This window comes from Corvus moneduloides, chromosome 19 (assembly GCF_009650955.1).
Source record: "Corvus moneduloides isolate bCorMon1 chromosome 19, bCorMon1.pri, whole genome shotgun sequence".
NCBI lineage: Eukaryota > Metazoa > Chordata > Aves > Passeriformes > Corvidae > Corvus > Corvus moneduloides.
This window is the reverse complement of record NC_045494.1, coordinates 2691252-2829946: the sequence shown is the minus strand read 5'-3', so window position 1 is coordinate 2829946 and position 138695 is coordinate 2691252. Positions and strand designations below refer to the sequence as shown.

General features: G+C 50.9%; 5 protein-coding genes and 1 long non-coding RNA gene across 11 annotated transcripts; 2 read left to right on the top strand and 4 right to left on the bottom strand.

The window, feature by feature from the left end:
* Positions 1-1210: 1210 nt before the first annotated feature.
* Positions 1211-29540, bottom strand: RGS9 (regulator of G protein signaling 9). Of its 4 annotated transcripts, none has more exons than XM_032128834.1 (17): positions 29397-29538; positions 23767-23863; positions 21157-21207; positions 20906-21012; positions 20384-20435; positions 19303-19361; positions 18834-18910; positions 17334-17415; positions 16925-16996; positions 11161-11190; positions 10485-10546; positions 8225-8338; positions 7226-7341; positions 6564-6651; positions 5919-6057; positions 5207-5292; positions 1211-3893 (listed from the first exon to the last, which is right to left on the bottom strand). In XM_032128834.1, the coding sequence occupies exons 1-17, from the start codon at positions 29457-29459 to the stop codon at positions 3722-3724; spliced, it is 1467 nt and encodes a 488-aa protein (XP_031984725.1). In that variant the 5' UTR covers positions 29460-29538; the 3' UTR covers positions 1211-3721. The 4 variants fall into 4 exon arrangements, with proteins under 4 accessions (XP_031984725.1, XP_031984726.1, XP_031984727.1 ...); XM_032128835.1 differs by having other exon boundaries at positions 16934-16996; XM_032128836.1 differs by lacking the exons at positions 23767-23863; positions 29397-29538 and adding an exon at positions 21292-21430.
* A 6852-nt stretch (positions 29541-36392) lies between these two features.
* GNA13 (G protein subunit alpha 13) lies at positions 36393-66140 on the top strand. The gene is made up of 4 exons (XM_032128982.1): positions 36393-36754; positions 38992-39218; positions 56839-56889; positions 61287-66140. The coding sequence occupies exons 1-4, from the start codon at positions 36472-36474 to the stop codon at positions 61857-61859; spliced, it is 1134 nt and encodes a 377-aa protein (XP_031984873.1). The 5' UTR covers positions 36393-36471; the 3' UTR covers positions 61860-66140.
* A 14056-nt stretch (positions 66141-80196) lies between these two features.
* Positions 80197-89220, bottom strand: SLC16A6 (solute carrier family 16 member 6). Of its 2 annotated transcripts, XM_032129104.1 has the most exons (6): positions 89086-89220; positions 86687-86928; positions 85946-86089; positions 85088-85216; positions 83347-84168; positions 80197-82780 (listed from the first exon to the last, which is right to left on the bottom strand). In XM_032129104.1, the coding sequence occupies exons 2-6, from the start codon at positions 86919-86921 to the stop codon at positions 82533-82535; spliced, it is 1578 nt and encodes a 525-aa protein (XP_031984995.1). In that variant the 5' UTR covers positions 86922-86928; positions 89086-89220; the 3' UTR covers positions 80197-82532. The 2 variants fall into 2 exon arrangements, with proteins under 2 accessions (XP_031984995.1, XP_031984996.1); XM_032129105.1 differs by lacking the exons at positions 86687-86928; positions 89086-89220 and having other exon boundaries at positions 85088-85344; positions 85946-86029.
* Positions 89221-94186: 4966 nt separating this feature from the next.
* Positions 94187-114019, top strand: ARSG (arylsulfatase G). 2 transcript variants are annotated; one of them, XM_032129102.1, is made up of 11 exons: positions 94187-96951; positions 97263-97450; positions 98267-98314; positions 98394-98505; positions 98776-98916; positions 101399-101589; positions 102181-102261; positions 105147-105255; positions 109452-109572; positions 113065-113155; positions 113445-114019. In XM_032129102.1, exons 1-11 carry the CDS (start codon positions 96749-96751, stop codon positions 113771-113773), a joined length of 1614 nt encoding a protein of 537 aa, XP_031984993.1. In that variant the 5' UTR covers positions 94187-96748; the 3' UTR covers positions 113774-114019. The 2 variants fall into 2 exon arrangements, with proteins under 2 accessions (XP_031984993.1, XP_031984994.1); XM_032129103.1 differs by having other exon boundaries at positions 94188-96951; positions 98779-98916.
* Positions 111147-112847, bottom strand: LOC116453552. The gene is made up of 2 exons (XR_004243849.1): positions 111715-112847; positions 111147-111620 (listed from the first exon to the last, which is right to left on the bottom strand). It is a non-coding gene; the product is annotated as an uncharacterized LOC116453552 (long non-coding RNA).
* A 1315-nt stretch (positions 114020-115334) lies between the features above and the next one.
* On the bottom strand, positions 115335-137098 carry WIPI1 (WD repeat domain, phosphoinositide interacting 1). The gene is made up of 13 exons (XM_032129451.1): positions 136979-137098; positions 135006-135088; positions 133616-133785; positions 128584-128680; positions 125134-125231; positions 124027-124119; positions 123710-123780; positions 122937-123044; positions 122387-122551; positions 122141-122248; positions 120688-120809; positions 119879-119979; positions 115335-115864 (listed from the first exon to the last, which is right to left on the bottom strand). Exons 1-13 carry the CDS (start codon positions 137047-137049, stop codon positions 115817-115819), a joined length of 1335 nt encoding a protein of 444 aa, XP_031985342.1. The 5' UTR covers positions 137050-137098; the 3' UTR covers positions 115335-115816.
* Between the last annotated feature and the right edge of the window lie 1597 nt (positions 137099-138695).

The following is a 138695-nucleotide window of genomic DNA, read 5'->3' as shown; positions in this document are numbered from 1 at the left end:
GTGGGTGTCCAGGTGTCCGTGCGGTGCTCACCTGCTGACCGTCCTGGTGTCCGGCCGCAGCCGCCGCTCCCGCCCGCCCAGCGGCTGCACTTTCCCGTGGGGCACAGCCGGGCACCGGGGCGACAGCGTGGCCAGGGTGGGTGAGGTCCAGCAGCCTCTCCTGAGGAACCGGCCCCAGGACCGGGCAGCCAGGCGGGACCTCCTGCTGCCGGACGGGCAGGGGCCGGGGCTGGACGCCCGGGGGTCCATCTGGGTGGCCGCGGTGCTGTCCAGGGCCAGGCTGATGGGCGAAGGGCAGGCGGTGCCGTGCGGCAGGGCTGGGGGCCCGGGGGACACGGAAGGCAGGGCCTGGGGGACGGCTGGTGGCGATGCCGGGGTGCTGGGGCCAGCGTGGGCAGCCGGGCGAGCGGCGCAGGATGCGAGGTGGCCTGGCTGTGGGGAGGAAAAGGAGAGAGGCTCGGTCAGGTCTGGGCGTGACACCCAGGGTGGTGTCCCCAGGCTTCATCAGGAAGAGAATCCCTCTCCTCCTTTGGTGCTGCCAGGAGAGAAGGGCTCAGCTGGGAGGCGGCGACAGCCACCCCAGCCGGGCCTATGCCAGTGTCCCCCTCTCCCGCAGCTCTGTCCCCTTCCCTGCCCTCCCACCGCCGGAGCGCAGAGGTGTCACTACTTGCCTGCGGGGTTATTGCTGCCGCAGCCCCCGCGGGTGCTGACAGATCCAGCCCCACACCCGCCGGGATGCTGGAGGAGACACCAGCTTGTCTCATTCCTCACAACGACTAGCTGCGGGCACGGAGGAGGCTGTCATCCCGGGAATGTGATCTTGGTAATGAACAGCACAACCAAGTCACACCCACGGCACCAGCCGGGGCCGGGAACAGACCCTGAGCCCCAGCCCTGACGGCTCCTAGTACCACTCACATCTCATGCTGAAGCCCCCAGTGTCCCTGGCTTGGGCTGTGAAGGCCCCAGCACAGCTCAATCAGCCCTCAGGACAAGCCCAAGCACAGACTGGACTGGACAAGGACAGGACATGCTGCATGCCACGTCCCCTCCCATTTCCCAAGGACTCACTCCCAGCAGGAATGAAATGCAGCTCAAGTGTCCAAGGAGAGGAGCTGAGAGCAGGGGCACGCACAGGACATGTACACACACATGCAGGGATGGCACAGTGAAGGACGAACACACTGAGACACAACAGAGAAGGATGAACTCGGTTCTTTTTCCATTTTCTACATTTATTTTTATTAGACAGATGAATGCATGGAAGCCATGGCCAAAAAAATGAAACAAGACATGGAAACAAACAATTTCTTGGGTGGCACAAAGTGAAGTCCAGCTTGTACCAGGCAACCTTCCTCTTCGGGGACTGAGCAGCAGAGGATGAGGAGCAGAAGGCTGGGCTGTGCCAGCTCCATCAGCCTGTGGCAGGGCACAGACAGCTCCTGCCTGTGTGTGAAGGATGGGGGTTTGTTCCACATGCAGTAACTGGAGTCCCACAAGCACAGTGACTCCCAAGCATGCAGCACGAACCCATGGGAGGGGAGCAGCGATGCCAATCACAGATGATGAAAAATCAGAGAAAGGAATGGATACAGAGAACATAACAAGCAATGCAGCAGACAAAATAGAAGTAGAATCAGAGGGACTGACGGGAACACACAGATTTGTTATTTATTATTTATACCCTGACTTGATCTTCCACATGTTACTACATACTGGCAACCCTAACATGCTCAGTGCTCCATGTTACACAAACTCTAGAGAGAACGTAGAGCTCATCACAGCCAAGTAGCTTTGGGCCAACCCTGCCAGGTTCTGGAGTGTCTTTCAGTGTTCTGATGTCAAAATAGGTTGAGGGTGCTCAGCACCTGATGTAACAAAGCCTTGGGGTTTTAAGCAGAATTTTTTAAAAAGGCAGCCTGAGCCTGCTCCCCTGTACAACAGTGCAGAATGTGCCTTTGCTGCCAGCAGGGGTAACAACAGAGACTCAGCACAGACATCAGAGTGGAAGTCTGGGGTAACTCAGTTTGAATTCCTCTAAGGATGTTTATCACTGATAGGTTAAGGAAGGGCAGGACAATCTCCCTGGCTCAGCCCCAAGTGGAGGAGAGGAGTGGCACCAGATCAGTGTCCAGCCCTGATCCTGCCTCTGATGTCACACACAGGGAGGGCCAGAGTCACTGTCAGAGCTGTTGGGCACACAGTGACATCCTGACTGTCCCTTGTTCACAGGGAGCTGCCCTGCAAGGACCCTCCAGGGCTCCAAGGGCCTGCATGCACCCCACTATCTGAGGGCTCCCACTCCCTGCCAGCTTTTCCCAGAAGCTGCCCCATCCCTGGAAGTGTTCAAGGCCAGGCTGGATGGAGGTCTGAGCACCCTGGGACAGTGGAAGGTGTCCCTGCCCACGGCAGGGGGTGGAATGAGATGAGATTTAAAGTCCCTTCCAATCCAAACCATTCTGGGGTTCTATGATCTCTCATTTCCTGTAAAATCCTACCAGTATTAAAAGGGGACGGACAATGTGAACTGGAGAGAGGCAGCTTCCCAGACCTCAGTGCTTCCACCCAGTTCCTCTGCTTCCCTTAAATTTAAACAAGCAAGGAAGCTTTTCTGCCCCTTCAGTTCCTTTTACTGGGATTTGCAGGAATCTTCACACTTCTGGTAATCACCGGCCTGGTCCAGGCATGCTGGGCTTTCCCAGCAAGGCCTGGAATCTCCCTGAGCTCTTTAGCACTAATGTAGTATTTTAGCTTGCCTCATTCTACGGAGCAAAAGAGACAGAGAAAATGAAAAAGAAAATACTACTTAAAGTTGAAATCAGCTCTTAACACCTCTACCCTGTTCTCCCTTGCCTCTGGGCTACAAGCCAGCGACAACTGCAGCTACCTCCTGTTAGGTTTTTAACAACAGAAAATAGATGAGCAGGAAAAAGACAAGACAAGAGGTGGGAAGGATTTGATAAAATCTCTCTTGGCCTTGTGCGGGCTCTGGCAAGGGGCAGCTCTGCACCTGCACACCCAGCTCAGGGCACAGGAGTCACGGGGAGAGCGGAGCAGATCTTCCTGCTGATCACCTCCAGCTTGCCAGGGCAAATTCAGAAGGTCAGGTAACCTTCAGAAGTGCTCGTGCTACTGTTCCCACACGCAGCTCTTGTGCCCGTGGCCCCGCTGTGCTGGCTGGAGGTGCAGGGTGGGGGGTGTGCTCCTCCCAGGGGCTGCCAGATGCACCCCTTGGGAGGGTGCCCAGCCCCCGAGGGGATGGAGGCCAGCAGGGACACTCTGAGCTGAGTCACCTCGCCCTGCTGCTCGCGGGGTCAGCCCCCTCTGCTCCAAGGAAGGCTTGTCTGAACCCGAAGCTCTGGGGCAAAGCTTTCCCCTGCCTTGTGACACCTTCTCCCGGAGGAGCAGGATGCAGGGAGAGGCAGCCGGGCTCTGCAGCCTCCCGGGGGATGTCGGGGAGCAGAAGGCATCTCCCCTCCCAGGTGTGCGGGGAGGGGGCCGGGTGCTGCACCCCGAGCCTGGCACAGCAGCACTGTGCCAGCACTCCCTGCCTGGCGTGCTGGGAAGTGACATCTGCTCTCCAGAAGCCATGGCAACGCGCGGGAAGCTGGCTGAGGGCAGAGCCGGCCTGGGAAACCTAAAGCAGCACTGACACCTTCAGGAAGGGGAGACGAAGCTCAACACCAGCCTCGCCTTGTCTTTTCCCTGCGGGGCTCAGAGCCTACTTGGGAGGAGCTTCCTTCTGCAGCTGGTTCCTGCGATCCAGCTTGCTCATGACCTGCGTGATATCCACGGTGTTGGCGGCTTCTCTGGCTTTGGCCTCTTCCTCCTGCTGCCTCAGGATGATGGGGCTGGGGCTGGAGCGGAGGTGGCGGCGTCCGAACAAACCCGTGCTGGGCAGAGAGACAGGGGAAGGAGAGGGGAGTTAGTGAGGAGAAGGGCACCAAAACCTCCCCCTGGGGAAGGAGAGTTACCCAGGAGAACAAGCTCGGACACAGAGATGGCCAAAGGAGTGCAAAATGCTTTAAAGCAGGACTGGGTGACTCAGTGTCACACATGAGCTACGGAACTGCTGAAAGTGTCAAGGTGCTGCTCCTCAGGGACTCCAGGGCCCACCCACATCACTCCTGTTGTTGTGTTTGCACATAACTCACACTCAGTGTGAAGCCAAACAACTCCCATCCCTGGAATTTTCTCTAGTGCCCTCAGGAAGATCAAGACAGGGACGAGTATGGGTGTTTCTGGTGTCTGTGACGCCCCCAAAAAACACCCGCTACCTGCTTCAGCAAAGCCACTTCCCCAGCAGTGGAAACAGGTCCCACCTCTGGATGGCACCAGCTCTGGGTTAATGGGATGCTGAGGTTTGGGGGGATCCAGAACAAGCACTGACAAACACAAAGGCAGGATCACTGGGATCAACCAGCATCTGCTAGTGACCGTGTGATGTGTGGCTCACAGAAAACCTGACCAAACCCCAGGCCAGCCAGCAGCGGAGCTTTTTCCACTGACTTGAAACAGGCTTTAGATGAAACAACCAGTGTGAAAATCCACAATTCCTCTTTTCTTGCCTGCTAGGTTGATGAGTGGAAGAGGAACAGAGAAACAAACACCACCCAGTGTGACACTGCAGCTTTAGGAGCAGTTGCAGTTCAAATGGCCTGAATTTGCTGTATAACCTTCATCTTGCTGAGAAAAAGCCATTTCCAAGGCCATCCACCTTGTGCCAGCTGTCACTCACAAGGTGCTGCTTGTTCCCACATGCCTGCCACCTTCCCTCACACTGGGGGTGAGCAGCTTTGTCCAGGCAGAGCTGAGCAGATCCCATGGATTACCCTAAACCTTGGGTCTGTCTCTGCTCTGGCAGACAGTGTTTTGTGGGCAGGAGTTTTCCCATGCCCAGGGCACAGCGCTCTCCTTCCAGGAGAAGAGCTATTAATTAATTCAACAATCACAGCCCTTCTCAACAGACCCAACAGAGAAGGCAGCTGAGCAATCAGCAACTCCATTCCGACTGTTCACAAGCCACTTGCAAAAGGCTCATGAATAAACAGCACCATCAGTTCCAAAACAAAGCATCTTCTCAGTGCAAAATTTTATTTAATTAAGAGAACATCTAAATCGTAGTAATTTTGCTGCAACTTGGACTTTTTCTACCCTTGCTACAACAAGAAAAACAAACCCCACAATTACAGCCAGTTTCACTTGCCTTTTTTTGACACCCTCTTGTGGCACAACAGCTTTGGCCAGCATTTCCTTGTATATTGGAGACTTTAAATAGCGGCCATAGGAGTCCTACTAGCAGAAAAAAGAGAAACTGGTAGTTATGGGCTGCAAACACCCTTATTAAAATCACCACCAAATACAGCTGCTCAGGAGCCAGGGAGGCTGGGAACTGGATAATCTCCCCCAGCAGCCCAAGGGACTTTGCATCTTTCAGGCAAATGTAGCTATTTAAACCAATATCCTTTCATCTTGCTGTAAAATTCCCAGGATTTTCCATCTCACAATAAACCTTCACAGGTAAGACCCAGATCAAAAGATCTGAACGAAGCTCAGCCTGTGCCAGCAGGGTCTCAGAGTCACTGCAAGGTGAGGAGCTTGTATTCCAGCAGCCAAACTTTTCATCAATGGATGAAAATCAGTCCAGTTCTGCTGCTCTCAGTGCATGAGCTGGTGCCCAAGCTGGAATTGAAAAGCAGGACTTGCAGCAGCCACCTGACCCTCACCACCCTGGGGACAGGCTGCCTTAGAGGGAAGAAGCAGCAGCAAACTACAAATGCCTGAAGCAGCACTTGCTTAACTCAGCAAATTTGAGGGATTTTCCAACAAAGGCCCCTTGAAAGGGACAGCTGATAGCACACAAAGGAAAGGCCCAGAGGGCTGGAATCCCCCTCAGGCTCCGACAACAAATAACGAACCTTTTTCATCAGCATGTAAATGTGGGTCTGAGCAGCATCTAGAACATAACGATGAGGGTGCTCCAGGCCCTTGACTGTGATGCCCATTGTTTTGCCATCGATGTTAATCCAGCGCCTTGCTCCTGGAGCCAGGAAGAGCCTGCCAGGAGGAGGAATCAGCAGTGCCATTAGCAACTGAAGAATTCACACATTCCTGTCTATGCATGAAAGGAAAAGTCCCTTCAGCTCCCTGCTGCAATTTGCTGTCCTGATCTTGGGCAATCCATATCCTCTTCATCAGAGATGTGCACTCACTTCCCCTTGCACATAATATAAGCCAAATTTTAGCTCACTGGAAGCAAAAAGCCTCTCCCTACTTTGCTTGTGGCAGCCTCAAGAACTTTGCTATTCCACACCGATATTTAAATTACATCCTAAGACTGAAGCGTAACAGAGAATAGAGAGGGAAAGTAAATATATTAAAAAACTCCATTTCTACTTCCATCTCCAAAAGCTCCTTTCCTACGTGGGGACAAAAGACAGCCACATTCGGTAATAGCCTACATGGAAAAGTCTCAGGAATAAATCATTTGGAGAATGAAAACCTGTGGAAGGTGATGGGACTCATGCACAAAGAGTTTAAGAGTGGAAGATTTTCACACTTACTTGTAGATTTCTTCTGCTTTTTCTTTGACCTTGGATTGGTCTCCGTACTTGAGATCCTCACAGGCTTCCCAGAAACCCAGATTCTCTCCTGCATTACAAAGACATAATCAGCAGAGGGTGGGACTGAGGAAAACACAATCCCATTTATTAACTCCTGGATTTGTTTGGCACAGTTTGTTGGCCCCACACCAGTCTCTCCAATTCTTGAGTGACTGAAAGCAGAAAACAGCTTTCCCCTGTTCTCTGCCTGCTGACATCTCGAAGAACTTGTAAGCTCAGCCAGTTCCACCTTCTCTGGGAGCAGTCATAGAATTGTGGAATGCTTTGGGGTGGAAGGGACCTTAAAGCCCATCTCATCCCACCCCTGCCATGGGCAGGGACCTTCCACTATCCCAGGGTGCTCCAAGCCCCGTCCAACCTGGCCTTGGACACTTCCAGGGATCCAGGGGTAGCCACAGCTTCTCTGGGCACCCCGTGCCAGGGCCTTCCCACCCTCCCAGGAGAGAATTCCTTCCTAAAATGCAATCTAAACCCTCCCTGCCAATCCGGGCTGTACCGCGTGTCCCGTGCCACTAGATGGTACCGCCTGCCCTGGCTGCACAGCTCCAGCAGCCTGCACCTTGTGCCACTGTCACCTCAGCCCACGGACACTGCACACCCACCGCTGAACTCCTTCTTCAGGAAGAGTTGGAAGTTCTGCCGGCCTTTGGGGTCCCGGATCAGCTCGCTGAAGTTGAAGGCCCATCGCTCCACGCGCATCCTGGTGGGCACTTCCACCCTGCGTGAGTCAAAACAAACAGCAACGCCGGTTTCTCTAATTAGCAGATTAATTAAAACCAAAATGCCCTTTGCTGCAGTGCCAAGGGACTTCTCAGCATTCTCTTGTTTTCCAGAGTGGTGTAATGAGCTCCTGAAGTCAACCCACTAAGTAAGTTGTGATTAAACAACTCAGGCCACAGCGGGATGAGGATTTAACTGGGATTTATGCAGCTCTCACAGCGACAGGCCAGCCTTGCCCTGAGGTTTGACTCGGTCCCATCCTGGAGGAGGCTCTGGTTGCTGCCCAGAGCTTTGCTTCTCATAAAGGCATTCAGTGCAGGCATCCCCTGGGGATGTCTAATGGGATACAATCAGTCTGTAACAGGATTGCTGCTCTCAGAACCACTAAGATGTTGGATGCTCCAAGCCCCAAGATGCCACGGTGTAATTAGCAAATCCTATCCAAAGGGAAAACCAAGGGAGGCCCCAGAGTGTGTGCCTCCAACCCAAAGCCTCTCCTAAGGAACCAGCCTGAGGGGTGAGCAAAGACCCAGGGGAGCAGCTGAACCCTGAACTGGTCCTATTCCATTCCTGTGCTAGTGGGCTTCACTCATCCAATGGGAGGATCAGACCCACTCAGCAGGGGCTGAGTGCACTCCCATCATCAGCTCAGGAATTTCTGTAATGTTAAGGAAGGCTCCACTTGAAGGAGACAGTGCTGGGAGTTCAGCATGGAGTATTCCCAAAGTTTCAAGGTGAGTTGGAAAGGGAACACTTCTCTGCTCATGATCAGAGATCAGAGATCAGATACCACAATGAAAATCAGTGGTTCTCTTTCCTGATTTCTATCAGTATAAAGGTCACTGTAAACCACAGGCTGGCAAAACAACACAAATACATACAGCTTTGCATTGAGATCCCAGAACTCAGGGTCATCTGATATCCAGGGGTTGCTGGGGAGACATCCAGACAGGATGGGATCGTTGGAGAGGAACTGCTCAGAGTACTTCACAACCCTGCAACAAATCCAAAATCAAAATATTCATTTGGAAGCCAGAATTACAGCCAGCCCCATTATAGCCAAGTAACAGACTACAGATGTCCTCAGAGTTGCAGGACTCTCAGCACAAGGATCTGGAACGTGGCCTCTGCCTTCCTAGGAAAATTGATTCATTAGCTCAGTTAATCTTTTCCATTTCCCAAACAGAAGTCTCCTGCTTGTCTTTCAAAGCAGTGAATTTGTCAGTTCAAATACAAGGAGATGCAAGACTCTCTTCCATCACCTCCTTTTGCCTTTTCATTTCAAGAAGTGGGACTAAGCCCCTGGACAGTTCCTGTCTCCTTCTGCACCCAGCTGGCCAGGGCCTGATCCTGCATCATACTGGGGGGAAAGGGCCAGGGAAAGGAACACCAGGGTTGTGTTCACTCAGGTGGGTTCTCTGCAGCCTTCCCATAGGCCACGGGAGAACTCAGGGAGCTCTGTGAGAGTGAGGGATTACTGAGGGCTCATCCCAGCTTCTCCTTTCCTCCATCACTTACCACAGGGCTCATTCCTCTGTGAGTGGCTCTGAGGGCTTGGCACAAAGCAGAACTGTCTCTCTCCCAGCAGGAACCAGACAAACACTTCTCCTACCTTCTAACTTGGCCAGACTTCTAATTACAACTGATTTCACTAATGTCCTGGAATTTTAGCTCCCGCCTCCCTTTTTCATTCTTGAAAAAAAATCCTCTGGTTTCTGCATTTAAAATTCCTTCCAGGCCAAAGTGCTTTCATGTGCTCAGAGCTGGGGGTGCAGTGTCCAGGGGCCCGTTGCTAACAGGCACCTTGGCACAGACCCTGCAGTTATACAATGCTCCCGCACAGAGCAAAGCACAGGGCTGGCACACATCTGCTCCATCCTACCTTCCCACTGGGAATGCCAAGGCATCCAGCATCTGCATCAGGCACTCCAGTCCATATATTCTGATCAAGCAAATCCAAACCTGTCAGCTCAGGTAGCACTGCTGTGTGCTCTGGAAGTGCTTTGCAGCTTCTCCTAAATCACTGCAATGCTCTGAAGCATGCACGCTGCCCAGCCGCTGCTCATATCCTCATTAATAATTTGATTTGGACCTGACTGTGCAGCTGACACGGAGTTCCCAAGTTCCTGCGGGTTTTTGATCTAGGTGATAGGCATTATCCCACCAGAACTAATGAGTGAAAAGCCCCACTGCCAAACAGTTAAACACCACAAAATTCCTGGGAAGTAGCCAGGTGTCCCCAGCTCCAGCTCACAGTTTGGAGAACAGAGGCAGGAGAGTTTTAAGTGACCTGGGAGTCAGTGACAGACAAAACGAGCAGAGCTGCTGGTGCCCTGCAAGTTGTGGCTCTCAGAAGACTCTCTCTTCCACCCATCTCATTCATTAAGACTGTCTTCTCTAAGGAACTGGCCTGAGCATCTTGTTTATCTCAGATGTGACAGGAATCTCTGGTGGCAATGACAGTGTAAACCAGGCAGGTGCTCTGGGTTGCACCTCAAGGTGCCTGGTCAGCACAGCAGGTTCCAGGCAGAAATGCCTCTGGCAAACACACCAATGCTTAATGCCAGGGCTGGATGCTTCATCAAGGATCTGATCAGGAAACACTCCCACTGGGAAGGGGAACTGCTAATTAATTGCTTGGATGTTCATGGAGAGGCTGTTCCCCTTTGTAATACAGAAAAACCAGACAGTGAGCATCACCATGGGGCAGGGACACTCACGGGGGTGAATCCAGCCCAAGGTGGGGACCAGTGAGGGGGGGGTCAGTCTGTCCTGCTGGCTGCTCATCTTGAAGGACAGACACACTGCTGGATCCTCTCCAGGCTGCAGGGCTGTGTCCAGGCATCACAGCCTGGCCCAGAGCAGTGTCAGCATCTCCTGATTTCAGAGGGAATCTCAACCCAGAGGCTGGTGCTGCTCTGCAGGAAAGCTCCCAGGGAGCCTCTTCATCCTGCCTGGGACTCTGATCCCTCCTCAGCCCCGTGCCTCCTGGCCCAGACAACATAGCCCAGACAGCACTGGGCCACCACATGGATTCCTTGGCTGAGTCACCAGCTGCCAGAGCAGACGGCTTCATCAGCTCATTAGGAGATAAGCACTGAAGACTAATTAATGTGTGGACAGAAGGAAATCAGGACTTACCCTCCAAGAGAGACAGAAGATTTCACTCTGGTCTTCAGGATGGCCTGCTGATAGTACATGATCTGAGGGGGATCAGACACAGCCATGGTTAGGAGCACAGAGATTTGAAGATTAGCCCTAGCTGGAGCTCAAACAGGTTCTCTCCCAGGTAGTGAGGCTAACTACAGCAGGGACTGCTTCTTCCCTAATTACTGGATGTCCAAGGAACCAGAGAACCCCTGAACTGTCTCAGTGAAATGTCTGTTTTCACTGAGCTTACTGCAAACATCAGAAGTGCACTTTGCAATGTGCGAGTAATTAAAAAGCACTCCCCATGTTATATAGAAATTGAATAATAGCTACCATCCTCAGCACCTACAAATGCTCTGGATGATTTAGCATGTAATTATCATTGATTCTTGGCTGTCTCTGCACTGGCGCCACTGTGATTTCCCCACCACTAATTCTGATCTATTGGATTTCAGCCCTGGTGTCTGTCCTTGCCTGAGCCTTCCTGTCACTGGGAGAGCTGCTGGCTGCCTGCAGTGGGAGGGAATGTCCTGAAATTACATTGATAAAAGCTCCATGGGGCAGGGACTCTGCTTTTCAGAGCCCTCTGCACAGAGGGCTTTGAGCCACACTGGTGTAGGCAACTCATACAGGATGAACATCCAGAAGTGAGGGCAGCCCTACTTACCTCTCTCCTAAAAAATTCCATAGTATTTTTCTGTAAAATAAAAAAAAAAGAATCATTAAATTGGGATGGGTGCTTACACTTGCTTTTTTTCTTTGAGACATGGAAACACCGTTGCAGGGCTGCCGTTGTGCAGTGCTCTCCAATTAATTCTGATTACAATTAAAATCAAACACAGCAGCTGAGCTAATCAGGGTATCATCAAAGCTAAGAGCATCCCCACACGGTAAATTGTTCCATTAGCTGTATTTACTGTTTAGCATTGCTTCTCCCATCACAGGCTGCCTGTATGCCTTCAATTAAGGGGTTATTCTAATGGAGCTAAAATAGATTCATTTACAAGACACAGATTAGATCATTCAATATTAGCTAAAGGAGACAGGAACCAACACATTGCAAAATATAAACACCACAATTAAAAGCCTCAGAAGCAGTGTCTGCTGTGCAAAGGGTGTTTACGTTGTGATTTGAATAACTCAGACTATGTTACATGTCATCCACAAATGAGGAGGCAATTGAAGGCAAGAAATTAACTGCAGGGTGTTTATTCACACAGCTTCCTTTGAAGCACAGTTACTTTGTGTGGAATAAACTGGAGAAGGGAGAAGGAAAGACAGGCTAAGTCGGGGATGCTCCCAGCAAGCTTTTAAAGGCTCAGGCAGGGTTTCAGTTCCTCAGCTCCTGTTTCAGTCAAGACCTGCATCCCAAAATTATTCTATCAAATGAACCCTGTGGCAGGCAGGGGTCTGCAGAGTGCCTTGGTGAAGTGCAGTTTGTGAGGGATGAGGGATGAAGCATCTGGTACTGAATGCCACAGGCAGCTCTGCTCTCCCCTCACCTCCCGAGAGACCCTGAACCCCGAGCTGCCCCTATTTTGGGAAAGGCAAGATGCTCTCCCAGGGTTGCTTTGTGAGGAGACCATTGTGGGGTCACTGATCTTCTTCTGCACTTTAACCATCGTCACCAGTCCTGCTCAGGAGGGAGAAACTCTTCCCTACATGGCAGGAAAGCAAGCACATTTTGCTGACACTTGGTTTTGAGAGGCCCACTCACCATTTCAGCAGCAGGAGCCAGACATGCAGCAGATGAGCCCAATCCCTGCAGCACCACCCCAGAGCCAGCCCTGACCCTGACCCAGACACAGCCTGGCCAGCGGGGCACCAAAAAAACCCATCACAGTGATATTGTGAGGGGAGGAAGGTGTTCCTGCTGCAAATACCACGACCAGCTCTGAGTGGGCACAGACAACTCAGCAGGGACAAACAGGGCAACAAAAAGCAGCAGTGATGCTGTGCTGGCCCTCTGAGTGAGAGGGGGAAAGGACTGACACATCAAGGGAGAGGAAAAGCTCTAGGACAGCAGGATCATTGCTCACAGGGCTGTACAACCTCCCCTGCTGATTCACGAGCTCCTGGGACACTCTCATAAATGATGGAGGAACTGGGGAACAGCTTTTCACCCTTTTCTGCTCTCAGGTGCACTCCTGATTCCAGGCCACCTTCCAAGCAGACACCATTCCTTCCCCTCACTTCTGCAGTGTCATTGTTTCAGGCAGACTGCAGAAATGGAAGGGAAAAAGAAATCACCTGCTTGCACAGAGAAATTTATTGTATTTACTGTCCCAAAGTGTCCTGTTTAGAGACCTGTGTTTCTGCTCCAGGCCAGCTGCCTCCTGCACAACAGGAGCTCACTGTCTCCTTGGGGAATCTGAGATATAAACCAGGCCTGATCAGATTTACAAGTGCCAGCTGAAGGGTTCCATTTGATGGAACTCGAGTGTGGCTAGAGCGTTGATTTCAACACATTAAAATCATTAGATGGTTTTTAAAAAACCCTGTTTTCTTCCACTTTTTTGTCAAGTGGGGCCTCAGACAGGCCTGGTGCAGTGGGGAAGGAGAAGTGGGTGCTGGCACAGTGGCTTGAAGGCAGCTCATGTGGCAAGAAAGTGGTTTTATCTTCTAGAGGGGTCTGAGAGGATGGCAGCACACCACACACACGAGACAAACAGCTGTGGGAAAGAGAAAAAGAACACAGTGAGTTAAATGTTATATAGAGACAGAAGGGTATCAATTAAAATGCCATCACAACAGAAAAAATTGTATGTGGGTGAAGAAAAATCCACAAACAAGGGAAGATTTTATTTTTTTAAGTACACCCCACACCAAGGATCCCCTCCTGCCACAGTCTGTGTGGGGGTCAGTGTGGTGGGTGGCTGGTGCTGGAAAACCAAGGGGGTTTTGCTGGGGTGCTCCAGGTGGGGAGGGGATTTACCAAGGCTCCCCCAGAAAAGGGGCTGAGCATCTCTGAGCAGTGGCACACACTGAACTGCAGCCAAATCCAAGGGGAGCCCACTGCTGAACACCCTGGGAGGCTGCAGGTGCTGGCTGTGCTCAGCCCCTTCCAGTTCCCCAATCAGCAGTAACTGGGAGGAATCTCAGCTATTTCACCCCAGAGCTGCTCATAATTTCATTTCCCTTTCTCCCACAGTGCTCCTACAACCGGTTCCCAGTTCACTGCTGCTACAAGTGGCCCCGAGCACTCTCCATGTCCCACTGACCACTGCCAGCTGTGCCCACCACGCCACCCACCCTTACCCCCACTGCTGACTGCAGCAGTGCCAGAGTGCCCTGCACCACCCACCCACTCTGCCTCATCTGGAAGGAAATCACATTTGGAACAAAAGAGTCATTTCTCATAATGAGATTAATTTTGCAATGCCCTTAACGAGTGACTTATCGCCATTACTGCGGATCAGCTCCCCAGCCCTGCGGACTTCAAATCAAGATGGCAATTAGTGAAAGGCCTCAGTCTGTCTCAGGCGAGTGCCAAGAGCTGTTCCACATCCTCTGACAGCCCCGAGACATCCCGTGGCACTGGGACACCCTGCCTGGCCTGGTCACACCCCACTGCCACAGGCTGTGAGCTCCCCGGGCACAGGGGCTGCAGAGCCCAGCTGGGAGCCAGCCAGGACCTGCTCCAGAGCCTGTGTTTGGAGCTGATCCACATGGCTGAGGCCACCAGCTCCTGCAAGAGCTGGGGCATCTGCTAATTCCCAGCTACCTGTTTGCTCCTCTGCTCAGTGTGAGACTTCCTGACCACACTGGGGAGATGATGGTCATGGTGTTTTTGCCTGCCTGGCCACTGTTCCCTGTTTACAGAGCTCATAAACATCTGGAAACAGCTTTGGATGGATGCCTGGATGGAGCTGGATGGAGCTGCAAGGTTGTGCAGAGCTTGTCTGGGACCAGGACACTGCAGATCCCTCACTCTGCCCTGAGTGCTCCATGCAGAGCTCAGCAGGCTGTGAGGCTGATCCCAGGAATCCTGTGCAGGGAACTGGCCACTGAGCATGGGGCAGAGCCAGCTCAGCCTCCCTCCAGAGCTCCGGGCAAGGAAGATCCACCTCTCCAACCCTGCAAAGTGCACCCCAGCACACACCCAGCTGCCTTTGCACACCCCAGCACCCCTGCTCGGTGCAGACCCAGCCTTTTCCCACACTCAGCCAGCTGAGAGCCTGCAGAGACAAATCCTGACTCTGGGATTAGATCATCTCAACCCTTATCTCCACTGTGCTGGTGCATCCAGCCCAGCAGCTGGAAACCAAATCTGCCACAGTCCATGCCCCCAGTTTTGCTCAAATGGCCATTTTCCCCCTGTCTTGTTTATCTGCCCCCGACCCTGTGCTTTCCAAACTTGTGATGATGCAGCAGAACTTTATCAGGCAAACTGACAGGGACTCATGAAATTAAAGGCCAGCAATGACTCGTTGATCAGTGGCTAATTTGCTACGTACAACAAATCAGGGCATTTCATTCAGCAGCCCCTGAATCCAGCACAGTGATTTTTGGGGGAGCTAAAGCACCTTTCAGAAAGACTCTGGTTCCAGGAGGCAGAGGCTGTGCAGGTACCTGCAGGCACTCAGTGGTGATTCTCAAGCAGTGAGGCTTGATGAGAGCCCGAGACCCGGGTAACAAAAGGCTAAAGCATCCCTTAATTAGCTGTTTAATGGGTGGCTGCTTCTGCCTGGCTCCCCCTGCCCATCCACAACCCCTAACTCTTTATAACCACGAGGGATGCCCATGGGTCAGTAATAAAAGTCCCCTTCAAAGGAGTTTGAGCATCTGTTTATCCCCGGAGGACTCTATCTGGGAGAAAGAGAGCAGCCCATCAAAGGGTCTGAGCAAGAGGAGAAGAGATGTTCCTGCTAATGTCAGCTTCAAAGAAATCAGAAATTAATTACTTTATTTCCTTTCTCAACTGCCAAGATAAAAAACTCCATTGACCAACAAAGTGAAGGTGGATTGAGCAGGAACAGGGACACAAATCAGTCTGGGCCATCCTTTCCGCTCACCAAAGGCTGCTGAGCCACAGGTGTTTGTGAGAGCAGCCTGCAGAGGACACAAACAAAGCTGCTCGTCCAAAGGCAGCTCCATGTGGGCTTTGGCTGTCTCATGTATTCCCAAACACTCCTTCAAAAGCAAAAGGAGGAGCAAGGAGAACCTCCCCTCTTCAGCTCAGCCTCCAGAGAGGAGGCACAGCTCAGAGACCAGCTCAAAGGAGAAGGGCACGGAAGTCACCCCAAAGCTGGTGTCCTTTGGAGCCTCCCCTGGTGGGGGGGGACTGACCGAGTCTCTTATGGCCAGGGTGGAACTGGGCAGAGAACCTTCCTCCAGCTCCCTTCCCCTGTGCTACCAGGCAGCTGGCAGATGAATACAGCTTTTCAGACCATTTGCAAACCTAAAATCTCCTCCATGTCAGCTGTAAAACTGTGGGCGTGAAGTTGGCTTACTCCTCTTTCTATCCCTCTCCCTTTCTACTACTTCTTTACTCTTAAAAAGGAAAAAAAAAAAGGGCTTTCAGCAGCTGCTACTTACAGCAAGAAAAAAATAAAATACACCCCAACCCTACACTTTGCTCCTTTTCAGTCTCTATAGCAACAGAGTACAGCTGGCCAAAGCAATTATCCTGCTCTGGCTGCTGAGATGTTTAAAGGCTGTTAAAAAACTCGAAGTTGTGGGAATACTGTGAGTGTGATGGCAGTAACATTTGCATTTAATTGCTGAGAGATGATTTGACTTTGCTTCCAAATGAACACTGTTAAGTGCACAAAGACAGGATCATCTCAGAGAGATGATGGAGAAAGGGAACAGCAGCTCCAGCTCCTCATGCACTGACTGGATCTCTGTGATTGTAGACCCTGAACCAGTTTACCCAGTTACAGCCCTCATGGTCTTAGTTCACTGATTCTGTTTCTTTATGGTCTACAATATGCATTTTTTTGGCAACATTTTGTGTCTCCTACCCACCACACCAACTCCTTCATCTTCTTACCACACATTAATTACCCCTTGGGAGGTATTCTGTCATGTTATTTTAAAGGCTGCATCTTTCCACTGACCCTTTACACCCCTCAACCCCACACAGTTCTTTCAACACTAACAAAAAGGCAGCAACGAGCACCTGGAGATAGAGGATTCCTTAAGTCAGTTTCACCAGCAAAGAAAACATGTCCTGCAGCCAAGCACTCACACTAACTGGTGTGGCAAGAAAGCTGACAAAGTATTTCCAAGCCAGAAGAAGCTGCCAGAGCCTATTTTGAGGGCCTCACCTCCCTGGTGAGAGAGCTTCAACCTCTGGCCTGTTCAGCTGTTAGAGCAGAGCTGACACACTCAGCCTGCACTGCCCAAAAAATTGCAGTCCCAGGGATGTTGTCTGGGTCCTCCCAAACAAACTCAGTAGGTGTGGGAAAAAACCAACCCTATCTCACCTGGTTTACCTTGTTTTCATTGGGATCTGTGACACGGTCTAATCCATACTCGAGGACGTCCACCATGCCTGGCTGTGGTGAACAGGAAACATCAAAGCTGTGTAACTCATTTGGTTTAAAGTCTGTGGATCACACAGATGCACTCCCACTGCTGGCAGCTCCCAGCTGACTCCCAGAAGCTCTGACTCCCAGACTTGGGAATACCCCGCTTTGAGCACAGGTGGACCTCCCTCCCTTGGACCTTTGAGAGCAACCAAGGAAGGGTGGTGAGGACTCAGGGCAGGCCTGGGCTGACCCTTCCCTGGCACACAGCCCAGAGGCATGCCCTTTCCACATGGGAACTTGTTCCAGGTGGCTGCAGGGAGGGTGCCATGAAGCCACTGAAGTCACCCTGTCACCCTCTACTCACGGGAGCTCTGTTCACAAGCCAGTAGGCTCTCTCCTGGCAGTCCAGGGTGTACCTGTCCTCCTTCTTCCGCTCCTTCCCTGCCCTGCAAAGCCAAGAACAGGGGAATTCATGAATTTTGCCCTCCTAAAATCAGTGGGATGAGAAGCAGGGCACACTCCAGCCTCCCGTGCCCCGTGGGTCCCGGCCTGACTGCACAGTGCTCTGATGCTGCCTCCTGACCACATCCTGCCCAGGCTAATTCTGGGCTGCAGATCATCTTCACATGGCCACACGTGACTCTGGCTTTTGAGAAATCATCATCTTCCTGAGCTGAGCTGGGAGCAGACACATCCTCTTTTGATAAGGCACACAGCCCTCTGGTAGCTTTCTGCTGACTTGCCCTCAGTCCTGCTGCTTCACGTTTATCCCTCTCCTATGTCCCCGGGCAGAATCCAAGGACTGCCACTCAGAGATACATCCTGGACATGTCTCATCCCTGTCTCACAGTAAAGCAGGGCCATTTCTCAGAGAAAATACTTGGAAATGGTTCCAAGGAGTGTTCCCAGGCACTAAAACCCAAATCACCTCCACAATTAAACAGAAGAGGCACTAGCATGGTTTGGGCTTGGACCAACTAATTCTTTCCCAGAAAAGTCCTGAGCATAATTTGGGACTTAGCACGGGGAAGGGAGCATTCCCAACAGGCTGTTTGCATGTGGCCTCGCTGCTGTGGTTAGCAGGGTGGATGCTCTGCACCAGTCTGCCCCAGCAGCACCATCAAACGGCCTCAGACAAATTTAATCTACTGGTTCAGACACAGGCTTGGTATCTAACTTTGAAACTGCATTTGGCATCTCTTAGCCCAAGTCTGACCTCAATTTACAAGAACAACAGTCTCGTGTTTAATGAGACAGTTATCTGATGAGCTGTATTCTGAGGACTTGGCTGCCATCCCAGGGAAGACAGAAAGGCTGCTGAGCAGCAGAGGCACTGCCTCCCATGCCAGGAGGTAAAAGAAGGTAACAGGAGTCCACAGAAGTAGGAAAGATCTCTAAAGGAGTATTCTCATCTCATGTTCACCAACTTCCCTGGGAATTTGAAGGCTTCAGCTCCTAAAATCAAGTCATTTTAGCTGGGTACCTAAGTATGCACTTCACAGTTTGCTCCAGAGGTCCCTGCTAGGAACATTTACTGCTTCTTGACTCAGACCACTCCATTCAGCTGAGAGATGTGCAAGTAACTCCTGACCCAGACCAACAACAGGCCCTAAGTCCAGTGCCTGATCCACAAATACTAATGGAGAACACTGAGCTGAATGAAGTTGTCTCTAATGAGGGCTTGCAGCATCAGAACCCAGCTTCTTCACAGAACCACATCAAGTGTAAAATCTAAACCTCCCCTCCAAGCCATTTTAGAGCTGCAGTTGTTTCTAATGTGTGATTTAACTGTGTACTAAGACAGCCAAGCTCTGCTCCTCACACCCTCCCAGTGATGCAAACAAGGGAATGCAAGTCAACTCACTTATACTGCTCCTTGGCCTGCATAATAACAAAATCCCACTTGTAGTTTATTTTTTGATTGAGCATGTTGTAATGTTCCTGGAATAAAAATAAAAAAGCAGTTAGTGTGAAAATTCTGACCAGGGCACTCCCATGCTGGGGTTTTCTTGACTCTCCATAGTTCAATGAGGCCAGGCTGGCGACTGAGCCAAGAAATCTGGATTGTTCTGAACGTAATTACAAGAATTGCAACAGTTCAAAAATACCATTGCAAGGAGAGCAATTACCCCTGCTAAAATTATAATTGACTTCCCAGTAGTCTTCTGTACTGGTCGTTTTTTCACTTGCAGGATGTTGGCTTTTGATACTGCTGGAGTAACACCTCGCAATTGAAGAGGTGATTTTTTGCTGTGCTCCACTCATTAGCAACAAAGGGCTAAAGTTGTAGAAAATGAGGGTCTTGTAATGGAACAAGTGCAGTGTGTCCTCACCTTTTCATATTCTTCCAAAATCCCTTTCCTTTTAATGTTCTTCTTTGCTAGATAAATTGCTGTGGAGGTAGAAGCAAATTAGCAGTCAGTTATACTTAGACAACAAGTCCAAGAATAATTATAAACTTACCCACATGACAAACACAGGAGCCTTTGTCTGCTACAATGTCTTCCCAGGCATGAGCTCCAAGCTCACAACAACTCAGTGAAGAAAAAAGAACTTGGTGCTTTTGGTGTGTCACTGATGCCCAGGCTGGGAGCAGCCAGGCAGAACAGGCAGTGTGTGGCTTCTGCCAGCAGCCACCCTTCCCTCGGGAACTCAGCCAGGCTTTCACGGCTCAAGGGACACCGGACCAAACCTTTCAGAGGCATTGAGGTTCCTCAGAGTTTGACCTCCAAGTTTTCTGAGCACAGGCCAGTGTTTTTTGCTCAAGCTCTAATAAAATCATTCCAATCTAAAATGGGCTTTTCTATTTCCTCAGAAAATCTACAGCACAACGCAGATAAAAGCCACAGAGGACAACCTGGGCATGGACAAATCAGTCTGTGAACTGCACAGCCCACAGGAGCAAAGCCAGCTGATCAGCCCAAGTTTCATGTCCAGCTCTACAACAAAAAGCATCAGAAAGCCAACAAGAGATTTACATGGAGAAAGCCATCAGGAGATATTGGAAGTCACTGTGCTTTCTATAAAGAAAGAACCATCTCTGAATGCAGGGCTTGATCCAAATCTCCAGGAAGACAGCCTTGGGCTCAGATCCAGGAACACACTTAACTACTCAGGGAAATCTAATCTTCTGTTTAAAGTCTTCCCTCCCCAACAAAGTAATTCAGATGTGTTCCTGTGTAATGGATCTTGGTGGAACATAAGAGCTTAAGCACTTTCCCTCATCAAGGCCACCACAAGATGGTCACACCCTCAGTTCACCATTACTGAGAATTATTCACAAAATAGCATGAAAAAAAATGCCAGGGCTGGTCATTGCAAGTGGAGACACAGCACAAGAACATGAGGAGCAGGCGTGGTGCAGGACTGTGTGACAAATCCACACCCCTGGACGCGTGCAGGGCCACCACTCACCATAGTCTGTGTCATCAGCAGCCCAGCTCTGCACTGGCCAGAAATAGGGGGTCTGCAAGGAAAGGAGCCTCTTGTTAGTGCACGAAGGCCCTGAACTCATGAACTCCTCATTCCAAGTACCAGTGAAGGTATCCTGATTTCCCACAGAGTGGAAACAGTCCAACCACAAACCTCGACAACATCCCGTTATTACTGTACTTTTTGTATATTCATTATTCAGTGCCCCCACATCGTTCTATTTCCAACCAGCAACTCCATTTGCTGCTTTAAGACCTGGAAGAGAACACTCCTTTGGAAGAAAGCACAGCTATTTTTAAGTTGAACAGGTACACCAATTTCATTGAAGTAACTATCACCGTTTCCCTGTAAATTGCAATCTGAGTCCTCTCTGTGCAGACTTCCCTGAGTCTTCTCCTTCCTCCCACACAGCTACACAGCTCCTGGGAACTGCCCCAGCTGCCTGTTTTTAATAAAAACTAGTGCTGAACTCCCTCACAACAGCTTAGAGGAGCTGCAACTCACTTGAAACCTGTAGAGGCTGCCATCTGCCTTAAGGGTGAGGTTCTTTGGCTCCTGAAGAGGGTAGATATACCCATATTTGACAAACAGGTCTCCCAGGTGGAATGCCTCTGAAAATGGAGAATGCAGATGTTGGCTACACAGAAACACTTCACTGAAATTAAAAGTGATGCAAGGGAGAATTCAACTAAAAGGTTTTGCCTCTGGAGATCCCAGAAAGCTGACAAAGCCTCAATTCTTACATTTTCACCCACCTTCTGCAGTGATCTGCAAGCGCTGAAGAATCCACTGCATTATATCATTACCTGCAAAGCAAAGAAAAGGTCAGGTATTGCAATCAGGAATGTGCCCACATTCATGGGTGGAAACAAGACCTCTCCAGTCCTCACCCCTCACTGTGCTCAGGATCCCACCAAGGATCAGCCCCCTTCTTTGCAAATGTACTTCCAAATGCCCCAGGCAAGGAGGCACAGATAAAATGCACTGCTGGGCTCCCACTGGCCATGCTGGCATCCCCCAAGGCATCCAGACCTGGGAGAGGGAGCCTGAGGCAGGCAATGACCTTGGGATGGCACAGAGAGAGTGTGCACCAGCTCACATGGCCTGAGCAACACCTAAACCCTCAGCAGTGGCTTAGAAAGGGCTTAAGGAATGCAACACCTTTCACACCCAGGGAAGGGATGTTTTGCTCCACCTTGCCTTGAAGGATTCACTGCAAAGAACCTCCAGATTCACAGAGCACAGTCCTGTCTCCGTTTTGTAGAAGACCAGTGACTGGTCCTCTGAGAGTCCTTTAATGGACAGAAGGGATGTCCTAATCTCAGATCCAAGCTGCAGTGGTTACAGGATTTATCAAAGGGAAACAAGATTTCTGCATGCACACACATTTTATCTCTCCCAGTTCTTTTGTTGGACTGTGAGCAGTTGTACCCATAGGCAGCATAAACCTCCAGCAGTTTTAGTTTTACGTTCTGGGGGGCAAATTTCATGAACCTCCTTCCATTTAAAGAGGGCAAAAATGCACTTGTTCCCTGAACAATTACTGGCCTTTCCCTCCAAACCTCCCCTAGGACTGCGGAGTGAGGTGTTGACCTTTCTTGACATTGCAGTGATGACTTAACTTTCTAATAGGGGCTCAGAGCTCTTATCCTACTGCCTGCTTCCTGAAATAGATGAAATTAAAGGATTATCTCATCACTCATTTCTAGACAGCTCCCTCTGTAAGCACTTTCCCCCAAAGGTGCACATTTAACATTAAGGTTTATTTGTGAGCCATTTTACTGACTTTCACTGAATTTAACTAGTTAGCTTCCTGCACAGGCAGAGCCAGGCTCTCTCCAAAGCATCTGTGTCCCGTTCTCCAATACCTTCACCACACCCTCATCAAACATGAATCAGTCTCTTTTGCAACACCCAGAAGCCAATCAGTATCCATGCAGCACTAAAAATATCAATTTAGAGAGGGATGACCAGCACGCAGGGGGAGTGGAAGTCACTTGCCTCTCAGAGGTGGACTAGAATTTATGACTTGTGCAAGAGGGAACTTGCAGCAATTCTAGTTAAGGAACCAGAGTAAAGCAGACAGCATGCAATGAGGATGAGTGCCAACACCTCAGACACCCATGGACTTTTAGGAAGTGGGATTTTACATTGGGCAGACATCAAGAGAAGTTCTCGTTCCCCTGCACTTCATCTGCGTGGGGCGTCATCTTCAGCACAGGGAATCTCCTCTTTGTGCTGCCTTAACTATTCCCTGTCCACTCTGGGAGGCAAGACCAGCTCCTTTGTACAGGCAAAGCGTCCACACAGCTCAGCTGCATAATAGCTGTGTAAGCCAGGATGTGGTTTGCACTGCAGTGTATGGAGGGTGATGCTGAGAACAGGCTTCAGATGCGTCCATGTTCTCCTGACCCTTTCACTGACTGGCTCTTCCCATGGGCAAGTGACTTCAGTGCCTCTAAAGCTTCATTTTTTAAAAAAATCGGGGCAAACAACACACTGGGCCTACGAGGCTTTGCAAACACAGTGGGGAAAGTCTCTTGACTTGCCTGGAGCAAACTCATTGGTTTCAGCGGGAGTTTTTGTTCAGAATTTCAAAGTGCTGAAGAAAGAGCGAAGCAGGAGGAGGAAACTTGTGTGTGGAGTATGTGTGAATATTTATAGCAGAGGATTCCTCACAAGAGCTTTTGTGGAGGCTTGGAGAACAGGGAAGCAGAGGTACTGATAGTGCCTGGTGAAAGGAGTAACAGGCACAAGGAGGCTGTGATAAGAGCTGCCTGTAACACTGTACATGACACAGCACAGCTCCCGTCTGCTGCTCCTTCAGCCTCCTTGAAGGAGGAGAAGCTGTCATTTACAGGCAGAGAAGTGGGTTGAATATTTTGTTCTTTTCCTGCCTACTCAAGAGGAATTATTACTAGCAGTAAACGTTAAAAGGGAGACTAATTGTTCATTGCTCATTTCTGAAGTACCATCTTTCAGTCTGCCTCCAGGCTGCTTGTTTTAATTGGATTTTAATATTTATCTTTATTTGTGATCCAGCCTCCCTGGGAGTATGAGAGGTCTGGAGGCTGCAGCATGTCCTCACGTCTGTACTAAGACAAGGCAAGGTCACTTGAGTTAACCCCCATGAGACAGCTGAAAGTGCCTGAGGATCAACCTTTGTGTCTGATTCAAAGAGTAGGAATGAAATGAGACACGAGTGAGAATGAGATAAAGGGAGCAGGTACATTTCAAATGATGTACAGCAGATATTTATTGGGAATAGAGCTCCAGCATGCAGCCAGGCACTGGCAGCCCTGGGGTCCACACGAAGCTTTTCTCTGCTGAACTCGGCCCAGTCTTTCCCTCAGGGAAGCTCTTACCTGTCACAGCGTGGGGGATGTTGGTGATCATCACCGTCTGTGTCTGTGTCTTGACTCCCGTGTCTGGGTTCTGCATCTCCATCATGAGTGTTTCAATCTGCAAAGCAGGGGATGGGATGGGACAGGATGGACATCAGGAGTGGGCAGGAGGGAGCCCCAGGACCACCGCAGCTCCAGGCAACATTCCAGAGGGGTGGGCACTGGTGTGCCACAGGAATGGATGCAGTGGCTGCAGCCCTCTCTGAACCTCCCCTTGGCACCAGAGGTGCCACCTCCAGCCCATGGCAGCTCACACTGACTTGCAGGGTCACTGCCACCGAACACACACATACACAGAGCCAGGGCTAGCACAGGAGGGACAGGATGGAACCCCTCCATGAGAGCTGAGCTAAGGGAAAATGAATAAATAAAACCTCTGCTACCCATAAAGGCTCCTCTCTGGCTCAGTGGGCTGTTTGCTGGGGCACTTAGAAAGAAAAATGGGGAGGGAATAAAATCTGTGCTTCTGTTAGGAGGGGCACAAGGAGGTGTGTGAGGGGCTCTCTGACCACTGCTGTGTACGGCTGCACTCGCCCACCCAGGGTCTCAGCCCACGGCCAGCAAAGCTCAGCCCCTCCAAGGATGGGGCAGAGACATCCTTCTATCCAGCAGCATCTCCAGCCTGGGATTCCTCAGGGATCCTGGTGACTCATTTTTAACAAAGGATGAGTCTCACTCTCAGGGACAGAGTTCTTTTATTTCTAGTTCCCATTTATCTTTATTTTTTAAAAATATGAAGACTTGCAAAGGTATTTTCCTCCTCTTTTTTTGGCTTCCTACCAGCACCATTCCAAAAGCACAAAGTGTCTGCTTTCACTTGGGATCTGTGCTCAGATGGATGGAGTTGGGGCACACTCCTCCTCTCCTCGTTTTTGGTTATCTGAGTGCCATGAGAGCTTTGGGGAAGATGCTCTTCTTTTTGTCTTCTGCTTCCAGTGATAAATCAAAACTGGTCGAACAGGACCAATTCGGTCTCTCCACACACTTGTTTAGGGTGAGGCTGCAGCTTTTTAACTGAGAATAGAGGATTTAACAGAGTGTGACTTGATGACACCACGCATAATGAAGGGTATTGTCTTCACAGGCACCACAGTGACTTTGGTCCCAAGTCTTGCCAAGTGCTGTGAGGATTTAAGCTGTAGTGACAGGATACACTCTGGGCTTGTCAGTAAAACTGGATTTTCTACTGCTTTTAAAGGCAGTGACAAATTAATGCTAAAATGGAGAAGCCTGGTAAAATATAACATAAATATTTGTATAAGTACTTATAAAATATTTTAAAGGGGCTAAACCAGCCCCAAAGTGATGGAATACGATGACATTTTTTATATCTTTTAAGTGAACCCGCAATTTCAGCCTCAGAAAGTTCAAGGCTGTGTGAGATGAGCTGAGGCAAGATGGTCCAGCAGGCAGGGCACTCATTTAGGAAACTGTGATTCCAAGCAAACCCAGCTATCTTGGGAAGTCACTCTCTGTAACTGCACAGTCCCTTCACAGAGAACAGAGATACTGGGGGCAAACACAGCCCTGCTCATCGCCCATGTTCCAGTGACCACCTGGCAGATCCCACCAGGCTCAGCCAGAAGACTTGTTCCAGGCAGGCAGCACAGCATATCCTGCTCCAGCACGGGGCTGTGCTCTCCAGGTGGGCTCAAGAGACAGATCTTCAACAAGCTGAGAGCAGGGAACTGGCTCAGAAGCTCCCCCGGCCCCCCGGCACAGCATGGTCCCTTCCTTTAACCAGCAACTCTTCAACTCTTGTCATGTTCATGCTCTGCCACACTCCCTCTTGTCACCGGAGAAATGACAAATATATTAAAAAGCAAGGAGCTGCTCTTGGAGGGTGCCTGCTGCTCTGGCTGCAAACCATCCACCTTGCTGATCAAAACTCAGCATTTCTCTGTCTCTTCTCCCAAGGCAACACTGGATTACAAGGATCAGGAGTTGCTATCAGCACCAGCCTGCAAGAGGGAGGCCAGGAGGGCTGCTTCGGACACAGCAGGAACACTTCTTTGCTTTGCTAAGGGCCCTAGTACATTTTGTCATGCTTTCAGCCAGGAAAGAGATGTCTGGTTTGAATTTTGCAGAGCCAGAAGCCACTTCCTGACACTGGTTGATGGGTGGAGATGCACACAGAGGTAAATATCAGGACTGCCAAAGGAGCCAGGCTCTGGGGCGAGCTCACCTCACGCACAGAGACACCACAAGGCACGAACCCCATGGAGATTTCCCTTCATATCAGCTGGAATCTCTGCCTGGAGATGAACTCACCCTGAAAGCCATTCAGGAGACAACAGGAAAACCGTCTGTCCCCATCTGATTGCACAAAGTCAGAGTTCACTGAGTGCAAAGCAGAATTCTAACTCCCGTAAAGTAAGAAAAACCATCACAAGCTCCAGGTACTGAGACTCAGAAATGCAACAGCAAAACACTGCCAAGGTGAGGAGATCAGCCCTTCCCAGCATCAACCCAGACAGAGGCACCTTTCCCTCAGACATAAGAAAGATCAATTTTCCCAGCAGGAATTTCCAGTTCCCAGCTGAGTGTACACTCCTGGTGCTATAATTAAACATCTGCTGCTTTCTCCATCGTGAGTATTTGCCTGGTTCTAGCCCCCCTCACTGCCTGCTGCTGTTTGCAAGGATCAGCCCTACCTGCTCTGATTTCCAAGGTAACAGTACAGTCCTTCTCCCAACTCAAGCCTCTGAAGGCTCACTCAATTGTTTTCTAGGTCTACAACTACCAATCTTGCTTTGCACATTGATGGATGATCAGAAAAAAGAAGAAATGAAAAAAATCCATTGTTAACATTAACCACCTAAAACTTCCTGCTTTTTCTTAATTAAAGCTGAGGGGAAGTGGCATGTTCCCACTGTGATCCCTCAGCTAAAGGAAGTAAATCTGTGAGTGGGGAGAGCAGGGCTGTAGCTGGCTCTTCCCAGTCTGGAGGGGATTTTTTCCAAAGAAAGATGCAGCACTGGCATCTCCCAGCCTGGAACAGGGAGAGGGAGGATGGGATGAGGCTGAGCTTGGCCTAAGGCTCAACTTCAGCCATATCCAGGACCTCATTTAAACAGAGAGCAGGAGTCTGCTGGATTCCAGCAAAAACACAATTCGGGTGCTCACACACCTTGGGAAATGCCCAGGAAGATGAGGGCCAGCAGCTGCTGGAAAGTCTAAACCTGGAGAAGCAAAGCCAGGCTGGAAAAGCCCCCAGCCATGCTGCAGACCCTGGGATGGTCCCTCCCTGGTTGCTGCACAGCTTGGGAGAAGCCACCAGGGACCAGAGTGAGGAGGAGGCAGAAGAAGAAGGCATCCATCAGCCCTACCCACAGGGTGTGAGTCATGGTGCAGCTCGTGTAGCACAGCAAGGAAAAATACCCAGCCCAGCAGCTCCGGAGAGCACAGCCCAGCTCTGCCAGCTGATGCCCAGCAGACCCAGATGTGGCTGCTGGAGCAGGCACAAGCACCAAGAGCTTGAGATCATTCAAGCTCTCGCAGCATCCAGCCAAGTGCATCCAGCCAAAATGCATTTCAGAGGCTTGCTCGCTATCCCAACAGACTTTTGGGTCATTCTTCTTCCAGCCAAGATGGTTTAGAAGGGGAGGAAAAACAGAATAAAACAACCTAAGTGCTAGCATGATGAGCAGGTGTTACAGGGCCTTGGGGGTCTCTGATCCCCTCATAGTTCAGCCACAAAGACCAAGCTCCACATCCAGCCTGAGTCATTCAGAGCAGCCTCACAGCAAGAACAGGGCACTGCCCGGCACCCCTACAGCAACCCCCTGTCCTCTCCCCGTGTCCCAGGGCAGGATTGCTGCTGTGGTCACCAGCTTCATGCTGGAGAGGCAGCACAGGGAGGTGCACAGCAGCTGCAAAGGCACACGGGGCTCCCAGGCTGAGAGCACGGCAGGAATCCCTCCCTGCAGCTGGAGCAGCTCAGGCACAGCGTGTGTCAGCTGGTGGCAAAGCGTGAGCACGGGCTTAAGCAATTAACAAAGCTTCTTTCTAGGATTTTAGCTCCTCATGGGTCTAAGCCTGTAAGGTGCTTGCAGGGTGCATGCTGAGCGTCCTCAGCTCCTGCCATGGGGAACCAGTAAAGATGCTTGGTGTTTCCAGGCAGCTCTGAGGACGTGGCTGTCTGCACACAGACCATGCTGCCATGGAACAGCCAAGGCTCCAAAGACGGCTTCTCCGAGGTCTGGAAAAAACAGAGCAGGAATGAAAGCAGAGACGAGAGCCAAAGGCTTTCGCTGACCACCGGGAGCTTCCTTCCCTTCCTACTACTAACAGGTCTTAGACTTGCAAAGCACTGGAAGTGCTCAGCCCCCCTGGCTGCTCACAGTGTGAGTGGTGCACACTCTGTAACAGCGATTCGCTGTGTTTTGACTGATCTTCCCACCTGAGGAACTCGGAGCACTTTGCAGAGACTGCTGCACTCCCACGGAGCAGCTGAAGCACAGCTGCTGGCGTTTGTTTTCTCAAAGCTTCTCCTCTGCACCCCCGCAAGCAACTCCACCGAGTATTACTCAGTACAGAATTTGGCCCAGAGATTTCCCTTGGCAGGGCTCCCCAGCCAAATTTACCCTGCAAGACACAGCACCAAAGAAAATACCCTCTTTACTTCCTCTGGTGTAGTAAGTACAGTGCACATACTGCCAGGCTCATATCTTAGCATTGAATATCCTCAAATTCCCCTCTGTTTACCCCTGGAATCATCCTTAGGTTGTGGGCGTTGAGGAAAGCTAACTACAATTTGAACAGCAACTCGCTGGCTGTACTTGTCACTGCAAATTCAGTTAATTCCATTCAACAGGATACGCCACACTCAGGAGAGGTGGGTGGAAGAAAAGCTAGCTTAACACTCTGCTTTTTAAAATCCGCAGATACCAGCTACACTACAACTGGCTATGCTTTGAATGAATGCAACAGAAAAAGCCCACCAAGTGCTGTACAAAATTACACATTACACACAAAAGTGTGGGCATACGTCATCCCACTCCTTCTACTGCTTCACTCTGTCACAAATATGCTCATTTCTGAAAAACTGGAAGGAGGCAGAGAGCAGACAGTTGGCTGTAATACACCCTCTGAATGTGGACATCAGCTGAAAGCACTGGGAAAACACATACTGGACCAACTGGGCCAGAGCTACACTGAGTGGCCTGGAACTGCAGATGATGGGTTTTTCTCTGGGAAAGGACGCAGCTTTGAGGGACTTTGAAGAAAAATAATGGGAGATGGAGAAAACGTGTCAGGAGAACCATTCAGCTGAGGCTAAGCTACAAAACATAAACAACATTACAGTTCTATTTTCTCCACCACTTCAGCACACGCTGCCCCCCGGAGCCAGCTGGGATCCACGGCGCTCTGCAACAGGTCAGGGCCCCAAACTCCCGGGGAGGGGCTGTCACCCCTCGGACGCCACACGCCCAGAGATGTCCCGGGGAGCCGTGGCCGAGCAGGATGCTATATACACATATCACCCGAAACACTACCAGCGCTGCCCTGAGCATCGCATTGCCCGGCCCGGACGCGGCGCTGGTGTGCCCATAATGGTGTGGCCGTCCCCGGCGCTGCTGAGCCCTCACCTTTTTCAGGAAGGCCATCCGCGGGCGGTAGCGCTGGCCCTGGTCGAGCCGTGTGACGGTCATGGCGGCGGTGTGGAGCGGTGCGGAGCGGTGCGCGGTAACAGCGGAGCGCGGCAGCAAAGCAGCCCCGGCCGTGCGCACCTGGCTGCGGACACTGACACCCGCCGGGGGCGGCGCCACCGCTGCGCGCCGCAGCCAATCAGCACCCGCCGCCCCGCGCTTATTTGCATGAAGGCGCTGGGCCGCCGCCTGGGGGCCCTCGAGGGAGCGTGCGGAGGGGGTGGAATGGCGTGGACTGGAGTTGGATGGACTGGAGCTGGATGGACTGGCCTGGACTAGACTAGAATGGAATAGGAGGGCTAGGGCCAGGGTCTTGGGCCTGGGTTTGGAGGAGGGGCAGAAGCCGATGAAGGCCGATTGCCCATGAGGGGTGATGCAGTGCCCAGGGCAGCACTGGTGGCGCTTCAGGGGGTTGATCTGTGGTCACAGCATCCTGCTCGGCCATGTCTCCCCAGGGCATGTAGGCTCCAAGGAATGACATCCTCATCCCCCAGAGTTTCAGGTCATGACCTGTTGCAGAACCCTGTAGATCCCAGCTGGCTCCGGGGACCAGAGTGGGGGTGGGGGGGTGCAGAATGTGCTGAAGTGATGGAGAAAATAAAGGCATAAGATCATTCTGGAATTTGTGGAGTCAGGTAAAACTAAGGCCAAGGTGTTGTGACTGAGTGTTGTGTGTGTGTGAGGGCTGAGCAGTGATTTGGGCATCTGCCCATCGTGCCACCAACCTTGGACACCTCAGCTGCGGAGCTCAGGAGCCAGATGGGCACTTTGGGGAGTTGGTAGCTTTATCTTGTGGGGAAATTGTGATGGACAGTGACCAGAGGAAGATCACGTAGCTAGAGTGCTTCCTGACAGTGGAACTGACTCATACCACGGGGTAGGGGGGGAACAGTACCCGACTGGCAGCACTGGAAACCAAGAACTCCGGCAAGATTTTGCCTGGTTCTTCCAGAAAGTGGCAGAGTTTCCTCTGCTGCCCCCAGCTTAGCTGCCAGCACAGCTGGGCAGGAGGAGAGGCTGAGTCCTCACTCACACAGAATCTGATTGTGCCAGGGCTGGGATGACGCATTCCCAGTAATTCTTGCCAGCCAAAAGGCACTGCCCTTTGTGTGAATACCTTCCCGCACACCACAGAGAACACACGCACGGGAGTGTGTGCTCACACATGAATGTGCCCAGAGTGTCACCTGTACATATCCTGAGCAGGCACTCACACCACGCTGTCCGTGAGCCGATCCCACCCAACACCACTGGTATTCTCCCTGTGTGCCCAGGACACAGGAACAGATTGTACAGGCACATTTACACCCCCAGCCATGTGCACATCACACACTTCACATCCACGTTTCCATGTCCCATGGGGAGCACCCATGTTCCCCATACGTGTGCAGCTGTTTCTCAGGGCAGTGCCTTCTCCACCACGGTGTTTGTGACTGCTCTCAATTTAGGATCTATGTTCTCACACTTGAGGGGAGCAGGCTGGCTCTGAGCTCAGAGCAGAGCTTTTTCCATGAACAGCAATGCCCTGAAGGCACAGACTGCTTTCCCAATTGCTTTGCAGCCCTTGTGGAAGTGTTTTATCTTTAGCTCTGCTCTTTCATAGCATCCAGACAAGCCAGGGCTTTGGCAGGCCTTTCCCCTGTGTCTGCTCAGTCATTCCCATGTGGAATTCCCCTGTAAGTCACGGCAGCTGCTGGATCAGACACTCTGCTCCATGCAGATGATGAGCAACCGCTGTCATTCCACACTGGTATCAAAGTTATCCTGCCTCATGCTTCAAGGTATCAGCTGAAGGAGAGTTCCTCATGTTTGCAGTGTCTCATAACTCAGGGGCTGAGGTGCTATTTGGTTCTGCCAAACCAAGCTCAGATGCTGGTGCCCCTCTGAAATGCCACGGGTGACAAACTCCAGTAGCACGTATGGTCCTGGAGGCAAAAGGCAGCAGAAGGGGAGTTCAGAGTGGACTCAGGAAGGAAGAGAAAGGACAGCAAAGGCATGCAGGCATTTTGATGATGCTAGTGAACAAAAGTGCTTCTTTTGTTCTCTCTGAGAGAGACAGATACTGGCAGGAGTACATGCAAGGAACTCTTTGGGTCATAATATCAGAGTAAGGAGCACATGAAAAGATGTGGCTCATTTTCTTGGTTTGATAGGTAAAACAGGAAAACTTGTTATAATCTACAACGGTTCCTCTGAATCATTTGCAGTTTAAAACAAAACAACTTGGTTTGTTACACAAGTGGTGCTGGAAGGACTCAGAAATACTCCAGGTGTGGTGCTAAGTAAAGGATCAACTACCAACAACCGCCCATGCCCCACAAACTTAAAGGAATAAAAATGGTCATTTCATCCCAAAATACTGGCTTTAACAGTTCCACTGAGGAATACTGGTGTCTTATTCATGAGAAACATTTGAAATCTGGGTCTTTAAGTGAGTTCAAAAATAAAATGGTCTTGCAGGAGATCCAGGAGAAATAACTCTGAGGAGCTCACACTGAGGTGTGAACTCTTCAGCCTCGCTAACCTCCAAAGATTCCATTCCATTTAAATCCTTCCGATCCCCCAAACACCCCCTCACAGGCCAGGTGTGGGGTTCTTCCTATTTCTAGTCTTCTCTGGCAAGCTATGATGAAGCTTATGGATATTCCTCTATTACAAAGCTACTTCGTGTAACTTCTACAGAAGATGTCCAAGGTAAATTCAGGTTTGTTAACATCTGTGAGTGACCCACAGCACCAAACACACGGTCAGAGATGAGCTTTCACCTGTGCCCAGGTGAACCACCCCAGCAGTTAATGCTCTTGGGCAGATCTGCCACGTGAAACATGAGGCATTTAAATCAGATTATAGAGGCTTGTCTAGGGCAGACACTCCTGGGCCTCTAATCACGAAACCCATACTTGTGGAAAGCAAAGAATTCTCCAGTCCTTGACACAGCCTGGCTGGTTTTTGTGTGAATTTGTTGGTCAAGAAAGCAAGGGACTTGAACAGAAGGAAGAGTGGTGGAGACCACCGGCAGCAGCTGTGCAGGCTCCCTCTGGATTTCTGACTCCCCAAGTTCATCCTGGCCTTTCTGCCCCCCAGATAATGCAGAAAGACATTCTCTGGGGAGTCCCCTTTACCTCCTGCTTTGTACAGTAAATGCAGTGGCATTTATGTAGCTGCAAGTTTCCATGGGTATTCATACCCCACGCAGTGGGTAAATGATGCTATAGTGGAAATACACTTGTGGTCATCATAGCACAGGACAATAGTGCGTGTCCATGGGCTCTCCAGAGCCCACAGATCCCTCCCAGCCTCTCACACTGAGTGTATCCAGGCCGGGGAAAGGTCTGCTGAAAGCTGGTTTTGCCCCTCGGGTCTCTTCGTGAAGCTCCACAAGCTGTGATCTTTTCAACAGACCCACCCCGATTCTTTAGTTTTTCTTGTGGAAAGCACTGCCAAGGGAATCCCCCCCTTTTTTTAAAAAGTCACATTTCCTACGTGGTTGCCCCTTCTTCACACATCAGAAGTTGAATCATCCAACACAAAAGGCATGTGGTGAGTAAGCCACCTTTCTATGTAAAGAAGCTGGGGACGGCCCTGAGGGGAAGGAAGGGGTAACGTAAGTGAAGCAAGTGGCAAGTGGAGGCTCGGTTTCAGCACGCAGTTCCTTCCAGGAAGATTTCAAAGCAGTTTACCAAAAAAAAAAAAAAAAAAAAAAAAAAAAATTGTGCAAACTGTGGCATAGAGAGGGTGTGACTTAAGCTCAGGTCTGCCAGCAAGGCAATGGTTAAAGGAATATCTCCAGAGTCCATTGTCCTGCCTGGTGGGGCACAAGCACTCAAAATGAGAAGCTTCCTTAGCAGCTTCCTGGGAAGAGCTGTGAGCGCAAACGGGCAGCATTTGTTTCCTGTCATTCCTGGGCTTTCCAGGAAAGCTAAGGAAAGAAGTGGCAAAGAGGAAGGAAAAAAGCCAAGCAGAGAAGGACCTTATGCACCCTGCCTTAGAGATGAAGCCTGGGAGGATGCAGCTGGCTTCACACCTGACCTGGATGATGCTGAGCCCTCTCCAGGGAACATCGTCATCCAAGGCAGGAATAGCCCCTGCCACTGTGCAGCGCACTGAGAGCCATGCTCCTGTGCCAGCAGATAGGGAATGGAGTACCCAGGAGTTTCGGAGAGCTCCCTACGTGAAGGGAAGAGGGATGGGGAGGTCAAGGACACCCCAACACTTAACTGACTCAATTGTAGAAACTCAGGAGTCCTCTGCAGCTGGGGAGGTGAGATGAGAGTTGAGTCAAATATCTTAAAACTTAGTTTTAAAACTTAAATCAGAGCTCAGGAATGACTGGCTTCCACATCTGTACCAAGACCACCAGGATGTGCTCCGTGGATCACTGTATTAATTTTATACCACATCCTGTCCTCCTATGAGAAACGCTTTTTTTTTTTCTTTGGTAAGGCCCTGTGAAATAATTCCCATGGAGTTTATCTCCATGTGGGACCATCCTCTAAGGTGTGAACACTGATACTCACTGCAGATTTTGAAGGTCCTTCCACTTGGGGCCAAGTGACATTTCCTTATTCTAAACTCACCTCGCAGTTTCCTCACTTATTTCTTCCTTTTTCTAAGTTATGATTAATGTTGGAAAAAAAGCAGAAAAACATTGAGAGGAAAACTCAGCAGATATCAAAGGCCAAGAGATGTAAGGAGAGACAAATGTGTGATGCAGTCTTTGCACTACAGTGGTGTAACCGATTATAGTTAAATGTATTAAACAAATGACAAAAAGAACAGCTGTGCTTAGGGCTGGGTTGAATGAAGTGTGGGATTTTCAGTCCTTGGGATTTTCAGTCCTTGAGATTTTCAGTCCTTGCAGGTCCCTCAGCCTATGAGTTCTACTCCTCACATGGAGGATTGCCATTGAAAATAATGTCTTTGCTCCTTTTAACTCAGTATCAGATAAAGATTCCCACTCTCTTTTGCTCACTATACAGCCCTGTGAGAGGCCAGACCTGGGGTGTTTGCCCTGCAGTACCGGGAAGCTCTTCTCAGCCAGGCAGAGAGGAAGGACGTGCCAATTTTTCAAAGTGTTTTAACAAAATGACTCTTTCTGCACCGAGAACAAAACCTGCTTAGCTGGCAAGCGCCATCCTGCCCCCCTGACCGAGGGCTGACCTCCCTGGGCCGCTCGCCTGGCAGCTTCCCTGCAGCCATGGGGGCGGCTGAGCCTGAGGCTCGTTTCCACAGAATCCCAGAATTGGAAGGGACCTCTGGAGATTATCCAGTCCAACCCCCCCGCCAAGGCAGGGTCATCCAGAGCAGGTGACACAGGAACATGTCCAGGTGGGTTTGGGGTGTCTCCACAGAGGGAGGCTCCATAATCTCCCTGGGCAGCTGCTCCAGGGCTCTGCCACCCTCCATGGAAAGAAGTTCTTCCTCAGGTTGAAGTGGAGCTTCCCGTGTTTCAGTTTATGGCCATTGCTCCTCATTCTGTCACTGGGTACCACTGAAAAGGATCCGGCATCATCCTCTTGGCACCTGCCTTGGAGATATTTATATGCATTAATGAGATCGCCTCTCAGTCTTCTCTAAACAGGCCCATGAGAAGCCAGCAACGGGGACTGGGAAAGGGACAGGGATGAGCATGAGGCAGGGACAGGAGTGGCTGTGTCAATTCCTGTGTCCAATGCTGGGCCCCTCAGTTCAGGAAGAACATTAAAGGGCTGGAGCATGTCTGGAGAAGGGAATGGAGCTGGGAAGGGACTGGAGAACCATGAGTAGCTGAGGGAATTCTGGGGGCTCAGCCTGGAGAAAAGGAGGCTCAGGGGGGACCTTCTCACTCTATAATCCCTGACAGGAGGGTGCGGCCAGGTGGGGGTCAGGCTTTGCTCCTAGGAAACAAGGGACAAGACAAGAGGGAACAGCCTCAAGCTGCTCCAGGGGAGGTTGAGGTTGGATCATTTTTTTAATAGAATGGGTAATTAGACATTGGAATGGACTGCCCAGGGAGGTGCTTAAGGAAAGACTGGATGTGGCAACTGGTGCCATGGTCCAGTTGACAAGGAGGTGATCAGTCACAGGTTGGACTGGATGACCTCAGAGGTCTTTTCCAACCTAACTGATTCCATGTTTCTGTGATTTAGTCTCTTCTGCCATGCCTACAGTGAGAGGACTGGTGGACATGGCCTCAAGCTGAGACACGGGAGATTCAGATTCGAGATCAGGAAAAAAAAATCACTGTTAGGGTGGTCTGGCATTGGAAGAGGCTGCCCAGGAAGGTGGTGGAGTCACCATCCCTGAAGGTGTTCGAGAAACGGTGCTGGGTGATGTGGTTTTGTGGTTTCAGGGTTACAGTGGCAGTGCTGGGTGGATGGTTGGACTTGATCTCAAATCTCCTCCAAACCTTAATGACTCCATGAAATCATTCTCCACCTTAACTTTATTTTCCATTACAATGCACGTTAAAATTATGATCATGTGCATCTACAAACCTTTAACTCCATTACACAGCAGCACCCTGTGCCTGAATACTCTTTCACTGTGTTTCCTCGTGAGCAGCCTGGCACCTGCCAGGAGGTACAGCCTGGATCTCCTCCAGGAAGGGTGCTGGAAAATCGCAATTTCAAGCTCCGGTTCAAAGCGAGTTGGGGGATTTCTTGAGGAAAAGGCAGAAAGAGTTTTACAAGTAAACTGTCAGTCTGGTTAAAAGGAGCTCTGCCTGCCAGAGCTCAAGGAGCGCTCTGACAAGGCTCCCAGGCACCTGGTGGGGTTGCGGGGCTGTGCTGCGCAAGGCCGAGGGTCGGACTGGACGCTGCTGCAACCTCCCTTCCACCCCCGCCGCCGGCCGCTCCCGCCATTTCCTGTGAGGGGCAGGGGCGGGGCGGAGCCCCGGCTGGGGGCGGGGCACGCGCGCGTCACGCGCCGGGCGGGAGCGTGCGAGGCGGGCGTGGCGGACGCGCAGGCGCGGTGCGGGGAGCGCGCGGTGCGGCGAGGGCGGCCGGCGCTCCCCTCGCTGGCAGCGCTCGCTAAGATGGCGGATTTCCTGCCGTCCCGCTCCGCGCTGTCCGGCTGCTTCCCCGGCTGCCTCCTCACCAGCGGCGAGGCCGAGCAGCAGCGCAAGTCCAAGGAGATCGACAAGTGCCTCAACCGCGAGAAGACCTATGTGAAGCGCCTCGTCAAGATCTTGCTGCTGGGCGCAGGCGAGAGCGGCAAGTCCACCTTCCTCAAGCAGATGCGGATCATCCACGGGCAGGACTGGGACCGCGCGGCCCGCGAGGAGTTCCGCGCCACCATCTACAGCAACGTGATCAAGGGTGGGTGAAGGGCGGCGGGGACGGGCCGCCCTGCGAGCGCCGGGCCCGACCGGGGCGGGGGAAGGCGGCTCGGGCGGGTCCCGCGGGCTGGGGGAGCCGCGGGGCCGCCACCGCCTCCTCCTCCCGCGCTGTCCCGGCGCCTCATCCTTCCCCGGGCGCCGGCGAGCAGCCCCTCCGGGCCCGCGGGGTTGTCACCGCGCCGCCCGGGTGCGGCCCGCGGGGCGGCTCCGGCGCCCGGCCCCGGGAGCAGCGGTTTGAGCCCGTGTGGTCCCGGGCTTTGCCTTTTGCTCGGGCGCTGGAACGAGGCCAGAGAAGGGCAGCAGAGCTGGGGAAGGGGCTGGAGCATAAGGGGCGGCTGAGGGAGCTGGGGGGCTCAGCCTGAAGAGCGGGGGTGACCTTACCGCTCTCTACAACTACTGAAAGGATGTTGTAGCCAGGTGGGGATCAGGCTCTGCTCCCAGGGAACCAGCGACAGGATGAGGGGACAGTCTTAAGCTGCACCAGAGGACATTAGCAAGAGTTTCTTCACTTCAGACACTGGAATGGGCTGCCCAGGGAGGTGGTGGAGTCACTGTCGCTGGAGGTGTTTAAGACTGGACGTGGCACTTGATGTCAAGTCTGGTTGACAAGGTGGTGTTGGGTCATAGGTTGGACTGAATGATCTCAGAGGTCTTTTCCAACCTAATTGATTCCGTGATTTCCTGGTAATGCGATGGCAGTAATGAGCGGTAATGGATGGGGGGGGAAGATGCACCTGGAAGTGCGTGAGGAGGAGCCGAGCCCTGTGCTCTCAGCATTTCACTGCAGTGGAAGAATTGCTGCCGTTGTGTTGGAAACTCGGCTGACACATCAATTAACAGCAACCCGCAGGCAGAGCCTCTCTACATAGATGCTTTGCCAAAGCCTCCACACATGCTTTAGGGGAGTGGACGCTTGATTTCGCTGCTGTCATCCTGACTTCATTGGTCATCCTCACTTATTTGCTCTCTTATCTAAATCGCTCGTTGGATTTTCAGCGTGGGCTGTGTAATAGTTGGTCAAAATCTTAATGAAGTTTCTCAAAACAGCAAAGTGTTGCCAGACCTCAGCCCCTGAAAATCCAACTATTCTCAAAGAGAGTTGTTTTACAAACCTGCTTATGAATCAAGCCTGGAAGAACTCTTGATAGCAAGGCAGTAGAAATCATGAGCATGTATGTCAACCAGGTTAAAGTTTATTAATAAAGGTACTTCAAACTCTGTGACAAAGTATGCACGTAGGAACTGCATATCTGTCTGGGAGGCTGTTTTCCTGCAGTCATGGATAGATTTGACAGATACTTGCCTTTGACAGAGAGAAAAGCCTTGGAAAGGGAGTGAACCTTGACAAAACACTTCAGCACTGAATGAGTATGTTACTATACAGTCATTTGTTGCCACAACTCAATTTCCTTGTATCTCTTCCCATGCCTTTACAGTTGCTTATTCTTTCTGGAATTTTCTTTTTATTTTTTCATTGATAAATTTAGTACTAGAAATCAGTTCCCCGCATTTCCCTTACCAATATGAGCAGAGTGGGTTTAAAGCCTTTAGAAGACTCTAAAAAGAAGCTTAAAATACTCCTTTTCTTCTAGAGAATATTAACCAAAACAACCATGAAAGTGTGGGGAAGCCTTTAGCTGATACAACTCCTTCTGCACTTAAGCTGTAGAAACATACTTTTAGAAAGTACAATAATTTTAGTATGTATCTTAATATCTCTGAAAATGTTAAAGGTGGTGATAGAAATACTCTCGTGATAGAGATTCTCTGTATAATTTGATATAACTGGGTACCAAGTTGATAAGAACACAAAAGCTAGAGAACCTTAAAGCAAGACGTCAGGTGGTTCAACATATTTTGAAATAAACTTTAAAGCATACTTTGTCTTGTATTCATGCCAAGTGAAAGAGTTTGGTAGCACAGACTGGAGATTTAGTAATTAAAAATAACACTTTTTCAAGAGTTAAACTTGTACTGTGGATATCACCCTGTTGATTGTGGTCATGTTCTTGAGATAGCAAATCTGGGGGTTGAGGTTACCTGTAAATGTAGTGGTTTGAGTCAGTTTTTTGGACACTTCCTGATTCCCTACGGGTGGATGTTCCGACTGAGCTTTGTGCAGAGTAAGTGCATTGTTTGCCTCTGTGCAGATTGTGTGCTGGTGAAACAGTAGATGCTGAGAAACTCTGCTCACAGTGCTCTTCCTTGTCGTTCAAGGTGTGCGAGTCCTCGTGGATGCCAGAGAGAAACTCCATATCCCTTGGGGAGATCCTGCCAACCAGAGCAACGGGGACAAAGTGATGGCTTTCGACACGCGAGCAGTCACCGTGGTGCAGGGCATGGTGGAGACCGGTGTTTTTTTAGACTACCTTCCGGCCATCCGAGCCCTGTGGGCAGACAGTGGCATCCAGCACGCGTATGACAGGCGCAGGGAGTTCCAGCTGGTAAGAGTTGGCCTTCAGTGTTTTTAACTGTCTGTGTGTGATTTGGTTCCTGTGTTGCTTCTCTGTGAAACGCCAACCAAGCCTCTTCCTTACGCATTTTTGCATGGTTGACTTACTCTGTGGTGTTGCACACAGCTGCATTTGGCTACTTCCACCCCTTTTTTTAATAATAATAAAGGAGATTCTGACGTAATTGTCCTCATTTCATATGTGGGAAAGCTGAGGTATTGAGGGCTTTTAAGTTCTGTAACAAAGCTGGTACCTGCACAGTATTTTTACTATATGATTATTACCACCCTTTGTTAACTGGTGCATCAACTTAAAAAACCAAACTAAACGAAAAATAATGGTTTGCAGAAAAGGCAGGCTTAATAGTAATGTGCTTTTAAAAGAAAAGATATGCATGGGTTAATGAGAAGAATTTAAAAACCACTCCCTTCTCTATTCCAGTTTGAGCAATCTAGCAAACATTCCCTCTGTATACTTCCTGTTTAATCTTGAATGTCTGTGTTAATACTCATGTAATGAGATTTTTGTTACATTGAAGTTCTCAGCTGAAGATGGAATACACAATTTAATAGTGGGGTAGAGATGGAGTATAGAATTCAGTAGTGGGGTTGGAAAGAAAAAAGAAACCTCTTGATTCTTGAGCTGCATCTCGAACTGTCTGTGACAGCTGAAGTCCCTTTGCGCCATTCCCATGCAAATGCTGCAAAAAGAAACGAAAAATTGGGTTTAAATTTGATTGTTGGTTTATAGACTTGTGTATGGCAGTGGCATTGGGTTTTGTAGGGATGGGGGTTGAGAACCTTAAAATAGATTAAATCTGTTCTTGCAGGTCTCTCAAACATAAGTGGCTTTGTATTTTTATGTCTTAAAAATAACCTTTGTGTTAGTGTGAATCCGAACAATAGCTCGTGATGTCTCCTGTTGAGCTATTATGAGTGGTTGTGTAATCATACCCTGACTTAAAGAGGTTGTGTAAATATTCTATAAATATGTATTGCCCTGATCATGGAATGTCTTCTGGAGATTGCAGAATGGGCAGGTGCTCCAGTGGCCTATCACCTGCCCAGCCCTGGGCTGAGCTCTGTAAATAAGTTCCTAAGGAGACCTGTTGCTCCTTGAGTTTCACCTTCAAGTGATCATAAAAGAGTAATTGCTCTTCTGTAGTCAAGATCCTGGTGCAGATGTGACTTCTAGTGGTCTAATTGCTGTGCTGGAGGGATCTGCTCTAAAATCTGTTCAATAAAACAGTTTTGTCTTCAATTAAACATGTTTAGTGACTTGAGGCTGTGTAGCAAAGGGAAGGGAGCAATTACTGTTCTGTCATCTTGAGGCTCTGGGAAGTGGCTTCTTTACATAACTGAAACGTGCACAGTTTCACTTTGAGTGAGATGTGAATAATTTGTTCTTCTTACAGAAGTCTTACAGAAAAAAAGCTGTTGCTTTTTTCTGTGAATCCCTAAATCTGTGTAGTTCTCTGCAAAAATATATGTTTATCGTGTTGTGCTTTAGGCACAACTCAGGAATATTTTTGAAGTGCTCTTAATAGTTGAGTACTGCCATAATAATTTTTGAAAGCAAGGTAATTACTTTATTTATACTTACATTACTTTATTTCCTAAATCCTTTCAAAATCTCAGCTGGACATATTTATGCCAAGTTATAAACATGAAGAAAAAAAAAAAAGGCAGCTGAATGATGTCATTGTGTTGAGTGCAGGCAGTGTGATCTGTGCTGGCCAAGCATGAAGTCTCAGTTTTATCCCAGTAAGCTTCAGCTTAAGTTCTGCCAGAGCTCCATGTGGGCGGCAGAACAGAGGGAAGCTCCTGGAGCAGTGTGGCTTTTTGCTGTACCTGCTACAGGCTTTGCAGGAGAGCGTTCAGAGAGCTGAGGTCTGTGCTGGGACAAGGAAGGAGGACACAAATGGTTAAGGAGGGGGGAGTGACAGGCGTGTCCCAGTCAGGAGGTAGAGCAGGTGGAAGTTGGGAGAGACACAGACAGTTCAAGCGTGTCAGGTACTGACTCTTGAAGTGAAGGCTCCAGACTAAAGATTTGTAGCACTGTAGAATGGGGAAAAAAAGGAAAATAATGTTCTGCTTCCAGTTTAGCTGCTTGTGGCAAAAAAATGTAATGAAAGGATAGCAGCAATCATTAGATGAGTAGGAGAGAGGGAAAAGTGGCACAAAAATACTGTAAAGTGCTGAGACTGACATGGTAGAGGAGCATTTCTGGACTGTTACCTGCTCTAACTTCTTTTCAGACTTTTGAGTGAGTTTAACTTTTTTAACTGGACCAAGTTTGACACTGCACTGAAAAACACGGCTCATACTAAGAGAGCACAGGCAGAAACACTGGGGAAATGTTGTTTGCCATGGGAAGAGGACACTTTGGGACAGAGGTAGAGGTGAGCAAATGGAAAATGGAGCAGTGATGGGTTAAGGAGTGAAAAATGTCAAAATTTACATATAAATTCTGGAGGAAAGGCAGCAAGAGTGTGTAGTGTAGAAGCCATTTGTAGCTTGGGCAGATAGGAAGTACAGAGAAAAAGGGTTTAAGATTGAAGTTCCTGCAAGAATATGGTTTAGACTTCAATATATATGCACAACATATATGTACATGTGTGATGGATTGTTGAGCTGCTCTTGCTTTTTTTGTTTTTCTTCAGTATCTTTTACTGACATTGCCACAGGTGATGCTGGGAGCGTAAGGAAACAATGTGATCTTTTTATAGCAGCAAAAAAAAAAGAACTTGGTTGTATTTTAATGGAATTAGGAATCAGCATTTCCATGTCTAGTTCACTGGAGTGTCCTTCCTCATTTTGTTAGCTCAAGTGGTCATGGGATAGCCAATATGATTTATTTTCCTTGGCCTAAAAATAGGGGCCTTCTGGCCACTAGCAGCAGCATTTATGAAAATTCATTAGGTCATGCTTGTGTAGTGCTTTAAAACTGGAAAGAGCTAATTACAGCTTAGTGCAATATGTGCCACTTCAGTGCTTCCCCCATGGTTAATGTTATAATCCCTCATATTTTATTGCAAACCAAACTCATTCAGGTGATTGTTCCACTAGCACGGGTAACTGCAGACTGTCCTGGCTCTGTAGCTGAGGCGGTTCTGTAACTTACACTGCAGATTCTGGTCATCCTCAGGCTTCTTCTCCTTCAGCCACCAGGCTTGTTTCTCCTCTGGCCTCTCAGGTGGCTGACACGGATGAGTTACAGATTTAGTCTGAATCAGCCCAACACCCTCTGACACCTCATTAACATTTCACATTTCCCGTTGCTGCTTGATTTTTACCAGAAATCTCCTGAAATGACTTGGATAAACGCAGCCATTATGGTAATTCTGCAGCATGCACACTGCTTTACCTGGGCATTTCCTAGCTTTTCTGTTTGTGCTGGTGACCTGTTCAGCATGTGGCTGTAAGGGCTCGCTGTTCTCCTGGAGGTTTGCTCTGAGGCACTGGCAGCTGAGCAGTGTTTGGCGCTGCGTAACACTGAGCAAGGCACCTGTGAGTAAGAGCAGCCTTGTACTCCCCTCTCATGTCAGTCATTTCTTGAACTTGCTGTGAGAGCTGTTAACAGAGAAGCTTTTTTTTTTTTAATTTTTTGAAGTATTCTCCATGAGTCTTGTCATTCTCTGAGAATGGAAGAGTGTGATGAGAGCTGAGTGGCTCAATTGCATGATAAGCTTTGAATGTGTTCAGGGTTTGTTCATGTTAAAGGTAACTTTTGGGTGGGTTTTGATCTTTGCTATCAGCAGTTGTTAATCTTCAGACAGATACTTTTTGCCCTCCTTGCAAGTTTTGCTGAATGTTTGGGTGTTTTTAAGCCAGAAAGCTGCAGAGGCAGAGATGACACTTAATTTTTGTCCATATTTGCATAGAACTGCAGACATAGATGATACAGTAAGGATTATAGGATATGGACTCACCTCTGGATCACAACTTTATCTGTGACGTGTTTGCAAGAGCTAGATCAGATTATAGAAGACAGGAAAAGGCGTGTTCTGCTTGAAGTTACACTGATAGCTTTGCTGCAGCTTCCATGTAGCATTTTTCTGTTGCAGATGAGTTTTTTTGTCAAGTATTGTTCAGTTTACTGGGAGATTGTATTGTATTTTTTCTTACTCAGCTTGAACTTTTCAGGGCTCTGCCTGAATAGTCGTGGGGCTGTTGTACATGCAAGAACATTAATTTCTACTGAAATGATGAGTCCTCAAATGGACACTGGAGAGTATTAGGAAAGTTTAATGTTCTTTCAAGTGCACAGGCAACACATCTTGAAATGTGCCTGATTATAGAGTAGGATCCTGCAGAGGTCAGTTGTGTGTGAAGCCAGGCTAGGCTGCCAGATGTTGAGGTGTTCCCCTTTTGGAGGGTGGATGCCCATCTTACGGTACAGTTGTGAGGTCAGTGCACAAAGTCCCTCTGAAGTCACAAGTGTAGAATCTGGAAAAAGAGTTGAAGTGTCTGTGCTGTGTTTGTGGCAGTGACTTCCAGAAGCTTTTCAGCAGCTTCTGTAGTGTGTTGATTTTCTTCCCAGTGTTCATCTCTTTAACCTCCCCACGCCCCTAAGTTGGAAAGTAGGCATGGCTTTCCCCTTGAGTCTCCTCTTGGATCTGGGATTGGGTGTTCATTTGTCCCACTCTGCTTGAAGGGTGCAGGAGATGATTCTATTGGGACAGGACTGAGTGCATAAACTGTTGGGAGAAGGTTTCTGAGACTGACAAGGAGGATCTTCATTACAGGCATGAGATCCAGTCAGCCAACATTTCTTTAAACATTGGCTATTTGGGCACTTAATCACATAGTTCAGAGTTAGTTTATTGAAATACAGGGTTGTAATTACAGTGAATATTGCTTAAATATCTGTGTGGAAACCCAAAAAGCTGCTGCTTTATATATGATGAAATATGAACAGTTTTTTCTCCTCTTTCCTCAATCAATACTCTGCCAAACATCAGATCACAGGATGGCCTGTGTACAGTGAGCATGACTCCTTAAAGCCCTTGGAAAGCCTTTGGAAAGGGCTACTTGCTCTCTCTTGGTCTTAGTGTGAAAAGGATTGATCAAAGATTGTTGCTATAACTATGGAAAGAAAAGTGCTTTACAAATTTATACTTTAAAATGAGTCATGCAAATCCTCAAAAGAGACTTGGATTTTTTGAAGATTCACTGTTTTTCCTGCCCCAGTGACAAGGTAATGCTGGCTTTGAGTTGGTATTAATAAGATTCCATATAGGGATTAACTCTAGAGTCCAGCAGTAGCAGGTTGAGTGTCCTTAGTTGAGGTTTGTGGCCAAAAACCCTTCAGTGTGTGCCAGTGCTTTGGTAGTGGGGATTGACTGTAATATTTCAGTTGAGCTGAATGATCTTCAGGTGAACTGTTATACTAATTTAACACAAAGTGCCATTTTTTATAATTTTCCAAATTGGGAGTAGGATTTCTGTTTCAGCCTCTGAGAGCCAAAATGCTGTTTCTGGGACTGCCTTATTCCCTTTCTACCACTCTTCCTTTCCTGCCCGGTGACTTTTCTTGTTAGCAGCAAAAACCTGAAGTGTTTGGAGAGTGGCCTGGGTCTTGTATTGCCAGTTGATGCTGATCTGGTTTTCCTGGAGAACATCTTTGCCATATTTTCTTCAGACCATTGCTATATTTCTTTTGTTGTATTTTAATTTTTTGTTACTATGAAGCACAAATGTAATTCTGGAATTGAGAGGTCTTTCAGCAGGAGCTGTCTTGATGTGCCAGACTGAAGCAGGATGAGTTGTCTTCCAACCAGGAATGCTTTTGGAGTCCTGTATGCTACACTTGGCTTGTACAAGCCTTTATTTTCTGCATGGTTTCAGTGCAGTCTCTGAGGATGGAGTTCTTAATTAAAACTCAATCCAGATATTGAATAACCTGGTCTAGTGGAAGGAGTCCCTGCCCATGGCAGGGGGTTGGAGCAAGGGGATCTTTGAGGTCCCTTCCAACCCAAACCATTCTGGGATTCTGTGACCTGTTTATGGGGAACCACTGCTTTTAAAATGCACACTTGCACAATGCAGTGTGGGAGCAGAGGGATGTGTTCTTACACATATTCTGTCTCCAACAAGCTGTGCTGTGTTGATAGGCATGTGCCTTAGTTACCTAAACATTTTGTTGCAGAAGAGTAGAAGGTGACCTACTTCTTGAAAAAAAAATGGATTTCTATAACCAAGCCGTGATTAAATAAGTACAAAACACAAGTGCCCTTCTGAATATGAATATTCACATACTGAGTGTATAAAGCTCTTAGCAGGTTGTTTTAAATCTGTGCAAATGTGTTAGAGGAGCTTTTGCTGCTTCTGCTGTGCAGTGTAATGTGAGCCCTTGGTACAGACATTCATTCCGAGCTCATTTCTGTGCTCGCTGCTCACCTGCAAGGTGTTACATGTTGGTACCTGTAGAGCTGTCTCGTTACAGCCTTTGGAATTTAAACAGCAATGCCTGCACTGTTCGCTGTCCACTTAGAAACGACTTCCTAAACACAAACCCAACACAGTCCCAGGACTTGTAGCTGTCAGCAAATCTGCATGCTGACAAAACATGTGGTATGAAGGCAGTGTCATCTTCCATGTCTGTGTTTTGCACCTGAGGCAAAGAATAGAGAGGAATCTTTTTTGTGTGTAAATATGGGATCCTTCAGGACTAAGGTGCCATGCCAGGGGCAGTGTTGATTTGTGCTAATTTGAGTTTATTGTAACACGGCTTCAGCCTTAGAGGCTGGTGAAGTCTGCTCTCACCAAGCACGTATTACACTTAGGTTTTATTGAGTGACTGAGCTCTTTATTGTCCCAAACTTCAGTTAATGGTGAATGCTTTTATATCTTCTGGGTTCAGGCCACACCTCTTACGCAGAACTAGCAAAGGGGGAGGAAACATCAGCTTGTGGAAGCTGAGGAAGTTGCTTAAGAAAATGTGAGAAGACCCAAGTGGAGCTGACCTGACTACGTAAGAAAAGCAATAGGATAACTGTACTAGTGGGAAAGCAAGATAATCTCCATGCCAGCATTGTGTCTGCTGGCACTTTTCTTTGCTAAGTATCAGAATTATCAAATTTTGTTGAGAAGTTTGGAGGATGCAGAACCTGCCCTTTTACAGAATAACAAGCTGTAAACTCACAGTGCTGATGGAGGCCCCCTGATACCAAGTGGTCTCTTGAAAATGGTACCAAGTGGTAGTCTGGAAAATGAACCCTTTATTTATATCTTAAAGGTGAATAAATGGGTCATAGAACACAAAATTAGTTAACTTGGCAGCCTCAAACTGTAAACAAAATGTACATCATGCCAATAGAAATCTAAATAATCCTGGAGACTTAACACTTACATTTTATCCCAGAGTTGCCTGATGGGTTGAATTTAAATAGTAATAAAATGTTTAATACTACATCAGCAACTAAAGAAGGTCCTAATTACTTCCAGTATCTTCTCTGCTTGCATGTCTGCATTAACAAGAAACATCAGGTAATACAGCTGGAAAAGTTGAGGAATTCTAAATACAGAAAACACCCTGAATTATCATCACAATAACTGACAACTTCAACTATTTCAGAAAAGAAAATTTTTGAACAGTAATAGGGAGTGAGCTGCCTTTTACAGCACTCAGTTGGCTGTACCATGTTGCACGCCTCTCCATCATAGTCGTTCCTGCCTTAAATTTATTTTCCTTCAGTGTCTCCTCAGTAAATAAGTGAAATATCATGCTCCTCTTCAGAGAGTTAACCAAGGAACTGAAAAGACCCCAAATTCTTTTTATGGATCAGGGGTATAGGAATGTGTAATCCCACATGAGTTTCTGTTTCTTTTTTCCGTTTAAAGATGCTGGGGAAATTATTTTAAACAAAATGCTGGGATCTCTGCAGCCAGCCTGGGAGTACTTCTCTCTTTGGGCACATGATGGTATTTTATCACCCACTGGTGACCAAATCAAGAGGATGAAGAATTTCCAGGGGTGGAAACAGTGCACTGGTATCATCTGTATTTCAAAATATCTACACAAAATTGTGTGAAAAAAAATGTAATGCAGAGTGATTACTAAAATTTTACACATGGGTGGTATTGGGACCTTTAACTGGTTTCAGCAGCAGTTATATAGTTTCTCTAGTAATTAATTTATATTTCTTTCTAGTTTTAGTTAGTTTGCAGTATGAAATTTTACAGGTGACATGCAATGTTTGTGGCCTCTTGCTGCTGTTTAGGGAGTCTTGTGTACTTTACTTTTACTTTGAGCTCTTTTAGACACAATTTTTAGTAATTTTTAAAAACACCAATATTCAGCTAATGATACTGGTAGATCTTGTTCACAAGACCCAGTAAATTACTGCAGGATCTTGTCAGATAGCTAAGAAAAAGAGCTGGTTTATGAGTGCATCTCTGGCTGCAAACAGAAATACTAGAACTTAATTGAAATGGATTCTTCTAATTGAGACAGAAGAAGGAACTAAAAAGCATTTGGTCATCTGGATTTCTCATGAGGCTGAAATAGGAACCAAATGTACTTTAAAACTGAATCCTGGAGAAATGCATTGGGATCCAGTTCAGGGCTCTGATTTTGAAATGTTGTGATTTAGTGCAGAGTTTACGCAATAATGGACTTTCAAGCATCTTCAAGTTCAGTATGGCCAGTTTTAGTACTGATACATTTCCACGTGCCAAATATTTGTCATGTTTTTGGGAGCCTTTGCTGGTCTTGTACAACTTGGAAGCAAGGAAAGCTCTAAGTGATGGATGGCAGATTTGCAGACTCACCACTGCTCCAGTGTTAGATTAAATGCAGTTGGAGTTGCAAACACATGAAGTCATGGAGCCAGTGGGTCAGTGCTCTGAAAGAAGAGCAAATGTTTACAGTCTGGTTCCAGTCTGTTTTGTGTGCAAAACATCTGAGGTCTGTAGAGATGCTGCCCAGAGTGTAAATAGTAACTGGGAGGTGGCAGTTTCTCCTTGGTCAGTGCATGTTTTCATAGGATTTCTAGGTCTTTGTGTTCTGGGACTTGAAAGATTGGTTTCATCAATGGAAGTTTAAAATCTTCTGCAAAGTATTGGTGTCTTTCTTCAAGTAAACTTTCTGGAAGGGGAGTTTGGATTGTAAAATACTTAAGGAGTAAAAAGACCTTTGAAGAAACAAAGTGCACCTGATCCCTGCTTTCCTGGATTAATTTCTGTTCAGGTTTTGGCAAACAGAAGCCGTTTGGTTGGATGCTCTGGGTATCTGGTGTGTCCCATGTGCCAGTTCATGTGCTCCTCAACCTGGCTCTGATCTCCAGAAGGGGCTGCAATAGCCTTGAGTTTGTTTCCTATTTGAAAGCACTGGTAATTCTGAGGAAAATAATAGAATCACAGAATGGTTTGGGATTAAAGCTCATCTTGTTCCAACCTCCCTGCCATGGGCAGGGACACCTCCCACTATCCAGGGTGCTCCAAGCCCCATCCAACCTGGCCTTGGACACTGCCAGGGATGGGGTAGCCACAGCTTCTCTGGGTAACCTGTGCCAGGACCTCACAGAGAAGAATTTCTTCACTCTAGGATAAATGCTGTGCACACTGAGGATTTTTGATTGTTGGAAGGAGTCTCAGCTGCTTCTAGAATATGTCCCATCCTGGTTTCCAAGCAGTCTTTCGGAATTAGAAATATGATAACAGAGTGCCTGATGTGGAAGAAATTGTAGTTTTGTAGGCTTTAGTGGAATGCTGTTTCCTGCCTAAAAGCTGTAGTGAATTGGCGTATTTTTAAGGAAGTCTTATTAAGAATCTGGCAATTAAATTCCACCAGGAGAGGGGAAGGATACCTAACTAAGAAAAATGAAATGGATTTCTTTCCTCTTAGGAAAGTAATTGAAAACTGGAACAGTTTGCTCTGTGGTATACTAGTATGTGTATTAACTTCTTTTTAGAGTTTAATAATGTTTTAATTAATTTAATTGGAGTGGCATGGTATCTGTGAAACTGTGGAAATGCTCTTCTGGTGGGAGACAAATGTGAGTGTGAGTTGTGTGAGTCTGGCACTTTGAAGGGAGAGCACTGCTGAACTGGGTGCAGGAAGCAGCAGCAGCTGATGTTGGAGCCTTGTTTGGAGTATTTCGTTCCAGGTTGGCTTGGTGACATCCTTCTGTCACTTTCAGGGTATGGCAGGTGTCCCCAGCTTGCTGGTGCTGCCGGGGCGTCAGGTTGGCGTGGTCTGTCTCCCTCCATTTGTTATCCACATTTTGAGAATTATGGATTGATTGGATTACACGGTAAATACGGGATAATAGATTAAAGGAGTATTATTGGGTTAAACCCCTTCTTAAACCCCTTCACCTTTCTTTGTTAATACTGTTATGCAAGGTAAAAATGTCAGTCATGAAATAAACTTGGTGTGATTCCTCCCTTGGTGCTTTTGGAATTGAGTGCCCTCCAGCCAAAGTGATGGAGCTGTTCCAAACACAAATTCTGCGCTGCCACCAAAAGGTTTTACAAAAGATGGCTTCTGTGAGTCAGGATGTGAACCTTTCCTTTTTTTAGGACAGATACTCAGTTTGTGTAACCAAACATGAGGCAGGTTTCACTTCTACCCCACGTGACGCAGTTCTGATGGCTCTGAAAAAAGGCAAACACAGCTTGAGCCGCACGCAGCGAGCGCCGAAAAGGGGAAATAGGTCTGTGCTCTCAGAGCTGGGCTGAGCTGTGACGCATTTGTGATGTGTATTGATGAGGAACACATTATTTGTACTCCTGTATCAGCAACTGTGTCTGAACTCTACGTTCTTGCAAAGAAACAGGAATTAATCCCAATGTGCTGCATTTTATCTCTGGAAATGGGCAGATCAGGTTTAAATGACTATTCAAATGGCTGAGCTGGAGAGAAGGAAGCTGGGAGATGTCAGATGTCTGGTCTTGACACAGACTATCTCTGCTTCAGCCCTTTTAAGGCTGGTCCATTCATGCTTCCACAGGCAGCAGTGCCATTTTCCAGCAGTTTGCCCTTTGGTTTTGGGGAGTTCGGGATTAGTTTCACACGGAGCAGTTTGCTGCTCTGCACGTGGCCACAATAATGCTCATGTGGGCATAAATGGGGACTGCTGTGCTTTGGTGGGAGCGCCAGTTTGTCCTGGTTTTAGCATAACTTTGGCCTTAATTAACACTTAGGGAAAGGAAACCTCTTGCAGGGAAATGTGTTTTGTGTTAGTGCACACTCAAATATTTTGACCCAGATTTGCAGTTTAGGAAGTAAATATGCTACTGCTTACCTGGACATTTTCCCCCAAATACCTTCAGCACCCTTATTAAAAATTAGTTATTTTATATGCTTATTGTAAACTTCCAAAATGCTGCTAATACTGCTTGAAGAGTGTTTCATCAAGTATTAGAGCATGGAGTGGCAATTCAGAAATAAGTAAGTTTCCCCTCACCTTAAGGAGATGCCAATCAAGTTGCTGGATTGCTGCTGTAAAATAGGGAAAGTATATTTTTAAAGTTTAGTTCCTTGAGTAAACAAGTTATAGGTACGAGTGTGGGGAAGTTTTGCTGTAGTCTGTTGACTGGAGCATGTTTGAAAGAGGAATCCTCTTCAGAAAGTGCTGGGAGGAGTGACTGGGAAGAGAAATTGTAGAAACATGAAAGCTGTGAAGGAACCAAGATTTGTTTTATTTACCTCCAAATCTGAGACCAGTAGAAGAGACCAAACCAGTTGAATGTCTCAACATGAGACTTGGTTAAACCTGCTGGTCTAACAGTCAAGACAGTTGTGGATATGAGCTCATTAATGTAATTAGGATATGCATTCATGGCATAAATAGATCACCTGGATCATCTCCCTCCTTTGTGTAATGCTGTGGATATTCTCTGTTTGGGTGGAGGAGGTTGTGCCCTCTAATCTCCCTCCCACTGGGAATCTGCATTGATTTATTTGATTGAAACGTTTCTCCATTCATTATCTCTCTGTTTATTACTGTCATTTCAGAAGACATCTGCTAAAACTTCAGTGGCAGCAGAATTGATTTGCAGTCAGTCTTCTTTTGAATCAGCTTAGGGTGGGGTGGCAAGAAAATAAAGGCTGTTAGAGATTCTTTCCTTTGCCAAAATCCTCAGATATGGATTTTCCTGGATTAAGCCTCTAACAGAAAAACATCCTGTACATAATGAAGTGTGTGCTATAAGCATTACTAGGGTGCTGTAAAATGCAGAATGATCAGACCCTGCTTATTTCTCCATCATCTCCCTTTAAGCTGATTCTCCAGTGTTATGGATGGTTTAGTTTGCATATTCAGGTATGTACACACCAGCCTAAAAACACTGCAGTTACCTGTTCCTGTTCTAAACTAGGCTTGTAAGAAAGCTTATTTTTGGTGGTTTTGTTTCTTGTGTTGTTGTGGGTTTTTAATTAAATAAAATAGGAAATATTTGTTTCTCTTTTTCAAGCAATTCAAGTAAGGTCAGGAAGAGAAAATGTTTGGTAGCTCTTAAAGTTCTAATATAGAGCTACTAAGTTATATCTCCTATTTTCTTAAAATATCTGATTTATTATTTCAGATACTTAATAAGCCTTGTCAGTTCAGTATGTTCCACTGAACTTGCAGCCAAACCTAGACAATTTGATAAATTGTTTCTTTCTTTAAACCTTGTGATGACTAAATCTTTATTTGATGCATTTTCTCTATCTCTTTTTTCTTTTTTAAGCAATTGCTAGTGGAAAAAATGCAGTGTCCCTGATCCCCTTGAAGAGCTAAAAAGCCATTTGGCTATGCTAAGGTTTCAACAAATCATATTTAGATTGCTGACATTGTTTTCATGGAAACCAAATAAATTGGTGCTTCCTGGGTTTAAAAGATGTGTTCATCTGGTGTGTATTTCATGTAGTCTTTTTTTTTTTTCTTCCCTCCCCCAAAAATATTTTTGTGGTTACTTTGCTTTAGGCAGCAACTAGACAGTGATCTTTGTGCTGTGTTTTGTTTATAAAAGATACCTGCTTTGGTTTGCTGCTGATGACCACACCGGCAGGTGTTGGCCTACAACTAAGTGACCAACTGTGCTGTAGCCATGTCTTTGTAGAAAGAATGAATTATAAAACTGGAGATATTTCATTTAACGAGTAGTTAAATGCAAAGTTACAGGGGAAGCTGTTGTGGTAACGTCAGGCACCTTGATAGGAGTAAGATTTCGGTGTTTTCTTGTACATTCATGATGAAGTGACTTGGCTCTCTCAGAGAGGATCACAAGGCTTCAGGAGACACAGGCTGGTTTGACTCAAACCTTTCTGAAAATGGAATAGTTGACAGTTATGAATAAAGTTACTTAACAGTCAACTTCCTGTGGTTTACATGCATTTCTGAATCAGGAGGAGGCTGAAGGGCCACAGCTGAGATGTGTATATTCCATCTGAACAAAAAAGGGCATCTTTCTCAAGCATTCAAAAGGGACTGCTTAAAAATCAGATATCCTGGTACGATTTAATAAAGTTTAAAACAGCCAAAGCACACTCCTGTAGCACCAGAAGGTATTTGAAGCTGATGTGTAGGTTGTTGTTTCTGCTGTATTGGGGTGTGCTCAAGAAGTTTGCTTTATTGCAGTACCTCAGTATTAATATGAGATGTGTGCCCAAGCCTGTGTCGGATTTTGTCTCTTGTATTGGCATCTTTGGGCTGTACTGCAAGTGCAGGAGAGGGAAGTGAGCAGGGATGAGTTGGGCTCCATGGGGTGGTTGTTTCCTGCAGTGTCATTGCTGACCTTCAGAGATCTTCATTTCCAAATTGCTCAATTGTAAAAATTACTTCAGAGGGTTCATCTGCATTTAAAAAAGAAGGTTCACCTGACTAGTTCAGGACTATCACATAGAACCATGGAATGGTTTGGAGGGACACCTGCCTCTATTCCAGGTTGCTCCAAACCCTGTCCAACCTGGCCTTGAACATTTCCAGGGATGCACCATCCACAACTCCGGGCAACCAGTGCCAGTGCCACAGAATCCTCAAAATAAAGACTCTCTTCCTAATAACCAATCTAAACCTGCTTTCTGTCAGTGTGAAGCCATTCCCCATTGTCCTGGCACTTCAGACCCTTATAAATGGTTTTTTCATCTTTCCTGTATGCTCCCTTCAGGTACTGAAGGCCACAGTTAGGTCACCCCAAAGTATTCCCTTTTCCAGGCTGAACAATCTCAATTCCCTCAGCCTTTCCTCATAGGAGAGGTGCTCCATATCTGTAATCAACTTGGTGGCCTCCTCTGGACTCCCTCCAACAGGTCAAGGTCCTTCCTGTGCTGTATTTTTAGCTAATGCTTAAATTCCGTCCTACGTGGTCACAGAACATGGGTGTGAAGACAGCAAGGGTGTAATGGAGAACTGTGGGGTTTTTCATGGGGGCAGATTCTTCAGTTTCTCATTTCTGTCTAGATTTTGCCCTTGGTGTGGCTCCTTTGTGGCGTGACACCACAGATTGATCGCTGAACAGCCACGTGGCAGGGCTGGACATGGTGAGCCGCACTGGAGTTAGTGGGACAGAGTGGGGAAACCCAGTTTCTTTTTTCTAGTCATCTTGGGTAAACCAGAGGGTTTACAGTTTGTCAGAAGGGAAATTTTAGATGGCAGCTGTTGAATACAGCTATTTAAACATGGTCACTGTCATGGATTTACTGAGTGGGATCTGGTTCTCCCATCTACCAAGAAAAAGCAGCCTGACACAGAAGCTGTCTTTGGAGCTGTTGTTGTACAGGGATGTGGTTTCTAACTGATCTTTAAAAATAGGTGGCATTGAGGCTTTCCTTGATTGTTGTGTGCTGAATTTTTCAGTGTGTTTCTCTTCATTATTGTATAAAATACCCTTTGGAAAGGAATTAAAGCTTGGCTGCTTTGTCATGCTACCTCTTTGAAGCTTGTTTAAATGGGTCAAAACTCTCTGGTTCTCCAGTAGCGCATTCTGATAATGCTCTGTTCAGGGAGGCAGTTTGCTGTTCAAGAGTGTCTGTAGTTAGCAAAGCTCAGCCTGCTGATAGCAACATGTGCAGGGCAGATAGAAAATTACCTCTGGTCAGGGCCCTGGGCTGTGGCTGTGTGATATGGACGGGTGGCTGGAGTGGGATGGAAGAAGAGATGATGGGTTTGAAGCTGTTCTAGGTGTTTAATTGGTATGCAGATTGGTAAAAAACAGTGAATGAACGACTTCTATCCTTGCTTACAGAGTTGAGTCATGTCGACAGCCCTTGCTGTCTGAACAGATTTTTATGGGGGGAGAACCCAAGCAGCTGAGCCAGTGGTGTGGATGAGGGAGGCTGGAATGTCTCAGCTTTATGAGCTGTGTTATGCTGTAACTGATGGATTTTATAGTTCAATCTCTTGAGTTTCAGCATGACCACCTTGATGTTTCTCTGCCATTGACTCTGATAGGTGACAGCCCAGGAAGTGGCATTGGCATCTCAGTGTTCCCTGGCAGTGGCTTTGCTGTTGCATGCGTGGCTCTGGAGTGTTGCTGTCGCTGCAGGCCTGTGTATTTTGCATTTGTGATTTCAGGAAATCCCCTCTTTTGGAAAGCTGCTTGTGGGGATGTTTTGTGACCTTTCCAGGCTGTGGTTTACTTGTCTGCTCCAAGATCCATTGGAGTAGCAGCAAATCCTGGGACTTAAAGGAGAGGTAGTAACTTACACATTAACTGCAGAGTTAATGCTTCTTTAGGGAGTAAGTATTGCTGTAAGTCGTATAAAGAAGCTGTCTAAGATTAAAATGCAAGTTTGTATGCACACACACAAATACTTACAGCCTCTGAGGCCCAGGTATTCTAAAATAAATACCTGCACTTACTGAGTCTGAAATCTGGCTGATTGGTATGTAGCCAGCCCTGTGGGGAACGGAAGGTTGCCAGTTCCTATTGGCACCTAAAAAAGAAATTAAATCTGACCTTAAATTTTATTTTGCCTTCATATTCGGCTACAGACAGTGGTTTTAGCACTTGGAAGGCCTGAATTCTGATTCTCTTGCTCCTTCTTGGGAAGCTTGATGGATTTGTGCATCAGGGTTTATTTCCTGTGAAACAGGGATGCTCTTCCCTGTACACCTTCCTTAGAGGATTGAGGCTAGAACGGATGCTGGAAAAGATACAATACTGCTGTCATTGCAAGCAGTTGCTGCTGTGTGCCACTAAAATGGTGTTCTGCTGCAGTTTGTCACCCCAGAGAAAATCAGGACAGCTGAGCCAAACAGGAGGTAAAATAAGGTAGTAGAGGTGGGTTGGACTCTCTCCTTGCAGGTATGTCGAGCATGAGGCATGTTCCAACCAGAGCCCCAGTCTTGCCTCATTAAACGTTGATGTTCAAATTGCACACTTAAAGGTGTGGTATCTACTTGTATTTTGTAACTTATTTTAGTGCCTGGAAAACTTGCAGAGGTACCTTACTGATGTGTCTGCCAGAACCCTTTTTGGCCTGTTATGTACCCTACTCTGCTCAGGGTAGATGCTTGGATGACACAGTTGAGTAGTGAGGTTTGATATTCTTCCTAGATAAGTTTGCAGAGTTCAGATTGAATGAGGGGAAGTCATTATCAGGGTGTAGCTCCTGTCCTAATCCACTTGTCTGAATTAGGTGTAGTCACCCCGGCCTCAGATGCTGCTTGATTTTCTCATCAAGAAAACTCAGTCAAAATTCTGCTCTTCCACCTGCAGAGTGAAAGCACAGGTGGTTTCTTTTCTGCATTTACTGTAAAATGACTAAGTTACAGCTGGTAATTAAGGGCTCCCAAAAGGAAGCAGATTTGTGCTTCTCTGAGGATGCTGAGAACCTTAAAAATGTGCTTTTCTCTGCAGTGAATTCCATCAGTACCTTCCTATTGCAAGTGAACTCAGGTGCATCAGTATCCATGGAAGAATTCCTCCATAATCCCAGCACCCTGATGGAGTTCTGCAGGGTAGACTGTGGCTCAGGTTTACCATGAAAAAAATCTTTCGTTCCGCATTACTGGAGGGATTAAAAACTGCAGTTACCTTTTGCCAGGACAGGGATGACTTGAATCCAGAAGATAACCTGGATAGTAAATGTGATATCATGTGCGGCAGCCTGGAGCTCTGCTCATCACTCCCAGAGTAAGGAGTTCTGGTCCAACTTGGTGTCTGATGGGAAACTTGAGTAAAATGCTTTGTCTGTTGTGGTTTCTCATCCTCTGTTCTGCTCATCATTCACTGTGCTCCGGGGAAGTACCTGTGGGAATGAGTCCTGTGCCACTAGAGTATTAATGAACTTTCTCTGGTGATTTATCCCTGTACCTGAATGCCTGTGTGTGCACACTCTGCAAAGCCTCAGAGGAATCGAATGTTTCTTTTCATAACGAAGGTGCGGCCGCTTCATTGATGCTCCCTGTGGATAACACTTGGATTTATTTATCAAGTCTAAGCTTGGAAAGAATGTGACTATTATAAATGTGCCTTTCATGCTTTTAAGCTTAAATATTAACTGGCCTAAGAATAAATCATCAGTTGTATTCTTAGGATAGCTGCTTTTAAAAATGGCAATGATTAAAGCTTACAACACTTAAATGTAGGTTTCGATAAATTATCTGGACTTCAGAATGTAAACTATTGGGATCAAAGACGTCGCTTATTTAAATAACTGTTTGATTTGTTTTTAGGGGGAATCTGTAAAGTATTTCTTGGACAACTTGGATAAACTTGGAGAACAAGTAAGTCCTTTTTTATTTTTCTTTCCAGTCTTGAGTTTTAAGTAGTCTTTGTGATCTCTGGGTTTTAAATAGATGAAATGTAATTAGTGTCTACTCCAATAACTTTTATCTTTAGTTAACTTGGACTGCTGCATTATCTCAGCAGTTCATCACTGACATGTCAAAAACAAGGGGCAATGCAAGGGCCAGAAGACTTTCTGGAAATATACCTTCTGTCAAAATTGAACAAAAATCAAGTTACAAATGCTTGACCAGTCAGGAGACTGTTAAAGTAGCTTTTCAACACTAAATGACATCCAAAAATGACTGGGTTTGGGGTTACATGTCCAGTTAGGAACTCTTGAGTTAAATCAGTCACAGGTCAGCGGTACCTTCCAGTAATACCTACTTTAACATAAACTCAGTAAAGAATAAAGTCTGTTTTCTCTGGGGAAAAACCCTGAAATTTCTGTAGAATACTTTTTTATAGAACTATAAGTTAGTACTTGAATAATGAATGTATATGCTGATGCTCATCAGTTGTGGATTGCAGGAATGGCGTGTGGAAAAACTGCCTTTAAAATGGGATATGGTGCTTGAACTCTGTGGGGAGGCAGTTTCTCCATGGTCATTCCCAGTTGATGGTAACAAATGAAGGAATCCAAACCACTTCAATGAAACCCTGTTACATCATGCTTAATTTCATTTGTCTTTTTAACAGATTAAATTTTAAGCCTGACTATTTTTCTGCTTTGAACTGTCATTGTTCTAGCTAAAGCACTGGTGGTCATTGTGCTTCCCAGATTGCTGGCTTGAGGACTCCAGCACTTGCTCTCTGAATTTGGATTTGGTCTCAAGTTACAAGACTTGCATTTAGGAGAACTGCACTTACTCTGATGAACTGCTAAACTCTCTGCCAGTAGTGGATTTCTCTTGGTCTTTGAATCCAGTGCCTTTGAGTTTCAAAGGGCTTGGGTTTTTCCCCAACAATATTGGGTGGAGTTTTGCAGCTCTATTTCAGAGTTCTTCGTGGAGAAACTTTGGTCCATTCTTTCATTAAAGTGTGAAACCTAGTCAGTAGTTGAGCTTTTTTAACATTTTTATATACACGCATTTACTGCAGGTCTAATATTGCTGTGGGAGCACTCTGAATTACAGCTTTTCTGGCTTCAAGTTGGACTAAATGGTGTTGAGAATCAGAGGGACTCATCAGGATCTGCTGTTGTAGAAAATGTTGAATCTTTGAGGAAAAAAGCACTAGCTAAGTTTTGTTAGCGAAAGATGTGATAGGTTCTTCTGGTTTATTCTTATCTATATGCAAGATTGTCTAATGATTGTTTCCCCAAATTGTAAATATAAGTATTTGACTGTTCTTATCTGGTGCAACTGGGCTGAGTTGCAACTAAATTACTTATAAACACATAGATCTGCAATTCACTTGTGCTTCTTGCCAAAAGGGAGCTGATAACAGCACTGAGGGAAAAGAACTTAATGTTCAGATTTAATCAGATCAGCAAAATAAGAGTATCTGACAGGCAGACATGCGTGGGATCTCCTGGATTCCTTGCAACTGTGTGTTGCTATTTCAACTGCCAGTGCAGACTGTATGTATCCAAAATACCTCACAGAGAGACTTGGCTTTCCATCTTGTGATTGGATCTTAGTCATGCCTTAAATTGTAATTTGAACTAGGCAAACAGTGATGTGATAGCCAAAAGAGCTACTGATAACCAAAGGAACTCCTTTAGAAGAAGCAGACTGCAGTGAATTTGGGGAAAGGAGATAGGAAAATCAGGAAGAAAGCACATGTTCTAAATCAGTATCAATGTGAGGATGCTTGAGGGAAAAAACCACTTACTGATGATGGGTAAACATTGAAAACACTTGGAAAATAGTACTCAGTGCCATCCAAGGAAATCACCTGATGCTGAAGTCTTTAGATATGGAGAACAGGATCAACACTGAGAAAGGGGCAAGCTGCTTGTATTCCAAGGATCTGGGCATGAGGGAAAAAACATAATTGTCCTTCAAAAAGATAACTAAAATACTGGGAGAGTTCCTAGGAGTTGTTGTGTTTGGTTTCCTGTAGGCAGATGATGGCTGGACACCAGCACTGAACTCAGAGCCCTCATTTGCTGCCTGTTGCATCAGAGTAGCCAATATCCAGGATAAAACGTTTGGGTTGGAAGGGACACTAAAGATACCCAGTTCTGTGGTAGGTCTTCTGTGCGTGTAGAAGTTGAAAGCACTTGAAAGGATTCTCTTTGTGGCTGCAAGTGTGGAAGGAATTTTCAGTGAGTAATAGTACTCGAGGGGGAATTTGTCAGGAATTCTAGGGATAAGCTCCTCGTTCTTGAAAGCTTTACTGAATAAACATTACAGGTCAACTCCCAGGAGAGTTTGCTTTGTGCCCTTGTTTCAATAGTGAAGGTGTATATGGCTTTGCCTGTTATATTAGTTAGTTTTATTTATTTATGTATTTTAATAATTTCAGTCACTCCTGAGCTTTCCTAAGACTTTTTGGTTTTGTTCTGAGAACTTGAGACTACCTGGAAAACAAAAGAATATACATTCCCATTTGGAAGCTGGAATAAGTGTTGAACCTGTGACACTCTTGCCTACATGTTGACAGTCAGCTTTGCTCAAGATCCCTTCACCTGTGCCTAGTGACATTTAATACAGTCACTGCGCTGGTTTTGCTGATTGTTTTCCTCTCTATAATTTCAGTAGAAAAGACCCAAGATAAATTTAATAAAGGGAGAAGTCTTATCACCCTTTAAAGTTGTTCATTAATCAGACAAGGGGGTGGCAGCACCTCTTTTGCTCATTTTGAAGAGATTGTGATGCTGCTTTAGCAGTTCTACTCTCCTCCAGATTTTGGTGGTGTGGGATTTGGATGCGTAGCAGTGCTGCAGCAAAGGCTGCAGGGTGGGGAGCCTGTGCTTCAGAGCTGCTTTGTAATTCGTGCCACGATAAAAATCAGTGCCTTAGTCATGGGCAGCTCTGAAAAAGGAACCCAGAGTTCAGACAAAGCCCTCTCTCTCTAGTTTCACTTTGGAGCTCACAGGGTAAAGCAAAGTGATCTTTGAGTTTTTGGAGTGTTGCACTCACTTGATGATTTTTAAATTTTATTTTTGTGGCTTGCACTTGCCCAGCTGCCTTAAACTTGGGATACAAGTACAGAAATAGCCATGGTGCTGTGTGCTTGTTCCCCCACCCAGCTGACTGGCTGAATCAGACTTTCTGGACCATGGTCTTACGCATCTTTATAAAAGCTCCAAGTGTGGGAACTGGCACTGTCAAAGGAAGATCATAGATCATTCACTTCTTAAGAAGAGACTGAAATTCCAAATCCTAAATTGTGCTCTCTAAAGTTGTGAGAAGTGCTGGAAAAATGTGAGGAAGAGTTTCCATAACAAGTGAACAACAAGGTTTTAAAGTCCAGCACAGGCAGCTGTGTGGTAGAGACGCACTTTGCAGATAGCAGAAAGACTTGGACCATAGACAAAAGTGTAATTGTAGGAATGAAGGAATCCCCAATACGAGTGTTGAATTTCATGCTGTCAAAAGCTGACTAACAAGAATTCCTCTTCCTGTAGCATCTGCATCTGTTAATGATGTTCATGTGACAATCAAAAAAAAAATAGTCTCTTGAATGCCTCTTAAATTCTGGGGAAATGTGGGGTGGAGAACTTCAGGATCCAGCTGTCTGTGCCCCCCAGGCTGGAAAGGCACTGCTGTCCCCAGCTCTCACTTTCTTGCCCTGTTCTACTCACTGCACAGTAAATTTCAGACAAAGTCAGGCAATGTGATCTCACCGGTGTGGACTGATAAAGGAGGATGCAAAGATGCATGGCACAAACACAGGAAATTGCTTAAGTTTTAGTTTTCAGGCATAATTGATTGCTTTGAAGTTATTTGGAGCAGCTGGTTTGTTTCTGGAAGCAGTCATGCAGTTTGCAGGAGAGCACGGGAGGAATGGAGAGCCCACAGCTGGCATGGGATATCCCATAGTTACTGGTTTGAGAAACCTGCTTTAGAACCCATTTGCTGCATTGCAGTGTTGGCAGCCAGCATTGTGGGAAGAGAATGAAGGAAGCATAAAGTGATCCAGAATGAGGGAAACTGGCATGAGGAATTGCTGGTTCACCTCCCAGGTTGGTTATGGATCCTTGTCATGTGGCAAAGGGGAAGCATAAGTTCTTTGGGGTGTATGTTCTGATTTCATACTGGGTGTGTTTCCTGCTTTGGACTCCAGCTCTTTCCCAAAAGCTCCAGTATTAGCATGGAAATCCACATCCATGTCTTTTTATTGAAAACCTTGTGCTGTTCCTGTGCAAACTGCTCCCTCCACTGAGCTCACCTGTGCCCCTACCCATGATCATATCCTAATCAGAAAACTCTCCTTATTTTTGTAGGATTACCTTCCCTCCCAGCAAGATATCCTGCTGGCACGAAGGCCGACCAAAGGGATTCACGAGTACGACTTTGAAATCAAAAATGTCCCTTTCAAGATGGTTGATGTGGGTGGCCAGAGGTCAGAACGGAAGCGGTGGTTCGAGTGCTTTGACAGTGTCACATCCATATTGTTCCTCGTGTCCTCCAGTGAATTCGACCAAGTGCTCATGGAGGACCGGCAGACAAATCGCCTCACGGAGTCCCTGAACATTTTTGAAACAATAGTCAACAACCGGGTGTTCAGCAACGTCTCCATCATCCTCTTCTTAAACAAGACAGACTTGCTTGAGGAAAAAGTACAGAAAGTCAGCATCAAAGACTATTTCCCAGAGTTTGAAGGGGATCCCCACTGCTTAACAGATGTCCAAAAATTCCTGGTGGATTGTTTTCGCACGAAACGCCGGGACCAGCAGCAGAAGCCCCTGTACCACCACTTCACCACTGCTATTAACACAGAGAACATCCGGCTAGTTTTCCGTGACGTTAAGGATACCATCCTGCACGACAACCTCAAGCAGCTGATGTTACAGTGATGTGCAGAAAGACTGTTGTATTTCAGTAACTCTTGTGTGTTGTTTTTTTAACTAGAAGTTTACAGCAGGAGTAGAGAAATCAAGGTCCTGTCAGACTTCTTGATACGTGGCTAAAAGCTGCTGCTGAACACATTATTGCCAATTTCTGCAGAAATTCAGGCTTAATCTCTTCCAGTGTAGCTTCAAGTTGACTCAAGTTGTAATTTTATAGCAGACCTATGTCTAAGTTACCTGTAAAGTGGTAAATTTGACCTTTTACGAACATGTGTATTATCCTAGAAAATCCAGAATTCCAAGTCCAAACTTCAGTGAAATTGCTGCAATTATTAGACTGTGGCAGTAATTTAAGGTGGGGGGGAGAGAGAAAGTTTTCACATCTAACTTCGTTGTTAATACTGTGATACCATAGCTGACTTATATTTTCTCAGGTCTGTTTTTGGTTAGAAATCCCGTCGAATCCCTTGCTGGAATCATCTCTTTGAAGCGCGGGTTCCTGGGTGTAATGTACTTCCTGTTAAGTATAAATCATGGCATTGGGTTGGAATAGGAGATGCTTTAAAAATGCTTAAAGTCAGGAGTTCCAGGCATATTTATCAGGAAGTGCTGAGTCCAGTGACGAGGGATTAGTGGTTGGCACAGTACACGGATTCACTCCAGAGGCGTCCGCGTGTCCTGGAGCCATGGCAAAGCACAGAGCACTCTGATCAATCCTCTTGGCACTCTGGTGTGGGAAGGGGGGAGCAAGCCCAGCTTGTATTTTTTGTCTTCACTAACCGGGTGTTTCCTGTAGGTAGCAGATGTTACCTGTGGGTCACCTATTCTTGAAGCGCTTTAACTTAGCACTGGTTTATTTGAACTCCCCGCCTCCTTCCCAGGTGCCTCCTCTGAGTCAGGAGCGTTTGGTGATGGAGGGAAGGGCTTGCAAACCTAAGTGCCTCCTTGTGTTCTGTCCTCCTCTGGCATTTTCAGTGGCCTTATGAATTCCCAGCAGAGGCCTTGTGTAGCTGACACCATGCAGATGAATGTTTTCTTCTGAAAAAATTCAAGAACACGTCCCAGCAGAATGTGCTTCGCTGATGAGGTTCTTTCTGAGACCTTCCAGTTGGGCCTAAGCAATCCTAAGTGTACTTGAGCCAAATAGGTTGCACAGCATCTTCCAGAGTGCTGCTTGTGACTGTTTTACCCAAAGTTCTATTGCAGTTTTGTTTATTTTTCTTACAGGGAGTTTTTAGCATTGCCATGTGATTAAAAAAAAAAAAAAAAAAGATAATAATGAAAAATAGTGAAAATAAAGCAATCCTGATGTACCCCACAGCACACTGCAAAAAGAGAGTGAGATTGTGATACAAAAATCAGTGTCCCTACCATATTTCCCCCAGGCTGTAATGTCATGTGGGCAGTTCAGCTGCCACTTTGCCCCATGGAATTGGCCAGTTCCTGTGGATCGTCCTGGTGGCCAATCCTTCAATAAATTCTTACTCCCATCCCACGAGAGGGGGGGTGACAGGGTGGTGTCACTGCTGGGAGCAGTGGCCCTGCCAGGACATAGGAAAGCTGCCTGTCTCCTGAACTTAGCCTTTACTTACTGTGATTGTAAGTTGTATTAACATCTCTGTACCTCGTTCTCCTGGCAGTACAAGGGGAATCATGTATTTTTATTTAGTTAGGTGCTTTGAAAGACCTCTATTTTTTTATATCATCCAGTGAATAGTCATAGGTTAGTCTGCGATTCTGGTGATCAGGCACTGTTTGGGGAGGAAAGAATTCTGAAAAGAGCTTGGGAGAAGTCACAGTGCAGAATCTAAACATAATCCTAAAGTCTGGATGCAGCACTGATGGTCAGGAGGGTTAATAGAATCTTGGATGGGGATATTTAATGTAGATTTTGCCTCTACTGGACATGGGTTATTTCTGATTTGCTGTGTTCAGGTTACATGTGAGCAATTCAAGAAGGAGGATGAAGCAGAGACCTCAGGAAAGGCTGGTGAGGCTCTTTCAAGGACTGAACAAGACACCTGTGATGGGAGCAGAAGTTTTCCTTTGGGCTATTAAGTGCTCCATGAACAGACACAAACCTCTGGTGGCCTCCAAGTCCAGTCTTGGAAAGCAGAAAACAAATCCATATCCTTGGTTGTCAACAAGAGGAGGAGTTGGGTTGGTTTTTTCCTTTGCTGACAGTTGTCTGAACAAGTGTCTTTTCAAAAAAGAGACTCAGCTCTGATTAAAACAATTAATTTGGAGAGATCTGCAGTAGGTGTTTTGGAGAGTGTCAGACCAGATGATTGCAGAAAAGACTAAAGACTGGTAGTGGATGATAGGGTGAGTACCAGGGATTTGTCTAAACTAATTTACGTGAAGTGTTGATGAATTTTTTGTCAATGGAACATGTTAATTTACTGAAGATGCTCAAAACTGATGTCAGTCTAAGGATGTAGCCAGGATCACCAAGGCACTGGGCACTTCTGACCTTTGCTGAAGTGGGGACAATCCTCAGCAGCTTCTCCCCAGAACCACCACAAAAATCCCTGCTTTGAATCCTTTCAGATTACTCTCCCTGTGAACCCCAGGGCCTGTAAGAGAGCGAGGGGGACCCCAGTGCTGGGTCACTTGTAGGTCCGGGTAGATAAAGCACTATATGAATCTCAGGCAGAAATGAATTGTTCTAATGAAATAACTGAGTCAGTCGGGTTTCCCACTCCCGGTTCTTGAGGGGGGTGAGGCACTGCACCTGGATGTTCCTGTTTACATCTTTCCTGTGTTATCCTACAGCCAAAAACTCCAAATCAGTGCCCTTGCCCATCTTCAGGCTCACTCTTCACGAGCTCCCTGAAAAGAGCGCACCTTGTGTTTCCTGTTAGATTTGTTTCTAAATATCATTTGTTTATAGCAGGATGTAAATTTGGTAAAAGAGCTCTGAAGGGTTGATGCTCTGAACAGACTGAGTTTTGTCCTGGAGCAACCAGAATTACAGTTTGCTGGTGAGAGTGAAGCTTCCTCGTGGAAACCATGATACAAGGTATCTTGTACTTTGTGGTACAAGGTTGGGATGTATTCCTGGTGAAGGTGGGAAAGCAGGTAGAAAGCGAAGTTTTCCAGAAAATCAAGTTCCCCAAAATTCCTTAGTTCTCTTTGCTGGAGTGAGCTGTGTTCTAAAGATCACTGACTGTATGGAGGTAAACCACTGTCCTGTACAAGCTGTACTTGAAGGTGAAATTGGTGTTTTAGTGACTGTCCCCTGCTGCAGTGTTCAACTGAGATGATTGATACCTAAAAACTGTGGCTGTTCATTAGGGCTTTAAAAATTTTACTGTTCTTTTTCTATATATTGTACGTGGGAGCATAAGCCATCAGTTTGTGTGAAACTTCAGCTTTCTTCTAGAATAACTGCTCCTAAAAAAAAGTCAAGTTGATCTCAAAGGCTGTTTATGGGGCTCATTTGTGAGTAGCTTTAAATTTTGCCCATCACCATTATTCCAGCAGAGTGATGGGGTGGGTGGGTGTTCCTGGCTTCCTGACCCTGGGCTGGGGCCGGCGTTCCTGGTGGATCCCAGCCTGTGTGGGAGCAGCTCTGAGCTCCCAGCCTGAGCTGTCATGCCCATGGCCAGCGGAGCTCCCCCCTGGCAATTCCTCTTCACGGTTGCAGAAGGTTCATTTTCCAGCACCATTCCTGTTCACACCCGCGGGAAGTCTCCCGCCGTGCCGAATCGTTCACCAGTTCACTTTACAGGTCATGTCTCTCTGATGGTACCATTAACATAGTTTTTAATTACACAGCATTGCAATACAGTGCCATTTTGCAATTTCTTTGCGTTGTACTTGAAAATAAGTTGAATTGCAGACTATTTAAAACTGCTTTCCTGCGCTTTCAGTAGCAGTGAGAGCTTACCTTACGTGAAGCCTTTATGTAAAAATATATTTTATAACAACCTCATAGATCTTTAACAAACCAAGATTTGTATTAGCATTGTATAAATGTTTGTGGCTTACAATTTTATATGTTTAACTTTTTATAAACTTTCCAGGGACTACTTTTTATTGTAAATTTTTTTTTCTCTCCTTGCTTTAGTTTAAGATTGGCAATAAATTATTTCTAAGGAAGGTCTTAGAAGAAAAAGCATCACTTCCTTTTTATAAAATGGTTAAATTGATTCATAGTTTCAAACCTCTTACACTTGCTTGTACATTGCTCTGTACATACTCTCCAAAAGTGTTGCCTTTCAGCTATTAATATTTGCCTTGTGTACAAAAATTACTGACGATGAATAAACATATACAGCCTCATGTTGGTGTGATGAAATCATTTTTTCTGTTTAATAACGAGCAGAGGCAGCCAGCTGACTCTTTTTGTTGGTTGGCAAAGCCCGGCTGGTTTGCTCCTGCAAACACATCTTGTGTTTCAAATAAAATATGTAACAGAGTCAAACAAACTCTCTGCTCGAAAGGCTCCTCCAGGTTCTGCTCAGCCTGATGACTTTGTCGCTGGCAGGGAGGCACGAGGAAATTGCTGACTTGCACCTGACAGCCAGTTTTGTGCTCAATATTTAAAATATTGATGGCACTCGGGTGTGTTCTGCGACAAACCTTTATGAATTATGGATCTTGGTGTGACGGAGTTGTTTTTATTATTTTTTTTAGCTCTTTTTGACTAAGCCAGCCTCGCCTCCCGGAGAAGAGGCTCACTGGCTGCAGTATGAAGCAGAATTTTGCAGCAAAACATTGATTTCTCATCAGTTTTTATAGGCCTGAGATAGTTCATTTTCCACAAGAGCCCTCGGATTTGGCTGGCATGCTGTGGACACTAAATCCCGGGAACTACTCAGCCCAGGTCATCCTTGTTTATAGAGTCAGAGCTCAGCATTAGTGCTGGGCCTGCTAAGGGGAATGCAGGAGCTGCAGGAATTCTCAGTGTGGCTGTTGCCGTGGGTGAGTTTGGAGCCTGGACACTCTCAGGAGCCATCTCTGATCACTGAAAGGAGTTCAAAACCTGCCGGATGTCCTGGGACTTAGCTCAGCTCCATGTGGCTTGGATTCCAGGTCCTGCCTGTCCTGGGAGAGCTGGTTCTGAGGAATCACCACCTCATCTCTTGACCCCTTTTCACTCTGGAACAGTCACATCAGCTGAACACTGTTGCTCTGACTTTGAAAAGAAATCTCCTGAGGTTTTTTTGAGACTTACTTTTTTTGCATCCCACTTCCTGGGATGCCACTTAAGGAGTAAAACTAAACCTACCTAGAACTCAGCTTAAGAAGTCATTTTTGTTGGGTTTTATAATCCAAATATCATGAGTGTGACTGCATTGGTTTTACCTGGGCTTCTGGTGAAGCTTTTGGGGGGGACTAAAGCCCTGAGCAAACTGGTCTGATGGAAGGTGTCCCTGCCCATGGCAGGGAGTTGGAACTGGATGAGCTTTAAGGTCACTCCTGACCCAAACCATTCCATGATTCTATGATTATTCTGTGAAATAATTAATAACATATAAATAACTAATAGTTTCTCCTTAGGAATGGGTTGGTGGTGTTGGACCATCCAGCAGTGACTCCTGGGCTGTGATCACCTCATCACACTGATGTGCCGGAGGCTGAAGTGGTGGGAAGAGCAAAAGTGGAAAAACGAGCACATTCCAGGATTTATGGGAGCAAGTGAAGTTTCCTCACATTTGCAACACTTTTGATTTACCAAAACACCTCGTTGCAGTGCTGAATGTAGGTTGGGTGCTCAAGCCTCTTCCTTCCTGTTCAAGTAACTCGGTGATTGCACAATAACTGACAGGAGGGATTAAAAATGCAGTGGGGCTATGCCCGAAGCGTCCCTGGCTGCCCCCGGCAGCAGGAGCCGTGTTCGGAGCCGCCCTTGGCCCTGTTCCTTCCGGGGAGCAGAGGTGACTGTGGAGGGCAAAGTGCTGAGGAGCGGCTGCCAGGAGAGATCCCGTGGGGAATCTGGCTGGAAATGGGACAGGAGTCTGCCCTGGCACAGACCCTGCTGGGTTTGCCCTCTAAAACAAAACAGGTGGTGGCACTGAGGTACTTCTGGCCCCTCCACCTGACACACTGCCCACTTGTGTTTTCCACACCAGCTGAGATGTCTTCAGTGTATGTGAGATGGGAATTGATTTGATTGATAAGAAGGATCCAGATGGACTGAGTCCCACAAGGCTCTGCAGTGGTGTTTTATTTGTGCCTAACTTCAGATGCCTTTCTCGGCTTTCTTCCCTGGAGTTTTTATGCACATGAGGGGCAAGACATGGGTTGCTGCTGGAGTGCAGCTTCCACAAACAGCGTTTTCCTGGGCTCTGGGGTTCTTATTCACTGTCACTGCTAAGAGCAGCTCCTGCAATTTCCAAGCGAGCCCTGCTGCTGGCTGTGAAATGCTCCATGGCAGAGCCGGTCCTTAGCCTGGGTTCAGCAAACAGGCAGCAGATGACTCGGAGGTAAGGAATCCAAACATCCCAAATGAGATGTGAGGGGAGAGCAGTCCCTGCCCCTGCGTGCAGCCGAGCTGCTGCCTCTGCCCAGCTCTGCACAGGGAGCCAAGAGTTTGATTAATTGCTGAGCACTGGATCTGACAAAGCTGGGTTTGGGGCCGGCTGCTGCCAGCCGAGCTCTGCCACGGTGCTTGCAGCTCCGTGCAGAGGTAATATTTAAAGGCTGAGCCCTCCCAGGCTGTGAGCAGCAGGTCGTGTTTGCTGCTCCTCGGGCAGGGAGGGCTCCGAGGCACTGCAGGGGAGGGCAGGAACATGTTTGTCAGCAGATCCAGGACGTGAATAATCCCTTTTCTCTGCCTGGATGGCTGGAAAAGTGGTGACCCACTAAGATGATGCTGATCAGTGCAGACTGGTTTTTATTAATTTAGGGCTTGCAGAGCAGGAGGAAGCACGAGATCCTGTGCATCCAACAGATCCAAAGTGAGTTTTTCCCATTCCCAGTATTCAATAGTGGATCTTGCCTGTACAAAAGATGCTGATGCCCTTCCCAGGATTCTGCCCATTGACAGGAAACATCTTAGAGCCCAAATCCCTGCCTGATGTCCAAATCTGTGTCCTATCCAGCACCAGGCCAACCTTGGGTGGCTCTTAGCCAGGCTGCAGGTGCTGCCGTGTCCCCTCTGCTGTCACCTGCAGCCTGGAACACAATCAACTTCTCTGACGTAGCAAAAAGCCGCGTCATTATCAGATCCAGAGGGGAAGTAGCAGTGGGAAAAAGGAGAAGGACATCTAATTTAACATCCTCCAGACGGCCTTTGCGCTGGTTAGGGGCTGAGTGACTGTTTCCAAGCTGACCATATCCTGTGTCAGTGATATTTGTGGGACGGGAGCAGCTGTGAATAACTCACTCCCAGGGAGTGACCTCCCTCCAGCCGTCCCTGCATCCAGCTGTCCCTGCAGTGCCACAGCGAGGAAGTGGCATCACCACCCCCAAATGAGGTTCAACTCCTCTGTGCACCCCCAGACTGTGCCTGGGTGCTGGTTGTTGTTTTCAGCTTTTATTGGAAGAAAAGCCAACATCCATCAGTGCTACAGATCTTTCTGGGGTTGCCTAGGCAGAATATTTTGCATTTTTTCTGTATGAGCTGATTCTCTTGTATTGATCCAGAGTCTAAGGGTGGGAGCAGCTGTGAATTGATGACTCTTTCCTGCTGTAGCCTCATTTTCCCTGAAGAAAAGGGAATCAAACGAAAGAACTTCAGTGAAATCAGCATTTTCAAAGCGTTATTAACATCAGGATTTGCAGGGGCGCAAGTTGAGCAAGGCTTCAGCAGCATCAGCCTTCTTACATCATGTCTGGCATTTGCTAAAAATTTGTCCAAAATTAAGGGGAAAACTTCCTCTTTTGTTCCTGCAGATGACCCACGCAGACTCTCCTCCCCTCTCTTTCCCATGCCCACTTACAAAACCTGAGGAGGAAAGGGGATATTTCTCATTTTATCCTTTGCTGTGCTCCACAAGCTGCTGGGGGAAGGGACACCAGCCTGAGACTGCAGCAGAAGCCACTCCAGCCCCCTCCCTGCTGATCGTATTGCATCTCCTCCCACAGCAGGAAACCCTTCTGCTGCTCCTCCTCTCACCTCTGCAATACTCAAGGTGAAATAGTATTAAACACTTTTTTTTGCCAGCACGTGGCAAATCCTAAATCCTCCTCTCGTTTCCAGTGAAAAGCTGGCTTTCACTGCACTGTGATGAAGCAGTGCAGTCGCCTCTGCTGTTATCTGGGGATGTCACCGGGGAAAGGAACATTTTTGCACGTGCAAAAGCAGCAAGTCTGTGGCTGTCTCCTTGTTCAGCTGATTGACACCACTCCAAGGACCTGATTGTGGTCTTCAGTTCCCGGAGGGAGCCTGAAAGAAAGATGGAGAAAGACTATTTGCAAGGGCCTGGAGTGACAGGACGAGGGGGAATGGCTTCAAACTGACAAGGAACAGGTTTAGATTGGATATTGGGAAGAAATCCTTCCCTGTGAGGGTGGGCAGGCCCTGGCACAGGGTGCCCAGAGCAGCTGTGGCTGCCCCTGGATCCCTGGGAGCATCCAAGGCCAGGCTGGACAGGCTTGGAGCAGCCTGGGACAGTGGAAGGTGTCCCTGCCTGTGGCAGGGGGTGGGACTGGATGATCTTTAAGGTCCCTTCCAGCACAACCCATTCCACGATTTCTCCCTTAGAGAAGCAACCCCAGTTGCCAGAACTGGAAGGTTTGATATATGGAGAGTATTTAGACATTTATTATTCTAATTAATTGCCAGAGGGAGTTCCTCTCTGAAAGGCTAGCAAGGTAAAATGTTGTTTTCCCCTCTCCACAGCAGCAGGGATGGAATATGAAAGCACCTGGCAGCCATCCAGCCATTCCTCTGGAGCCAGGCTTCCCACTCCTTGTCTCCCTACCCCGTCTTCTTTGCTTGCAGCAAGACAAATGCCTGTGATGATGCCAAGGGAAGGAGAGCAGAGGGGGTAAACACAGCCTGGCACATTCTCTTCCTGCCGGGGCTCTCCGGGGAGGGCGAGGTCGGTGATTCCCTGAGCAGGGGGAGCCCTCGGATGGGAATCGCTGCCCACGTGGAAGGAGTGCTCCTGGGAGCTGGCAACTTCAAGGGGCACCAGGAGGGAGAGAAAAGCACCTGCAGAGAGCAATCCTCAGCCTGAAAAGGTGTCCCAGCTCGGTGGATGAGTCACTCCCAGGAGTGATGAAAGCACCTCCGCCCCACACCTTTGTGCCCTAGCTCCCTGACAACGGCAGGATGGGGTGAGTGTGATAGTGCAGGGCACTCGAGGTCCTTGCAGGAAAGGTCCAGACTGTCTTCTTGCTGAGGGGGGTTTCAAGGCAGGGCCCTTCAGGACCCCTTTGTGGCAGGATTTCACCCATCCCATCTCCATGTTCACATTTATAACACTCACAAACCTTTGCATTTAAATAGCTCCAGCTTTTGACAGTGGTGTGGGACATAACCCCACATATTTACAATTCGTGTAAAGCAAAAGAACAACTAAAACATCTGAAACGAAACTAAAAATGAAACGTAATTTCCCATTTCCATAGTTCTTTAGATCTCGCATTTCTTTAGCATAGGCTGATTTTTTCCTCCATCTTCTGGTCAGATGGGATTTCTGTTTGTGGGACATGAATGTCACCCCATCCTTACGTCCCAGGCTGTTGGGAAGAGCTCCTAATGCAATGCTTATTAAAAACACTTCAGAGCTGAATGTATTAGTAGGAGAAACAGATCTTTGCTTGACTGTCGTGGCAAGGTTGTTGTCTGCAGCCAGTTCTGTTCCAGCCCTGTGTCAGTTTGAAGCTTCAAGACCAAACCATTATGGAGGAGCTGGAGAAGCAGAGGGAGGGCCATGATCCCATGTTCATGGTCGTGTGCCATGATCTGAGCACAGGATGGATTCCAGGAACACTGGAGCACTAAATATAGCAGCTGTGCTTGCTCAGCAGCTTTGGGTCCAGCAGGCCTAAGGGGAGGTGTAAAATTCAGTCTCAATCACCACATTGGCAACGCTTCCTGAGAATTCCAGGATCCCTCTTTTCCCTGGTTTATGTCTGTTTGGAATGCTGGAGAGAATAATGAAAACATCAGGGGGGGAAATAGAACATTAATTTACGGATACTGGAAGCATGGACTAAATTCTTCCTCTGTCTTCCAGCAAACCTCACGGTGTTTGTAAAAGCTTCTGAACACAAAAAGCATCACACGAGTGTAAATATTGGAGCTTTTATTTGTTTGGATTGAATAAAAACTCCAAAGATCTGTTGGGTGTGTTGGGGAAATGCTGCTCCTGAGACACCTGTACAGACCAATAAGCCCAGAACGCCTCCTTACAGGGTTTCCTAGGAACAATGTATGGAGGCAGGCAACTCCCTGAAGGGTTTCAGCTCAGGGTTGAGAGTATGGTCATGGTGTATCATCACTCACGATACTTTTCTCCCCAGTTTTGCAAATTCTACCCAAAATCTCCTCCAGAAAGGGCAATCCTCTAATTACCAAGACCCGAAAGTTCTCCATCACTTGCTGCTGCTTTCCTGCAGGTCTCTTAAAACTTTTAAATGAGATGGATTAATAAAATATGCTCCATCTCTCTCATGCACACATTTTAAATTAATAATGGCAATGCTGCTGTAAATTCACGCTGGAACAAACCGGACCAGCACAGCCAGTCCTCGTGTCCCCAGCCGGTGTGTCCAGCCCGTCGCCGCCCAGCATCTCCCCATCCCATATGTCCCAATCCCCCCTGTCCCTGTCCTGCGTGTCCCCATCCCTCCTGTCCCCGTCCCGCCTGTCCCCATCCCTCCTGTCCCCATCCCTCCTGTCCCCATCCCGCCTGTCCCCGTCCCTCCTGTCCCCGTCCCGCCTGTCCCCATCCCTCCTGTCCCCGTCCCTCCTGTCCCCGTCCCGCAGCCCCCGGGGGGCCGGCAGGGGGCGCGCGCGGGCCGCGCAGCCGGGGCGCTGCTGCGGGAGCGGGGGGGACTCGGGGGGGACTCGGAGGGGACTCGGAGGGGACTCGGAGGGGACTCGGGGGGGACACGGGACCTTCCCCCGGCCTGCCCCATCTTGACGGCCCCTCTGCTCCTGCCCCCTCTGAGCCGCCGCAGGTCGCGCCAGGTGAGAGCCCAGCGCGCCCCGCACTGCGGGTGTGAAGTGGCGGAGGGAGAGGGACGCGCAGGTGGCGATGGTTTCCCAGCGCCGGCTCTGCATCCGTTCCTGACTCGGGGAATCGGGAATGGGTTTGGTCCTGGGCATGGCCAGGGGATGCAAGCTGGGATGCAGGGCTCCAGCCACCTGTAGGAATGGGACTGGACCCTGCCCGGGCTGTGTGTGGAATGGAATGGAATGGAATGGAATGGAATGGAATGGAATGGAATGGAATGGAATGGAATGGAATATCCTAAGTGGGAAAGGAACCACAAGGATCATTCAAGTCCAGCACAGACACTCCAACAACCCCACCCTGGGCATCCCTGGCAGCGCTGTCCAAACGCTCCTGGAGCTCTGGCAGCCTCGGGGCTGTGCCCATTCCCTGGGGAGCCTGGGCAGTGCCCGATGACCTCTGGGATGAGAAACTTTTCCTGAGATCCAGCCTGACCCTCCCTTGACACAGCAAGCTTCAGGCTGCCACTGGCTCCAGTGTGACAGAAAACACAGGGCAGGGAGCCTGGGCAGTCACAGAAACTGCACCCAGCCTCTTCCTTCCTCCCTTCCGCAGCACCGTGGCCATGCTGGTGGCACCCAGTGCAGAGCCCAGCCCCTGCCTTGCAGAAACCAGTGCCATGGGTGTGAGGAGCACATCTCACAGTCAACAGCTTCACCATTCCCAAGGCCTCCTGGAGCCCAGGGTGTCCCACGGCAGAGTGGGATCAGCAGGATGCTCTGGGCAGGTTTTTGGGCACTCTGCTTCCCTGTAGCCTCGTGGCTGGCTGGATGTGTGCTTGTCCCAGACCTGCTGGGCCCTGGGAGCAGTTACCAGCCCCTGCTGGTGTCACCTCTGCCTGGGAACTGTCCCCTCACACCTGAGACTGGATTTCACCCCATCAGCCGGCCCTGGTCCCTGACTTCCTCGCAGGATGCATTTCACAACCCCTGCCTTGGTTTGTGTCTCAGCTGTTGCTGTAGATACCACCAGCTTCTGCCTGTGCATGTTTGCTTGTTTTTCTCATCTTTCTACAGCCTTACAGACACAAAAACTGCAGAAGCACATAAGTTCAGGGTTTCCAAAGGAAGCTGTGGTCTGAGACACGCAAAGAAATGTCAGTGGTAGAGAGTTACACTTGTGGTTAGTGACTGTTTATTTGTTTTGCTAAGTAGAAGCAGGTGTTACAGAGGGTATTTGGGGAAAGAGGAGAAGGGTTGTGTTGCTCAGAGGGTTGAAAACCTTCTCAGCAGTGTTAACTGTTGTTTTCAGACACAAAAAGGACTTTGCTTTGGTCTTTCGACATTAAGATTAAAATCTTTCAACTTTCTCCTTTCATTTTCATTTTGTGTGTTACAACTTGAAAACTTTTTTATCAAGGACTGCACAGAGATGATAGTGAAGCAGTGGCAGGAACCCAATGTGTTCACAAAACCCCTACAAGTGCTCAAGGAGAACCATGAGAGTTTATTAAAATGCCTCGAGGTGCTGCTGCAGGATTGAAGTATAACATATGCAAGCCCCTTGTGTATCTAAAGGGTTACTCTCTGCCATTTACTATGGACTATTTTAAAATTTACTGTCTGACAAGGAACTACCAGCGCACTAAAAATTCTTCTCTGGAAAGCTAATGTTTGTATCTCTTGGCTGACACCGGTTGCTAACATGATGCTCGGTATTTGGTCTGTGCTGAAGCTGCCTGTATCCAGGAATGTTTGTCTTCATCACTCTTGAATGCTCCTAAATTGAGTTGGGGGTGTGCTGTGGGATCTGCCCAGAGCGTGGGCTCCAGGGAGAGCAGACAAGTCTGGTGGCATCTAAGATATTTCACCATGTTCAGGAGAAAATGCCTTGAACTTAATCCAGGTTATTTACATGGTTTGTCTCTTGTTGTTTTTTGTTTTTTTTTTTTTTAAATCAGGTTCACAGTTCTAATGGGTGCTTTTTGTGAGAGGTTTAATTTCCTGTGTCAGGATGTTTTTTGTAATGACTGTAACCAGGATTTGGGCAGGTTTCCGTTCTTTACCTCTCCCAGGTAGGACACTTCCTGCTCTGTGCTGGCAAATTGACTCCCCTGTACCTGGGCCCCAAATCAGGCTGACAGGGCAGAGTTCCCACTGTGGGCAATTTTCAGCACTAATTTTTGCTCTCAGCTTCACAGATCTGCTTTTGTTCTCCCTTCCTGCCCTTACATACTGTGAACAATTAACTCCTCTAAAGCATGTGAATTCTGCTGTTAGAAGTCCACCCCAGAGTGCATCCATATGCATTTGAAAAATGACTCCTTTGGAATAGAATGACTTATGGATTTTAGTATTTACTGTTATTGTTTCCTTGGTCGACAAAACAGAATTTGACATAGATACAAGGTTTATGTCCAGTTCCCACTTTACACACTGAGCAGTTTGGCCTCTCTGCTGGGCTGAAGGGGCTTTTAACCAAGGAGAACTCCACAGGTAGGTCAGGCTGCAGGGTCAGTGTCTTGTCCTTGAAGACAAACACTGAGGTTGGAATTCTTGACTCACTCAAAGCTGTGCAAAGGAGGCTGAGTGAAAACCTTTGAGATGTGTTGCTGCCTGTGTAGCTCTGGGGAGGACTGGGGCTGTCTCCGTGAAAACACTTCATGAACTAAAGCTTGGAGGGGGTTTTGTGTTTAATTATTTGGGTGCTCTGTTTGCATCAGGGTTTGCTCTAAATGCTGATGGGGGAGAGGGTTCACCTGCTGGGTTCTTTGTGCTTTTGATATTGGCCAAAGCTGGGAACGGCTCTGACCTCTGTCAGTAGAGGCAGGAGGAGAAGGGCAGCAAACAGGAGAGGAAAGAGAGAAGTTCCCTTTGTGCCTGCAGACCCTTTCCAAGGTATAGTTTGTTTAATATATTTTTCTTCTGGGTGGGGAGTTGCTGAGTGCCCGAGAAGGGGGAGCTGCGCAGGCCCAGTGGGTCTCTGTGGACATGAGCATTGCTGAAGGTGCAAGTGGGGGTTTGTGTGTGGGCACAGCAAAGCCCTGGCTGGGCTACGAGCAGCTGATATTGGGCAGAAAACACCGTGCTTGTCCCCACTGTCACCCGTGGGGGAGGATGGTGGGGCCAGGCCAGCAGGGTCTGTGGGCCCTGATAGCCCCGGGGTGCCCCAGTGCAGGGCAGGGCTGTGCCTGCCTGGGGCTGATAAGCCTGTGGTAGCAGCCCTGGGGCGTGAGGATGGTGCTGACACAGGGAGTGTTTGGATACAGTCATGGTGAGCTCAGGGCTCGCAGCAAGAGGAGGGGAAGGGAGTGATTTCAGGGCAGGCAGGGAGCCTGCGGCCTGTGGCAAGGACAGGGCTCTTCTGGGGTTCAGCTCCAAGCTGTTGCTCCCTGTTTCCAGTTTCCCTGCTGGCAAAGGCTGGCTTGTCCCCAGTGTGCTGCTTTTGTAGAAGCAGCAGAGGTACATCCCGTCCTGCACCCACAGGGCTTCATCCCATCCTGCACCCACAGGGCTTCATCCCATCCTGCACCCACAGGGCTTCATCCCGTCCTGCATCCACAGGGCTTCATCCCGTCCCGCAGCAAGCCCAGCTCCCCTGCCGGGGTGTGGAGGGCACCTTGCTCTGCTCTTCCCTCCTCTCTGTGCCAGCCAGGACCAGCTCTCACTCCCGGTTCTCCAATGTGGGAATGTCGAGGTGCAGCAGTTGCCATGCCAGCTCCTGCCTGTGGACGCATCTGGAGCAGGAGGGGCCGTGTGTGTCACAGTGTCCTCACGTCACCCCTGTGCTCCGGCTGCCAGGGCCGGCTCTGGCCAGGACACAGAGCCATGGGATGGTCACTGCCAGCAGGGGAAGTGGGGTCAAGGACCTGTGAGGGGAAGAATTTGGGCAGCCAGAAGGCTGAGTGATAAAAGGCTCCTGTGGCAGGTTTGTCCAAGTGGCAGTGTCAGAACTGGACCCTTTCGTATATCCCCATCCATCATTATTTAATCATTCATTTCCAGTCTATACCCACTGAGGGGAACCTTCCCTCCCCTCAGCATGGAGGTGGAGCCAGGGGGTTAGGGCACAGTGAGGGGAGCTGGACTGTTCCCTCCATCCCCAAAACAGTGCTTGCGAGGGTGCCCAGCAGGATTTAGGAGGGTGCTCAGCTTAGGCAGGAGCATCCCCCTGAGCTTGTGCATGGGCAGCAGGGGGAATGGAAAGCCCCCACCCCCAGCAGTGCTGGTGCCCCCTGTGCCTGTCCCCTGCCATCCTCAAGCCCCAGGTGTAATTTCACAAACGGCCTTGGCTCTTCGCCGAGGAATTTGGGTCTTTGTCTCATTTTGCAACATACGAAAAATAAAAGTACCTGTCGCATCACAGCAAAAGGCAAAAGCCCAGAAGTGCTCAAAATCCTGAATTGTGATGACTTCCCATAGCCCAAGCCCAAACCGGTGGGGATTAAAGTGAATCAGTGGAGCAGAGGCAGATGGGAGGTACCAGCCCCGCTGGAAGAACAGGTCACCGAAGCAGGAGCACGGGGTGGTGCTCAGCACCCCCGTTTGCCCTCACCCCACTCACCCCACCTCGCTGCTCTCAGGCTCTTTGGGGCTGGTTTGGGCTGCTCCTCTGCCAGGCTGCCTGTGGCCAGCACTCGGCAGAGGATAAAGCAGAAAAAGCGTTCATAACATTAATGAAAGCTCTGACAAAAGGAAGTGAAGGGAACTATTGTCTCCTTGGCATTCTCCTCAGAGTGTCTGTGTGTAATGAGACTTTTGGTTATGCTTGTGGCTTCTGTGACAAAGCTGTGATTTAAGGGCTGTCTGTACCGAAGCAGAGCTGCTCACACAGGCCAAAGTGCTGGTGAGTAATATTTTACCACAAATTGTTGTAACTGGAGCTCGACAACTGCAGTAGGAAGGAGGGGGGGGATTGCATTTGATTTATTAGATGACTTAGTGCAATTTGCAGAGCGAGTTTTGTGCTAGTGTGGCCGTGGATTTGCAAAGTCCTGCAAGAAAAAGTCCATGGGAATGGGTCCAGGGAGGGGAAAACTCTGTGGTTTGCTGCCACGATGTCCAGAGGAGGGCTGGATCGGTGGGAGGCACCGTGGCTGCCAAGCAGCTTTGGGGACCAACAGCAGCTGGGGATGCCCAGGAGCCCTCCCTGTGTGTGTCCAGTGGGAAGCGGGAGTCACAGAGTCATAGAATGGAATCACTAAGGTTGGAAAAGATGTCCAAAACTGAGCCCAACCTTAGATCAAACACCACCTTGTCAACTAAACCACAGCACTGAGTGCCATGTCCAGGCGTTCCTTGGACATCCCCAGGGATGGGGACTTCCTGAGCAGCCCCTCCCCATGCCTGACTGCCCCTTCCATGGAGAAATTAATTCTTCCTGAATTTCTTCCTGAAGCGTCCTGCCTTTTAGCATGGCCGTCACGTGTAAAACAACCCCTCTGGGCAGCAGTGCTTGCTCTCCCTGCCTTCAAAACCAGCCAGAAGTTCAAGGGATGTTTTCCTAAACATGGGGGCTTTCCTAAACTCAACCTGTGAAGCATCTTTAGGATGAGTTTTGAGGAGGAAGGAGGCATGGAGGGCAGGCTGCTGCTGGGCTTGCATCAGTGTGAGAATTCAGGTCGTGTTTACTACAGGCAGCTGGAACAGGATGATCTCAGATGGTAACGAGTAACATCTGAGAGGATGCGTTAAAACATTCAAGCTGTTTTGTAAGCACCTACTTTGCTTTCTTTCCAAACCCAGTTTAGCTATTTGCAAGGATTCATTTGTCCCCTTAAGAACCTGGTGTCATCTTGTTGAAATAAGTGAAAAAGAACAAGAGGTTCCCCTTCCTTTTAATGGAAAAATGGAAAAATGGGTTTTGTCTTTTTCGTTTGATTGGGTTTGTGTTGTTGTTTTTCATTTTGGTTTTTTTTTAAGTTCTCCAAAACAACAAGCAAAGCCCCTCAGTCCAGCTTCCTTTCTGCTCCAGAAAGGAGAGATACCTACAGTCTGAGGGCTTCTGGCCTCTTGCAAGCTGACCTTGTGTAATTTCCTCTATTTACATTTGGCCAGCACTGGCCTCATTGACTACAAGAGTTTATACAACTCCTTTTGAGAGGAATACCACGGATTGCTGAGGCACGTCCTGCCCCACATTCTCCTATTTACCAGGGTGCTAAATAGATGAACAGTGCTACTGAATAAATATGTCCTTATCCTATTTTGTTCTGGCTTTAATGCCTTTGTACCAGGATAACAGAGAAGGTCACAGGCAATTAATTTAAACCAGGTGGGAAAAACGACTCTTAAAATCTTTCTGCGCAGGGAGACATCTGACAGTTCTCCAGTTAAATGTGCTTTTATTTATGTGAACTGTGTGCAGCCTTTGTAACGCCTTTTTTGGGGGGGGTTGTTTTTGAGGAAACTGTTGCAAATAATGTTTGTTCACTGCTGTAAATGAGCCAGAGTGGAATTTGGAGACAGATTAACTTCCCTGGACTTTGGTGTTGGCGTTCAAGCCTGCTCTGCTCGCATGCAGGGCTCACCTCTGCTCCAGGACTTTTGCAACCAGAGTGAAAACAGCTTGTACTTAATACACATCAGTGGCGTGATGATTCCTTCAGCAGGCAGAGCATTTGCAATCCTAATGCATGCAGTGATATTTGGGACGTGGCAGCACTACTTCTTGTAGGGTTTGGGGATGCTGGGAGTTATGGGGTGGGCAGAGAAGAGCAGATCAAGAAATTAGGTTTGAGAGAGAGAAAATTGCTCTTCAGTGTGATTAATCTGCTATTTAGTGGCTTTTTAGGCTTTTTTTAAAGTAGATTTTTCTGATACATGAGTTGCTTAGCCTGGCATGGAGAAAGTATTCAGCAATTGAGCGACGATAAAATAATTACATGATTGCGTGCTTGGTGAAGACAGGAGGGGAGGGTAATGCTCCCAAGTGCCACAATTCAGGCACCACTCAGGAGAAGAAAAGGCTCCCTCTAATCAGGGCTCCCGGGGTAAGGGTTTACAAGAGCACCCTTGAGGTCAGCACTAATCGACAGCTTCCAGGCAGCTCATTTAAAGAGCTGGGATTGCCCAATGTTCGGGGAAAGCAAGCCACTTCACACTGGAGGAGTGGCATGTGACAGCTCGGGAGGGCAAGCATCTCTGGACCCCACAGCAAACCCAGGGAATGCCCAGGGATGGAGAAGCGGTAGAGGAGGAGAAGTTTCTTCACGGCATTTATTATTAAAAAAGAAAAAAGGGGAAAAAGAGGAAAAAACCAAAGAAAAAAAAAAGAAAAAGTTTATTGCAAATCTCAGTGTTTAAGAGTATTTCCAGAGTCCACTCGGTAACGTTACAAACAAATCAGTAAATCCTGCTTGTGCTGTGCCCTCACACACACACACTCACCACTCGCTCCCCTGCTCGTGCCGCGACACAGACAGGAACAGAAACGGACTGTGAGGTCAGTGACAAACGTATTATTTGATCTGTATTGGAAACTTGTACAAAAAAAAAAAAAAAAAAAGAAAACCAAACAAACTAAATACAGTAGAACCTCGCAAATCTGCAGAACAGGGAGCTTCCACACACACGCAAAACCTGGAGGCCTTATTCCACTTCCAAGCAGTTGTAATAGCAAAGTGCTGTAGTGAGGTCTCGTATCACAAAGACTTCAATAACCTTACAAGGAGAGGCTACAGAACATTTACCAAAACGCTTGAAGTATCATAAATTAACAATAAATAAAAAGCACATCGTAATGCAACGTGGTTATTTGTTCAATGATCACTGATTCACACAACTCTAGTTCTCTGTAAGGGATCTTCCAGTCCTGGGTGCAACACAGCGAGGTTCTGCTGGCCGTGATAAAGTGCTGAGGCAGAGGAAGGACACGAGACCGCAGGTCCCGGGCAGTGAGGATGAATTGCTCCAGCCACTTGATTGTAAGAGTGCCTGTTTCTTTTTTTTTCTTCTTTTTTTCTTTTTTTTACCTTTTTTTTTTTTTTGACATCTAAGACAGAAAAAACAAATCAAGCACCTTCCCAAAAAGAGGTTCTTTTTTTTTTTTTCTTTTACAGATTGTCCCACATTTCTATGGCTGGTAAAACACAGACAGGTCAGCGTAGCAGTTAATGGATGATGCCACTTCCACTTAAATACACAGAAATGGTGGCTTGGGGTTCTTCCTTTCCCCCAAACCAGAACAGACTTGTTTGATTTGTCCCCCTGAGTTGCCTAGAGGCAAGAAGATGCATATAGGTGGGGTAAGCAAGCTCATGTCACCGTGAGCAGGAATCTCTCCCATTAAGACTGAATGAACAGCTCAAATGTTGTCTTTTATCCATCCCTTCATGCACAGGCTCCACTTCATTTCTCACTGAAGTCAGCAGCAAAAAATAAAAAGCCCCTTGCTGACTTTAGGGGAGAGCTGGGGAAGGGCGTACAGCTCAGCACAGCCACCCCAGGCCCCCATGGCTGGCAAGGGTGGGGAGCAGAGTAAGAGGGGAAGGTCCTGGGGGGGCCACAGGCAGCTGGGGCTGCAGCAGAGATTTCCTTGTGCACCTGTGAGTGAAGGTTCTGGGTACATTAAGACATCCGGGGCCAAATCCTCCCTGCGGGTGGGCTGGTTCCGGCAGCAGTGCCAGGTCCGTGGGCACCAGCTGAGCCTTTTTCCATGGAAAGAGATGCTGGATCTGTAGTTCAGTATTTTTTTTCCTTTTTAAATAACTGGGTTACTTAAGACTTACCTATTAAAAACAGCTACACTTTATGCTGTAAGAGTAATTTCCCCAACAATTTCACAAGCAATACAAGATAGGCATTGAAGAGATTGATGTAAAGACAGCTTTCCGTTATGCAGAAGATCGTTTTTCCTCTCCAGTTATTTAAGCTAACCTCCTTTAACAATCTCAGAATAAATTAATAAATACTAGTTAAATTAGAAACAGTACATCAGATCTGACTATCAACAGAAAACAGTTCTAAGGATCCCAGTCAGGAGAAGAAAAATGATCTTATGAAATACGTGCAGTAATAACTGGCTGTAAAGACACACGGAGCCTTTGATTTCCCAGCATTTGTGACATTCAAGTTAAGATCATTAGCAATGGTTTCTAATTGTCAGCTATCTAGCCTAGCCTCCTCCTCCAAGCTAAAACATGAGTCTATATCCCTCTAGAAGAGGATTCAGTTGGCTACTGGTGGTGTACGAAATGCTTGTCTCCAGTTTGGATCATCGGGTTCTCGTCTGCGTGGAATTTGCGGTAGGGGATGGGTGACAGTCAGAGGCTGAGCTGCTTCTGCTGTTGCTGTTGTCAGTATTTATGGGATCAGTTGAGCCTTTACCTATGCTTGTTATCAGGAAAGCAAGTGTGCATCACATCTTCATGCTAGACAGAAGTTATTCTTAGGTGACTATCCGTATTTTCTATGGAGCTTTCCATTGTTGGTTAAAAAAGTTCTGTCTAATATTAAAAAAAAAATAAAATTGTTGGTAGCAACTGTTCACATTTAAAATTTCACATTCCCTTTAGAATGGAGTTTTAAAACGTGGAGCAGAGCTGACATTTCCCCCAGCCTTACACCGAGTACATTAGATGGAGAAGGAACAGGGTTTTTTATACCACGCTGTCAGAGCCTTTTCCTGAATTTTCTGCTTTTCCAATATCCATGTCTATAAAGTCATCTGGTAGTTCTGGTGGTGGCCCCGCTGTGCTCTCCTCCACCTGCTGCTGCTGCTGCTGCTGGTGGCACAGCCCAGTCTTGCATGGCCTCACCAGGGCCAGAAACACGGCTCCCAGGACCATGCCAGCAGCACAGGAGTAGAAGGCTGAGCTGTAGTTCTTTGTCGTATCCACTAAGACACCTACAAGAAACATTCACAGCAGTTAGCCACAGCCCACTCCCCCCTGCCCTGCTCTCCTGGAGGGTTTTAATCTGTATTTTATCTGCAGCCAAAACTCGGTGACAAATGGATGCCACGTTAAAAAAGTAAACCCATTGTGTTCTGGGGTAGGCAGTGTCATCTTCAGGCGAGTCAGAAGCCCCTGGGCACCGCAGGGATGCTGAGCCCGAGATGCATCAGGCATCTGTTTGTTCTGCCAGACTTCACCTTTCTGCAGCGTGTGGCACAAGCACAGCGAGAGGGATTCGCCTCTGCTTGTGCCTGAAGTGATGCCAGGTTTGGGTTTCTAACAGGATCAGGGTAGCACTGCAGTATTTCCCTTCCCTCTGAGGTTCCTCAGTGCCTCATCCGTGGGACTCTGCAGAGCTGCATTGCAGTCTTCTGGCTCTGGGAGACTCCCAGTACTGGTTGCAGGGCTTTTAGGGGAGTGCTGTGATCAGTGCTGCCGGAACACTTTCTAGACAGAGATCAGCACCAGCAGCTGTCAAACACCTCCAAAACAAAATTAAGACCAAAGTTTTAGTTACCTGCAAGGGGTGGTCCAGCCAACCCAGCTAAGCTTTGAATGAAGACGTAGACTCCAGCTGCAGAAGACATCCTCTCAATGCCAACCACATCGTCTTCAGCCAGGAGGGGAATATGTGTGCCCGCTACCGTGCCGAGCATGAACCCAAAATAAACGCTACATATCATCAAGCCCCAGAATCCAGAGGCAAAAGGGAAGGCAACCAACGCTACCGACAGCAGGATGACGCAGATGAGCTCGATGTAGATCTTGCGGATTGGCTTCTTGTTGAGAACCCAGCCTGCAAAAATCCTCCCAAAGACCTCGGCGATGGCCATGGCTGACAGGATGTAGGCAGAGTGGTCTTTGCTGATGCCGAGGCTGCGGCTCAGGGGGATGATGTAGAGGGAGGGAGCGAAGAAGCCCAGGGTTGCAAACAGGCCAAAGAATGCATAACAGATAAAGCTATAGTCTCTCATCACAGAGAAGTCCAGTAGTTTGCTTTTTGGTTCTGCAGGGGTGCTGTTATTTTCAACGGGATTCTGTCCATGTTGCTTTGGTTCTTCACTTTTCGGCTCTGCTTTGGTTTTTCCAGGCACATTGCTGGGTGAGGTAGTTATATCGACTCCTGAGTCTATGGACTCTATTGAGGTGCAGGTTTGCTCATTTTCAAGCATGTACTTTGTCTCCGTGGACTCCTCTGGAGGCTGTGCTTTCACTTCTTCTTGCTCTCTGATGATGATGGGGCGCAGCAGCGATCCGCAGGCGGTGATGCCGAGCTGCAGCACCCCGACAGACAGCATGCTGTACCTCCAGCCAATCTGCTCCTTCAGGGCCGTGATTGCTGAGGGAAGAGGAAAAGTGTAACTGGGAAAGCCTGTAGTTACGCCAAGGGATTGAATTTACAGCCAGGGAAGTGACTGGACATTGACCACTGGAGGGTTCCAGGTGTGTCTGGAGAAGGCTGAGCAAGGGCCCCTCCTGCCCAGGGGTCTGGCACCAACCTTCCTTCCCTCTGCTGCCGCAGACAGAAGCTAAAAGCTGTGTTTAGCACCTGGCTAGCAGATGCCACTCTCTTGGTAGCCCCTTTTGAGATCTCAGCAAGTTTGGGGACAAAGCGGGTGCTGTTTTTAGTGAAGGAGAGCAAACTCGGTGCTTGAGGTTCCTTTCTCAGCTGCCCCCACCCTGAAACCAGCTAGCAGAGGAAGTCTCTTAGCCCTGCTCAAAGGTTCACGTCACTGCTTAATTACCAGCCTTCATTTGCACCCAAAGCAGCTTTGCAGCGGGTATTAGCCCAGGGTACACGAGCACAGCAGACCACGTAAACCTCCAAGGGCAGGCGGTGACAGGGCAGTGACGCCTGGGGACAGGTCCCCAAAAGGCTGGAGCACTTTGGCAGCCCGTGCCGAGCACAAGCCCACTAACCTTTAGGAGCAGTTCTGTGTACTGTGTGTGTTTTAAATAGCTGAAGTTGCTTGGGCTTATTTTTAGCCTGCCAGATCTATATAGGGAGCCCGCCGGGCTGCGTATCAGCCAGGCATGTCCTGCGCTGGCACAGCACACCGGGGGGGCTCGGGCAGCGTCACCCCAGCCCCTGGGACTGCTCGTCACTCTGCCTGCGGGGCACGAGTGCCACAGGCACGTGAGCAACCACTTGTGGGCACCGACTCGGCCTCTGGCTCCCGTTTGCTTGGGGAAAGGATGGCAACAGCATTGTGCCTTGGGCATGGCACGTAAGAACTCCCAGCATGTGGGCACTGTACCTGGTGCGAAGGAGAAGACAGCGAAACATTCCCCTGTGGATGCCACCGCTGTGACCAGCGAGCGTCTTTTGTCAAAATACTGTGATAAAATGGTGACAGTCGGGAGGAAGGAGAGGCAGTATCCCAGGCCTGTGAATAAATGCCAAAAATTGCCATAACAACAAGTAAAGGAGGGGGAAACACCGATGCAAGAACATGTTAAGTCAGCTTTCCTGGTGGTCATTACAGTATCATTTCGGCCAACTCAGCAAGTCACCCTGGAAGAAAATCATTGGGGAAACCAGAATGTTATTTTTTTGTAAATTGGAGGGGGGAAAAGAAAAAAAAGAAAAAAAGGAAAGTAAAAACCCAAACCAAGAGTCCCAGCCTCCCAAACCTGCTAGATAATGCCTTCTGCTCCCAAACAGCCAGCGGGGCCCACTTTGAGGACCTCATCTGCTTAAAGTATTTGAGCCTATAGCAACTGTTCCCTTAAGCTAGGCAAGCTCCTGGCCACAGACATGAGCAGGACACCCAGGCCAGGCAGGAGAGGGGGAAAAGTACCCGGAAAAGAAACCAGAGACAGAGGGAGCATTAGAGAATTTGATCCCGGGCACAGCTTTGGTCTCCCCAGCAATCCCAGTCCATCAGAAGTGACCGGTGCAGCTGCACGAGTGCAGGGCCGAGTCCAGGGTGATGCCTGGGGTGAGACAGGGCACAAAGCCAAGCCTGGGGCCCATCCCCGCTCCGGGATCAGCTCAGGAGGGGCAGCAGTGCTAAGCACACCCCGTGTGTGGGGACCAAAGCCTCGTGGCTTGCAGGAAGCCGCGGGAGGGAGAGTTTGGCAGGTAGGGGACAGGCCAGGCCAGGGTGACTCACCGGAGACGATGCCGATGGTGACATACATGTCCACCACACTGCGGGCGAAGGAGGCAATGACCATGCCAGTGCTGACCAGCAGCCCTCCGGCCATCACCACCAAGCGGTGGCCGAAGCGGTTGCTGAGGACCGTTGACAGAGGAGCTGGAGAGGGAAGAGAGCCGTGGTCAACACCCACCTCAGCAACTTCACAGCCACCATCTCTTGCAGAGACTCTTCTCATACTCCTGCCCAGGTCCCCGCGAGGTGCCACCTCCCTGCACAGCACAGCGTCACCCTCGGAGCACTGCACAGCTCACAGCATTTAGGACGTGCTAAAAAATCACCAGAACAGACTTAAAGACGAGCACGTGGCAGCCTGGGACAAATCTGCAGCCACATGCCCAGACACCACTGGATTTCAGCAAGGCTCAAGTTATTTCTAATCCTTTTCACTGCAGAGTTTGGTTTGAAAACTCTGGTTTTTGCCCCTTGCTGGTGAGACCTGAACAACTGGGTCAGGCTCAGCGACACGGACCATGTCCCTGCACCACCCAAGGACACGAGTTGGGGCTCAAAGGGACTACCAGGGTGAGACTGATATTTCTTGGCATTTGTGGAGCAGCCTCTGAGCTTTATGGCTGTGATTTAATTTATAATGGAGCCATTAGAGGCACAAAAGTCCTAGGTGCCAGGTCCTTGCATGCTGAGTCAGCAGCACGACTGCCCCTTGCACCTGCACCGAGCGCCTGCTCCTCTTACCTGTGAAGGTCTGTACAAACACACATATGGATATAATCCAGGATATCCTGCTGTTGGTTTCGTCAAAGCTTTCCATCAGGTCATTAAAGAAGACTCCAAATGATTTTATGATGCCGTATGTCAGGGCTTCCACAACAAAGAACGCAAAAGCAACTGTCCAGCCCCATCCTCCGTCAGGCACTTTAGTATAAACGTTTGCAGAGGTGCACGGCATCTTTACAGCTTTGACCGTCATTTTGGATCTGGAAAAAGAGGGGACAGGGAGCCAGGCATCAGTTTAAGCTGAATTTTGCTGAAAGAGGCACAGCCTGGGAGCTGTAGCACCCCTAAGGCACCGCGAGCCGGACCCTGTGCTGCCGAGGGATTGAGTGTGGGAGTTGGGCTGATGTTTCTGCCTCTGTCCCTCTGTGGGCTCCTTCCTGCTGGTGCCCTGTGAGCCCAGGACCAGAAACTCTCGGCTCAGCACCCGGGTGAGCTGTTCCCAGCAGCCAAGCCCGGGAGCTGGGAGCTGTCATCCATCTGTCGGTGCATGGGGGTGGATGGATGCAGTTCGTGAAAGATCCACCGCGGAACCCAGTGCGGGCTGGACTGGTGGAGCTGCAGGAACCCCTGGGGCACCTGTCCTCCCCAGCCTGGCTTTGCATCCCCAAAATGGCAGCTCAGGGCTGCCCACACCTCAAGAAGGGGGGTGGGGACACCCCCGCTTCCAGCAGCTCCCCTGCAGCCCTTGGCACCACTGCCACCCCCCAGGGCAGGGGGGGTTGGAGGGGGATCACCCCATAAGACACGGGGTGTCCTCCACCCTGCCCCGTGTCACCCGGGGGCTGTGGGTGTGCAGGGGTGGCTTTGATCCCACACGGAGCTCCCCATGGAACCCCAGCACTGCCACAACTGCACAGGGGGGACAGCGCCGGTGTCACAGTCAGGGGGAGGACACTGCTGGGGTGACCGCCACACCCGCACAGGGGGGACAGTGCCAGGGTTAGTCCTGGGCTCCCTGCCACACCTGCATGGGGCTCCGCAGTGCCAGGGCCACCGCCACACCTGTGCAGGGGGACAAATGCCAGGGTCACTGCCACACCTGCATGGGGGGGGCTGAGCCGAGGCCACTGCACCACCACACCTGTGCAGGGGGACAGTGACAGGATCACCGCCACACCTGCACTGGGGGGACAGTCCTGGGCTCACTGCCACACCTGCAGGGGGTCTGCTGTGCCGGGGTCACCGCCACACCTGTGCTGGGGGACAGTGCCAGGGTCACCGCCACGCGTGCGCTGAGGGGGGGGACAGTCCTGAGGTCACCGCCACACCCGCCTGGGGGGTGCCAGAGTCACCACCGCACACCTGCACGGGACACAGTGGAGTCAAGCCCCGGCGCTGGGTCCCCGCAGCCGCCCCGGGAGGGCACCGAGCGGTGGCCGTGGGCGGCCGCCCCGTGTGCGGCCCCGTCCCGCCCGGACCTGCGGCTCCGGCGTGCGCTCCCCCCGCGCCGCCGTCCGCGGCAGCCACCAGGCATTTCCCTCCTCCATTTTAGACTCGGCTCCTCGGCACCACGTTCTCGGCGCAGGGAGCCCGGGCGGCCCCGGCCGCGCCGCCCCAGCCCACCGGGAACTTCGCACGGCGGAGCAGGCGAGTGCGCGGCACCGGCACCGGGGCCCCGCGGGAGCTCGGCCGGGCTGGGAGCCCACGCGAGGGGTCCCCGGGCCGGGCAGGGGGGTCCCCACGCCGCGCAGCCCCTCCTGCGGTGCCGCATGGCGGGTGCGCGGCTCCCGGGGGATCCTCTCTGCCGGGGATGGAGCGAGGCGTGGGATCCTCCTGCATCCCTGCGGTGCTGCCGCGCCGGGCTCTGCTGCAGCCGGGCAGGGCGAGGGGCACGGGCGGGACCCCCGGCGTTCGCCCGAAGTTCGTGGGAAGTGCCTGGAGACCCCCCCGAGAGAGGGGACGGAGCTGCCATGAATTCCTGTGTCACTGCACGGGGAATCGGGGGAAAAGCAGATCGGGAGGAAGCACGCTTAGGGGACAGAAAAAAAAAAGAAAAAAGGGAAAAACAACCCAGCGAAACCGCAAACCTGGGCGTATGTTTTGTACATTTAAAGATTAAAAGAAATAATGATGGCGGGGGAAAAAATTGAAAATGAAGAAGCCGGAGCGCAGGGGCCCGGCGTGGCCCCCCCTTCCCTGCATCACTTTCCCAACATTTCAGCCCTGATTCCTGCATCGCCGGGGCCGCGGGCTAAAAATACAGGGATGCAGGCGAGGGGAGGTGGGGAAGGAAAACGCTGGAAAAATGAAAAAATAATGTTGAAAAGAGCCCCAAAAGGGGAAAAAAAAATTAAAAAGGGAAACAAAGCCCTCCCCCACCCAGCTCCCCGGAATCCCCGGGCGGGAGCCCCACTCACCCGGTGCTGCGGCGGGGTCAGGGGCTGCCCATGGCCCGGGAGGGCGAGCGGGCGACCCTCGGCGAGGAGGCGGCCCCGCTGCCCGCCGGCCTCCGGCCGCTGCTGCTCCCGCTGCCCGCGGCGGCGGCTGCTGCTGCTCGGTGCTCGCTCGCAGCCCTTTTATACCGGCTGGAGCCGGTCTCCGCCGGCGGCTCCGCAGCGCCCATGTGCGCGGCGCCGGGCCCGGCTCGCCCAGCGGCGGCACCGCGTGTGCGGGAGGGGCGGTGCAGCGCGGCCGGAGCGGAGCGGCCCCGGGGGTCCCGCAGCCCCCGCAGCCCCCGGCCCGCACCTGCCCGCACGGGGCGCTCCGGCAGGTGCGGGGCCGCCCCCGCCGGCGGGGTCCGGAGCATCCCCGGGATGCGGTGCCTGGAGCATCCCCGGGCTGGGCTCGCAGCGGTGGGGTGCGGGGAGCACATGCCGGAGCCCCCCCCCGGTGCTGCTTCTGGGGGTGGCACAATGTGTTTGTCCCCTCCGAGCTTTGGGTGGTGCGCGTGGTGCCGTTTTAGGGGAAATATGCCTCCTGCTTGTGTTTTTCAGGACAAAACATCTCCTTTAGTTGCATTTCTAAGGAAAAACATCTCTCTGGGTTGCATTTTTAGGGGAAACCATCTCCTTTAGCTGCATCTTTAGGGAACACCATGTCCTTTTGTTGCAACTTTAGGGGAAAACACGTCCCTTGGTTGCATTTTGAGGGTAAATATTTTCCTTGCTTGAATTTTTAGGGGGAACCATCTCTCGTGGTTGTTTTTTTTAGGGGAAAACATCACCCTTAGTTGCATTTTTTTTTTCCTTAGGGAAAAGCCTATCCCTTAGTTGTATTTTTATGGAAAACATCTCTTTTAGTTGCATTCCTAGGGAAAAACATCTCCCTCAGTTAAATTTTTAGGGGGAACCATCTCTGTTAGTTGCATTTTTAGGGGAAACATCTTGGCTGTAATTTTTTGGGAAACTATCTCCTTTAGTTGGATTTTTGGGGAAAACGTGCCTTTTTGTTGCATTTTTAGGGAAAACATCTCCCTTAGTTGCATTTCTAGGGAAAAACATCTCCCTCCGTTGCATTTTTTTAGGGAAAAACATCTCCCTTGGTTGAATTCTAAGAGGAAAACATTCCCTTTAGTTGCATATTTTTAGGGAAAAACATGTCCCTTGGTTGAATTCTAAGAGGAAAGCATTCCCCTTAGTTGCAATTTAGGAGAAACCAACTTCCTTAGTTGCATTTTTAAGGGAAAACATGTCCCTTATGTAGGAAGCTTAAAAAGTAGGGATTTATGAGTCAAACAAAGCAGGAGAGACCGACTCACCACCTACAGGCATGGGCAGGGAGGGAGCAGGGGTTCAGTCATCCTAAAATTACAGAACATTCCGAACTGGAAGGGACCTACAGGGATCATCGAGTCCAACTCCTGGCCCTGCACGGACACCCCAAAAATCCCACACTGTGCGTCCCTGAGAGCATTGTCCAAACTCTCTTGGAGCTCTGGCAGCCTCAGCTCACTGCTGCTGCTGCATCCTGCTCCTGCTCTCTGTGTGCTGGCACAGATGGGTGCTGCCAGGAGGACTTGGAGTCTTGCACCATTCATTGTGACTTGTGGGCCAGTGACTTTTACCTGCAGGGAGCAGCAGAGGGGTCAGAGTGGGTGGGTGACCACACCTCTCCTCACCTGCCCTCCTGGGATCTGCCCCCTGTGCTGGCCCAGGACCCCAGCACAGTGTTCTGGGTTAATGTGGAACCTGCTGATCCTGGTTCATACCCCTGGAAAAAGCACCCAGGTTGAAATGTTCCTGCACTGTAAGGGCTGCTGTGTTTGGTTTGGCCAGAGTCCCTTCTGCTGCTTTTCCCTTCCTTTGTCCCGGTGGGGCAACACAGCCAAGGGCAGGAGGTAGCTGGGACAAAATTCTGCAAATTCCCCAAAATGAGGCAAGTTGTCAGTTGCTTTGCTCAGGAGCTTTGGGAAAGCTGCTGCTGGTTTCTCTTGGCAATGCTGGTCCAACAGCCACTGCCTCCAACAAGTGCTGGTGCTCTCAGGGAGGTTTCAGCAGCTTCACTCCTCACAGTCCCATCCTAAACAAGTTGAAATCCATCAGAAATCCATCAGAAATCCATCAGAAATCTGGGTACTCAGCTATGGAACTGTGCCCTGTGTGTCCTTGAGAGCCTCAGTCTCCCTGTCCCACAGGAAACCCCTTCCTCCGAGGGAACCTTTGAGGTGGTTGCCCTTTATCCATGCCCTGCCTTTCAGGGGTACAGATAAAGGGTGATCATCGCTCTGGCCTCGCAGAGCCAATATCCCGTTATACAGGCTTTTCCTTGGGAACGGGTCACCCTCCCCGTGCTGAAATTCTTCCTGGCAGAGACAGTGCAAGTGGTTGTGGGACAACAAAAGAGGTTTGTGCCTCCAGGGGAGAAATAAGAATGCAAATATCTCTGGCATGAAAAACCCAAAGCGATTTGCTCCTTGGTATTTCTTGTCAGTCCTTTCCGTCTGTCTCTGCCTCACCTTCCCATTCCTTTCCTTTGGGCTTTCCAAGAGCAATAAGGCTTTGGGGAGCGATGGGGGCTGGAGGGGCCCTGTGGAGGGACAGGGATGGTGGCTGCAGCCTCTCCAACCCAGGGCTTCCCAGTCCCCCTGTGAAATCCTTTTCCCCCCATACTGTTTGCCCCCTTTGGGGGGATTTCCCTGCTGCTTGGCTTGGCTGTGCCTTCCCGGGATTCTTTTCCCCGGCACATCCACTGGGTCCATCCCGTGCCTGGCAGCGCTCGCACCAGGACGTGCCTCTTCATCATCCCGGGAACGCCAGCAGCCCGGGAGCATCGCTGGTGTTTGAGGGCTCTGTAATCCACGGGGAAGCAGAGCAGGCGTCCTGTCTGTGGGCATAAATCAGCCGGGAGCTGGAGAACGGGGCGGGCTGGGAAGAGCAGGGGAACGCGGGCCCCTGCGCTGAGCCGGATGGCTCAGGGACTTCCAGTTCATTTATTCTGCTGGGGTTTGCCCAGCCCTGCTCAGCATGTGAAATGTTTTCTCTGAAAGACCCAGCAGTGAGTTGGGTGAAAAACATTCTCCTGTCCCAGGAGCTGGCAGAAATCCTGGTAAATCTGCAGAAGTATGTTTTTGTCGGTGCTGCTTATTCTGTGAGGGGAACTAGTATAAACTCTTCCAGCAGAAAACCTTTTTCCTGGAATGAAATCCTGACTCGGTTCAGAGCATTGTCAGGACGGTTGTGCTGGGAATGGAGCTCTGCTGGTAAACATATCAGCACTGGGGAGGCCCAACAGGGCAGACAGAGCTCCTGCCCCCTCTGCCCCATGGGCAGACCCCTCACCGGGTACCAGCTGCCCTTCCCTGCCCAAATCAAAATCTCTGCAAGCTTGAATTGCAAACAAAACATAGATTTATTTTTCTGCCCACTAAAGCCTGTCTGCCCCGCCATCCACTCCCTCCAGGCTGTGGTTGGACATCCTCCAGTGGGGTCAGCACCAGGAACCTCACCATGGGGACGTGTCCCATCCAACTGTGGGGTCAGCAGAGCCTGAGCCATCACTTCTGCTTGCCTGCCTCAGTTTCCCTGACTTTTCCAGCTGGTAAGAGGAGAGACACTGGGAGCTCCTGGTGTGGTCCTGGATAACAGCGGTTTGAATTTCTCATCCCTTGCTGTGTCCTTATCTCTCTGCTCCTCGTGGCCAGGATGGGGATCCTGCTGGGGCTTTCAGGAGGGCCACCAGGGTGGGTTTGGGCTGGAGATCAGAGCTGAGACACCCTGGGTGGGTTATGAGCCCTGGGAGCTGGCAGGGGATAGCTCGGCACAGCTGGGTGTCCTTAAAGGGTTGCTGGTTTTTCTGGGCTCCAGCCACTGCTTTGCATTTTTCAGGTGTGAAAATGTGAAAGAATGTGAAAAATGTGAAAATGATCATGCTGGCCCCAAGATTCGTGAACTTTCTGGTTAATGTGTAATAAATACATGACAGATACTGCCAGCGCTGTGCAGGTGACCCCTCTGTGGTGGCACTGCCAGCAGTGACATCCCAGAGAGGCATCTCTCCTCCTCTGCTCAGGGGCCAGCCCTGGGGTGTCCTGCTTGGAGAGGCTTTGGGGCTTTTGTAAACTGGTTTATCTGGTTTGGACTTCTCTGGGTTCCTGTGAAGCTCCTTGCCTGGCTTGCAAAAGGCAGGTTATTTATTTGTTTAATCCTCCCCTGGTACAAGGTGCGTGCTGTGACGCCCAGGTGCGCCGTGTCCAGTCGAGAAGCACGCTGCCAATGCCGATTATCCGGAGGCCTTGGATCCCGGGAGTGATTCCTCCCAGGTAGCTCATCCAGCTGCAGCCACCTGTGCAGTATTTCCTGCTTGGCACAAGGCGAGGTGCCGCAATGTTCCTGCCACAGGCAGCCTGGGGAATCTGTTCTGAGTCATTTTTATTTTTGCAAAAATAGCTAAAAGTTGGTCGGTCAGCTCTGGGTGGGTCTGGCTGTAGCAGAGCTGGAGGGGAGCAGAGAGGCTGCAGGTCCCGGTGCAGTGGTGAGCAGGGGCTGGGATTTATCCCAGGGAGGCTCCCACCTCCTCCAGGGAGATGTGCACAGCATGGGGTGGGGGCACAGCCAGCACAGCCCGGACTCACCTGGGAATTTGGTCTGAAAAGGGTCAGAGAGGGCTCAGAGTGCAGCGGAGTGGATGCCAAGCGATGGCCTCACGCTCTGCCGGGGTTTGGATGTGGTCTGGATGTGGATGTTCCACGGGCCCTGTTCCGACTCGCCTTCAAACGGCCTCTGAGCATCAGGGATCAAGAAGTTTTGTTTGATGCTAATGAATGAATTTGCATTATAAATAAAAGCCCTAGATGACTTTCCCTGTAATTTAGGGAGGAGAGAGTGTCCTTTGAAAACTGTGTGGATTGTTTTTGTTAGCTGTGTCATCCTGGCATCCCTCCGCAAAGCAAATGGAAGGGACAGAGGTTTGTGGGTTGTTAGGCTCTTTTGAGGTTTGCTGGGTTTTTCCGTGTGGCTGCAGGTGCAGTTGGGGGGAGGTCCCTGGGGGACGCTGTGGGGTGCAGGGCCACCCCTCAGGAGCGGGACGGGGTCTGGGATGGTGCTGCCTGGACGATGTTTGGAGAGGCTGGGATTTGGCACAGAGACCACGCTCAGCCTGGGAGGGGCCCGGGAGCTGCTGGATGCCAGCGGAGGTGCCGGAGGGCAGGATTCGGTGGCGAGTCTTCCCAGGAAGCCTGAACACCAACTGCCTTAGGGGCTCAGCTCAACTTTGGTGCTTCATTTTCTGCCAGACCCCAGTTTTAGCACAGGGTGATATCCTGCTCCATTGCCCTGTGAAGAGTCCCGGACAGGGGACTGGGATGGGGCTGGGATGGGGCTGAGGTCTCCCTGACCATGCTGTTCCTATGAAGTTGGTGGCTCAATTCTGTGCTGTCCTCGGCCCAGCTGGGCTCAGCCCCTGAGGAGGGGGTGTTGGACCCTAGCAGAGCTGCTCCTTTCAAGTTCCCGTCCATGAAGAAATCCAAGAAAATTACAAAGGAATTTTTGTTTTGAAAATAAAGGCAACTTAGCTGCCCTCAAACATGTCCAGAGACCTAATCTCAATGATTGGAGCTGTGGGGATGCAGAAGGGTGCTGAACAGGACCTGAGCTCATGGGCTTTGTTGGGGCAGGGCTGAGCAGCCTCTCCCAGAGCTGAGCCCCCCTCCCACAGCTCAGCCCCACGACCCAGCGCATCCCACCCCCGTCAGCTGATGTACCGAGAGCCTCCAGGCTTTATAAATTAACACTCTGAGCTATGAATTATGAATGGAGCCACATCTCTGATCACTGCAATGCTCTGCTGACAGCCCAGGAGCTGCTGATCCAAGTGACAGCCCAAAGCCTTTAAAGATGTGAACAGCAAAAGCTGGGAATAATTTACTTTGCAAGCTACAAACCTCTTGGCCTACAGATGGGGCTCATTGTATTCCCTCTCCTGCCTCCTCCTGTCCTGTTCTTCTCTTTTGTTTCCCAGTATTGCCTTCTCTGCTCTCCCTCTTGGTTTGTCTTAAGGGATCTTGTCCTGCTTGGCTGTGTTGACCATCCCATGGGAGCTGCATCCTTCACGGCACGTTCCTGCCCCAAGGTTGTGGTACCAAATGGGGACAGCTGGGTCCTGGCCATCCCCAACCCAGGCACAGATCCCCACAGCATCCCCACAGCCAGGGCAGAGCTCCTGGTGTAGGACCCAGCGGGATTTTGGCAGATCTCTGCAGCTTCATCTCCCTTTGGCCATAACTTTGTGTTCAAGACATTGTATTCCACAGCTCCATCTGCTCTGTGGAGCTCTGCCGCAGCTCCGTCTCTGCCATTGGTCTCTGGGGGGTCTGTCCTTGAACCTTTCCATCTCTGGAGGCCAAATCCTGCCCTAAGCAGCTGGATGTGCTTAATCCTGGGTATTCCTGGGGTTTTTTGCCTTCTGGGTTTGTATGGATTCCTGCCTCCTCACCTCTGGGAGCAGCTCCCTCTGGCAGCCGGGCTGTGCTGCCTGCTCTGGCAGCCGTGGGGCAGCAGGAGCACAACTAAATTTAGGCAATGAGCTTCCAACACTTGTCAGTTGTCACAAATGAGGGCAGGGCCCTGCATGTCCCCCTTGTGGTGCTGTGCCCCCTGCTGCACTTAGGAGACAGCCCTTGGCAAGCGGGAGGGAGCACGGGATGGCAGGAGGACAGGGTGGCAGGAGCACAGGATGGCAGGAACATGGGATGGAAGGAACATGGGATGGCAGGAGCATGGGATGGCAGGAACATGGGATGGAAGGAACATGGGATGGCAGGAGCACGAGATGGCAGGAACATGGGATGGCAGGAGCATGGGATGGCAGGAGCACGAGATGGCAGGAACATGGGATGGCAGGAGCATGGGATGGCAGGAGCATGGGAAACTATCCCAGCCTGAGCAGTGGGTGAAGGGAAGGGGTGCTCCGTATTCCCAGTCCTTTCCAGTTGAGCCGTTGTGAACCACGCAGCAGAACAACTGCAAAGCAAAACCTTGGTGTCTGGAGAAGGTGCTTTGCCCCGGGCTGGGGCACAGGAGCACTCCCTGACTCTGTTTCTTCCCTTGCACAGGGGATGCTGTAAGGAGGTGAAGGATGGACTGACAGAGCCCCAGCAGTTTCTTCTCCACCAGAAGGCTGAGGGGCTCAGTCTGCAGGGAAGGAGCCGTTTTTGGACACAAACATCCTCTGGCTGCGGTGAGGGGAGAGCAGCCACCGCCGCGGATCAAACCCACTCCTGGAGGGGAAAATGCCGCTTCAGTTTGGTGTCTAATTAGATATTTACCAGGAAGGAAGGAAAGATATAAATAGGGTGACAGTGACTTCAAAGGGTGTTTTTTGACTTCTAAGAATAACACCTTTGCTGGCGCCAGTTTCGGGAATATCAGCTGTGCCTGGGTGTGAAAGACGGAGGAGGTGTCGCAGCTCGGTCGGCAGCCAAGGGAGCAAACCCAGGCCCCCGGCCCCCCGGCCCTGCCCCACCAGCTGAGGAAGGGACCGAGCCCGTGGAAGGCTCAGCTGCATCCACAGGGACACAGCAGAGGGAGTTTGGGGAAGACGAAGCCGCTGGTGCCGCAGCGCGGGTGGGAGGGGACGTGTGGCACCATGGGGACCCTGTCCCTGTCCCCATGGGCGGTGCTGGGCCTTGCCCTGGCGCTGGTGGGACTCTGGGCTCCCTGTGTGGTGAGCATGCAGCCCAACTTCATCGTCATCCTGGCAGATGATGTGGGTTGGGGGGATCTGGGTGCCAACTGGGCAGAGACAAAGGAGACCCCGCATTTGGATCAGTTGGCTGCCGAAGGAACAAGGTAATGACTATCCCCCTTCCCTGCCCTCTCCAAGCATCCCTGGTTACTCTGTCCTGCAGCACAGGGGAATTCAGCCCTGTGGGACTGGCAGGCAAAGGGATTTCATTGGTGTGGGTTTGGGTGCATGGGGAGGGCAGCCAGAGCCTGGTACCTTGGGGAGCAGATCCATCCATCCCTGCCGGAACCTTCATCTCCCACTCCCTGTCCTCATCCCCAGAGCAAAAGGGGGAGTGTGCAGGGCAGCAGGGAGGGCCAGGGCAGTGTTAGAGCACGCAGGGTCTTGTGAGTTGAAGGGTCTTTTCATTTTGCAGGTTTGTGGATTTCCACTCAGCTGCGTCCACGTGCTCCCCGTCCCGTGCCTCGCTGCTCACGGGGCGCCTGGGTGTGCGCAACGGGGTCACGCACAACTTCGCCATCACCTCGCTCGGGGGCCTCCCCCTCAACGAGACCACCCTGGCCGAGGTCCTGCGGGAGGCTGGGTACAGCACAGGAGCTATAGGTAATGCCCAGAGTGCCAGGGGGCAGCTGGGGAGGTGGCAGGGGGTGACAAAGATGCCCTGGCAGAGGAGGGGCTGCAGGTACTTGGGTGAAATGCTGGCAATGAAAGGAAAATCTGAAGGACCACGTGAGGGAGATTTCACACATCCCCCTTGGATTTTGCAATGCCAAGCTTAAAATCTTCCTTTTCAACGGCACTGCCGGAAACCCAGACTTCTCCATTTAATCTCTAATTGCTTTACCTCACGAGGAATGTGCTGGGTGTTCCCGAGCAAACAGGACTGTGCTCGGCGGCTCTGCCATCCTGCATCCCACACCACAGGCAGTGCCGCTCGCCCCATGGCTTTGGGCACCCTCCTGTCACTGTGGGTCCCCCTCAGCCAGCACAAACCCTTTGCACCTGCAGCTCCTGCTGTTGTGCTGGCAGAAAATCCCTCTGTTCCTCCATTCCCCCCCAGTTTTTGCAGTTCTCCCTCTTGGTTTGGTGTGTTCGGTGGGAGCAAGCGCGTGCCGGGGGTCAGAGGATGAAGCTGGATGCTAGGGAGGGGTTGGGAAGCCGTCTGCTCAGAACACAAACACATGAAAGAGCCTTTTAAGGCTGGAAACGGTCGCTTTGCACAGGCATGAGATACCTTATGCATTTTTTTGGGGTTTTCTGCAAAAATAGATGGCATTCTGGAACCGCGGCCAGCACAAACAAGGAGCCTTTCTTGTAGCTTGATTAAAGCCCTCAGCACTGTGGGCACCTCGTGGGTGAGGGCTGGCGGTGGCCAGAGCTGTGTCACCTCTGAAATGATGTTCTGTGGCTTCCCCACAGGCAAGTGGCACCTGGGACACCACGGCCGCCATCACCCCAACTCCCGCGGTAAGGGCTGTGCCAGCGGGGACGGACCAAGGGCCCTGTGGTCACCTTGACCCCGCTGACCCCCTCGCTTGCCTCTCAGGCTTTGACTACTACTTTGGGATCCCCTACAGCCATGACATGGGCTGCACAGACACCCCTGGCTACAACCTGCCGCCCTGCCCGCCCTGCCCGCGGCATGGCACCGGTGCCAGGTACGGGGCACGCGGGTTCCAGTGCTGTCACGGGGAGGTGGGTGTTTGCAGCAGTGTCCCCAGCCCTGAGGGCTGCCCTTGGCTGTGGTTACCTCCCCTCATGCTCTGTGCACCCAGTTTTCCCCTGCGGGGTGAGGGCTGGGAGCATCCCGTGCCATGGGGACATTGGCAGCGCTCCCTTTCTTGTCCCCTCCTCGGCTTTCTGGAAGCCAGGAGAACAGCCAGGCTCCATGCCTGCTCCGGTGACAAGCCTGGGGTGGCTGTTCCCAGCAGGGAGGCGAGGAAGGACTGTTACACAGAGATTGCCCTGCCTCTGTTCGAGAACGTCACCATCATCCAGCAGCCCGTGGAGCTCGGCAGCCTGGCCACGCGCTACGCGGACGAGGCGTCGCGGTTCATCCAGCGGGCCAGGTGAGGGCCACCCCCTGCCCCCTGTCTGTCCCCATGGCTGGGAGAGCTCCTGGGTCACTGCAGGACTCCCCCGCACCAGGGGAGATGGGTGTTGTGCTGTCGTTCGGATTTGGGGTGTCCATGGCTTGGCTTCCTGCTGGAGGAGGCGGCACTGAGGCTGTCCTGGTGTCCTCTAAAAGGGGGCGTGTGTTTTTAAAACCACCAGTTTTGAGGAAGGTCAAAGCCTTTGAGTGAGGCTGTGCCTCCTTCCTGGGCGGAACGTGCATGATGTCAAGGCTGGTGGGGATGGGAGGGAGGCAAATGCTGCCATCCGTCTGTCCATCCCTGCATCCCTGTGGAGGAGCTGGCAGGGGGGTGGTGGAGATGCCTCCATGGGTGTGAAGTGCTGGCAGGGGCATGTAAGCAGGTGCTGAATGGTGCCCAGGGTGGGACCAGAACAGCACCCGGAGGTGTTTGAACACGCCCCAGGTGTGAGATTGGACCCATTTTGAGGATAAAGCACTCCGAGATCCCTGGGCTTCAGGATGTGCCTCCCCCAGCCCCACAGACCAGGAGGTGCCCGGGTGTGTTTGTCCCCGAGGAGCAGAGTGGCTCCTCCGAATGATGCCCCCGAGCCCTGCTGACGGGTTGTGTAATTTTAGTCCCCATTATTGGCGGATTACGAGCTGTGACTTTGCAAAATGCCTCCCTGCAGAGTGAGGAGAGGAAGCGCTGCCGGGCAGCCCTGTCTGAGCCCGTCCCCTGCCTGCATTCCGGGATAACGCAGGCCCGGGGAAGGGGGGTTCTCGGGGTAAGGTTTGTGTAACAGAGCTGAATGAAGGGCTGGGCAGGGAGCAGCCTGTGGGGAAATGGCTCTCTATAAACCTGGGTGCCGTTTTGTTGCACAATACCTGTAGTTTATCCCTTATTGGCCATGGGGTGGCTTGGCCACGTTTGGGATGCTGAGGATACCCAGGCTCTGGGCTGTGGGGCAGCAGCAACCCTTTCTCCTACCAAACCTGCAGCCCTCTGAGCTGCCAAGATGCTCTTTGGCTGTGAAGCCAAGTGTGTAAGCTCTGGGTTAATAGGACAAAACCTTTAAACTCCCAGAAGTGTTTTGAGGTTATCTGCATTCATGGAGAACAGGATTAAGCAGGTGCCTGCCTTTTCTCCCCTTCCCTTTGATGGCTTATTCCAGTTTTCCCCTGGCTGACTCATTCATTACAGGGCAACAAAAGAACACTGGATTTGCCACCTCGGTGTTTTTTTAACCAGTCAAGGTTGAGCAATTTGTGACAGTGAGATGTGGCACTGCTAGAGCACAAGTGACCGTGGGAGCAAAAGTCAGGGACTCCTGTCTTCAGTTATTGATTAAACGTTTGCTGGATCTTCAGGACAATTCCGAGGTGTCCATGTGGCAGATGACAGGGATGTTCAGCTGAGCATCACAGCCATCCATGAGTCCATCTGGATACTGGAGTGGTGCTCCTGAGTGGGATGCGAGCCAGGGGAAGAGGCTTTCCCTGCTCCAGCGTCTCTGGCATCCCATGGGAAGAGGTCTCACAGTAGCAGTTTGCAAGGGGCACAGGAGCTCTCCTGAATCCCCGCGTCCTGCAGGGATGGGCAGGGTGCCAGGGGGACACAGCCCTCCACGGGGCTCCGGTGTCATGAGGGGGATGCAGCAGCTCCGGGCAGGATGGGGTTTACTCATTTTCCATCCAGGTGGGTGACGGGCAGAGGAAGGAAGTGCTGAAACGCACGTTGGAAGGGCCCCGAGAGCTTCCAGGAGGCAGCCGGGGGAGGCCGGAGCCGGGCGCGTGCGCGGGCAGGGACACGTCCCCGGGATCCGGCCCCTCCCCGCCACTGGCCATCCCACCCTTCCCCTCCGAGGTCCCTGAGGAAGAGCAGGCCTCGTTGGAGCAGATAAATATAGCTGTAAACAAGCAAACAGGACGTGTCCTGTGATGATTTAGGAGCGAGCAGGCAGCGGGGCAGTGCATGGCAGCAAACATGCCGCGCTGCCTCTGCGGGGCTGAGTGGCACTGCCAAGGCCGTGCCCAGGGTGGTGTGGGCATCCTGCTGTCCCCATCCTCTGCCCACATCACCAGCTGGGCAGGGGGACAAAGGGCCAAAATGGGCCCCCTGAGAGAGGGGAGGGAGGTGTGGGTGTGTGCACCAGTGTGGGGTGTTTGGCCACTAGAGATGGAGGAAGGGGCAAGTCCATCCCAAGTGGGATGACAGCTGACAACAAGGGGACAATGGGGAGAGGTTTAAGTAGGAGCAGGGGAGGCTCAGCTCAGCCAAGCTTCCTCCCTGTGAGGGCGGTGGGTGCCTGGAGAATTTGCAGCTGGGTGATGCACGTGGGGTGTTTTCCCCCAAGGAGCTGCAGGGGCAGAAAGGCCACTGGTTTATGTCCCCAGGCTCAGCAGTGCCACCACCCCAGTGACCTCCTGCCACTGCCACCCCCTGAAGGCTGAACACTGTCCCTCTGTCCCCTGCGCAGTGACAGCGGACGCCCCTACTTCCTCTACGTGGCCCTGGCCCATATGCACGTCCCGCTGACCCCCCCGCTGCCCCCCGCTCCGGGTAGGGGCATCTACGGAGCCTCCCTCAGAGAGATGGATGCGCTGGTGGGACGGATAAAGGAGGTCGCTGACAGCCACGGGAAGGGCAACACGCTCCTGTGGTTTGCAGGTACAGCAGGAAAACTGGGGCTGGGGGTGACGCTGAGGACTGCACCTTGGGGTGGGGCAGGACCTGTGTTTGTCCCCTGCCCTCAATGCTCCCATTGCTCTGTGGATGGGGAGCAGTCCCAGCTGGGGACGGGGGTCCTGGGCTGCTGTGGCCACTCAGCTGGGTGCCCACCCTGCCACCCCCCTCAGCTGCGGGGCTGAAGTGGTGGGGCCGTGACTCATTAAACCACAAATCCTCGCTCATTAAGAAGCCCAAATCCGCTCTCTGTCACTGAGCAGCCTCCCTAATGAGGATGTCTTGCTCCTGATGACAGGAACTGCTCGCTCGGCCTCTCATTAACACCCCAAGCTGGTGGCACCGTGCCCCCCCTGCCCTGACCTGGCGGCACTCCAGCCTCTCGCCCTGCACTCAGCCCCTGTAAACAAACTTAAAAACCAAAATCCATCAACCAGCTGCTCTTGCTCGTGTGGGGAGGCATCACAAGAGTGGCAAGGAGGGATGGATGGGTCACTTCTCCTTGCCTACCCCCCACGGTGGAGGTGTCCCCTCTGGTCTTGGTGTCTCTCATGGGGACATTTCTTTCTCTCGAAGGTGACAATGGCCCCTGGGCACAGAAGTGTGAGCTGGCAGGACGCCTGGGGCCGTTCGTGGGTGCCTGGCAGAGGCAGCGAGGTAACGTGGCAGCGTGGGGGGGTCCCAGTCCCCGGGGGCACGGGGGGGCTGCTCCACAAAGCCCTTCACTGCCCATCGAGGGGATGTGGGCAGCATTCCACCCCAAGCCTTTCCCTGGCTGCTGCCCTGGGCTTGAACACGCCAGAACACATTTTTAATTTCAAACAGTCAAGTTTCCCCCAAAACTGCTGCAGGGGGTGGACTGGGGTCCCCGTTAGCCCGGAGCTTGAGGTGAGTGATGATTTGGAGATGGGATGTTGCCATCTGCCCCGTCACGGTCTCACAGCCCCCATCCCGCCCTGAGCAGAGCACCCACCACCCTCCCCATGCCCCGGGACTTTGCTTTTCTTTCTCTCCACCGTTTTGTTGGGGTTTTTTTGTTGAGGTTTTTTTTCACTCTTTCCTCCTTTTCCGGCCAAGCCATCTGCTTGGTGGGTTTATTTCGGCCGAGGCGGCCAGAAACATTCATGAGTCAGGCGTTTCCCACTTCTGCTTGTATTACGCGGAGTTAACGTGCCAGGCTCGGCTGCCCCTGCCCGGGGTCAGCAGCGAGGAGCTTCCTCCTCCGCTTCCTGACGCCCCGGCCGTGGGACCGCGGCCGCTCCCCTGGGCAAACTGCGCTGGCTCCGTCCCATTCCCAGAGCCTTTCCTTCGCCTGGCCCCGGCATGGAATCGTAACCTTAATTTTCTAGTAAACAAACCCCGCTGACGGCCCCGGGTTGTTGCTCTTGAGCAACCCACGGTCACAAGCCCGAGCAGATGGTACAGAGACTGCGGCGTTCGGGAACAGGCGAGGAAAACACGGCCCCTTCCCAGCCCCTCCTGCCTGCGGTGGAGGCTGGGGAGGAGGTCGGGCTGGCAGAGCGCTCCGAGCTGGCTGCAAACACTGGCGGCGAGGGTGACTTCGGAAATCCCTCGGCCGGTGGCTGCACGGATGTTTGGAGAGCCGGCCCGGGCTGCTGCCGGCTGGGCTGGCACTGCCCGCACCGCCCGGGGCTGCCGGGGTGGGATGCTCGGCCCTCCCAGCCCCGGGGATTGTTCCCCGGCAGGGAAAGCCCCCAGCAGTGGGAGGGCAGGGCAGGACGGACTGCTCCCGGCTCTACATGTTTCTATGTGTTTCTATGTGTTTCTGTAAGTTTCCTGTAGCTCCGTGTTTCGTTTTAAGGTCCAACCCAAATTCCAGGGATGTTTTCCACTCATTTCAGGTGGTCACTGGAGTTGGGAGAGAGCAGCGTATCCGTGTGTGCTCCCCGTTCCTCTGTGCTTCCCACAGCCCGCAGCCCACCCCAAAAACTCGTCTCCCATCTTGGGGCCAAGAGTCCAGCAACAGGGGGATACTGGGAGAGAGAGAGACATTTTGGGGATATGATGCTGGGCATATTTTGAGGCAGGTTGGGGAAGTTCCAGACCTGCTGTCCCTGTGCTGAAGACCTGCTGTGTGTGTGGTGGGACCAAGGTTTTCATCCCGCCACGGGAATGCACAGTTCAGCTTTCCTGGAAAGCCTGGAAAGTCCCCACAGCAGCAGGGCTGCATCATCCCCACTCTGGAGAAAATTCCCTGGTTGGGTTTGGGTGTTTCAGCCCTGTTTACTTCCCAAAGTGTTAATGTGACCTCATTCCCAGGCTGCTCTGACCTGACCAGCCAGAGGTACCGGGGTGGCTTGGTCAGGAAATGTCCCTCTGATGTCCTTCCAGAGACCCTGACCATGCATGGAAAAACCCTGGAAATGCACCCAGGAGGATGAGTTTTTTCATATTGTGCAGAGAAGGGGATTCATATTAATTGCTGTAATTGCTGTGATTTCCTGGGGTGTCTGAGGGCAGGGGGAAACACCAAAAGTTTGGGTGGGCAATGGGAGAGATCGGGGATGTGCTTGGTCCATGCCAGCGTCAGAAACCTTTTCCCTGGGCTAGTCCTTGTGGCACCTGTGCCACACGTGTCCTTGTGGGCACGGCAGCATAGTCTGGGAGCATGGATCAGCCCGAGGCATCAGGCAGTGACTCCTGGAGAAGCCGGGCCGGGCTGGGGACGGCGCGGGGACTCTGTTGGCTGTGCCCGGAGGAAATGGCTCGGGGCGAGTGCCGTTGCCATGCGCACGCTGAAAGGCAGCGCACAAAGGCTGCTCCTGGGAAGTTTGCTCGGTGAATCGCGTTGGGATTTTCTCTTTGCCCCATTCCCAGCTCCTTCTCCCTTCAGCTGCCTGGGGCCCTTTGGGCTGCAGCCAAGGCAGAGGCTCTCCAACACCCTTCCAGCCGTTTTGATGCTTGGTGTTCCCATTTCGGGGCTCAGCACCCCAATTTTGGTGCTCAGCACCCCAGTCCCAGTGCTCAGCACTCCAGGCAGAGGAAGGGACTGGGCAGATCCCTGTGCATCTCAAATCCAAGGGCAGAGCAGGCGTGCACTGGGTGCTGTCAGGGAAACGATGGATCAGGTTCATTAACTGGCAGCAGGGTTATTAGCAGGATGGTATTTTTAATGAGGCAGGTTTCCAGCAGGCCGGGGCGGGGGTGGGGGGGCTGTTGGTGCTGAGCCCTGCAGAGGACAGAAGCCCCTGGAATAAATTCCTACATTTCCTGCCTGCTCCATTCTCTCACCTGGCATCAAAAGTGGCTGAAAATGCGATGGCTCTGGCAGCCGCTGCATTTCTCATCACTCACTGGAGCAGAGAAACACAAACCAGTGCCCAGCTGAGACCCTTTTCTTTTCCCTTTCCCTCTGAAAAACTCCTGTAGCTCTTCTTCCTTCCCTGGCCCAGCGAAACCATTCTCCTTTGGGGTAATTTACACCATCTCTGCTCTGCACAGTTCCTTTCCCGGGGAAACTCCGGGGTCAGGAGGTTTTCCAGTAGCAGCAGGATGCCCAGCGCTGCCCTGTTCTCCTGCAGGTGGGAGCTCAGCCAAGCAGACAACCTGGGAAGGAGGGCACAGGGTGCCAGCCCTGGTGTACTGGCCTGGCCGTGTCCCTGCCAGGAGGACGAGCCACGCTCTGCTCAGGTAAGAGCCCCTCGGAGAGCGGGGTGGCCCCATTGGGAAGGACCCCTGTCCCTGCACTGTGACCCAGGTCATCACCTGGATTTTGGCAGCAGCAGCTGCCTGCACTGGTTCTTCCCTGCCTTGTGCCAGACTGTACTTTTGTCCTCTCCCAAGACTTAATGCTTCAGCAGAGAGGAGCTGATAGGGCTTTTTGTGAGGCTGGAGGGTTGGCGCTTGCAGCCACCGGGCTCCGTGTGCTCCTGGCCGCGGTGGCCAAGGGCCTCCCGATAATTAAAAGATGACAATGTTCTCTCTCCCCACCAAGGAGCAGGCTCAGGCTTTGTGGTCTGTGAATGGCTTTATGTGGAGGAGGGTGCGGTTGTGGGCAGGGCTGGCCGGAGAGATGGATCTGGCATCCACTGCAGGATGCGGCCGGGCCGGGATCCGGCGGCAGCGAGGGCGAGGGCTGCTGCCCCCCGCCCGTCCTCACTGGGGAGGGCGGCAGGGAGGGTCTGTATTGCCCCTCTCCATGCAGCACTTGCACCCCTCCACGTGGAACTGCACCTCTCCTGACAGCCCTCCCTGGCAGAGGGCGTGGGGCACATCCTGTGCTGGGGCAGGGCGGGGGGAATGTCCCCTTTCATCCCTGGGGTGGTGGGGCTGGAGGGTTGTTGGGCATTGGGATGCTCCGTCCCCTTTCATCCCTGAAGCACACAGGGTGATGGGGCTGGAGGGGTGTTTGGTGTTGGGAAAGAATGTCCCAGCTGCTGGAATCGAGTCCTGACTGGTGGGCCCTGGGGCAGCGTTGGGTGTTTCTAAGGTCCGTGAGATAAGCTGGAGACACTCATTCGTTCCACAGCCCGAGGGCAGCTCTGGGAGCTGGATTTTTGCAGGCAGGGGAAGGTTTGAGCCATAAGCTGAGTCACTGGTGTCTGGCGGAGGGGATGGGGTGCACGTAGCACCCCATGGTTTTGCCTCCAAATCCTTGCCTGCCGTGGGACGTGGGGCAGAGCTGCCAGACCCTGCCCACTCGGGCAGCTGGGGCAGCATGTGCAGGGTCAGTGCCCGTCCCCATCCCCCTGTGCCACCAGCCTTTCCCTGCAGCCTTGCCTCCAAGCCCAGGAATTCTGATTATCTAATCACAGACCTTATCTCCTGCATTTCCCAGCTCCAGTCTGACAGGTTAGACAGCTGGAAATCTAGAAATCCAGCAGAGGCACGTGCAGCACTCCAGGTGCTTGGAAAGTGACTGGAGCTCCCCAGGAGTCACAGAGCAGCTGGTGTCCCCCACGGCAGAGCCTGGCACTGCCACAGGGCCATGCCCAGCTTTGCAGGGTGATGCCCTGGCATCAGGACAGGGCACCCCCTCTTTGGGAGGCAGCACAGAGCCAGCCTGGGGGGCGTGAGCAATGGGTCATGCTCAGGAAAGTGTCACCCCTGCGATCCCAGCCATGGCCCGAGGTGAGACAGGGAATGTGGAGGGACACTGAGGGACAGGGAGGTGCTCACAGGACAGGTGGCTTTTCTCTATGCCTCTGTCACCCTCGGGGACAGCCCCCAAAGATGAACATGTGCAACAGCGACATTGAAATCCCCCCAGTTGAAGGGGAAGACCGAGAGGCTGGGGAGGGAATGAAATGTGTGTGCGGGAGAGGCTGGGGAGCCCTGTGCACACGCAGAGGGACCTCAGCCTGGTGGGATCCCCGGGAAGAGCCAGGGCTGGGCAGGGAAAGGCCTTACCCATCTGCACGGATCTCCTCTTCCCCTGGGGTTATGGAAACACCTGGCTCGGGCAGGGAGGCTGCTGGGACTGCCCAGGACCTCGCGGCTCCATGTCCTGCCTGGCCAGGGAGTGCAGGGGTGAGCGAGGGTGAGCGTGCCCAGGGGCCGGGGAGCTGCGCCAGCAGAGAAACGCTGATGCCTCACCACAGACCAGCACCTGCACGCCGGGCTCTGCACAAAACTGCCTTGTCTGCTTTTCTTAATTATAGTTAATTGCCAGAGCCACCCACTGTGCTTCTGCCCTTCCCTGCCCCAACCCGAAGTAGGACACGGAAGAAGTAGGTCAGGAAGGTGGTGAAGGAGGAGATTGCACCATCCTGGCTGTGCCGGCGGCGTGGGGCTGGGCAGGTTGGCTGAGCTGCTGGGGTGTGGGGAGAGCTGCTGCAGCTGTCTGCACCCTGCCATCGCCAGGCAGGGCAGGGTTTCCCTGCCACGTCATGCCTGGGATGCCGGGATGCCCAGCACTACGGCAGGGCAGTGCTCCCGCCAAGTCCTGCCCGGGTGTGGGGATGCCCACTGTCTCACAGGAAGGGAGCTGCTGTCCTTGGGCACTGCCAGGCCCTTTTCCCTCGGTGTTCAGGCAGCAGCAGGATGGCTGAGTGTTGATGTTGAATGTGTTGAATCTTTCTTGGCAGGGCAGGGGTTGGCAGTGGGGCTTTCCCTCAAGCACGTCTTTCCCAGCTTGGCTCCCAGGATGTGCCCGCTGGCTTTGATGCCAGCTTCCACCAAAATCCTATTTTTCATGTCTTTTCCATGGGTTACACCTGCCCATGGCTGGGGGAATCTTCAGCCACCTCTGCCCTCAATCATGTTGTCCTCCCACCCTGGTGATGCTTTCCAGAGGTCCCATCCACTGGTCAGGGCTGCTTGGGAGCATCCACATGCATTGAGGTGGGAGCTGGATTGGGGAGGTGCTGGGCACCCCTGGGACCAGGGACAGGCTGCCCAGGTGAGCTGCTGTTTTGGGGGACCTGCTGTGCCCCCAGCGAGGTGCTGCAGGGACTGCAGTGGAGAGCCAGGATGTTTTTGGGCACCTCCCGGCCGGCCTGGCCGGGGGGGCCGTCTCGGTGAGCGCCGGCCGGGGCTGCCTCGCAGCAGTGTTTGTTCTTATTTGTTCTGTCTCTTAGCAGCTGAATTAAAACTCGTTCAATGGGAGAGCTGGGGGCTGTTAAACCCAGGGCTCTTTCCTCTCTCTGCTCACGCAGCTGCCATCACACACTGGGCAGGAGACACGCGGGGGCAGGGTCATAGTGGTGGCAGAGCCATGGTGACCAGGTCACAGTGCCAGGACCACGGCAGCACCCCGGTGACCCCAGTTCCTGGTGCTTTTGCTTCCTGTACCAATTTCCTTGCTCCAGCCAAGCCCTCAGAGCTGCTGGCACGGGAGTTTTGTAGCCAGAGGGGTGAGGGTTGAGTCCCCGTCGGCAGCACTGCAGCTGTCACCTCCTGTGCCACAGCCTCGTCCCCGAGGGCAGCGCTGCGATGTGTCACTTGGCCACGCTGATGTCCCGCTGTCCCCTGGGGCCATGGGACACCCTGGTTGTGGGTGGTTCCTTTTAGAGATGTGGGGTCACCTTGTGACTACATCTGTGAGGGAGGGATGCTGTTGGTGGCACCAGGGGGACGGACACTTGTGCCCCACAGGATGTGGAGGGTGTGGACTGGATGTGGGGGCTGCGAGCAGGATGTTCCCATCCCACTGGAGTCGAGTCTGGACCCCTCTGGGACACAGGACCAGCAGAGGGGGGGCCTGTGCCCAGGCTGTGAAGGGCTGGGAGCAGGGCTGGGTGATCCCCATCCCACCCCTCCTGCAGCCCCTTCACACCACACGGATGTGCCAGGTGGGGACAGGCAGCAGGTGGGAAAGTGGGGACTGTCCCTCTCTGCGTCCTCACGGAGCCGGCGGGACTTTGGGCCACCTGCCCCTTCCCTGTGTCCCTCTGCTCCGGGAAGGACTGGGGTGAGTCCCAGGTGCTCTGCTGTGGCTGAGGCCCTGCACAGGCTGGAAAGGCTGAGTGGGTCTGTGGGACACGGAGCAGCTCTGCTCTCCTGTTCTATCCTGGCTCGTGCTGCGCCCTGCAGCAGCCACACCGCATTTCCTGGGGTGCCAGGAGCTGCTGGCACCAGCCTGAAAACCCCTGTGCTGGCACTTGGTGCAGACGGTGACTGACCTGCTGCCTTCCCGTGCCCAGGGGGTTCAGGAGGGCGGGAGGGGCTGTGGGTGCAGGGTTTGCCAGGCACATCCTGACTGAACCCGAGCAGCTGGCTGGGGGTGTGAGGGGTGTGAAGCCAGGGCTTGCCAGGAACAGGGCTGGGTTCAGCCTTTTCGGCTGTTGGGAGCTCCTCTTGTGAGGGATGTGGGGCGCAGGTGAGGTTGGGGGGACCCTCCATGGATTCTCACTCCTTGCTCTGATGACAGTCCCCTCTTTCCCCAGTGTCCTGGACATCTTCCCCACGCTGGTGGCCCTGGCTGGGGCAGCGCTGCCCCCAAACAGGCGCTTTGATGGCTTGGATGTGTCCCCAGTTCTCTTTGGCTGCTCGGATGTAGGGCACAAGGTAAGGCAGAGCCACTCCCCTGTGACAGCCCCTCCTGACAGCAGGAGCCTGAGCTAAAACAGGTGAGTGGGGGTGGAAAAAGGCTCAGACTGGTGATGTGCAGATCCACGGGAGCGTCAGCCCCTGGCCTGGAGGAGGAGAAGGACAGCTGGAGACGGCCGGGTGCTGTACCAGGCTGGGCTTGGGATATCAGGGTAAAAGGGCTCTGGGCTAATGAAGATGGTTTTGTGCTTCGTTCACAAATCTGGGATTAGAAGTGGAAGTGCCTGTGCCTGCAGCTTGACACCTTCCTGTGTGCCTCAGAGCTGTGTCTGTGATCCCAGGGACTCCAGCCCAGAGATGCTCAGGCTTGTGGCAGCCTGCAGTGCCCAGCACAGCATCTTTCTCATCCCAAAAGGTACATCAAAAGGGGGAGATTCCAGGGGCTCAAACCTGGTTATACCCATTTATTTACCATACCAGATCAAGGTGTAACAAACGCCTTCTCCTCCCAGCTCTGGGGTGACAGTGTTCCAACGGGACAGCCCACCCCATATCCTGCAGCTCTGTCATACAACCCGCTGCTGACAGCTCCTTTAACCCCAAAACCCACAGTTTGCAGGACAAGCAGGATGGCCACACGGTTGTCTCAGAGTTGCACGAGATTTTTGCAGAACCAAAAGAATTTTAAAAAGGCGGCTTTAATAGCAGTCCCATGGATAAATCCTGAATTTGCTTTTAAAGTACACCCTCCTGCAAGCACCGTGAGCCAGCTCCCAGCGGGATCTTGGATTTGCTTTCTGTGTCCATCAGGGGTTTGGTATTTGCTTTGTATTTATGGAACCCTTTGCTGAACCGGGAGATGGAGCAGGGAAGAGGATGGGATGTGTCCAGCGGGCTCCACTCTGCTCCTTGGGATTAACCCTGCTCTGCACGGGCAGCGCTGGGAGCAGGGCACTGGGGGGCTGCTGGCAGCAATGGTTTGCTGGGAATGATGGTTTTCTGGGAGCAATGGCGTGCTGAGAGTGGTGTTTTTTTGGGAGTGATGGTTTGCAGGCAGCCATGGTTTGCTGGGAGCGATAGTTTGCTGGGTGTCAGGGTGCAGCCATTCCTGTGTGGAATTCCCCCCAGGGGGTGGGATCGCGCTGCCGTGGGATGGGGTGACCTGGGAGGGGACACACAGCCCCGTGGGGTGGTCGGGAGCAGGCGTGTCCCCGCTCCCTCCCCTCCTGGCTTCCCCCCTCTCACCCCCTGCTCGCGAGTGGCCGATAGTGACCCCTGTGCAGGGTTTCTCTTGACACAAATCCTCCTGAAAGCAGCTCTCTCGCTCACTCCAAAGCCCAATTTCCACACATTCCTAATTGGGGTGGCTGGAGCTCCCAGCGTGGGCTGCCCGGGTGACATTGTCCCAGTGTCCCAGCCTGTGCTCGGCACTGGCACAGCCAGGAACGGGGCTGGGGTGACACCGAGGTCCTGCTGAGAGCGAGGGCTGTTGTCAGGAAAAATAAACCACGTCCTCCAAGGAGCACCGAGAGTACCAGGGGCAGTAAATCCCTCTGTCCGTCAGCTGAATGTGAATAGCCCAGAGCACCAAGTTCAAGCAATGAATTTTCAGGGGAGAAAAGGCTTTTTTCCCTCCCTTCTCTATCTTTTATTTATTAAAATAATAGTCATGGATTAATGGAAGAGTTCCAGACCTGGGAATGTTTCTTGATTCAAAACAAGCTCCTTAATTATGCAGTAAATTATAACATATTTTCTAAATGTGGGGTTTTAAGAGGTTTAGGAACATGGTTGTTGGTAGGAAGGGAGGTTTGAGTGCCCTTGGCAGCAGCCCAGCTGTGCTGTTTAAAGGTGTAGGCAAAGCTTTAAGGCTGGAGACAGATGAATTGGTTCAGTTCCTGGTCCCTTGGCTTCATAGGGCCTTGAATATTTGCTGATTCTTCCTTTGGAGCTCTTTTATCCTGCCTGAGGAGTGTCAGCAGAAGGGGACTCTGCAGCAGGCTTCCTCCTTGCACCGGGCTCACCCTGCACCACTTCTTCCTCTTTACACCCTTCTTATTTCTCCCCTAAAACATAAAGATCCAACCAAATTCCAAAAGAATTTACCTTGCAATGGAGGGCAATAAAGGAAAGTGAGAGGATTTGGAAATCACCCCCTACCGTGAATCCTGGCATTTCTTGGATGAGGTTCCAACCAGTCCCGTGAGGCAGTGGCTACATCTGGACCAGGCAGTGTGGGATGGACACCTCTGGGTGCCTGGGATCCCGGGAGTGCTCTGCCAGGCAGTGTGGGATGGACATCTTGGGGTGCCCAGGGTGCCTGGGATGCTCCCTGAGGGGCAGGGCTCCGTGCCGGGCACCTGCTCAGGCACTGCTGCGCTCATCAGCTGCGAGTGCTGTTACTAAACTTGGCACTGCAGCTGCCTACAACTCCAGCAGATGTTTCTAATTCTTAGCACAGTGGAAATTTCTTGAATCACTTTTAACTCAAATTCCCGGGGAGGAAACCTCAAGTGACTCATCCCTCAGTGAAGGCTTTGGCTCCACGGCAGATATTATCAGAGAGAGGAGCCGCTGGAGTGTCCAGCTCACTTGTCTCCTCGCTCCCCAGTGCCAGAGCAGCTGTCCTGTGTGGATCAAGTGTCCTAAATACCAAAAGTGAGAGATTCGACCCACCCTTCCCTCCTTCCCTTGCTCCTCAACCCATTCCCTGGCTGTTGTCAGGGAAGGGAGCCCTTGCACAGCGGGGTGAGTCAGACGGACAGGAGGGATGTGGGAGCGATGTTCCAGCACCTCACCTTCCCCTCTGCCTCGCATGAGCTCACCCGCAGCTCGTGGCTTTGCTGGCTCCCGGCCGGTGCTCAGCTCCCTTGGATGTCCCCACTGCTGGCGGAGCTGTGAGCACCCAGGGAGGTGCTGGGTGACACAGAGCACCTGAGACCACCCTGGCTCCCAAATATTACACAGGCATTTAGTGATAGGGCAAGGGGGAATGGTTTTGGAGTAAAAGGGGGAGATTTAGATTGGATGTTAGGAAGAAATTCTGAATTTTAAGAGTGGGGAGGCTCTGGCACAGGTTATCCCAAGAAGCTATGGCTGCCCCATCCCTGGAAGTGTCCAAGGCCAAGTTGGACAGCCTGGGACAGTGGAAGGTGTCCCTGCCATGGCAGAGAGTGGAATGGGATGGGCTTTGAGAGCGTTCCAACCCAAACCATTCTGGGATTTTATGATAATCTGCCCTGCTCTGCTGGAAGCCCCCCCACCTTTGTGATCACTTTCTTACCATAGAATCAGGAGGAATTCAGAGGCTCCTGCCAGGCCAGGAAGGTCCAAGGGAGATGCTGGTGTTTCCTGGGGCCCTTTTGCCATCATTCCACCCTTCAGCAATCACAGATCTGTTGGTTGCTCAGAGTCCAAGGCCTGAATGGTGTCTGTGAATGGGTGCAGGGGTGGGATGTGGCTCACCTGGGGAGGGAGTGGATCTCATGGAACATTCCGTCCTTCTTGCAGGTTCTGCTCCACCCCAACAGCGGTGCAGCTGGGAAGGTTGGCGAGATCGAGGCACTGCGGCTGGCTCAGTACAAGGTGTTCTACACCACAGGTACTGTGTCCCTACCAGAGGTAGTAAAGTCTGGGAAAGAACCTCTGGAATTCTTAGATCCCTGCAGGTACAGACGAAAACCCCACAGGTTAATTCAAGCAAGAGCAGACCCAAGGATGTGCTGACCCGTGTCTGCAGGATGGTGCTGCAGCCTGGGGTTGGCCTCAGGAACGCTCTTGGAATAAGAGCTGGGATGGGGTGGGGATGGGCCGTCCTGGGGGGGTGAGGAGTACAGAGGTGATCCCTGGACCCCTGTGACCCCAGGGGTTTTCTCCCATTTCCTCCCTAGGAGGGGCCATGGCCTGTGATGGCAGCACTGGGCCGGCAGTGCAGCACCAACCACCCCTCATCTTCAACCTGGACCGTGACATCCAGGAGCAGGAGCCTCTGGATGTGGCATCCAGAGAGTACCAGGCAGTGCTGCCTGCCATCAGCAGGGCTTATGCCCAAGCTCTGCAGGACATTGCAGCAGACAATGTCTCAGTTGCAGATTATTCCCAGGATCCGGCTGCAATTCCCTGCTGCAACGTGCAGCACGTGGGCTGCCGGTGCCGCGGGGCTCACGGAGCCACGCTGGATCCCCACGTGGGAAAGAGAACACCACGGCTTTGTCTGTAAGCAAATAATTGCTCAGGCTGCTCCTTTCCTGAGTCTGGTGTCTGTGAACTCCAGGCCGGAGGTTGGCCATGGGGAGGGATGGAGGCTGCGGTTTCCTCTGCTCCGTGCTGGGAAGGGGGAGGTGAGTTGGATGTGGGACTGGGGGAGCACACAGAGGGTTCCCTTTGGACCCTGGGCATGTGGAAGGCTTTTTGTAGGGCTCTTTATCTGGGAAAGAGACAGTTCTTGGATTAAAAGTACCTTCTGTGAGAGCTGGCTTTGGGAGAGGATTCCTCTGGGAAATTTCCTTGCCTTTCCCCTAAGAAGAGACCTTACAGGAGCAGCTGGTGGGAGCACAAGGCAGGGGAGGACAGGGCACAGCCTCTGAGCAATCAGCGCTTCTGGGGCAGAGACTCTGAAGTTTGGTGGCTGCAGAGAGAAAATTCCTGGTTGGCACAAGGGGAGTGCTCTGGGAACGGAGCACCTGCCCTGCCAGCTGCCTGCTGAGGTTCATTAGCGGGGTCATGGCAAGACCCAGCTCTCTGTGGAAGGAAGGAAGGAAGGAAGGAAGGAAGGAAGGAAGGAAGGAAGGAAGGAAGGAAGGAAGGAAGGAAGGAAGGAATTCGGAAGGAAGGAAGGGAAGAAGGGAGGAAGGGAGGAAGGGAGGGAGGAAGGGAGGAAGGGAGGAAGGGAGGGAGGAAGGAAGGAAGGAAGGAAGGGAGGAAGGGAGGGAGGAAGGAAGGAAGGGAGGAAGGGAGGAAGGGAGGAAGGAATTCGGAAGGAAGGAAGGAAGTAAGGAAGGAAGGAAGGCAGGAAGGAAGGAAGGAAGGGAGGAAGGAAGGGAGGAAGAAAGGGAGGAAGGAAGTAAGGAAGGGAGGGAGGGAGGAAGGAAGGAAGGGAGGGAGGGAGGAAGGAAGGAAGGGAGGGAGGGAGGGAGGGAGGAAGGAAGGAAGGAAGGGAGGAAGGAAGGGAGGGAGGGAGGGAGGGGGTCCCGGGCTGTCCCTGAGGGCTGCCATCTGTGTGGGAAGGATGCTGGACTCGTGGTGCCACAGTGGGGTTCAGGGGCTGTGCTGTGCCATTCCAGGCTTTGGGAAAGGCTGTTCCCTGAGGGTGGCAGGGAGAGAACTGGGGCTGCTCCCCATCAGCTCTGCAGGAAAGAGAGAGGTGTAACTGTGGGGTTTTGGGGAGGTCAGGGAGAGGTCCCTGCCCGGGGGTCTCCCAGCAGATCAGGGCTCCAGGCAGAGGAGCTGCTCCTGCCGATCCCAACACAGGCACAGATGGAGTGAAACAGCTCCTGTGGGGCCATTTCTGGGCAGGTGCAAAGGCCTGGGGAGCTGCAAAGGCAGAAATGAAGGTGCAACTGAAACTTGAGAAACCACTGGGATTTCTCAGCAGCTGAGTGAGGGTGTTCTGAAACAATTCTGGATTCTGATTTACACACCCACATCTTTCTTTGGCCATAAGAGGACTTGTGTGGACTCACCCATGTGGGCTGCCCTTGCCCCAGCCCCCAAAACCCCTCCCACTCCCCAAACTTAATCCAGACTGACACCTTTAGGGCCCTAAAAAGAACAGCAGGAGCTGCCAGGGACAAACTGTGACTTTATTCTGTCTTTCAACATAGCAAATGGCATCTTCTCTAATATCACTGCAAAAATACTTTGCCTGGGTTAAAATAGTCTGTATATACTGTACAAAGACATAAGTTTAATATCTCTTCCTGTAAGTACATTTATACACATAAAACAGCATAAATTAGAAAAGGGACAAATGGGTATATAAAATTCTGGTTACATACAAATCTGATTAAATTAGCATTTATACTGTGGTTCTAACATAGAGTTTGTTAAATAGAGCCATGTGCATACAGTACATTGACACCCCACCCAGACACAAATTGAAACAGGGGCCAGCTGTTCACTTACACAGAGGAAAAAGTGTGGCCCACCTTGGATTGCTATTTTTTTTCTCATCTCGGGGACTCACAGATCTGTTCTTCGAAACTCCTGGCTTTTCCAAAGCACCTCCCAGCAGCTGTCCTAAGCGTGGATGTTTTCCTTCTCCTCACGACCTCTTCGCCTTGCCCGGCTGACCTCCACGGCACAAGATTATCTACCAAAATCAAAACAGAAGGGCCTTACTTTTCCCAGCACCAGGGAGCGTTTCCAGTTGGTTTTACGCACACGGGAGGAGCAGGGGGAGGGACGTCCCGCAGTGTTTTCCTTTCCACTCAAAGGCAGATTGGTGAGAGGTTTATTTATTTGCTCTCCCCCTCCCCAAATTGACAGTCCTGGGAACAGGAACCATCTGGCTCAGTGATAAGTGTGGCCTCTGGCTGGCACTGGGGTGAGCACAGCCAGGCTTTGGGAGAGTGCAGTCATTTGGGGTGAAGTGCATCTGCCTCACTAAGTGCTCCCAAAAAGCTCAGCTCTGGCGTGGCCGGAGGGAAAGATGTGTGCTGGGCATCCCTGTGTCACTCCAGGGTCTCTGGATGGACCCCAGAGTTAAACTCCAACATATTAGACAGGATTAGGGGAGGCAAAGCCCAGCCTAAACACCAGCAAAGCCTCTGAGTGAAAGAGTAAAGCAGGAGCAGAGAAGAACAGGCAGCAGCAGGACCCTGATTCACCTCCCATCCGCTACTCCTGCCATGGAGACCCCAGGTAAAATGTGCCCCTGCTCCTGGATGAGGCATGGGCAGCCCTGGCACAGATCTTTCTCAGCTTCAGCCTCGCCAGATCTGAGCTGGGAGGGATGTGAGCCCCACAGCTCCTGCTGTAGAGGGTCTCTGCCAGCTCCTCCTCCCAGGTCTGTCTCCACGAGCTGCAGGACCATCACTGCCAGGTTTCCAGGCACAAGCATTGACACTGGATGGCACAACTCCCAAGGGACCTCAGATAATGTACTGATAAGCTGGGCCTAATCCTGCAAGCCCCAGCTGCCCAAAATGCCAGTCTGAGCTACAAGTGCAGGAGCCAGGTTCTGCCAAACTCACTCATCCCCTATGAAACATAATTACAAGTAGAGCCTCACTGGAAAACCTGTGGCCTTTCCTCTGCTAACAGCCAGCTGTTGAAAAATAATCACTTAAAATAATTAGTGTCCATATCCATACCACAGAATGAGGGAAATACCATCCAGCGAACAGCCAGGAGACATCTGGGCCAATACTGGTTCCACAGAGCCAGAGATGTATCTGCAGCCTGGTTCCTTGTATCAAGATCCGTGGTCTGGGGCAGCAGAGGGGCGTGTGGACCCCATGATTTCTGCCCTGTTGTAGATCCCCCCGATTTTCTCCCTCCTACAGGCAGCAGCATTCTTTGGCAGCACAGAAAACTGCCCAAACCGTTTTGGAGCAGCCAAAAACCAATGGGAAGGAGTTGGTTTTAAAGAGTGATGCAGTATCAGTGAGGGGAAGCTGCCTTAGAAGAGCTGATTGCTATGTGCAGTCTCACTTGACTTAATGAAATGGCTCCCCTGATAAAGCCTTCCCCTCTGGGCCCTGCAGCCAAGTGCAGGATGGATCAGCTATGCCTGGAAAAGCACTGACCAACCTGCTGGAAGAAATCACCTTTCCTACTGAATCCCAGAAGTTTTGGGAAGATCCCTTGGCTGCACTCCTCAGGTGCACACAGGCTGTGCTGCTTGCAGAATCCTGTAGGATTTCTTCTGCCAAACCTCACAGCACTACCCCAAAACTGCAGTGCCCTGCCTGGCCCAAAACACACCCCAGCAGCTCCCAGCACCACTCGAAACCTCACTCCCTGCTACACCCACAAAGCAGGGGTGGCTTCTCAGGCAGGTGACCAGAAAACAGCCCAAACTGCCACAGTTTTGCAGCCAGAGCTGGGTTTGCTCTTCCCACCCCATAAAACCTTCTGATCCCACAGGGTGAGGACTCTGCAGCCTCCTCCTGGCACATCCAGCACGGCACCCACGGCTTCAGCCCCCTGTCCCCCTCAGTAACACCTGAGTCCTCCCTGCCCAAGATCAGCAGTGACTTGGGAGTGTTTAATGCACCCCATCCACGCAGGAGTTGTCACTGAACTGGTTTAACCTCTTGCCACGGGATCCTTCCGCAATCCTGGCACCAGCAGCAGCAACATCCACGTTCCCTCTTGTGAGGCCACTTTTTATGAGTCCTCCTTGGGCTTCTCATCTCCTCTCTGATCTGTCCCTCCTTCCACTTAATGAACAGGCAGTGTTTGACAGATTTTATGTCAGACTGAAACTGTTTTTCCTCACTCTTTAACAGCTGAGCCTCTGAAGTCTTGCTTGAGGTTAAGGGAAGACAAGAGGTTTCAAATGGGGAGAAACTGTGGGGTTTGAGCACTGCTGTTTCTCCAGAACCATGTCTGAGTTCAAAGCCATACCGTGGGCTGTGGGTGAATATTCCATTTTGTCACAAGTTTTGAGGTTTTTAAATGTCTTTTTGTTGCACACTGGAAAACAAACAAAACCCTTCCCATGTTTCCGCAAAGCTGAACGCTGTCAAAACATTTTTGTTGGATAAGGTCAGGTTTTCTCTCCCTCCTTCTCCACACAGGAGTGACCGATGCCTGAAACCCCCTTCACTGAGACTGAAGAGCTCAAGTGCTGAGAAAACAGCCAAGTTCAGTGAAGTCCAGAGCATCCAAACATCCTGAGTGCTCCCACTGCAAGGGGCAAACCCCAAACCCAAGAGCTTTATCTGGAAGCTCCATTTGCTCAGCCACCGTTATCAGGGAATATTTTTGGAAAGAGCCTTCCCTTCCCACACCACCTCCTCCCTAACAATACACATGTCATGGCTCTGTCAGGTTAATGACAGGACTTGGAGGGATCAAAGTTCATTTCACAAAGCACCTGCTGTGGTACAGCAGGGGTTTGGGGCTGCTTTCATCCAGCACAGTCCCAGCAGGAAGCCTCACTCAGGAGCAGCGTGATTCCTGCGTGCTGGCATTTGCTTGTCCCCAAACCACGAGTTCAAGAGCAGGTTTAGCAGAAAGAAACAAAGGATTTCTCCCTGTCCCTGCTGCTTCTTCCAGGGGCCTGGGCCATCACCTTCTCCGTGGGCACACAGAGGGAGACATTTTAAATATCCTTCAATAATGGAGCTGGACAACTGGGAAATTCCTGCTCCCAGTTTGCAGCAGGGAACGTTACAGGTAAGGAAAGAAATAATCTGAGGGAGGGTTGTGTGAGTTGAGCTGGGTTCAGGTGGTGTTGGCTCAAAGGGGGTCATGAGCCAGTCTCCTTTAATCTAAGTCACACTTTGCATCAGCTCAGAGGAAGGTGCCTCACAGAGGTCAGCTCAGCACATGGAACGAATCCTGGGATAAGGTTTGTACTTCCTCCTTTTCAGGCAAAACTCCAGCAGCAGGATATGTAAAAATGAAGTAAGGAATTCCAAAAGCCTGCCAAGGCTGCAACCTGAAATCCATTACAATGTTCTGCTGCATTACTGCTATGAAGACACTACTGATTACAACCAGATCATAGCACAGACAAACATTTGTCCAATTAGGGGTTAGGCACTTAATAAATGAGTGTGGAATAGGAAAAGGAGCTGGAAAGACACTGCCAGGCTGAAGTTAGATTGAAAAATCCACTAGCTCCTTCCAACAGTAACTGAGAAAGTGCCATATAAAAATCATAAAATGGTTTAAAACTCTGTTATTCCTTTTATCTTTGTGCTTGGAAAACGAGTTTCCTTCTCAGTTAGCTTGGAAATGAAGAGACTGGTGAGGTTCAGGTATGTTCCAGTTGCATTCCATGAACTAATACAACTGACTGAAAATTCAACGGGGTATTAAGCTTTTATTTCTAAATTGTTCCAATTAAAACTATTCCTGGTAATATTAGAAATCTGCTCAAGGCACAGAGGTTAGCTCTGGATCTGAACACCATTCAGCAAGTTTGTTCAGATCTATCTCTACTTAGGTTTGATCATTTTTGCCCCATCCTCAGCTGCTGTTTAGTGGGGGTGGCATTTTCCTGGCACTGTCCCTAGAACCCATTCAGTTATTTTAGGCTTCACAGTGAGCTGGGACTAGGAGGGGGCAATGGAATATCTTCTGGGAGAGGTTACTACTCCCTTCTTAGCATGAGGGCTGCACTGCAGGTTTAGGGGTCCCGAATGCTCACAGGAGGAAACTCATTCTCATCGTCCAGACAGACTGGGCCAGTTGCAAACTCATGCTCCGGGATAACCTCCCCCCGCAGGGCTCCGCCGTCCTCCGAGTAACCTGGACAGGGGAAAACACAAAGTGTTACTGCAGGAAGGGATGGGAGGAGGCTGCAACAGGCAGCAGACACTGTTACCGCCTTTTTAGCACTGAGCTGCTTCCTCTGGCTTCCTGGCAGAGCTCATGGAGTAAGGAAGAGGAAGGTGTCTCCATGGACACTATGGATTATGGATGAACTACACGGTCATCTCCTGTGGCAGCAGCTTTCCTCCTCCTGCCATGAGCCTGAGCACCAATTTCAGAGTAAGATCTACATTTGTATGTGGATCTTAGACTCAGGAATATAATGAGAGAGCCACCCAGTCTTTTCCTGCAGCACTTTAGTGCAAGGTGTACCAGCTTCAGAGACTCTGAGGCAATCTCACCACAGAAACAGTGAGCCCTGACTTCTATACCCACAGAAGCAACTCCTGGAAACCACCTGGCAGCAGCTGCTGTCTGACAAACAGTGGTTACTGCTCTGCCCTGTCTGTGGCACAGCTCTGCACAGGGAGCAGAGCTGGCACAGGGGCCCAGGAAGCAGAGCAGAAAACTCCTGGCCTGTTTCTGTGGCAGGGGATAAACCAGGTGAGCTCCAAAGTCCTGCTGACCCAGTGTGCAGTGTACACAAGGTGATCCTGGATGAACCCTTGGAATCTGGGATGCTTTCCACTTTGCCCCAGGTGGTTTTGTGGCTTCTGCCCAAGGAAGGGCAGATGTGGTGCTTACCTGGCATGGTTGAAGTTGAAGGCACTGTACTTTGTCTGGCTACAGTTGCTGCATAAGATTGAGGTACTGGAGGCTGAAGGTCATTTTCTTTGTTCTCCTCCATCTTTCCTGAGCCAAGCAGACTAATGGTAGAGATCAAGAGAGGGGAGAAGAGTTCGTCCTGATCCCTGTTCCTCCCCAGCTCCAGCTAAGACAAGCCCATGCATCCACATCTCCTCGAAGCACATCACCCATCCCCATCCCTGCATGCAGCAGCCCCAGCAGTGCTGTGGACAGGGGAGCATTGTGCTCCACAAGGAAAGCAGGGGGTGAAGAAGGAGATAGGGAAAGCACCACTTCGGCTGGAGGACAATGCTGGCACAGGAACAGAAGGGAATAGATTGACCACAAAAGCTTTAGGTTACAAAGGCAAACAGTGTTTCTAATCACAGAGGGGGCTCCGAAGGGCTTCCAACAGGAGCAAACTAGATGGGAAAAGCAGCCCTGGCTAGTTTAGGATGGAGTTTGAGCAGAGATACCGTATTATGTAATGTAACTCATGACCCAAGGGCCCTTTTCAGCCCTCTGATGCACAGAGGAGCCCACATGACGAGGCTGGGGGCTGCGGGCGGCGCGCGCTGGACAGCGCAGCTTTGAAGTGCTTTTGTTTTGTGGCTTTTCCAAAAGCTGCTGGCACTTTCCTGGCTGGCAGCCACCTCCCAGCCCGGAGCACATGTTACATCTCACCCCACCCCAAAGGCTTCGCATCTGGAGCCAAGCAGCCCAGATGTGTGCGGGGGGGTTACGTGCTTAATGGCATTTGCATATGGACTGAACAGTGGCGGGGGAGGCTCTGTTTCTACAGAATCCCAGAATGATTTCAGTTGGAAAAGACCTCTAAGATCTTCGAGCCCAACCTTTGACTGATCACCACCAGCTTGTCACTCAGACCAGAGCACTGACGGCCATATCCAGTTGTTCCTTGAACAACTCCAAGAATGGTGACCCCACCACCTCCCTGGGCAGCCTGTCCAACGCTTAACAACCCCTTCCATGAAGAAATTCCTCTGCTTTGGCACTGGGCTTTTGTTTACAGAGCTCACAGTGTCACTTCACACCATCCTACCCCCAGCAAGCTCTCCAGCACCCACTCCAATCTGGAGAAGGTGCTCTGCTCTCCTGCCACCACAGTGGTCAGAGCTCTGCTGTGGGGGCACCTCCTAAAGCACAGCCTGCCCAGTCTAAGCTGGCATGTCCCACAGCTCCCATGACATCTGAGATGTCTCTGGTTTCTGCTGCAAAAACCCCTGTGTCCCTGCTTCCCACCCACATCTGTCAGCTCAGGCAGCTCAAATCACAAATTCAGTTCTAACTTTCTTGCTCCTACAGCTCCGTTTTGTGCTGCCAGGTGAGATTTCCTTTCATTTTTTGAAAGATCAGCCTCTGGATGAGGTGTGAGAGGAGGCAGAGTTACCTGTGATTCTTAATTAAGACACACTCCCCTCCATCCTGTGGGTCCAGGTTATAGATGTAGAGATGTCCATCTGATGTCGTCACCAACAGCCGAGGCAGCTTCTGAATCCTGGTGGGAAAAGCATCCTGAGGCCAAAACCCTCACACACACAGACACAGCAGCACTCACACCATGTGCTCTGAGGCAGGGGGATGAGACACGGCTGGCCTGGCCCAGGGGGCAGAGGTCAGTAGGGTCAGTACGTACGTGGAGAGGGCACAGATGTTCCTTTGTCCGGAGATGTTCAGCCGGACGGTGGCAAACGCTCGGTCCTGGCTCATCATGCCCGACACCTGGGCAGGGAGGTAGTTGGTGGCAGCCTGGAACATCTTTCCCATGTAACCACTCCAGGTTGGAGGCTCCTCTGGCCGGCTGAGGGGGTCACAAAGCAGTGTCAGTGGGGTTACCATGATCAGGGTGACAAAACATCAGGGACAGACCAAATGATCCTCATCTCACACAGGTGAAGGGTTTTTTGGAGCACCTGTACATTGTGCACCAGTGTGGCTGGAAGCACAGGGAGAAGGCAGGGGACAGTGGCACCTCATAAACCCAGAGAGGCCCAGAGAGCCTGACAGCAGGGGTGCAGTGTGTGGCTGTTCCAAGGAGTGAGTCCCTCAGGACACAAAGACACTCTGCAGCTGGTATTGGTCATGGAGAGTACATGGTGAGGACATAAGGAGCAGCTGAGTAAACACAGACCTTTGAAGCAAAGACAGCCCTGGGCCAGGCAGGTTAAGCCAGGCTAATCCCTCACCTGTCTGTGAGATGCTCCAGTTTGAAGATGTGCACGGTCTCCGTGTTGCTGGAAGCACAGAGGAACTGGGAATCCATGCTGAACACCAGGGAGCTGATGTTCACATATCTAGAGCCGAGCAAGGACAAGACTGGTCACTCCATGGCAATTCATGCAAGGGGAACTGCTGGGTTTGGCTCATGGGGAAGTGGATGGGGAGGAAGGAGACCCATCCATGGCGAGGATCATCCTGCACAGCTGCTGCTGAGCCTGTGGGCTCACTGCGCAATTCCTTAATCCCTTTGCTCAGAGGGCTGGGGGTAACCTCGAGCTAGTGACAAACAGCCAGAGAGGTGGAAATGTCCTTGCTCACAGAGCTGCCTGTGGAGGGAACATCTGTGCCAGTCTTGTTGCAGCTTCTGCTGCTGCAGAGACCAGGGAGGATATCCAAAGTGCTGAACAGTGGGATACAAACAGCATCTCCTGCACAGGTTCAGCAGGACTGAGGTCTCTGACAACGTTGGGGACTTCATTACTTCAAATAAGAAAAAAGAAAGGACAGAGTAAATGGAGTGACCCCATGTCTCTTCCCTGCTCTGTGACACACTGAAGGGAATCACTGAGCTGGGCACAGCCTGGCACAGTGACATTTCGAGCTGATACGTTTGCTCTTGTTTTCCTTCTGCAAAAGATGCCAAAGCCACCAGGATCTGATGTTGCCCTGTGTCCCTGAGTTTACATTTCGGCTCCGGGAGCCCTCTGTGCATGTGTCACTGCCAGAAGAATTAACTGACCTTTTCATCCCTCGCCGGAATTCACAGAGTTTTTGCCCCCCAGGAATGGAAAATACACGAATGACTGTGCCCTGCAAAAAATGCAAATGGAAATATCACGTAGGAGCAGGCCAAGGAGCCCGAGCCCTTTCCCTGACACACCCAGGAAACTCAGGATGTGCAAAGGCTCCTCCTGTTTGCTAGCCGGGCTCAGTCTGATCCTGATACACTGATCAGCCAGCGGTCCCTCTGTGCTGGCTGTGTTTAAGAAGGAGCAGCTCAGGGGTGCTGATGCAGCCCCGGGCAGAGGGAAGGTACTTGCAGCCATACTCACTCACTTTTTCAGAAGCACTGGCCAACTTGGAGCCGGTGGAGTTGAAGGCGAGAGCAGCCAGAGGCCCGTCGTGGGCAGGAATGGTGCAGGCTGTTTTCTGTAGGGCACAAGGTAACACAAGGCGAGTGCAAAGGGACAAGCTGGTCCTTGGACTGTGTGAGGGCAGGGCATTCCTGCCTCGCACCCTATCCAGACCTGCTGATACGGATTCATGGGATCTTCCTGTGCTGATGGTATCCCTTCAACAACCTCAGCAGTTTATCTCTGCCCTGCCTTGAGCTCATTCCCCACCTACTACGGCCACTGTGATTACAGAACGTGCACCTCAGGGGCAGAGAACCTCAGCTTCCTGCCTCTCCAGGGTTCGGGATTGTGCCTGCACCCTCTCCAAGGCCTGGCACTTCTTTGCCAGGATGAGAGCTGGCTTCCCTGCAACTCTGTGCTGCACAGCAAGTCCTGCTGCAGTGACACCACCTGCAGGGAGCCCCAGCCCTCACAGCACCTCTTGCAGCAGCAGCATTTTCCCTGTGTTCTGCTCCTCCCCTGCTGCAGATCCTCAGCTCCCACTGTACATACAGAGCCACCAGCCTTATGTAACCCAAAGCCCTGGCATAAACAGCAGATAATCATGACCCTGCATCCAGCCAGGGACAGATTTCCTAAGAGGACTTTGGACACTTTGCCCTCTCTGTGACTTTGGATCCAGCATCCCTTCCAGCCCACAGTGCGGCAAAGCGGCTGCTCCGGGTCCTGTGCTGTGCCCGGAGCAGCTCCAACCCCCCCCCGACCCACACTGGTCACATCACTCCCATGGGATACGCTGCTGACGCTCCCGTAGCAACCCCAGTGTCAGCCTGGCAGTGGCCCTTGGGCTGCAGGGCAGTGGGTCACGTTTCCTCGAATATCCTGTGCTGGGAGATGCGTGCCCTGATCTCAGAGCTGTCTATTCCGAGCAAGGGGATATGTCCAGATGTACCTCCCAGGCAATTCCCTTGCACTCCAGCTCTGTGGAGTGTATTTATTCATCCTTCCCAAGGGCCCCGTTGGCTTTGCTGTGGCTCTGTTTGTTTTCAGCCCCTGCCGGTATCCAAAGGCTGAGCTTCGCACTTACCAAAGTATTTCCGTCGTAAAGCGCGATCTCTCCGCTGGTCGCGCTGCCGGGATAAGCCAAGTAGGAGTTGGCGTGGTTGATGGAGAGAGCACACAGACCTGGCAGGGGGACAGGGACACGGCTGAGTCTGAGCGGGGGGAGGGCAGAGCGGGGCACGGCGGGGGTTCAGGCTCTGGCTCATTCTGGGGCTGCCCGGGCCCGGCGCAGAGCGCTGGGAATGCCTCGGCCGTGGGGACATCTGCTGGTACGGGACAGAACGGCGGCTGTGCCCTGCCACCCTCCCCGGTCCCCGAGCACAAGGAACCCAGACCCGGCTCTTCAGCACGCTCTGGGCTTTCCCCCTGCATCATCTCCCTGGAGAAGGCAGTAGTAGGTGCATGAAACAGCGAAGGACGTGTCAGTCTGAGGGCTGACAGCACTCCTGTCCAGACACATCTGGACACGTCCAGATGTGCACAGGGTGTAGATGCCGGGTTGGAAGCTCAGAGGAGCAGCACGGCGTAGGTACAGCCCCGTTGCAGCCTGGCTGAAGGCAATGCCATTTCCTTCTGCTCGGAATGGAAAAGGGAAGCAGAGAAAGACAAAGGAAATGCGCCAGCTGTACAGGAAGTTTCCAGCGGACAAGGAACTTGAATGCAGCGAAATTTTAAGCACAGGGGGAATTCATCCCCGTAAGACCCATCTGGGTTTGTGCCAACATGAGCACAAAGGTTCCCAAATGCTCCTTTCAAAGCGGGCAGGAATTACAGGATGAGACAGGGATGGATGGATGGATGGATGGATGGATGGATGGATGGATACGTGTGTGGGTACATCCATCCGCTTGTCCCCCAGGTGACCTTGGAAAAGAGCATCTCTTCCTGCTGCTGGCTGAGGATGCAGCCCGGTGAATCCTGTCACATACGAAACGTGCCTCGCTCGCTTCCTGCCCCACATCCTTGCGCTCACAGCCCTCCCAAACTCGACTCCAGGCTCCAGCACGACCTGAGCTTCCTGACCCGCGGCGGGGGTCCCACCTAATCCCATGTGCGGAGGAAGTCGCGGGGTTAAAGGCACCGGGGACGCTGCCACGGTCCCCGAACAGGCCAGCAGGACAGCCACACACCGCACGTAGACGCACGGACGTGTCGCGCCGTGCAAGCCCCGTGTCAGGACACGGCCCTGGCCCCCGCCCAGCAGCAGCGGGGAAGGATCGGCTGGAGCTCTCGTTTTAGGTCATTGTTTATAACCAAACAAAGAGACCGCAGCGGAGCCAGGAGCTGCAGGATCAGCCAGAGGCCCCAGGGATCCGCTCCCCATCCATCCAGAGGCATGCACATCACGCCAAGGATGGCGCACCGGGAGAGGCATGAGGAGCACGGCAGCAGCGAAGTGCAGGCAATTAAAAGGCAATTAAAGAGGGAGGGATAGAGGAAGGCAAAGATAGCCCAGAGACTCTGCTGCTGGGATGAGCATCCTGCCTTCTCTGGATGGTGAACCCCCGGCCCAGGCAGCACGGGGGGGATCAGTACAGCCCTTTCAGAGAGGATCAGGGAAGGCTGGAGCTAAACAAAGCGAGCTCTGAGCGCCGGGGTGAGTCACCCGCTCCCTCTGCTCCTCTGGCCGGGAGAAGCGGCTGGGAAACCAGGCCAGGGGAAAACACAGATGTGAGTGTACTGGGCTGACCTCAGGGACTCTCAAAGAACAAGGATCACAGGGCCACGGGCAGCCTTTGAAGATGCTCCTCTGCCGTCAGCAGCCCCCCAGCCATAATGAGGGTTGGTGCTCGCAGTGGTGGGCTCAGGAGGGAGGAGGCAGGCTGGCACTGCTCGAGATGGCATCTCTGGGAGTGCCACGTCAGAGGTGGCTTCCTTGAGCAGCACGGGAAAATGTTACTGTGTCCAGGAAGCCTGGTCTTGCCCTCAGGCCAGCAGGTCCAGGCACATCCAGGGCTTGGGGGGAGCCACATGAGGTGGTTTCCAAAGCTGCAGTCATTCCCAAGATGTGCCCTCATGGCACACATGTCACCACAAGCACTGTGACCTCCTTGGTTCAAATCCTGCCCCTGACATGAATCACATGAAAAAGAACCGACTTGGACACCATGGGTCTTTTCCTCTCCTACGTGGAGGAGGCTGGAGCAGGAGCCAGATGCTGGCCACGAACAACCAGAGATCTCACTGTGACTGGCCAGTGTGGCTGCAGCAAACCCTGGTCCTGCTTGTGTCGGTGTCACTGTGCCCAGGGCACACACTTCAGGGGGGTGGCACATTTTCCATGTGTTCCTACATCCCCCAGCACAGATCCCCACTCCTAAACAAGTTGCACAAAGAGCAGTGAGACTGGACTGCCCTGACCTACTGGACACACTGTCCTCGGGGTCAAGCTTGGGACCAAAGCAGATGGCCCAGGGACAACAGGGGCACTGCACTTGTCACTCAGCTCATTTCAATGACAGCTGCTGCAGTAAAAGGGGTTTAAAACACTAAGCCCATATGAAGCCTGTGATCTGCAGCATCACAGTCCTGTCCTGGCTGATTGCTGCTGCTCTTAAACCATGACCTGATCCTCCAGCCCCTCTGTAGAACAGCTCCAGGCCTTAGTATCCCTGCCCATCCTGCTGCCAGGCCTTCTGGGGAAGGTTTTAAACTTTAATTATATCTGCAGCATTTAGCATGTTTAATCCACACAGAGAGCCCATCTGGTGAGACCTGAAGTAGGTCAGGGGAGCTGCTGGAAGAGCATCCCTTGAAAGCCCCGAGGCCAAGCGTGAGCACATCAGCAACTTCCCGAGCACCCAGCCATGAAGAGATGCCCGAGCAGGACAGCACAGCAACGCGGGCACCCGGCCAAGCTTCCCTCTCTGCTGCTAAAAATAGCTCCTCTCCCAGCAGCAGGAAAGCCGGATTCACCCCGTGCCACACACACAGGATCTGTGCTGCAGCCACCTGCCCTGCCCCTCGTGTTTGCAGCCTGCACGGAATGACATCAGGTGGCTGGGAACTCCCTGGCAGGGATCGGTGCTGGGCCTGGCTGTGTGTTCTGTCCCCGGTGATCACCTTGGAGCTGACCCCAAGGGCGAGTCAGACCCGCTGCCCATCTCTGCTCGCCTTTGATGCATCTGCTCTGGACAGAGCAGGGGTTTGCTCCAGACAGGGCAGGGTTTTGCTGAGGACAGAACTGGGTCACAGCACGAGGTCTGACAGAGCTCAAGCAGAGTTTGGACAATACTCTGGGCACAGGGTAGGATTGTTGGGATGGTGCTGTGCAGGGCAAGGAGCTGGACTCAGTAACCCTTGTGGGTCCCTTCTAACTCAGCTTATTCTGTGATTCTCCAAGCCTGACTGACTGCCTCCATGCATTTCTGGCCTCCCAGCACTGGATTAGGCTACACAAGCCACATGCTGGTTTAAATTCTAACACAATGCTGTGGCTCTACAAAGCTCAGTTTCACAGCTCTCCCATGCTCACCTGTCGTGTTGGGAGGTGTGTCCAAAATAGTCTTCAAAAGCTTCATGTCCTTAATGTTATGGATGTAAATCGACTCTTCCAGACAGACCACCAGCCTCTGCAAGGACACAGGGGACATGCACAGAACCTCACCAGCAGTGCCTCTGGCTGCTGCTCCCACACTTCCCAAACCCAAACCTTCACTGTCAAACTCAACAGGAGTTTCCCACACACTGAAATGTAACAGAAACGTGATCTCTTCTGCTTCTCCATCCCCTCTCACACTTGGGTTTGTATGACTCTTGTTTTGAGAGTTTTTGCATCTGGTCTTGCTTTAGAGAGAAGATAAAACATCGTGACTTCTTCTCTGCTCCTCTGCATCTTCCACATCCCCAGGAACAGGAAGACCCATCAGAGTTACATCCCACCACGGGCCTTGATTGCCATCTATCCCTCCCCCAACTTTCCTTTGCAGTTCCTAACAAATTACTTTTTGATCACAAAGACCTGGCAGCAGAGAGGCTGCAGTCCTGCTGGTCAGTGTGCCTCCAGCTGGGAACACAGGTCCTTTGCCCTGACTTCTTCATGATTTGGGAGAGAACACGGAGGTGCTGGGCCTGCCACTGCTGCTAAACTTCATGCATCCGTCTAGCACAACAATGTTCCTTTTCCCATTTGGTGTCAGCAGGTGTCATAGGTTAGCAAGCATAGTCCCAGAAGGGACGTCCTTGCTAAGGGGTGCTTACAGCTTCCTCTGGGAACTGATAGAACCTATCAGCTGGCCAGTTTGAATATGGACAATTCTCTAAGCCACTTAAAATTGTGATCACCTCTGTGATCCACATTTAAGAATAGGCAAACTCCCCCTCCAAACTCTCTCTCGTTTCCGGTGCTGGGACAGGTGGCTGCGGGCCCCGTGTGGGGGCCAGCGGGCCCGGCCAGGCCCTGCTTGGGCCAGGCCGGGCCGGGCCACGGCCATCCTGAAGCCATGGACCTGTTCCAGCCATGGAACCCCCCCCCACTGCCTTGCCGTGGGCAGCCGGAGCGGCTCGGCTCTCCCCCCTCTCCACTGCGATAAGAAAAATTCAACATTCCAGCTGCAAAGCTGCAAGGCCGAGGTGAGAGTAACCCTTTTTACTGCTGTGAAGAGCTGAAAACCTGAGGGAAGAGAGAGAGGAGATACTTAAAGCTGAAATTCTGTTGTGAAGCTATGATATATCAGAGTATCCTGTTGTAATTTCATGAAGATCTGGGGGGTGGAGTGTTCAACTCGTGAGCAAAAGCACCTGCGCTGAGATAGGCAGATGCTGACGCAGCTGTAATTTCATGAGAAGTTTGGACAGGGAGAGATGAACCAGATGAGGACTTTTGCTCCAAACGGGAAAGGAGAAAACCTCAGTCCGTAGAGATGAATCAGATGAGGACTTTTGCTCCAAATGGGAAAGGAGAAAACCTCAGTTCCTAGAGATGCTCCCAGAGATAGTCCTAAAGATGAAGATGATGAAGACCCTTTGCTCCCAGGGAAGGAGAAGGGCCTCTGTTTTTGTTTCTGAACGGCTCAACCTTAAAATTGTACCCCAAAAAACTTCAAGAGTGGACCCTCGAAAGCAGTTGCGGGAAAAGCTGCAAGTCGGGGGAAAGGACTCACACGCAGGCAGAGAGACTCCTCTTCCTAAATGGACTGAACAATATTTGGAAGTGGGTGGCTGTCTCGTTGTGATAATGTTTTCATAGCATGAGCAAGAAGAGACTTCTCTTTCTAAATGGACTGAACAAGGTTATCATGGAAGTGGTAAACAGACTGAACATCTTAAGGGTTGTCTTTTCACATTGTCAGTGGGAGAAGGGAGGAAGGTGGGGGGAGGAGGAGAGTTCTGAAGGTGGTATAATTTTTTTTCTTCTTTTAGGTCTGTTAATAAACTTCTTTATATTCTTTCAAGTTTGGTGCCTGTTCTGCATTTCTCCTAATTCTTATCTCACAGCAGATAAACAGTAATGAGTATTTTGGACCAAACCACTACACTAAATTGGTGTTTCTGCCCGGTTACAAACCGAACCCGCGACAGCAGGGAAGACTCAGCTTTATGTGCCCTGCAGAGCTGCATAAACACAGAGCTGAGACACATTTGTTCAGGGACAGTCACCCTTGCACCATCTTGGCTGAGGGGCTGGGATTTCCCATGTTCAGGTGCTTGTACCTCTTCTGCTGACCCCGTCAGGGACATCCACCCAGCCATGAGGAGCAGCCAAGCCATGGGGAGGAAAGGCAGAAAGGAAAAGGAAAGCCTGATGCTGTACCCTAAGCACTGGGCCACTGTGGCCACTCAGCTTTATGTCTCAGCTTGGTCCAGATCCCTATGCGTCACCACGGAGGCTTTTTGCACAGAGGCTTTTTTTGGGACCAGGCTTTGGGTCTGGCTGAAGGGCTGTGCTTTGTAAGCCCAGCAAGTGCACAGCTCCACTTCCCTTAGTGTCAAGTGTCCAGAGGCACTGAAAACATCCCAATAAAAGCCTAAGTCCAGACCCCATCCATCCTGAGCTGGAGCACCCGAATCCATCTACAGGAAGCCTCCACCTCTTTAGAAATGAGGCCACTTATTTAGTATCTAAATGTGGAGCTTAGTCACTAACTTGAAACACCCACATTAAAAATCTCTGCCTTGCTCCACCATTACTCTCAGATCAAACTCTTTCCCACTTCTATTCCTGCTAACCACAGCATCTGGGGCTGTGTCAGAGCCATTTTGCATTTCCAGGAAGACTTTGCCTTTTCTACAGTAAGAGCCATCCACTTGCAAGCAGAGGAATATTTATACAGCTGATTTGGGCAAAGCCACCATGCGCTTTCCCAGAACGGGCTGCTCTTGATGTCCAGGTGAAGAGAGGTTTCCAGATGATGGCAAAGCAGCAGCCAGAGATGCTGGCACCCACAGGGACAAAATCCAGGAAAGTTTGGGAGATGAAGAGGCAAAGGAGGTCTGGACAAGCTGAGCATGAGCTGGAGAGGGCTGGTTGACCCCTGCTGCCCTCTGTGCAGCCCTGTGGCCAGGGGAGGGTCAGTGGGATGGGGTTTATCCTCACTGTGCACACAGAGCCTCAGAGAAGGTGCTGGTGCTATGATTGCTACACAGGGTCATGACACTGCTTATTGTCCAAAATGTTACTGCTCACCAGCTTGTTCTTTAGTTTCACATGGATCAGGTCAGACAACTGAGCTGTATTTGGGGGCTAAAATGGGTTTGGACACAGCCAGATAAACACCTCAAACTTCTCCAAAGAGCTCAGCAGGTCTTCAGCAGTGAATGAAAACCCAGGAACTTCCGAGCAGTCTCACAGCACAGTATGATTCCCCACTTTGAGACAAATCAGGATTTACCTTAACAAACTTCAGAGTTATCATGAAGCTTGGAACTCAGAATTCCCACAACAACAACAACAACTGAGGGATTTGCTCGTTTGCACAGTGAGGACTTTCTCACAGAGAGATCAAATTGAAACATGCACCATTTGTTTGAGACCTGTTCCTGGTTAATTTGTCACCATCTTCCTGCGTTAATGCCTTGTCTGGGATTTGTCCTGTGAACTTCCAATGGAGTTACAGCTTTCCTACAGCAGCCCAGGTAAGAGTTCAAGTGTCACATGGACAATCATGATGGCCAGTTGAAATCTTGAACATAGATTGAAACAATGATTTCTCTTCAACCTACCCAAATTGGGAAGGTTTAGATTGGACTTTAGGAAAAAGTTCTTCATGGAAAGGGTTATTAAGCATTGAACAGGCTGTCCAGGGCAGTGGTGGGGTCACCGTCCCTGGAGGGATTTAAAAGATGTGTGGATGTGGCACTTGGGGACAGGGTTTAGTGGTGGCCTTGGCAGTGCTGGGGAATGGCTGGACTTGATGGTCTTATCGGTCTTTTCCTGCCTAAATGACTCCATGATTCTGTGTTTCTAAACATCTGTAGCATCTTCAAATCCCTCCAGGTGTGTCTGGGGCACAGCCAGAGGATGAGCTCAGCTCAGGATTTGAACCCAAGCTCATAACGCAGCCAAGAAACTGGGACTGTGCATCACCCTCAGACAGCTCCAGAGCAGCATACGAGGAGTAGCCTGAACTTATTTTGTTCACACTGATCTCCCAGAGCTGCTCAGCAGAACCTCCCAGTTTATTTTTACACACACACACACATCTATCTGCAATTCAAAGGAAGTCTCTCTTTTGCCAGTTTCACTGTAAGCTTAAGTGAAAAAAATCAATTTAGGACAGGTTTAATTGTAGTACAGGAACTCCTGGTCAAAGACAGCTTTACTGGAAGCTCAGCCCAGAGAGACCCACTGCAGGTCTCACTGTTGCTAACTGAGGAGAGGCTGATTATATACAATTACCCAGACTGCTTATTTCTTCATTGTAAAATGTCCTCTGCCTCTTAGGGCATATACTTGGAAAATAATTATGGACAAAAAGATGACTTAAAATCCTCCAAAAGAGCTCAGGGCTGCATGAGGCTGTGTCAGTTCAGAGAATAACACTCTAAAAGCCTCATTCTAAGTGGCCTGAGTGGGTTTTATACCTTTAAAACCAAAACAAGGCTGCTGGCAGTACTTGGAAAGCAGCTTTTTGCCTTATCCACAGAGTTCAAGTTACTCCTGGATTTTTGTAACTAACTCTGAAGGTCTCATTTGCAACCAAGATGGCAGACGTGGGCCTGAAGTCAGGATGTGGAATCCAAGGGAAGGAGGAAGATGAAAAGGTGGTTTTTTGGCAGAGCTGTCCCCTGAATAGGCATGAGGGCAGATGACAAAAAGCCTTTGTGTATCTGCCACCAAAACAAGGCCTTGGCTTCATTTTCCTCAAGGAAACAGTGGTGGCAGATGACACTCACAGCCCTCCTGCTCCTGTGAGGGGCCTCTCGTGTGGGGCTGGGAGGAGAGGACAGGCACCCACCGCTCCAATCCCACTCACAGGCTCCCTGCAAACCTCCCCAGGATGGTCCCGGCTGGAAAGGCAACAGCAGCAAAGAGCCAGAGTGGGATAACTCTGGATAACCCCTCTCACCTGCCGGTTCAGCCGGATGGACAGGATGTGACTGGAATAGCTGTAGTTGCAGATCTCTGTCCCTTTCTTGAAGTGGTAGACATTCATTTGCTGTGGCTTGGCATGGCTGACCACAACCACAAGGCTGCTGGAGAACAGACGCTCCACGATGTAAACATCTGGGATTTCATCTGGGCACACAAGGAGAGCAAGGCAGAGCCTTTAGCTTGGTTTGACTGAAGCAACAAGACTCAGCTCAAGAGGGGATCGGGTTGGAAGGCTCAGTGCTAAGGTGTTCAACATCTGTTTCTTAGAAAAATTTCTCATGCCTGGCACAAAGTAATTAGGTCAGAGCAGGAAGGGGTTAAAGAACCCTCCCCTGAAGGCTGAAATGAAGACAGTTCTCTTTGACAGTGCTGCTGTGCCTCTCTCTCCTGGGCAGGGCCCAGCTGAAGCTAATCCTCGGGCTCTCCAGCTGCCCTTGATCCTTGCAAAGGGGATATAAAGGGAGGAGCTCCCTCGATTTGGTCAGGGAGTGTGAAGGCTTTACTGAGGTGAGGTACGAGCTGGCTGTGGCTCAGTGTTTCTTGTGTGTGGTGTCTGGTTTCTCCCAGCCTCCCTGGGGAAGCAAACAGTGGCTGGTCTGTCTGGGATGACTCTTGCTGTATGGAGAAGGCATGAGTGCAATGGTCCTGTGGCCCTGCACCTAAATCCCCAGGAACTGCAATCTCCAGTGTCCCCAGCCCTGAGTGATGCTCATTTTGGCCTGGGCTGTGGTGGAGGAACAAAGGCTGCCTCACAGCTGTCATGTCATCTCAGCCTATCACCCTGAGTGTATCACCAGCAGGGACCTGCTTCCCTTTGCCTGACTCTGGGAAAGCAGCCTGGACCCTGCTCCAGATGAGGCAGCTGTGTCTGATTGCTGAGGCTCCTTCTGTAGCCACTGGAGAGGGATGAACACATCCAGCTGGGAAGTGTTATCTTCAGTGCATCTCAGCTGAAGCACTTCTGGCCTGAAGCAGCCTGGAGTCCGTGTTCCATGAGGCCAGGCTTGTTTTGGGCTGTTAAGTGTGTGTTGCATGCTGCTGTGAGCACAGCTAAGAGCTGCAGGCCTGCTGGGAATGACCTTCTTTACATGGAAAACCTGTTAAAAACATCTTGCTCGTAAATACCGCACTGGATTAAAAGCCTGGGAGTTATCCAGCAGCTGTGCTGGAAGCCTGTGGGCTCCTGCCCATGTACCTGAAACATTCTAGTGGGAAATTGCCTCTGAATGCTAGGCTGCAGCACAAACTGCTGCTTAAGGGTGACAGCAAGGGAAAAGAAGCTGGGCTCTAACAAAGGTGAAGGATTCCCACCAGTTGAAAGCACTGCTGGTCCATATTCCTCCCCAGGGAAACAGGAGACTTACTGCTTTCATGGACCTGGTCCAATTGCTCCACAGAACTTAAGGAGAAAAGTCTGTATCCAGTTGTGGTTCCAATTGCCAGGGAGCTGCAAAGAGAAAGCAAAAACCTGCTAGTTCTGAGCTGAAGGCCTCCAGGTGATAGCAGGAGTCCCTGAGGGATGGTGCACTGGTTTTGAGTGGGATGGGGTTTTTTCTCCACGTTAGCTTGTATGGAGCTGTGTTTGGGGTTTGTGCTGAGCACAGGGTTGATAACACAGGGATGTTTTTGTTACTGCTGAGCTGTGCTTACACAGAGTCAAAGCCTTTTCTGCTCCTCACCCCTCCAGTGAGGAGGCTGGGGGGGCACAAGGAGCTGGGAAGGGACACAGCCAGGACAGCTGACCCCAGGGACATCCCAGGCCACGAAGTGTCAGGCTCAGTGGATAAAGAGGAAGGAGAGGACATTTGGAGTGATGGCCTTTGGCCTCCTTGCTGTGTGTGATGCAGCCCTGCTGTCCTGGGGATGGCTGAGCCCCTGCCTGCCATGGGAAGTAGGGAATGAATTCTTTGTTCTGCTCTGCTTGCATGTGTGGCTTTTGCTGTAATTATTAAACTGCCTTTATCTCAGCCCGTACATTTTCTTACTTTTACCCTTTTGGTTCTCTTTCCACCTCACTGAGTGAGGAACTGGCTGGGGTTAAACCCTGACATAGAGGAAATGAGAAGTTCCTGGCACAGCAGTCTGTGAAGGCACAACTTCAGTTTCCAACCTAAATAATACAGAGTAACCAGCTCAGGAATTCAGTTTTCCATTGGAGGCTGTTGCAACCTACAGAAGGCAAGTACCCTCTGAGACAGCAAACTCATCCTTTCCTGTGGCTCTGACCTGTACCCTGGTGGTACAGATCTGCCTGGGAGGATCTGCAGACAGGACCCGTGGGACACAGAAGGAGCTGTTTCCTAAGCCAGGGCTGATCCACCTGTACTGACACAGTGACTTATCTGGGCTGTGGAACCTTTGCTCTCACTGCTAAGGGTAGTGGGGCAGAGTCCCATCAAGTGCTGTCTCTGCCCAGTTCCATATGTAGCAAGCAGCAATATCTAGGTCTTAAACTAGCAGCCAGACCATAATAGCAATGCACAGCGTTTGTGCTGGCGGCAGTGACCAGCAGGTTCACGTCAGCAGCACATCCACGTCCCTCAAAGCACCCTTTGTTTGGGCACACTAACGCAAAGCAGGGCTGCAAAGGAAACGGCATTTCCAGGTGTGAGGCTCGTATCTCTGATTCTTATCTCGTTCCCCACGATCTGGGCCGATCCTGGCTCCAGGCTACGGCTGCCACATCCGTGTGTGGCTCACTGCTTCGGGAGGTTTTTGTTGTCCCGCTTGGAAACGGTTCTTAAATAAATTGAAGCAGGTACACCACACGTTAGCAAGGGTGTGAGGCTGAGAGGCTCCAAGGAACGCGGGCGTTATCCCGAGGTGGGGCGGTGCTCTGGCACGGGCTGCTCACCAAGAGCCTCCCGGGGCGGTTTGGTAGCCCTGGGAAACGCCAGTCACCTCCGAAGTGGCCACACAGCGCTCAACAGACAAAGCCCTGGGAGAACGCCGCGGCTCTGGCCATCCCCAAACGCTTCCCGAGCTGCGGGGGAGGCAAAGCCCGGCGGTCGCTCTGAATTTGCCTCCCTCGGGCTCGCCGGGACGCAGCCGGGGGCCGTGGCGGGTGTTTACCGACAGCCGGCTGTGCCCGGCGGGGCCGGGGCCGCTCCGGTGGGGATGAAGCACCCCGACCACGGCCCGTGTGTGTGTGTGTGTGTGTGTGTGTGTGTGTGTGTGTCTGGCGAAGGGGGGTCCTACGGGGGCCATCCCTGTGGGGACCTGTAGCGCCACGGGGGCGCTGGGACCCGCCCCGCTCCGGGCCGTGGGGCCGGACCAAGCCCGCCCGGCGCGGCCCGGCCGCCGTCGCCCCCCGCCCCGCGGCGCCCGCCCCGCTTACGTGCAGTCCTGGTTGTAGGAGAAGCAGCTGAGCGCCGCGGGGGCCCCGGGGCCCTCGGCCGCGGCCTCCATGGAGCGGGCGCGGCGCCTCGGCCGCTGCCGGCGCCCGGCCCCGCTCCGCCGCCGCACGGGCGGTGCCGCCTCCCATTGGCTCGCTCGCCGCTGTTGGACGCGCGGAGTGACCTATCGGAGCGGAGCGGGCGGGGCGGGCCCGCCCCCCGGAGCTGCGGAACCGCCTCCCATTGGCTGGCGGCGCGGAACAGCTGCGAGTGGCCACGTGGTGATGTTGTGGTTGCATCAGACGGGCGCGGGCAGAGGCTGCGGAGCGCATCTGGCGGGCGCGGCCGGAGCGGTGCTGCCCAGGCGGGACAGCGACAAGGGGCTGCTGGAGGGGCCTGGGGTGGCCTTAGGCAAGGCATGGGCGAGGGGATGGGGTGGGGAAAAGTGATGGTGACACCGCGGTGATACCGCTGACCGGAAAACGAGTCAGTCCGCCTCCTCCACTTCCTCGGCTAAACAGTGCTTTGGAGAGTTGTTTTTCCCTCTTTACAGCATTGGCACCCTAAACCTAACGGCATTTGTGTATTATTCCTGTGCTTAACATCTCTGCTGCCTTGGGGGGGGGGGGGGGGGGTGTCAAATCTACCAGGGAAAACACAAAGGGAAATAAACCCCTGAGGCAGTCTCTAAATGACAAATATTCCAGGAGTCAGTGCAATGACATTACCAGTGCACAGAAACGCAGGGGCAGAGCCTGCAAACCTCCTAATTAGATGAGTAATCCTCATGTGAGTGCTGAAGTCATTGGCCCCAGATCACTTGATGTGCACCACAGGACTTTTGGAAAAAGAGCCACATGCAATACCATCTCCATGAGGCAGATTCTATGTGGACACATATATCTGCCTGGATTAATCCCCCTTTGCAGCGTGTGGGCCTTGGAGTGTCCGTAATATTCCCTTGTGAGGGAGTTTGAAACCTGCAACTGTGAAGATGATTGATTTTGGGGAGGAAGTAGGAAAACATCTTCAAAACACCGTTTTTGAGGGAGGTGGATGGTGGATCATCCCTAGGACACAAAGCACCTGAGTGACACTGCAGGGGAATAATTTTAAAGACATCATGTTTGGGGGGGGAAACATCCTCTTTTCCAAGGGGCCTAGTGGAAGTTCTAATAAAACCCAAATATGAAACAGAAAAGCTGTTTTTGAATGTCCTGAAATTGTCCCTGTGGACCAGCATAGTTCGATTTTGAAACAGGGATGTCAGACAGGAAATGGGGTTGTGGAGCAGGAAAAAGTTTAAAAACAAAACAAAGCCCTCCAACAAACAAAACCAGGGAGACAGTGCCTAGTGTTTAAAAAAAAAAAAAAAAAAACGGTTTCTGAGCAACGGCTACAGCTGGATGTTTGCTGCTTGGGCAATCACCATGGTTTTAAAATGAAACCTTGATAAAGCACCCAAGACTTGGGTAACACAATTGTTTTTGCAGCTTGACTGATGCAACCATGTTGGTCAATCCTCCTTTGAGCTCACTGCCTGCAATGGCTGTTTAATCAGTAGAGGTGGGAGAAACAGGGAGTTCTTGTCCTCTGGTACAGCGTGAAAAGCGCTGGTGGCCTTTGGAGCAGGTTGAGTCCAGCCATATCACCACGATGGATGTAAGATCAGGGCAAGCTGCTCCTCAGGCTGGAAAAGCTGCTGTGTGTTGGTGAAGC

Excerpts from the sequence above, each read along its gene's own strand:
- RGS9 (XM_032128834.1), bottom strand. The coding sequence starts at position 29,459 with ATGACCGTCACACGGCTCGACCAGGGCCAGCGCTACCGCCCGCGGATG. Across the intron at positions 21,208-23,766 it reads CATCCCCCACGCTGTGACAG|GTAATGATATAATGCAGTGG; the intron begins GTAAGAGCTTCC and ends TTTGCTTTGCAG. Across the intron at positions 6,058-6,563 it reads AAAGCAGAAGAAATCTACAA|GCTCTTCCTGGCTCCAGGAG; the intron begins GTAAGTGTGAAA and ends TCCTCCTGGCAG.
- GNA13 (XM_032128982.1), top strand. The coding sequence starts at position 36,472 with ATGGCGGATTTCCTGCCGTCCCGCTCCGCGCTGTCCGGCTGCTTCCCC. Across the intron at positions 36,755-38,991 it reads CTACAGCAACGTGATCAAGG|GTGTGCGAGTCCTCGTGGAT; the intron begins GTGGGTGAAGGG and ends TTGTCGTTCAAG. Across the intron at positions 39,219-56,838 it reads GGCGCAGGGAGTTCCAGCTG|GGGGAATCTGTAAAGTATTT; the intron begins GTAAGAGTTGGC and ends ATTTGTTTTTAG.
- SLC16A6 (XM_032129104.1), bottom strand. The coding sequence starts at position 86,921 with ATGACGGTCAAAGCTGTAAAGATGCCGTGCACCTCTGCAAACGTTTAT. Across the intron at positions 86,090-86,686 it reads GTTTGTACAGACCTTCACAG|CTCCTCTGTCAACGGTCCTC; the intron begins GTAAGAGGAGCA and ends TTCCCTCTCCAG. Across the intron at positions 84,169-85,087 it reads TGTCTTCTCCTTCGCACCAG|CAATCACGGCCCTGAAGGAG; the intron begins GTACAGTGCCCA and ends CTCTTCCCTCAG.
- ARSG (XM_032129102.1), top strand. The coding sequence starts at position 96,749 with ATGGGGACCCTGTCCCTGTCCCCATGGGCGGTGCTGGGCCTTGCCCTG. Across the intron at positions 96,952-97,262 it reads TTGGCTGCCGAAGGAACAAG|GTTTGTGGATTTCCACTCAG; the intron begins GTAATGACTATC and ends TTCATTTTGCAG. Across the intron at positions 98,315-98,393 it reads CCATCACCCCAACTCCCGCG|GCTTTGACTACTACTTTGGG; the intron begins GTAAGGGCTGTG and ends CTTGCCTCTCAG.
- WIPI1 (XM_032129451.1), bottom strand. The coding sequence starts at position 137,049 with ATGGAGGCCGCGGCCGAGGGCCCCGGGGCCCCCGCGGCGCTCAGCTGC. Across the intron at positions 122,552-122,936 it reads CTGGAGCATCTCACAGACAG|CCGGCCAGAGGAGCCTCCAA; the intron begins GTGAGGGATTAG and ends TGACCCCCTCAG. Across the intron at positions 115,865-119,878 it reads ATGAGAATGAGTTTCCTCCT|ATAATCTTGTGCCGTGGAGG; the intron begins GTGAGCATTCGG and ends TGATTTTGGTAG.